This window comes from Crocodylus siamensis, chromosome 6, assembly GCF_052110815.1.
Source record: "Crocodylus siamensis isolate JL-2025a chromosome 6, ASM5211081v1, whole genome shotgun sequence".
Taxonomy (NCBI): Eukaryota; Metazoa; Chordata; order Crocodylia; family Crocodylidae; genus Crocodylus; species Crocodylus siamensis.
Window position 1 is genome coordinate 89,083,582 of NC_143400.1, and position 126,520 is coordinate 89,210,101.

General features: G+C 44.2%; 2 protein-coding genes and 1 long non-coding RNA gene across 7 annotated transcripts; 2 read left to right on the plus strand and 1 right to left on the minus strand.

Annotated features, from left to right (window-relative positions):
- Positions 1-4,300: 4,300 nt before the first annotated feature.
- ZMAT3 (zinc finger matrin-type 3) lies at positions 4,301-28,482 on the minus strand. 2 transcript variants are annotated; one of them, XM_090050668.1, is made up of 7 exons: positions 28,337-28,469; positions 22,497-22,574; positions 20,265-20,596; positions 16,535-16,654; positions 13,948-14,114; positions 13,723-13,823; positions 4,301-9,534 (listed from the first exon to the last, which is right to left on the minus strand). In XM_090050668.1, exons 3-7 carry the CDS (start codon positions 20,538-20,540, stop codon positions 9,323-9,325), a joined length of 876 nt encoding a protein of 291 aa, XP_089906794.1. In that variant the 5' UTR covers positions 20,541-20,596; positions 22,497-22,574; positions 28,337-28,469; the 3' UTR covers positions 4,301-9,322. The 2 variants fall into 2 exon arrangements, with proteins under 2 accessions (XP_089906794.1, XP_089906793.1); XM_090050667.1 differs by lacking the exon at positions 22,497-22,574 and having other exon boundaries at positions 28,337-28,482.
- A 1,064-nt stretch (positions 28,483-29,546) lies between these two features.
- On the plus strand, positions 29,547-44,023 carry LOC149863125 (uncharacterized). Its single transcript, XR_016442860.1, has 5 exons — positions 29,547-29,686; positions 30,018-30,148; positions 33,730-33,955; positions 34,495-36,356; positions 37,600-44,023. It is a non-coding gene; the product is annotated as an uncharacterized LOC149863125 (long non-coding RNA).
- Positions 44,024-44,117: 94 nt separating this feature from the next.
- Positions 44,118-116,530, plus strand: PIK3CA (phosphatidylinositol-4,5-bisphosphate 3-kinase catalytic subunit alpha). Of its 4 annotated transcripts, none has more exons than XM_090051222.1 (21): positions 44,118-44,293; positions 66,997-67,412; positions 72,827-73,036; positions 73,908-74,158; positions 76,350-76,595; positions 79,078-79,163; positions 85,142-85,247; positions 87,563-87,715; positions 87,837-87,971; positions 95,527-95,651; positions 96,029-96,110; positions 96,600-96,764; positions 97,348-97,451; positions 99,091-99,262; positions 100,134-100,240; positions 100,678-100,799; positions 102,092-102,170; positions 106,313-106,483; positions 107,060-107,177; positions 107,377-107,528; positions 108,327-116,530. In XM_090051222.1, the coding sequence occupies exons 2-21, from the start codon at positions 67,061-67,063 to the stop codon at positions 108,595-108,597; spliced, it is 3,207 nt and encodes a 1,068-aa protein (XP_089907348.1). In that variant the 5' UTR covers positions 44,118-44,293; positions 66,997-67,060; the 3' UTR covers positions 108,598-116,530. The 4 variants fall into 4 exon arrangements, with proteins under 4 accessions (XP_089907348.1, XP_089907347.1, XP_089907346.1 ...); XM_090051221.1 differs by having other exon boundaries at positions 44,118-44,273; XM_090051220.1 differs by having other exon boundaries at positions 44,118-44,263.
- The last annotated feature ends 9,990 nt before the right edge of the window (positions 116,531-126,520 follow it).

Consider the following 126,520-nt stretch of genomic DNA (forward strand, 5'->3'; position numbering starts at 1 on the left):
AAATCCTTCTCTTGTCAACCTAGATTTTGTTCTTCCATTCAAAATATCCCTGTGTGAAAAAGGAGCTCCTGATGAAAAGCAACACTTGATTTAACATGTTTAGCTCCTTGGTAGACACAGCAAACACCTGCCAATAGAGACCCATATGATATACTGGAAATAATGTCTGTTTCTCCCTTTTTACTGATGTAATTAGGCTGACTTTAGGTGGATCTGCTCCTATTTTATATCAGTGTGATAAGTGAATTAGGCACAAAACAGTTATGCAACTTAAAAAGTGGTATAATTCTAGCATGGATTAAGCCCCCTGAATAATATGTTATGCGGTTATAATTTTTAACTCTTACAAATCAGTCAAGTGATATTTAAATCTTGTAGCTTAGAACAAAGAATAACAGAAGTAGGGACAATATATATTTGTACATAAAGTAGATATAAACTCCAGAGTCTGCCTCTCTCTAACCTGCATGCTCCATAAAACTGGCAGCCCCTCTTCACTTCTCAGCAGAGATTTAAGAGCAGAGATGGCATCATGGTTAGGTCTTGGCCTATACATGCCACAGTCGATTTACCAACATCTTATAAAGTAATATAAATCATAGAAATCAGAGGACTGTTGCAATCAATTATACTGTTGAAGGAACAGGGGTGCAGGATGGTCCAGGAATTAGAGCACTAGACTGGCATTTCTGAGACCTGCTACAAATGTCTCGTGATCTTGGGCAACTAAATCCATGGAGCTCCTTGGAGTGCCATCGAGAAGGAACCCTTTCCCACCAGTTTCACTTCATATGTGTCAAACCCTGAAATAAGGTGATAAAGTTATACTGAGCACTCTTCCAACTCCACTCGCAAGCATGCGGGGGGGTACAGTGACGTATGCCCCTGGGGTGCCTTCACTGCTCCTCTCCTAGATTAGAAAATGCAGAGCTTCCCCAGTAGCCAGGTGAGGCGCCCTTCTCAAAAGCCCAGCACAAGTTGTGTAGGCACCCCGAGTCTCTGTGCTGCACTTCTGCATCTATAAAGTGTAGCGGGGAGAAGTGCCCAGGCATCACAAGAGGGGGAACATATTAAGTGTCAAAGGCATAGAAATTAGCCTACATCTTTGATCCGTTTCTCTTTCACCAACTTGATATTTTACAAAACTCTGTGACTTTGCACTGAGTCGCCTAGGTAGGCATGCAAGTGAGGAAGACTAAGCTGAATTGCCCTGGAATTTGTATAAAAATGCAATTACTGGCATGCAAGGGCTAGAGGAGAGCCTTATGATTCATCTGACTGCAGTGACTGTCAATAGCAGGTAATGAGGGCTTGCTGCTCTTTGAAGAGTTTTGTCCTAATTGGGGTTTTGAATTAAAGGAAAAACTTCCTGCCTGAACTGGAAGTCACTGAGGAATTTGTGCTTGGATGATAACGTTATCTTGTAGCCAGGATGCTTCAGAATTTTATTTTCTATCAAGAATATACACAAATCCAGTTGTAGTGTGTCATTAGCACTAATGAAAAGGAGTTGCTTAGCCTGGTCGGGGGGGGGCAGATCACAGCAGTACTGCCACCGTTTCACTGCCCGCTCTAGATGGACAGCTGGATGCAAAGAAGCCCAAGAGGTATTCAGCAGCTGACTGCATGTGACACACGGGGCCTTCACAGCAGCCTCTCCAGCAGAAGCAGTGTTGAGGGGTCTTTGTCAGGTCAAAGGCAAGTTCAGTGAGTCCATGATAATCCACTGGCTACAAAGGAGAGGTGCACAGCAGACTACGTGCCCGAAATGCATGCTCCGTATCTTACCCCAAGAATATGGATGAAAGGAAGCTATCCCACGCAACCTCCAGGTTGATTGCCGTGAAGCCCATTCACTCCTTGGAATGAACTCCAGAAAGCCCTCCTTAGATCAGCAAAGCCTTCCAGAAAAATGGGGGCTGCATTACAATTCAGTCACTAGACAAACTTTGGAACGAGAGTCAGTGTGTGGTTTCAGCAAGCAGCAACGGAGCAGAGTGGTTTTGCACAGCTCTCACCAGAAATGACCCTGAACCAAGAGCCAAGATTCAGGTGCCACGAATTTTCCCTGCACTCAGAAAATTGCTGCCCTGTCACAGAAGAAATCTTCGAGCACACAGATTAGCCCAATATATACCTATATACCACATGAGATTGCGCAGAGGAGTGGCATGTGTGCAGTTACAGCTGTGATCATTCATGCTGACAACGACCAGGCTTACTTGCATTTAGTTCAGTGACAAAATTCCTACCGACTTCAGTGGAAGCATGATCGGCCGATCACAGGCAGTAGTTTTTTGGTAAGACTACATGAATGCGTTTTCAGGTAATAGATAAACACAGGATCATAATGCTGAAATGAAACCACCCAAGCCCACATCTCTGTTGTCTTTGTTATTAACCCTTCTTTGTAATTCCCACCTTGTTTGGGAAAATGCACGAAAAGTGAATTCTGAGCATTTAGCCAGGGATGGAAAATGTCCAACAGGTGTAACCCAGTCACTGGCGAGATCTGCCCACAGCAATATCTCCCTGAGCCCAGGGGTTGTCTCATTAATTCTCCATACCGAGTCACTCACCTCTGAGAATAAGATCTAGGGAGGTAGGTGTGAGTATGGTGCCTTCCCGCTGAGAACAGAGGCCTGCAACTTGTTGTATTTCTCCTAACATCTTGTTACACCTTTCAAGGGCTTTATTGAGGCTGCCATGGAAGGACCTTGTACTTTAAGCAGGAAATCTTTCCTATTTAGGAAATGGTGTAAGCGTGAACTTAACTTTATACTCTTGGTTTAGGAAACTCAGAAAGACTAATTCTAGCCTCATAAGCACTACTTTATATGTATTTCTGAAGGTCTATACCCTGGTAAAAAAAAAAAAAAAAAGATGTATGTATAAATCAGGCCTAGCATATCCTAGCATTTTAATAACCATTTCAAAAGCTTAATCGCCACGCAATATTCCACTCCACCTTTGCATGCTTATTCTCATCTCCCAGTTGAACATGTCCAATCTCAAGGAAGGCATATTGGGATGTAAAGGTCTTCCCAATAATTTTGGCTCCCGCCTGTTGATACCGGATTTTAGGAATCTAGTCCTTATACCTTTGTTCTGGGCAGGCACAACCCTCAAACTGACCACAACACCTGCCAGTTGATAATAGACAAATTTATTGCTACAGAGTAAGAACAAAAAATCAACAAGACAAACACCCAAGCAATTCTATGTCTACCAATCCTAGGGCTGTCATCCGAGTCAAAGTACATCTGGTCAGGATGCAGGCTCCACTCTGAGGCTCTCTCTTAGGTGTCAGTATTCTGGATTTGAGATGCCAAGGCACACAACCCCCCTCTAGTGTGGTGCATGGGACAGGCTGCTGGCATGCCCTCGGTCCATGGTGGCCTTGGGCACCCTTCTCAGGGGACAGGGATGGGGACCCCTCTCAGGGAGGATGAGGAGGGACAGGGAGGGATGGGACAAAGGGAGGAACCAGGAGGAAGAGGAGGGACAGGTGGGGCCATTTGTTAATCTCAAGTCTGCTTTAGTATTCTCCATCCCCATTGATGACCCCAGATGACTCTTCATCCGTGGGTCTCTCTGGGTGGCTGTCTCTCTGTGGTCACACGTCCATGAAGCCTTCCAGGCCTTCTCCTAATTTGGTCTGTTCCCTCAAAACCGGGACTTGTAGCTGGTGTCACTTAGAGCCTGGGAACCAAAAAAGTATGTACTGTCCTGTCCCATAACACGAACTGTGTCCTTGTCGTATTGAGGAATCCATCTGCTTTGAAGGCTGTGGTCTCGTGTTATGGCACGCCCCCCTTCATTCTCGGGCTGTGTCCATCTGTTGGCCTTGTGCTAGACAGCCAGTCTGCTTTCAGAGCCAGGAGAAGCTACATGTGCGTCCCCCAAGCTCTTTAGAAATCCATATAACTCCTGCTGCCCATATTGACCCCGTATAATACATATATCTATGCCTATAAGCCAGTTCCCAAAAACCAGGCCTTTAAATGCCATTTTTAAGTCAGCACCATCCTGCAAGATGCTGAACACCATCAACTGCTTCTGAAGCCAAAGAGGCTGGATGGGAGGACCCACAACAGAACCAGACCTAGCAGACAAAACCATTCAGCATCCATCAGAAGGGAATCAGTGCCATAGATAGTCAGGCCTTTGATGTGCACTAATTCAACAGTCAGTCTCAAATCGCTTGTAATTCCTCTGCCAGGCTGAAACCCGTTTAGAGGCATGCACATTTTAGCCTCCTTACCCACAATAGCAAAAGCAAAATACCAAAGTGGCAGAATGGTGAGAGCAAGATGATTTATTGTGTAGTGAAGAAAAGGTTCATTTCCATTGACTATTCCCTTGCGGGATTTAGTACAATAAAAAAAAAAAGAAGGACAAATGTACAAAACCAATCTGACAAGAAGGCTCCAGATGAAGTACATTCAAAGCATTTGCAAATGATGCCGCTAGACAGATGCAGGAAGCAAACTTAATCAATTCCTCTTTCAGCATGGACTGAAAACAGATTATCTATCCACAAACAGTATTTTGTGTTTCATCTTTGAAATGTCTGTAATTCTGCCTTTTGCTGCATATGTCTTATTCCATATACAGATACATATATGTAGTCCATACATAAAACCTCCATGGTTTTTTTCTCATAGCCAGAAAAGGATTCCTGAGGCTAATGTCTAACCCCACATTATCTGAACGCAGATTTTATTTTTACTTCCAATTTTATGCAGACCACACTCAACCCTGACCCAGCAAAGTCAAAGGGAGTTTAGGCATCAACTTGAATGAGAGCTGGATTGAGTCCAGGATTGTTCAGTCCCCTGTGCTAATTTATTCCTGGGAACGCATGGATTTTCCCAGTTGTCATAATAGCTCTTCTGGAGCCATCTTGAACATTCATAGATATATCTTCCTCATCCAGAGCATCCTTGTATATACAAACATAAAAAACATATACATGACAAGACATCAGCATGGAAGAATTCCTGAAATGTCGCAGGTCTTGATTTTGCTCCACTGAAGTCCGTGAGATCTTCCCCACCAGTCTGAATTGGAGTAGGACCAAGTACTTACTGAGCAAAGGAAACATTCTCAACAAAGCAAAACCAGCATAGAGAGTTGTAATCAAAGGTAGGATTGACAGACATGATAGTTAGCAGCCTGCTTTGTCTGGAAACAGCTAATATGATATATTAAGAAGAGAGACATGTCATTCATTCTTACTTAGGTAACATTCCCTTTCAATCAACAGGAGCTTTGCCTGAGTAATATGACTGCAGGATTTCTTGCATGTTATCAAGCGTATGTGAGTAAGCCAAAATATACATCAGTGCTTAGGAATCACATCTGCATATAATGCCCTATAGTGTGCATGTAATAAAAAAATAAAACCTTGTGGAGAAAATGTTACTCATGTTAACCTGGGTATAATCCCAGAGTAACTCCCCCAAAGTTAGAAGGCTACTTCAGATTTTCAGTAAGGTTACCGTCAGCCACACAGAGCCCCATATCAAGTGATAAAGATAATACATTTGCTTGTTAATACATAATGCAATTTAATATCTAATGCTTTATACAAACAAAATAGGACCTCTTTCTTATTCCAGATAAATTGTATGGATCCCAAGTACTGGTTTCCTTAAAATAAACTGGTTGCCTTAAAATAAATGTTCATAACTGGTATGAAAGCCATGTATGTGTTTAAAGTATCAGTGAACTGAAGATTTAAGAGTGAGCTGAAGGCAAATCCCAAATTTTGACATGAAAACAAAGGATTGGTTTTATTTTGTGTGTCAAGGGAAAAAAAAATAAATATGTGGGGAGGGAATGGGGGGAAACATGTTCACAGATATAATAAATACTTATTCTGATTCAAGAGCAAAGTGCGACGTAGGTCTTTCTAGTTAAACAAAAACAACCCATAGGATAAAGCCGTATATAGCCACAAGACTGCTAGTGGTCAGCACAGTAAAATAAATACAAACACACTGATTATTTTTTCTTAGCAGCAAAGGTCATTAATCTACTGGCCAATGTGACAGCTTCACAAAAGCCCTTATTGTAGGGGGGTGGGGGGGGTGGGGGGTGGCGGTTAACCCAAGAAATAAACTAATCAAAGTTTTGCAGGGGTCTATAAGGTACCATGCCTGTAATTTTACTTTCAGGCTCTGCCCATTTCTGAGTGTAGCTATACCAGGATGAGTTTCCCCTCAAGCATTCTGAATCCCTATATACATAATTAGTTTAATAAACTATAGTCAGAATCCTACCTATTTTGGGCTGGTTTCAACCCTTAATCTATTAGAAAGGTGGGAGTGTTTTATAACTTTGTGACTAGCCATTTTCTGGGTTAAGGGGGAACCACTATGGGGTGCTGTAGTTGGGGAGGCAGTCTTTGGTTGCTTCTGGGAAAGGCCACATCAGGACCCTTGCAGAGAACAAGAGTGTCCCAGTATGCCTCGCTTCCTCCCAGTTAGGGCTGCCTTGCTTCCTGTCTGGGAGACTTGTCATGCCTGCTGCTGTTGCTGAGTCCCAGTCCCTACATCACACAAGGAAGCAGCAGGGGCAGAAGAAAGGTGGGGGTATTGGACTTCTCAGGATCACAACACTCATTCCTGTGTCCCGATACAGAAAACTGGATGGATGTAAGGGAACTGCTGGGATTTGGGCTAGAAGGGAAAACTCCCAAGGAGGTAGTGGACATTTGAAACTAGACAATATCCTATAAGGAAAAATTCCTCTTTGGCCCCAAGCTCTGGGCTAGACAACATACCAACACAGGGCTGCCCCCACTCTCACTTTATGAAGCATTGCAGCCTAATGAGCAATGGACATACTGGGCTTTCATCTATAGTAAATGGGCAGTTCGCCACAGTGCAGCAATTGTTGTGGGGAGGCAACAGGGTTAAGTTTCATCTACTGCCCGACACCCTCGTGTAGGGGTGAAGCCTTGGTGTCACTGTATGCATGGGGAACGGGTTGAAAAGAGGTCACCCAAGGGAGTTGCTTTCTCTGAAAAAGGTTGGAAATAGGGCATGACAGGGGCCTAGTCACAAGCACGGGGAGAGCAGATGCATGTGCTGCAAAAGCAGCTCTGTGCTCCGATTCCTGGGATCCTGTCCGCTCCCACTCAGCAAGGTCCCCTGTGCAAAATCTGCTTACTGCGACTTAGCACAGAGGACCAGGGGTAGGCCCTGTACACAAGGACATCTGTTACCACGTTATAACATTAACCAGAAAGGAACAGGAGATGGCCACTTTGATTCTCCTCCTCATGGAGTATAGTCGCATACAGGATGTCAACGTAGCTGGCATGTTCCTCAGCTTGTGAGGGGACAGCTTTTACTTCTGAACGTGCAAGTGCTATAAGCTTTTGTGTTGTGAACAAAATAGATGTACAGAAACACTCTGTTTTTAAAGCCAGAACGCAGGCAACAAGAAATGGATACGGTTGATGACAAAAAGGCTGTCCGCAACATGGTGCACAGTGAGCCAAATTCATCCCTGGTGATGTTTCACTGAAGTCAGTGGAATTACATCAGGTTTGAATTTGACCTGCTGCCTTCTAGGAGCAGAGAGCAAGGTATGAGGTACCCTTCACACCCTCCATGGCCCCTGCCACTCAAATCAAAGGAGTGATGCAGCTCTGAATCAGACCCAGAACAGCAAAATATGCACAGTACGTGCTGACCCTGAAACCAATGCAGTCTGTCTTTTATGAATGCTATAAAGCATGACTGGCATAAGCAAATTCACCACAAGTGTCAGGGAAGAGAATGGCAGCCTGGCACAGACATAACCTTCTTCATTATACCTTCCCCAGCATTACTAAACTTAAAATAAAAGCCTTTCTTGGCTTGCCTACACAGGAGAGTCATTCACAATTAACCACTCCTGATTCACAGCATGTGCAGATACTCTTTTTCCCAAATAAGAGCCGTCAAACATGGAGCTAGCTCAGGAACGGCTGCGAATTGACATCCTGCCTTATTCTGAATTAACCTTCACATGTAGGCAAACCTGAAGATGCTGATGTTCACAGGAAAGGAAGATAAAGGAAAGCCAAGTCTGACATTGGGGGTGGAAGAAAGAGAAAAAAATATGCCCAACACAAGTAGTTCTACTCCAGAGGTGAATTTCATGTCAACTGTATAATGTCACTCAGGCTTAATGTCAGTGAACAACTAGAAGCGGAGGCGGCTGAAATCTATTCTCCAAACTCCAGGAAATTTAGCTGTGGATACCCTGGCTGTCTGCAGCTAATGCCCTCTTCTCCACCTTTCAGCCTCTGCATCAATCTAATAAGATGTACGGGGCCCATGGCTGCTCCCCAAACCATTTCCATTGCACCCTCTACTGCTGCCCTATGTGGGGCCAGAGCAGCAACCTCTTTGCCAGGAAATGTCACTCTAATTAGATAAACTCTTTTCTGATTAGCTTCTTTGCTTTCTGGGCCCCAAGCCCCCCTCCTCCTGTGGGTGATTTTCACCCAGGTGCATAATGAACCCAGTGGCTCCCGCATGGCAAAGTCTGTCACCAACAGAAGACCCGAATCCTTCCTCACTGGTAGCTGGCCAATGGCGGAAAAAAATCTCTGTTGATGTGGCAGATCAACTACTCTCCTATTTCAAATCCGAGAGTAAAATCCTCAGTAGCTTTGAGGTCTGACTGGTGTACGTGAGGGCGAGGCAAACAAAACCCACCCCTGCAGACAATGTATGTACCACCTCTTGACAGCCCCTGCAAGAGCAGAGTGCAGTAAGAACATGCTATAAGCTATACCAGGGGCTGCAGCCTCTTACACTTCCCTTCACAGGGAATTTTAGATAAGGAATGCAGCTAGGCCACATATCTGCAGGCCCCATTACTGCCTCACCTCCAAGCTGTCCAGGAACCACTTACTGTTGAGAAATGCTGTGGTGCACAACTCCAGGCACGTGACAAAGGGTGCAGCCTTCTCACCTGCCCTGCCCACGCGGGAGAACCACAGCAGACCTAGTGCTTCTTGGGCTTTGCACACTCATGCAAAAGGGCGCTGAGGAAAACAGGGGTCCCTGTCCCCCTCTCAATGCAACAAAGAGCCTTAGAGAACTAGCAAACGAACATTAAAAACACTTGGTGTCCTGCAGAGCACACTCCTGCCAACTAGGATATAAAAGAAACCTAACCATACCATTACGTTTGCAGGTGTTACATGTACAGCTAGAGAGCAGACTCCTATCAAATGGAGCACAAAGCAGGGCATGTGGCAAACAGCAGGTGAGACAAGCTGCTCTATCTGCAAACTACTGCCGGGGCCGGCATGTCACTGTACGTAGCCAAGGTTCTCCATCTCGCTCCTATACCGCTGTTCCGACACCTTGCTTTTGTGCTGTTTGCTTTCTAAATGTTGCCGGAACTCCATCTCCTCGCTGGCCCCCGCGTTACACATGGAGCAGTAGAACTGGCCGCTCGGGGTGACGCACATGGCGAGGTCACGAGGGATGCGCTGGCGCGAACGGGGGTTGAAGTAGGGACCTGCAGAGACAAAGAGTCCGTTCATCTCTGAGCGAGGGAGGCTAGCATTTCACAGGGCCCGTTGGCACTGCTTCCATGCCACACCTGGGAGCGCCACCATGAAGCGGGCCTTGCATTCAAGCTGCCACGAGTGCCCACTCCTACCCTGTAACTTATTGCCATACGCTCAATGCAGCTACACGGCCTCATTTCTAGGGTTTCGCACACAAGGGCACGTGGGCTTCTCGGCAACACTCCTAGGTGCAGCACAGAGGCAGTGTAGACAAGAGCTAAGGATTATGAGTAAAATGCTCAAAAGCAACTCTGGGTAAAAGCTGTCCTGTAGCTTTAAGTGACTTAAGAGCTAAAAGCCCATTTTCAGAAGTGATTAACTGCTCAAAATGGGCTTTACAAAGGTACCCGAGGATATTTTTGATGGCTGGGTGCCTAACTCCCATTTAAGTCAATGGGGCCCAGGCTCCTAAGTGCCTAGGTCACTTTTGGAAATGGGATTTAAGAGCCTAAGTCACCGAGGACTTCTGCAAAACATCCTGCATCACTGAAGCCTATTTCAGCAGGAGAGGCAGCTTTCTGATCAGAATAACCTCCTGATTTCTTAATTAAAAGCCATTATGATAAGAAGATATTACAAGGAATTATTTAAAAAAAAAAAAAAAGTGTTCTCTCATTAACCAACATCATTCCAAAAAGATCAGATTAAGCTATGCCATACCAGGGGAATATGTTTTAGCTAATGAGTGCTTATTACATGATAAATAGCAATGAAAACACAAAAAACTTGGGCCACACACTACTCTAAATGGTCTGATACAAAACTAAGGGGCTGACTCTCCCCTTGTTTGGGCAGGGTCCAGGGACAAACTCAAGCAGCTATAGGAATCCTTCTTCCTGCGCATGCCGTGCTGGGAATCATCAGAACTCAGATCTGCCTTGGCTACTTCTCCTTGTGTCCCTGAACTACCTTTTTCTACTTCCAGTCTGCTATCAACATACCCCATCTACCCACAGAAGGCTTCCCCTGTCCCTGCTTTGCCATGCCCTAGAGCAATGGTTCTCACCTGTTTTTGTACCAGGACCCATTTATAAACATTGATGGGCAGTCCTGACCCAGCGCTCCTCACTCCTGCCCTGCTGCCCCCCAGGCCCCCCTCCCACCCTAGTGTGTGGGACAGGGGTGGGTGTATGGGGCATAGGGGAGAGGGGCATAGCCTCTCGCAGGCTGGAGCTCTGCTAGCCTACAAGGGAAAAGCCACAGTTTCCCACATTTTCTCCCTTAGGTTTGCTGATCCATTTTTAAAGTTTGCTCGTGACCCTTTCATATACCTTGTGACCTGCTTTTGGGTGACGACCCATGGGTTGAGAAACGCTGCCCTAGATGTTTCTGCGTCACTGTTAGGGCTTTCTCTGCACTGGGTGCAGGCTCCTTTGAACTGGGAGAACTTCTGGGGACACTGATGGTCGGGCAAAGCAGCCCCAGCTCAGCATTTCTGCCTGTTCCTAGACCAAAAGTTCTTTATATAGGATTTTACATGACATCTAGGTGCTCTTCTGCATCACCAAAGCAAGAAAACAACCCTTCTTTGTCCTGGGTTTGTGCAAAATCCATGTCTGAAACACCTGAGAAAGTGACATTAAGCACAGATGGCCTTGGAGGCTGGCTAGCCTTTATCATACTAGGCAGTGTGAGCATCATTGCAGGTTGATGTGGTACCATAGGAGTAAAAAAGCTGGGCCCCTTGCCAAGAAAAGAGGGCACAAGATTGCCATCCCTTAAAGCAGCAATAGAGCAGGGCAGATGGCAAATTAAGTTACTATCTGAGAAACTGAACTCAGGAACAGGCTGACAAACCTGACAACTTCCCCTGCTAAGAGGAGCAAAACCAAGCAGACAGGTGGGGTCCATGAGAGCTAGACAAAGCCTCCACGCTGTGATTCACTTTTTCTTTGTGAATTCCCTCCCATCCCCCCTGAGAGCAGCCCTATCTGCCCAGAGCTCAGGTAAAAGGACTGAGCGATGGCAGAAGACTCTGCTGCGGGAGCAGCGACTGCAACCCTCTGTCCCACCCTAGGCCGAGAACGGCTGCCTGCTCAGCCACTGCTGTTACAATAATACAGATGGGGTTGTTCAGTTTGGTCTGCACCCCTTCTACCCTTCCTGGGCACTTAAAGGGCAGCAGTGTTTTCCACCAGTCCAGAGACCTCAGCCCTGCTTGGCACTTAATGCTGAACACCACTCCAAAGTAGATCCAGCTGGAAATGCATAACCCGTGTCACTGGGGCTGTGGAATAAAAAGCATCCAGATGTGATGCTATCCACACCCCTCCCTTGTGCGCCACTGGCTATAGAAAATAAGGTGCCTTAGCTATGCTGGACTGGAGGGCGCACTGTCTCTCTTGCACAGGCCTTTGACTTTTTTGACACCATCCTTAGACCTAGGCTCATGGACCCACTGAGCCCGGCTTTCTAATGCAGTGGTACTCAACCTTTTTCACACTGGGTCCCATTAGCATAATTATCAGCTTGCCACTATCCATGACCCACAACTCCCTGACCCCGGCCCACACAGTCTCTCTCTCTCTCCCCACTCCTCTGGCTGCTGCATCCGGCCTCCTCCCTCCCTTCCTCCAACTCCTGGGGCTGCTCTCAATGCTGCCTGCTCACCAAGCTTCCAGCTACATGCCAGCTCCATCCAGGCTGCCAGTGTTGCATGGTTTCCCTGTGCAGGCTCCAATTCCCTGGGACCTCCCCATGACCCTTTACAATGTTCTTGCGACCCACTTTTGGGTCGCAACCCATGGGTTGAGAAACGCTGTTTTAATACATTCCTATGCATAACCCATGGGCCTGGCAGTTTTTCCAGAGGCTGCCTGCCCTGCAGTGAGAAACAAGGATCAAAGGGAAATCTCAGGGAGGTCCTCCACATAATTTTCCCTTACAAAGGCCTCTCAGCCAAAGAGTCCTAGGAGTCTTTTCCTTCCCCACCAGAGAAGCTTGGGAGTCCATAGGAAGGGTCCTTTAATATCTGCCTGCATGAACAACCAAGGCCTCTACTGCCTTCTCTTCCCTAAGCAGCACTGGTAGAAGCAGAAACCACACAGTGGACCCAGAAGAAATTCATACCTGCAGGGATATGTAGATGAAAGGGAATGGTCTCCACTGCTCCCTGCCTTCACACCCCCAGGCCTACCCCAAGAGTCATTTTTTCAGAGAGACAATTATGCATGATAATCCCATGGGAAATAGATAATGTGCTGCATCAGAGGTACGTGAGCAGGGCCATGTCTATAGGCAGAGAGCCTGCAATTCAAACCCAAGAGGATGAGGTCAAAGCTAGCTCTCAGTCTATTAGTCCTCATTTACTAAGGCCAGTTGGTAGCCTTGAGTGAGATCATCTGGTCTGTGTTTTGATAATAGGATTATACACTGACTTTCCCCTTAAACCTTCCAAGTGCTTAATAGACAGTGGGCCAGATCTCCTATTCCAGCCTGGCACTGTTGCATCTCTCAAGTTATATGAAAAAGCTGGATGCTGGCTGTAGCTGGCCAACCGAGAGCTTCTCAGACAGCTCCCATGCTTGCTGCCTGCACCTTGGTATCAGCACCTGCACCTTGGTATCAGCATGGAGGGCATTCCAGCAGAGAAAGAGATGTGCTGGGGGTATACTGGGATGCCATGGCTGTGTGTAGCTCTACTACTCCACTGCTGCATAGTCCCTTATGCTGAGGTCAAGACCAGTACAGAATGGAAGCACTACGACTGGCTCTCTAACCTCCTCTACAAGGACAAGTGGAAGCTGGATATAGGAGAAACTAAAAATCTATGGCGACCTATACACGTGCTTGGAGGTTGGGAGTAGGAAGGGAGGTAGAAGGGGCTAATTAGTGGTTCCTGGGTAGCTACTCCAATTAAAACACCCCACCGTCACATGTATTAAACCTCCATGCGTTTAAAAATGGCTGGAGGATGCTTTATCTAAACCTCATTCAACAAGGTTTAGTTAAAGTGCCCCTGCAGCCATTTTAAAAAACACACAGGGGCTTAATGCACTTGATGCTGTGGCGATGCTGCAGATTAATCAAGGCTGCTCCAATGTGTACTAATTACAACGCCAACCAGCACATGTACAGGCAGCATTCATTCTGTGGTAGTGGCCATGTGAGTTGTGATGCAAGTGCACATGGGGTACCTGTGTTGTTCTGAACTGTGTACACATTTCTTCTATTCTGCATCATCTTATACTCGTTCCCTTCTTTCCGTGCCCGCCGCTTGCCCACATCTGACGTCTCCCTGAAGGTGAAACAAACACACACAGCTCTGTTTTAAATCCCTTTGCGATGTATTAACAGAGACTGCCAACGTCACAGCCACACACGTTCTGACCGGCCTCAGGTAAAGGTTGAGCAATACCTACGAGAATGAGTTATTCTGCGCTTCTGCCAGACGGAGCCTCTTGGCATGATTCTTTCCTTGGTAGTGAGCCTGGGCCACAGCTGGGGAACTGAACGAGGCATCGCAAAGCTTGCAGTAATCGTTCTCCGTGGCCAGGATCACTCGGCCGCCCGGTTTAGAAGAGCCCATCTAGCAGCAAAGGAAGGGAAAGCATCATATGAACAGGGCTTATGCTTTGACAGAACAGGGCCATGCTGAACCTAATGGTGACCTCACCGAGCAAGCCAGTGGAAAAGCTAGGGTTAGCACCCAACAAGGGTCTCTACACACTGCTCCCCAAATCATTCCAGGGCACCAGCAAGGAACTGTGGAGGGTCTGCAGATTTCCTAAAAGCTAAAGTAACCTGCACCAGTACACTGGCTCCAGAGCTTCCTGCTCTCCCTTCCAGCTTCCTCACAGTCATGGCTTAACTGCTCCTGATTTCCCACTCTGCACAGAAAGGTTATTTCACAGTACAGACGGATGTCTGCTGAAAATATAAAAGCAGCTTCCTCCTTGTGTCTGCAGCACTCTGCACTTCCAGCACACCTCGCCCACCTAAGAGCCCTTCTCAGGCTGCAGAGAAAACAGTCAACAGTGGTGCCAAAACATCTGACTTCCCCTCTCCCACCTTCCCATGATAGCGGGAGACCTGTAGGCAGATTTCATAGAGTCATAGAAAATTAGGGTTAGACGGGGACCTCAGGGGGTCATCTAGTCCAACCCCCTGCTTAAAGCAGAACCATCCCCAAATACATCATCCCAGCCAAAGCTTTGTCCAGCTGGGTCTTAAAAACCTCCAAAGATGCAGAGTCCACTACCCCTCTGGGTAACCTGTTCCAGTGCTTTACTACCCTCCTAGTGGGAAAGTTTTTCCTACTATCCAACCTAAACTTCCCTTGCTGCAACTTGTGCCTATTGCTCCTTGTTCTGTCATCTGCCCTCACTGAGACCAGTCCAGCTCCATCCCCTGTGGAACCGCCCTTCAGGCAGTTGAAGGCTGCTATTAAAACCCCTCTCAGTCTCCTCTTCTCTAGACTAAATAAGCCCAGTTCCCTGGGCCCCTCCTCAGAAGTCCTGTTCCCCAGCTCCCTAACCGTTTTCATTGCCCCCCACTGGACTCTCTCCAATTTGTCCACATCCTTTCTGTAGTGGGGGGGCCTAAGACTGGAGGGATGGCCCTGCCCCACAGCAGCACATGAACTCCTGATGCACTACTGGATGCCATATGGTCTTTCTGCTTAGACTGCAGACTGATGGGGCAGTGACCTTCTGTATGTCACTAACGACATGGTGCTTCCCAAAAAGATGCTTCAATCAGCCACATTGTCAGTGTCACATTTTCTAAAATGTGGTTCTTTCAGCCTCTGTTTTGATATGTGCTGCTAGACACACAAACCCATCACCCCACAGCATTCGTGATACAATAGGAATGCTTTGGCTCATGCTTGGCTTTCTTGTTGCTGTGGAAGAGTTCCTCAAATTAGGCAAACCAGGCACTCCAGCAATCGAGAAGTGGCATAACGCATAATGTACAAGGGATGGAGCAGATCTAAGGCCCTTTGAAGTTAACTAGACTTGCATCCGCTTCAGCAGGCTTCAGATGAGGTTTTATTTGCATGTGATCAGGTCTCCCTCTAGTGGATGGCCCCAGGTGTTATAACCTGCTACTTGTGTTCAGGCAAAAATGTTCTCTCTCCTCCTTTAGTGTGAGTGGCAGAAGCCTCTACTTTTGAGGCTAAAGGCTGAAGCTTTGATGACTGCCAACCATCATGGAGATGGCTAGATGTAGAAAACTAAACTCTTTCACATTCACATAGGCATCTTGGCTCAATTTCACTTGGATGCATGGGAGAGAGCTATGTAGTAGGGCTGTGCAAAGCGGGCAGTATTCGATTCAGATTCAGCCCGATTCGGGGAACAGTGATTTGATTCGCTGATTCAGGTCACAGTCCCGATTCGATTCCGCCAAATCTGAATCTGAAGATTCAATTCTGATTCGGAGAATCAACAATTCGGCCACAGAGACAGCTTTATATGTTTTTTCTATGTACCTCGAGGACCATAGAAAAGCTGCCTGTGGCCGAATCGCTGAATCTCTCCAAATCGAATTGGAGGCTTCCGATTCGGTTTGGAGAGATTAACAGGTCTCCTGATTTGATTCGGAGATTAAGCCACCAAATCGGGCCGAACCTCCTCCAAATCGAATCGGCGACCGAAGCTTCACACAGCCCTACCACGTAGCCAGAGGATGGCACCCAGACACACAGGAATCCAATGTTACAACATTACTGTGTTTATCCAGGGCTTTAAACTGCCATAATGAACAGCACGTGTGAATTACCCAGGAACTGGGGGGGGGGGGGGGGGGGGGGGGGGGGAGGGATTTAGCATTCAAAATTAGATCACCGCTTCCCTGAGGTCAGTACCCTGTGTTCAGGAGGGGTTGGTATCAGTTGCTTAAAGGGAAGTCACAGGCATGCACCATCCCAACAGCACCCTTACCTGCCCTGCCCTGCGATGTGATATCAAAGTACCCTTCTCATAGAGGTTAATGCACATGCCTTACCTGAGCTGGAAGGGAGACAATCTGAGGTGTGACAGGCTCAACTGAATTGCTCATTCTGGCAGAAGCTGGACAACTATTCGCAGCATAGTAATTCCGAAGTTTCTTACTATGGTTTTTCCCCTGGAAATAGAACTCAAATTAACCACTCTGCGGGTGATTAACCACTCTGGTCCCACCTGCAACAAGCAGCATGAGACTGAATTACAGAGCTGAAATGTAAATGCTGTCGTGACAGTAACAGCTTCAATAAAGGGTCCGATCCTGAGAAGGGCTGAGAGGATGGTGCTCAATGTCTCTGACAAAGGTGGCAGGATTGGGCACCTTCTTAAAATCCCTTTCATAAAGCTAATGCAGTAAAAGGGCTGTATTGAGTCTAATCCGATTAACACATCCCTTTGTCTTTTGTTTTTTGCATAATGTGTGCGTGTTCTATTAAAAAAAAAAAAAAAATCTACAAACACACTCCAAAAACGCATGACCAGGCTACCGATAGCACATTTACAACCTCTTGAAACTAAACACAGGGCAGCACACACTTACAACAAAGAAATAAAATAGGGAGCCAATTAGACGAGATAATAGTTCATCCTGGTATTTTGACATATCTGAAGTAAGTGGAATGGGAACCTCGTGTGTGTGTGTGTGTGTGTGTGTGTGTGTGTGTGTAGACAGATATAGATATGTCTATATCTATATCTAGACAGAGAGAGAGAGAGAGAGGTTTCTATATATATCTAGAAAGTGTGTGTGTATAATATATAGATACATAGATATGGGAGGGGCAAAGAATTCAAGACTATGGGTATGCCCACGTTTTAGTCGCTGCTTTAAATTAGCTTGGGTCTGTTAGCAATGTAGCCACAGCCATATGGCAACTCAGTGAAAGCTGCAGCATCCACCCAAGAAGCCGAGTCAATGCACAAGCAGTTAGTCTACGCTGAGCTCTGTGCAACCATGGCAACACTACCAACAGTACCAAAACTACCCAGTTTAACTCTAGGTCAGGTTGTCTATATGAGCTGTAATGCCCAAGCAGACAAACCCTATGATCAGCTTCAAATGATCATGTCTAGAAACTGCCAGCAGTGGAGTGTTCCACACGAGGATGTTCTCACCAGCCTGAAACACGAGAAAAAGGATGAAATTTGGTGACCCATACCATGAACCACAGTAAAGGTAACATCCATCAGAGTTGAAAAGCCAGCCAATCCAAGCCAGCCAAAAAACTCGCTGCCATTTAACACACTCCATTTCATGTAACGGGAGTCCTGATCCCAGACGAGATTCATTCAACTGAATCGGGTCATACGCTTGGTTGCGTTTGGTCCAGGAGAAAGGTGTTATTTCACTTGATGTAAGAGTTACCAAGAGCTTAGTGGTCAGTAGCAACACATCTAAGGGCGCGTCCAGACGAGCACGGTCATGCAGTATGTGGCATGTTTGTGGCACCACATACAGCACAGCCCAGTGCTTTCTGCGCTGCAAGGGCACGCTGTCCGAGTGTGAGCTGCTCTTTTTTTTGCCTGCAGATTTTTTTTTTTGACCTCTAGATATCCAGGAGGGAAAAAAACTAAACAAACAAAGCAGTGCACACTTGGGCAGCATGCGCTGAAGCGTGGAGCCGGGCCGCCCGGAGCTGCCCTGCAGCTGCCAGCCAGGCTCTGCCCAGCAGGATCAGGAGGCCCCCAGATAAGGCTGCTGGGGCCAGCCCTGCGCTGGCCCCAGCCTCCTCTACCCGGCCTGGGGTAACCTGCCATGTGCCAAAGCATGGCACAGGCATTCCCCAGGGACAAATAGCTGCGGTGCAAGGTGCACCACTACTACTTGTCCCCAGGCAACCAAACATCCATGCACATCTGGATACACCCTATGTGATTCAACTTAATGTTAAGTGGAGCAGGGGGGAAAGTATATTTAAGGCAAGAATAACTTTTCTACAGTCCTTATTACCCCAAAGAAGAGAACAAGCCTATCATTTTCCTGCATAGCCCAAAACTGTTGTGGAAACAGGTCCACAATTACTAACTCAACATTTTATTGCAAGTATCAGGCAGGATATTTGATGCTCTATTTAAAAGTCCTCATTCCATGATTTAGCTGGTAATCAAGAATTGCAGCTTTTATTTCCAATGTCTTACCTTTCTAGTCATTATGGTTGCACAGAAAAGCTTGAAAGTATGAATGCTAGTGCTCAAAAAATTAAAGTCAAATACAAATAACAAAAATATTATTTTGTTTCATCTCAGGATTTTTTAAGCAATCCCATGATTTTGAGGGTCTACTATGTGATTTACAAACATCTGGAATTGGCAATCCTGCAAATGATTCAAAACATCTCCTTTAGCCCAGAAGTTCCCTAAAACAATTACATTCACAGCTCATCTTTTCAAGGCCTTAACCATGGAGTGCCTCGAGATCCCTTCAAGGGTGCCATGGGGTGTCACACAAGGTAGTGTCGTTAAGCGTCCAAACAAGATAAATACAGAGATTTCAGAGAGGAATCCATAGTGGCAAAAAGAAGTCTGACCTGTTATGATCTTTCTGAGTTCTTGCAACAGAAGAATGGGTCTACTGTAATATCCTTCTGTACTCAAAAAAATAAATGAGAAGGATGAGCTGGCATTTTCTGAGGAATGCCTTGAATCTATTAAGTGGTGCCTCAAGTCTATTAAGCAATGCCCCAAGTATAAAAATATTGAGAATCAGTGCCTTAAGCAAAGTAAGTTCATAGATTTCATAGACATTAGGGCTGGAAGGAAACTCGGAAGATCATCAAGTCCAGCCCCCGCGCCCAAAGGGCAGGAAGTCCGCTGGAGTCAAAGGATCCCAGCAAGATAAATGTGCAAATGTCTTTTAAAGGAGTCCAAAGTAGGTGCTTGCACCACCTCTGATGGCAGTCTGTTCCAGACCTTGTGGGCTCGGACAGTAAAGAAATTCAGCCTGACATGGTCTTGGAGAAGTTTGTGACTGTTTGACCTTGTCATCTCTTGGGGCGCTCTGGTGAACAGGCATTCCCCCAGATCCTGATGCACACCCCGATGTACTTATAGGTGGCCACCAGGTTCCCTGGCGCTTTTCCAGGCTGAAGAGTCCCATAGCTCTCAGCCTCTCATCATACAGCCTGTTCTCCTGCCCTGTAATCATGCGTGTGGCTCTCTTCTGGACCAAGTATTTTTCCCAGAGAAGCTTCTAGGAAGTTTCTTCTTCTTTTTTTTTCCCTCTTTCCAATTCCCCCTTAAAATAGCGTGGGTTTTGTGACGAAAAAATGACATCCGAAATATTTTTCTGTTTGGAAAATCATTTTTTTGGTCAAAATAATGTGCAGGTTTTCCTACCTAGTATTTCTGCAAAACACTCAAAACATTTCGACCCAAACAAGAAATGTTGTTTTGGTCGAAACTTAATATTTCACAGCAATGTTTTTACAAAAGATGAACCATCTCTACCCTCAATTCCAAACAAGGTAAAAAAAATGCTTCAGAGCTCCACATTGGACCCTGTAGAGCTGCAACGACCATAATCCAATGACCCTTCTGGAAAGGAAACCAAAAGGGGGGTCTTGATCTGTGCCCCTTCTCCCACCCTCTCCACATCTGGCAACTCTGTCCTGGCACAGGACTTCCCATTTCTGGCAGCCTGGATCTCTGCGATCACAAAGCACCCATGAAAAGGCTGCTAGGCTTCCCGTGGAACAAGCTGTGTGGCTAGCTGTTGCCTTTTGCTCTCTTACCTGGTAATGAGCCTGGGCTTGCTGGGCTGAATTCAAAGTGACATTGCAAAGTTTGCAGCACAGGGGCTTACATAGTTCCTCCAGCACAGGATCCTGCTCCACTGCCTTTGTAAGCTCGTCCTCTTGCGTGCGCTGCAAGGAGGGCCCCAGGCCAAGAGATTTCTGCGGGGACAGTGGCGAGCTGGCTCTTGGCCGGGTGGCCACTGACATAGGAAGAGCTGAAGGCTTCTCAGGACGAGAATGGGGAGGCAGTCCTGCCTGCTGCAAAACAACCATTGGCCAGGAGGACCGCTAGCATAGTACAGCTGAAGGACGAAGAGTCTTCTTCGGATCTAGACCAGAAAGACGGAGATGCTCAAATAAGCAGTACAAACCTGTATGAGTAGGCACCAGCCTCACCACCACCACAGCAGCTGCTTTCCGTTCCTCCACAAAGCATAGCAGCCATCAACCCACTTCACCTAGGTTTACAACCTTTATGCTTCACTGGAGCAGGGCAAAGCTGCTGCAGCTCATCAGTAAGTCTGGTCCCAAATCTGTTTTATGCCAAGAGAAACTAATTGAAATCTGAGGCTTAGCTGTTAACAAAGCTAGAGCCTCCCGCTGAAAATTTTAGGAGACTCCGAAGAATTTGCAATATCTGCTCAATAAGCTAAATGAAGCTTCAGCTTCCAGAAGGAAATATCCTTCTCCCATATGCCTGTTACTATATTGGGCCTGGAGCCCACCATTTTTTGTGCAGCGGCTCACTGTGAAGCTGTGCAGAGCTCACTGAAACAGTGCTCCCACACACAAACAATTGTAATTTTGGGGCCCAGGAAAGTAACCATTTCCAGATGTTTTAGAAGGGGCAGGCCTGCCCTGAGGAGCACACAGTCTAAAAATGAGCCACCACATAAGAAATAAAGGTATGTCACTATACGTGCCGTTACCGGATGTCCCATGAACGAAACCAAACCTCATTTGGAAGCAATTGTATAAGTTGGGAACAACAAACACAAAACAGACCTCTCATAAATACCAACTTTAAGACAGTGTTTCAAAATGGACTTTTCCCAAAAGGAAAATGAAAGTGCATCACATCAATGCTACCTAGTGGTTAGAACAAGGGCTAAGAGTTAGCTCCTTGGCATCTCTGCCCAGCGTGGCTGCTGTCACATGGGATAATCTTTGCTATCTGAAACTACACAATAATCAACTATTTTAATTTTTTTTTTTTAGTATTGGGAGCTTACCCCATATTCATTCTTATTCAATTTATTTCAAAGTTAATCCAAGTTCTTAGGAAGCCCCTTAAATTTCCAACAAGGAGTTCGGAGAGGCTCAATTAATTAGCGTTTGTAAATTACGTCTAACATGATTTACAAACCTCGAGATGAACATTGCTAAGAAAATGCAAAGCAATAACATGATTATGAATCAAGGCAGAGACACTTTTGTTAAGATCATATTAGCACTCACTTGCCAATAAACAGGAATTGATATCTGGCCCATTTCACATTATAAGATAAAATTAAATCCCTGGTTGCCAGATGTATACTTTACGCAGAAGGAGTTTAAATGCAATGAATCATGTTTACATTTGAAAATAGCCAATACCTCAGGTAAACCTGTCATAAGTAACTTAGCAACCAGAACAGACTTTCAGATTCCAGATTTTCTAAAGGCATTTTGGTACCATAGTTTGCTTATACACATGCTCAGAGGTCGGCGGGAGGGGGGAGAGGGAAATTCCCAGGCAGCTCGTCTACTTAAAACAGCTTACCGTCATGTGTATTAAGTCTCCGCATTTAAAAATGGTTATGGGACACTTAATCTAAGCCTAAATTTGATGAGGTTTAAATAAAGTACCCCCATGGCTATTTTAAAATGCGTGGGGGCTTAATACACATAACGGCGAGGCCACGCTGTTCTACTCAGAATACAGAGCGGACCTGATTAACTGCATCTGCTCTGATGCGTTCTAATTAGAACACTACCAAGCATGTGTATAGGCAGCCAAAGATGCAGAAAGGCATCCACTGGGTCTTACAAAAGTATTTTCTTGATCGGGTACCTAACTTCAATTGAAATCAATAGGATTAGGCACCTACCCTGCTTATAGGTATTTTTGAGGCATCCAAATACCTTAAAAAATTTAGTCCTTAGGAGTCCATGTCTTACTGGGGGGTGGGAAAAAATCAATGGAACTGTTAAGCTCCTAAATCACTTAAGGACAGTTCAAAATTTTACCTCTACAAGTCTTTTGGTATTGATTGGAGAGTCAGGTCCCAGTCCTGCAAGTGGCTTGTTATAAGCAGATCCCTGAATCTATGAGGAAGCAGTTGTGGAGTTGGAGCCAAAAATATTTTCAAAATATAAAAAATTGCAGGCATTAAATTTCTAGAGTTTCCTGAGCATTTCTGATGAGAGAAATAAGAAATAAAGAAAGCTACAACAAGGCATGCACACACAAGTGCACACTCTGAAAACATGCCAAAAATAAAGACGCAAGCCTTGGGAAGTTTCTTTTATTGTCAAAGCCATTTTCTCCTGTCAAGGTGCCGTGTGAGCAATAAAACAGTTGCTCAAGTTAAATTCAAATAAAATCATAAAAAACAGAAAAGAGCCTCATTAAATTAACAGCTGAAACAAAATTCAGAGAGAACAAGACCGAAAATAAAGAGGGAAAAAAGGGAACAGGGTAGAAAAGGACTAACTAAAGGACAGAGTATGCTCTAAATCTCAAAGATACCTTTGAAGGAGGAAATGATTTCAAAAGCAGCTAAAAGATGGGCTAATGGATTACATGGTGAATTCTCTGCCCCAGGACTCGCTAAATTCCTTTTAGCTTCAGACAGGATGGAGGAAATCTCAACAGGGCTGGTGGTGTCTGAGCACAGACCTTTATTAAGATCAAGCCCAAGGAAGAAGCCTCAAATATAGGTACAGTAAAGATCTGTACAACTGGCAAATGGTAAACCATCTCTGCTGTTAGGCCTCGTAAGAGAGAAGTGCCCAACTGAGCTTCCAGGATGCAAGGGCAGGGTTTGCTAATGTGAGGTCACACTGGGATGAATAAAGGCGTCACCTATGCAAACTGCAGTGCAAATGAGAAAGAAGCTTTGATCACATGCAGTGCGTCAGGTTGGTGACCCATAAGTGGGTATGAAGAGGGTATGGCCCTGCTTCTAATCAAATCCTCTCATCAAGAAGGAGACTTTTTGTCATGATGAACTCTACCCAGAAACAAGATCTCCATGTTCCCAGGATTGATGACAAAGACTTTTTAATGCATCCAGCTGGCAAGATGCATCAAACATACCCCCAGGCCAGAAATGTCTGGTGTCTACAGGGTGACAGATGTGCATCTGCATCTCTACTTGCAATTTAGAAATCATCTGGCCAAAGGCCTCAGTACTACATGGGTGACAAGAGAGAACTTTGAGGGACACCACCTTTCAGATCCTATATCATCACCATAAACTGACTCGTTTAGCAATAACTGGATGTAGACAAATTGGAGAGAGTCCAGCAAAGGGCAATGGTTAGGGGCTGGGGCACATGGCTTATGAGGAGAAGCTGAGGGAATTGGGCTTATTTAGTCTGGACAAGAGAAAACAGAGGGGATTTTGTAGCAAAAAGGATGGAGTTAGGCTGTTCTCAGTGGTGACAGATGACAGAACAAGGAGCAATGGGCTCAAGTTGCAGCCAGGGAAGTTTAGGTTAGATATTAGGAAAAAAAACCATCTTGCTAGGAGGGTAGTAAAACACTGGAACAGATTACCCAGAGAAGTTGTGGACCCTTCATCCTTGGAGGTTTTTAAGAGCCAGCTAGACAGAGCCTTGGTTGGGATGATATAGTTGGGAAAGGTCCAGCTTTGAGCAGGGGGTTGAACTAGATGTCACCTCCTGAGGTCCCTTCCAGCTCTCATTTTCTATGATGTCAGATCTAGACATCCCAGCCATGTTCTTTTGTTGTCTAAAGCCCGTCAGACAGAAAGCTATTAAAGAAAACCAGCCTGACCAAATGACTAGATGACCCTTGTCTACAATTGGTAGGAGGTCACTCATGACCTTAAACAAGTACAATCTCAACTCCAGGAGGGTCAAAAGGAGAACCATGCAGGATGCCACGTAAGTCCAAGTGATCCTTGAATTGAATACTCGCAGCTTTCTCAATCGTTCTCCATATGCGGGGTTTGAAAACTGGACAGCAGTTGACAAGCACTTCAGTGTCAAGAAATGGCTTCTCAAGGAAGGCTTAAAAAACATGGACCTTTCGATTCTGAGGACCATTGATGGCAGCACAGTCACCAAGATGAAGAAAGGCGATAATCACAGGCTCTGTGCCACAGGGTATCCCAAAGGGATGTCAGAAGTTAGGTTGAAAATAACTTACAGCCCGAGTCTCTCTCAGTCAGAAGACAGAGAGGGAGTATTTTAGGTCCACACTATGGCACTCACAAATATGTCCATGCACACATAAATGAAGAGGTAAGCTCAAGTCATAAACCTGGACCATCTCATACAGTGGAAGCTGTGCACAAATGAGCAGACTGTGCACTGAAAAGCTGCATTTGGCTGCAAACTGCCCTAACTTTTCCAAGGGTCCAAGGGTAAATGCACCACTATTCTGGCAGGTGACACTGCACCTAGGGGTCGCCTCTTGTATCCACAGATTGATTTTTCACAGGTTAACATGTTCAGGTGTCTATGGCCTAAACTGTTCCTGAATTGACTGAAGGAACTGCCAACTGGATGCAGCCATCTAAACCAAACTGACTGCACGCTATCCAGAAGAGTTTACCTGGCAGAAACCTCATGGAGAACTAAGACCAAGGACAAGTAATATCTTCTACCACCAGCTTGAGCGATTAAATGCCTGCATAAATTATTTGCATATTAAATTCTTGGCTGGCTTTCACACTGAATGAAGAGAGACCAGTTTCAACACCTGCAGATCACCATTACATTAGAGTGGGCTCCATACACAGAGAATAGTGCTGGCACAATACCAGGAGTTGAGCTACAACCTAGCATCTTTATGAAGATCACAAGAAACCACTGAGCCCCATCCCTGTAGCCTGCAATGCAATGAGAAAAGGGATGAGCTGACAAAGCACTGAAGAGGTGGCTGACGTACCCCACAAAAATGACCCAAATAATTTTTTAAAAGGTCTAAAGATTAAGCCTATCATATGATTGTCTCTATCCTGACCCATTGAGGTAAACTTAGGAGGGAAATCCATAATCCATCAAAGTCCATGGCAAGACTTCTACTGACTAGGCCAGGATTTCCCCCAGAATCCATTATTTTCAATCAACATAACACTTGAAAATGAACTAGATTACCAAACTAGCCTTTTTTTAATATTATCATATTGAGGGTAGAAGCCATCCATAACTCAATTTTAGCATTAAAATGAAGTTGGTGAAACAATGCCAGTCCAAGTCTCTGAATGCCTTAATACAACATCAGATTGTACTAAATGTCTGCAGCAGACCTGATACTAGGAAATGAAAAGCAGCCATATCAGTGCAGATCAGCAAAACCCAAAAAATCAATCGTGCTTTGAAGCCTCTGCTCAGGAAAGCTTTGCTCAAGGAATAAAGTTTTTTTCTCAGAACATACAGATCAGAGTATTTATTGATAAATTTTCCCCTTCTCAGCCCAGTGGCTAGGCTTTAATATACTCGCATCTTCAAGTCTGTTAAGAGAACGTAAGCACTCAAAGTCAGGAGCACAAACAGCCTTACTTCCTCCCTTCTGCTTGCACCCTTTACTACACAACACTTCAATTACATGTTCATATTTGGTTTTTCAGTGATCAACTATACTAGCCTACGCTTTTCCTGGACAATTTCAAAGTCAGATTCTGATCCCCTTAACAACACTACTGAGTAGTTATTCACATGAGTAATCCCTCTGGGCCTTAGGTATAAGTGCAGCATCTATTTTTTATTATTATTATTATTCTGCACTTACTCCCTGGATTGTTCTAGTCACCTAGTGAATCTATACCCAGGTACCAGCCAGAGCTGAGCACTTCCGTTCTGTCCCAGCAAAGTACTAAGATATACAAGTCAGTGGGATAATAATGCTCTTTGATTTTTTTATATCAGTTGCCTTCTCTCTGCAAGTATCTTAAGTGTACTGCATGATTTCTTTCTACTCAGTAGCACAGCTTACCCTAAATTCACTGTTCAAAAAAATCACAGATTCTGCTATCCTTATTCATGCTAAATAAGATCATACTCTATAGGTAGTCCCATTAATTTTAGTTGGATTGCTTTTGGAACAGGGCACTAGTCACTACGAGCAACAGTTCCATAATCTGGCACTGTAAAGCTAAATTAAATACCCATTTAGGTGACCTGAATGTGCCAGCAAAGTTTTAGTATTACTCTATTGCAATCACAGTGGGTTAGAGTCTCCTTCATGCTGAATCCACTTTACACCAATCTGGCAATATAAAAAGATGCCTTAAATATAAATGAATACAAAAAAATATAAATGTAAACACAATGTACTCCCACTTATGGCCTACTTATGGGAAAGTTGGTTTTAAAGACGCATGTAAGAAAAAGAACCTCCCAAATGTTGTCTTCAGTCCAGAGAGTCCTGGATATTCACTCCACCAGGGCCACAACAGAGCCCATCTCCAGACCTTAAAAAAGCATCAAGTTTTCTGTGCACCTCCTCTGCCGGTTAAGAGTTGTAAAATGTTTGCGTTACACGATGAGTGATGAATGCGGCAGGTGGGCCCTGCTGGGCCCCGTCTCATTCAGTCCACAAACAGGCAGGTGTGCTTTTAGGTCCAACCTAGGGAAGGAGACAGAGCTACTCGTCTCCAGCGTGACTGGGGCATTGTGCCCAAATGCCCACTGGGTCTCATCGTCATGCCTACTGTTACACATCTTGCAGGCTGCAAGTATGCTTCCTACCATGTGCTGGTCTTGCTGCTCAGAAGAGCACAGAAGGATTTAAGCAAGTGAGCCCACATCTTTCCCACTTTTCGGAGGACTGAGTGGCCCTGGGATAATATCTAAGCAGTAGACACTGCACAGTCTGCAGGGACCACAGTTGTACCTAGCCTTTGCATGAGCTGCATGGGAAGAGGTCTTCATGTGTCCACTGTCAATACCTTATTCAGCTCTAAACTGTGCCAGGCACGATCTGGGCCCTAAACTGGAAAAAACTAAGCTAGTCAAGCATGTACATGCAGCATGGTCTTCCTTGGTCACGGATTTTGCAAGCACGGCAAGAAAAGCCTTTTGTGAAATGCCTGGTGTGCGTGCAGGCTGCAATTTTAAAATCGGTCCAAACAAAGTTCAAATCAATTATCTATAATTCTAATTTCACCTGCTTCCAGCGGTTTCAGGGATGGAGCTGTTCAAAAAAACACCATCTTTTGTTTCAAAAAGAAGTTGATTTCCTTTCAATCCCCTCATACTCCAGAATGACTCTCAAATCACCTCGAAACCCACCAATTAACCGTAGTCGAGATTATCCTGAAATCAAGGGATTGCTGACAACTCCAGAATGAGCGCAGCATTTTTCACTGGGACTTGCCCAATAAATTAGCCTTTGGTCAGCGGCCATGCCTGAAAGGTGAAGCCTTTGTAAAGTTATGCGACTGAACACAAGGCAGCAAAGCGGAAACACAGCGCGCGTGCAACTTGGGTGACAGTGCTCACGAACAGCACAGGCACAGGCGGGGTCACCCAAAGGCAAGAGGCCAGGGAGCGTTTTGCTACATCCCACATCGCAGCAATACCGGTGCAAAACCCTGACTCTCTACCAAAGGTCTTCACGGGAGGTTGGCGAGCCTGCGGGTCCGCTTGGAAACCCTGCGCATCCCTTACCTTGGACCGGCTGCAATTCAAGAGAAGCCAGGGCGGCGATGGGGCAAATAGACATGTGAAAAAAACCCAGAAAAACCTGCCTGCTTTTTTTAACATGCGAAGAAGCGCACCTGCAACCCGCAGGGGCCAGGGCACAACAGGCACCGGCGCAGCCTCCCACTCCCACCCCTGAGCTGCCTCCGCGCGCCCTTCCCGGGCCGCTCCCGCCGGCGCCGGGCACTTACGGCCGCCCTGGCAGGGCCGGGGAAGGGTCCTGGCGCCCCGCGGCCCCGGCGCCGTCCCCTCCGCGAGCCGGGCGCTCGCCGCCGGAGGCGAGGGGCTGGCGGAAAAGTCGGTCCGACCGGACACAGATGGAAACAGCTGCAGGAAGTGACTGCGGGAGCGGGGGGAGGAGACTCGGGAAGCCGCCTGTAGCATCCCGGCCGCGGCGCATGAGCCCCAGCGCCGGCGAGCCGGGGGCGGCCCGGGGTGCGGGGAGCCGCGAGCCGCGCCGGCGCTAGGGCAGTGCTTCTCCCGCCCGGAAACCCGGGCGGGGTGGGGTCCGCGGCAGGCCGTCCCGTTCCCCCGCTGGAGCGGCCCCTGGACTCGATGATCTTCCCAGCCCCTTGCAGCCCTCGTGTCTATGACCTCAACTCGCGGGGGGGGGGGGCATTCACCTCGGCGGGCCATTCGAGGCGGGATCCTCTATGCCGCGAGGGCTCGGTGACTTTTTTTCTGCAGGCAGAAATAAAGAGCGACTTTTCCCAGAGCCCCGAAAAGGTTGAGCGCAGGAAGGGATGGGAAGGAGGCCGGGAGCAGATGGAGAGGTGGGGTGTACTGGGGGAGAAGAGCAGGGGCTGACAGTTGCTGTTCAGATGGCCAACAGGGAGAGAGAGCAAAGCAACGTTGCCCGGGAAGTTGCTCCTTTTAGGTTGCAGAGGTCACAAGGCCACCCCTGAGAGCGCTGGCGCCCCCCTGACAGCTAGAGCTCTGCCTGGTACGGGGGTGGAGAGCGCTAGCGCTTCCCCCAAATTGTGCTGGCACTTCTGCCACCGCCGTGCTGCCGGGGGATCACCGCCGCCCTGGTCATACCCCATCGGTGCCCACCCCCCAGACTCAGGAGGCACCGATCGCCCACGCAAGCCCTTGTGTGAAATGGGGCAGTTCACTCCTCTGCTTTGTTGCAGAAGGGAAACATGAGACAAGTTTTTACTCTTTTTTTTCTGCAGTCACAATCGGGGGGGAAAACAATAAGGTTTTGCCGTCCTACGTGGGGACTGCCTTGTACCCCAAAGCCTGAGTAGCTTTCAGCATTTTATGGAATTGCCTAGGTTGTGTACTCTGCCCCCCACTACAATCCATTTTTTAAATCTGGGAGAATAGCGGTCCAAGTGATACTTGATTTTTCCTTTGCAGATGGAGACTTTTTCTACTGCGCTGAAGCATCATCATTTTCTTCAAGGCTTCAGTAACTTTCAATATTTATATTACAGTCATGCTGAAAGTCTGACAAGGTCAAGCCTCCAGGATGCAAGGTGCTGTACAGAGTGAATGCCAGCCCAAGCTCCAAAGAGCTTACGAACTGAATACAAGAGGTAACGTGTGGCTGAGATAAACAAGTTGGGCAGAATGTGGGCTAGACAGCATAGCAACAGTTGCAGCATACGTGCAATTCTTAGCCAGTCAGGAGGAGATCAAATCTAGGGTTTACAAGAAGATAGTAGGCAACCGTCAATCCTCTAGCTAACGGTATACACACAAGAGGTCTAGTCAGACGCCTGATGAATCAGCTGGCGGCTGACAAGCCCAATTCAAGAGTAACAGAGCTTGTTACACACTTCACAGACCCATATATTGTCTAAGTGGGAGTCCAAATTTACAGCATGCTGCTTTCGTCTTTCTCACTTTGCTTCCATCCTCTTCTAGATTCAAGCTGCTTCATGTTGAGCTGCACCCAGCGCCAGATGTTCCCTCCAGATCAAGCAGGATTCTGCATGCGCCGTCCAGCTTTCTATGTTGATGATGAACAACTTCATATCATTTTTGCACGCGTCATGGTACCACCATAAAGGGCAACCCGGTTTCTAGAGCCATTTTGAACCTTATCCAAAATATTCTTGGGGATATGGTCTTCTCCTGACGTGACCTATTCTCCTGATACGGCCTATACATAGTTTCATAGTTTCATAGTAGCTAGGGTCGGAAGGGACCTAGGTAGATCATCTAGTCCGACCCCCTGCCTTAGCAGCAAAGAGCACCGGGGTCAGATGACCCCGGCAAGGTGCTCATCTAACGTCCTTTTAAAAATCCCCAGGCTAGGAGCCTGCACCACTTCCCCTGGAAGCCGGTTCCAGGCCCTAGCCGCCCTGACTGTGAAGTAGCACCTCCTAATATCTAATCTAAACCTACCCTCCGCCAGCTTGTGACCGTTATTCCTGGTCACTCCTGGCAGCGCACGGGGGAACAGGGACTCCCCCAATACCTGCTGATCCCCCCTGACCAGTTTGTAGCAGGCCACAAGGTCCCCCCTTAACCTTCTCTTGTGGAGGCTAAACAGGTTCAGGTCCCGTAGCCTCTCCTCATAAGGCCTGCCCTGCTGACCCCTGATCATACGAGTGGCCCTCCTCTGAACTCTTTCCATATCATCCACGTCCCTCTTGAAGTGTGGCGCCCAGAACTGGACGCAGTACTCCAGCTGCGGCCTGATCAGTGCCGCATAGAGGGGGAGGATCACCTCCCTGGACCTGCTCGAGATGCATCTGTGGATGCATGACAGGGTACGGTTGGCCTTCTTGACTGCCTCCCCACACTGCCGGCCCATGTTCATCGTGGAGTCAATGACGACTCCAAGATCCTTTTCCGTCTCCGTGCTGGCAAGAGGGGAGTTCCCCAACCTGTAAGTGTGGTGCCGGTTCTTCCTCCCCATGTGCAACACCTTGCACTTATCAGTGTTAAACCCCATCCTATTCTCATCCGCCCACCGTTGCAACCTGTCAAGGTCAGCTTGTAGCCTATTGCACCCTTCTAGTGCACCCACATCCCCCCACATCTTAGTGTCATCAGCAAACTTGAACAGGGTGCTTTCTACCCCCTCATCCAAGTCGCTGATGAAGATGTTGAACAGTGCGGGCCCGAGGACCAAGCCCTGCGGAACCCCACTGCCCACGTCCTTCCAGGTCGAGAAGAACCCATCCACTACCACCCTCTGGGTGCGGCCCTCCAGCCAGTTAGCGACCCATTTGACCGTGTGGGCATCGACACCACAGTCTCCCAGCTTTTTGATGAGGACAGGGTGAGAGACAGTGTCGAAAGCCTTCCGGAAGTCCAGAAAGACTACATCCACAGCAACCCCTGCGTCTAATGATTTGGTGACCTGATTGTAAAAGGCCACCAGGTTGGTCTGACAAGACCTGCCACTGATGAACCCATGTTGGTTGCCCCTGAGCATGCATTCCCCCACAAGGCCCTCCTGGATGTGTGCCAGGATAATTTTTTCAAAGAGCTTACCCGGGATTGAGGTAAGGCTAACTGGCCTGTAATTTCCCGGGTCCTCTTTTTTTCCCTTTTTGAAGATAGGGACCACATTGGCCCTCTTCCAGTCCTCCGGCACCTCACCAGAGCACCACGAGTGCTCATAGAGCCGCGCCAGGGGTCCCGCAATGACCTCGGCCAGTTCCTGTAGAACCCTAGGGTGAAGATCGTCCGGACCAGCGGACTTGAACACGTCCAGCCTCTCCAGAAGTACCCTAACTAACTCCTCGCTAACCCCTGGCCCAGGCGTGTCTCTCCCAGGGCCCGAGGGGGGCCCAGCAGGGAGGTGGCTGAACTGGTCCCTACTTAGGAAGACAGAGGCAAAGAAATCGTTAAATATGTTAGCTTTGTCATCTGGCATGACGACTAAGTTGCCCATCGTGTCCTGCAGGGGCCCCACATTACCCGGGACCCTCTTTTTACCCCCTATGTATTTGAAGAAGGACTTCTTATTGTCCTTAATCCGGGAAGCTAGTCCTATCTCCATCTCTGCCTTGGCCTTCCTGACTGCCCCCCTACATCCTCGGGCGACTGTAACATAGTCCTTCTTGGTGATGACCCCATCCCTCCATTGGGTGTATGCCTCCCTTTTAGCAAGGAGACATTCCCGGATGCTCCTAGTGAGCCATGGGGGTTTATGTGCCCTCCTGCTCCCTTTGACCCTTGTTGGGATTACCTCCCTTTGGGCATGGAGGATCGTCTCCTTAAGGAGCAACCACTCACCTTGGACATCTGGCTCCCTTCCCCTCTGGGTCCTCAGCGCTTCCCCAACGATCCTCCTTAGCTTGTTGAAGTCAGCCCTCCTAAAGTCTAGGGCTGTTGCCTTGCTGCAGCCCTTTGCCACCTTACGCTGGATGGTGAATTCCAGCAAGCGATGATCACTGTCTCCCAGGTGGCCCATCACCCGCAGCCCCCTCACCAGGTCATCACCCGTGGCCAGCACCAGGTCCAACAAGGCGTCTCCCCTGGTGGGGCTGTGCACCTCCTGGGTTAGATGGAGGTCCTGCACTCTGGCTAAGAACCGACGTGAGCAGTCAGACTTGGCTGACTGCTCTTCCCAGCAGATGTCTGGGAAGTTCAGGTCCCCCATGATGACCACATCCTTAGTCCTCACTGCCTCTGTGAGCTGACCTAAGAATTCCTGGTCGAGCTCTTCTCCCTGGTTGGGAGGTCTGTAGTAGACTCCCACCGTTAAGTCTCTCTCCCCTGGACTGCCTTTTACTCTAACCCAGAGCACCTCAGAGTGCCCCCCCTCTACCCCCTTGCTAATTGACGAGGAAGTATATTCCTCCTTGATGTAGAGTGCTACTCCTCCACCTTTCCTTCCTATCCTGTCCCTCCTGTATAGCCTATAGCCCTTGACACTCACCGCCCAGTCATGCGATGAGTCCCACCACGTTTCTGTGATCCCCACTATGTCAGGGCTGGTGACAGCTAGGAGGAGGGCGAGTTCCTCCTGCTTCTTCCCCATACTTCGAGCATTCGTGTAGAGGCATTTGAGGCCTCCAACGGTTGTGCCCACTGACCCCCTAGTCTCAGCAATGCCCCGTCCCCCATCACTTACCATCACCCCGTCCCCCATCACATTGCAACCTCTTCTTCTTGATAGTGGTTTCTAAGCGTATCAGTCCATCATCTAGTACAGGGATTCTGTCAACAGCACTCCAGTGTCATGTCAGCTATTGGGTCTTTCCCCCCTTGGTACATGATCACAACCTTCTTGAGATTAATTGACATCCTGAAGGTCTTGTATGATTCAAAAAATCTGCCAAAGAGATTTTGCAGGGAAGATTCACTGTGGGCAAGAAGATAATTGTTCAATAAGTGAAAAGTGTGTAGACTGCAAGCAAAATAGTGATCAGCATTAGTTTTCAGGTCACCTCTGTCATTTTTTTGCATATGTGGGCAATGTTATGCTAGTTTTCTTTAATTTTTCTTCTGTTTAATTTGTGTAAATTCATCCTCTAATTCTCTTGGTTCTTGCCTGTATTTGCTGTAACATGAATCACAGTGCCAGCTTCCCTGAATCTTCCTCTAGCTTGCCATTCAGGCAACTTTTCTTCTCTCTGGGACTAGGGAATGAAATTATTTTTCTTTTCTATATTAGATGCCATAAGGGCCAAATCTCAGTTGATGTAACCTTGTAAAGCTCTAAGGAAATCAATGGATCTTTAAAAAGCAGCGGTTTGAAATTCCCTTGGCAGTTGGGAAGCAGGAGCGGAGGGAGCAGGGTGCACATGTGCCACACGTGTACCCACCTTACCTCGGCAAAGAAGGCAGCAGCTGCGGAGGAGACAGTGGGTGGGGGCAGCAACAGCTGATTTCCCCCTAAGGTAAGTGGGGCAGAGGGTACAGTGCAGCTGAGGCGGATCCGGAGGGGAAGCCCTTTTAGCTCGCCCAACAGAGAGCCGCGCTCCTGAGCAGCGTGTGGGCAGCACGCACAAACAGTGCACACAAACAGGCGTGCTCTAAGGGCGCGCTGGCGTTCGCACCGGCATTCGCGTAAGGTAGGCGCAAGGTAGCTGCCCAGAGCGGCACTTCTAGTGAGCAAAAGCAGCCGGTGCAGCTCTGTAGACATGGTGTAGACGTGGAGTGCAGCTGCCAGGGGCCCCACCTGGGCGAGGCTGCCTGCCGTGGGCTATTCTGAGGCCTCCACCCAAACAGAGCTCATGGCGGGGTCGGTGGCCCCTTGCCTCCCCCGTCTGTGCGGGGGAGGGCTTGATGCGGTCTTGGGGGGTGGGGCCTGGTGGTCCCCTTGCCTATTCCTCCTGTGCATGACTTGGGGCCCTGGAGGAGCAGGTGAGGGAGCTCCAGGCTGAGGGGGATCAGGGATGCAGAGGAGGAAATTGATGCCTGTTTCTGTTCTCTGTAGGCCCGGTCGCCCACTGGACAGTCCCCACAGGAGACGCATCCAACGCAGGAGTGGCAGACAGAGTCCAAATCCAGAGCTGCTAGGCCTAGAGTGGTGGAAGCTCCCCAGGTTCCCCTGGGGAACAGGTTCGATGCCCTAGCAGCTGTGATGGAGAAAAACAGTGAAATGGCCTCTGGTGGGGATGATGCCACTCCCCACATGACAAGGAATAGGCAGAGAGCAAGCACCAGCAGGAAGAAACGCTGGGTCCTCGTCATCGGAGACTCCATCCTACGAGGACTAGAAGGTCCCATCTGTCGACCTGACCCCATGATGCGAGTGGTCTGCTTCATGCCTGGGGCTCGGGTTAGAGACATCACGGAGAGGATCGCAGCCTACATCCGACCTGCAGACCACTACCCCATGGTTGTCATCCACGTGGGGACAAATGATGCAGCCAGGGGCAACTCTGACCGCATTATGAAGGAATTCGAGGCTCTAGGGGACAAGCTTAAGGAGACAGGGGCGCAGGTGGTATTCTTCTCTCTTCTTCTGGTGAGTAGGCGGGGACAGCGACAGGGGGCCTGCACTGGTGAGGTCAACCAGCGCTTACGCAGTTGGTGCCGCCAGGCAGGCCTTGGGTTCTGTCATGGAAATTTTTGAGTATGTGCTGCCAGTACAGAAGAGGTTAAACTGACATGCGCGGTTTGAAGCTGTGAGTGGAAATTTCCAAGGCTCACCCAGTCCTTGCCCCCTGGGTGACCTGTGGAGCTGTCAATCATTGCTGACCTACTTTCCCCACAGACCGCATGCTCAGATTGTGTCAGCTCCTGACTGAGAGCATGCTCAGTCAGAACCTGACATGAGGTAATCAGACTAGAAATTTCTCTGTGGAGAGCACGTTGATTGGCTACCAAATTGATATAAAAGTTCTGTGAGCCCCTCCCTCGGGGTGGTGTGTGGTGTGTGTGGGGGGAGATCCCGTGGACCAGAGACAGAGGCTGCTGCTGCAGGGACTGTTCTCTGAGTCAGGCTTCAAGGCCTATTGATCTCCTCCTTTGGCTCCGTGGCTTAGTTCTTCGTATTACTCGTTGTATTGTGGTTTTGACTACGTTCATCTGGCTTCCTGACTTACCTTTTGAACTGATTAACGGCTTACGATTTTGGATCACCCTCTGGACTTTGTTTAACCCGGTTCTGGATCATCGACCTCGGCTTTCCTCACCAACTACGACTCTGCTCATCCCTCCAACTGACGTCTCTGCTGCTTCATCTTCTGGCTCCTGACCTCGGCTTTCTCATACGACCACCCGATTTGTCCATTGCTGTGGACTGGCGTCAACGCGGTTCATCATCACCGTGTTACAGTTCGTTTTTGTTGTTTGTGATCCCCATTTATGAGCTGTTGACCAGCCCTGGGACTAGGTCTTCGGACTGAACCTCGTGGGCCAACAGACCCCTTTGTTGTTAATTGTTTGTTTGTGTTTCAAAACTGTAACTGAAGACCTTTCTGCCTACGCCTGAAGCATAAGTCAAATAAATTCACCTGTTTTTCTCAACCCGCTCCGAGTCCCTAACTCCAGACTCTACGCCGCTAATCCCACCTGTCCGTATTTAATTGCCACCCCGGCTCACCGTGACCTTGGGGCCCGATCCTTCGGTTTTCCCCAACAGGTTCCTTGATAATGAGCCATGCTTTCAGGCGGGGGACTTGCTGGGGTGGGATGGGCTTCGCCTCTCTCCTAAAGGCAAGCATCTCTTCTCTTCCAGGTTGGCTGATCTCGTACAGCGAGCTTTAAACTAGCATCGCCAGGGAGGGGGCCGTAGGAAGACAAGGAGACACTACCCAAGCAAGACAGGTGACAAATGCAAGGAGTGCCCGGGTAAGAAACAGGGGTCCAAACAGTCTTCCAAATCAGGGGGTGGCACAGGCAGCTAGGCAGGGCCTTAAATGCCTATATACTAATGCTTGTAGTATGGGGAATAAACAGGAGGAACTCGCCATCAGAACAGCCAGTTCAGACCCAGACATAATGGGGCTTACAGAAACTTGGTGGGATTCATCCCACAACTTGGCAGTTAGCATTAGGGGCTATAGGCTTTACAGGCGGGATAGAGAAGGAAGGAAAGGTGGGGGTGGGCACTCTTTGTCAAGGAGCAATACACATCCTCTGCCAGCAGAATGGGGTCAGAGGAGGGGCAAGCGGAAGTGCTCTGGGTCAAGATACAAGGGGGCTATGGGGAGAGGGATCTAACGGTGGGGGTCTACTACAGACCCCCCCAACCAAGGGGAAGAGCTGAACCAGGAATTTTTGGGCCAGCTTGCAGAGGCACTTAAGGCAAGCGATGCAGTTGTCATGGGTGATTTATATTACCCGGACATCTGCTGGGAGGAACAGTCAGCCAGGTTGGACTGTTCCAGGAGGTTCCTGGCCAAGATACAGGACCTCCACTTAATTCAGGAGGTGCATAGTCCCACCAGAGGAAATGCCCTGTTGGACCTGGTCCTGGACACAGGCAACGACCTGGTCAGGGGCCTCCAGGTCCTTGACCACCTGGGCGACAGCAATCATTGCTTGCTGGAATTCACCATCCAGCGCAGGTTGTCAAGGGCCTGCAGCAAGGCGGTAGCCCTAGACTTCAAGAGGGCCAACTTCAACGAGTTGAGATTAGTGGGAGAGGCGTTGAGGTCCTTGAGAGCAGGGGAGCTCAGTGCCCAAGATGAGTGGTCGTTCCTTAAGAAGACGATACTCAGGGCCCAAGGGGTGACCATCCCAACAAAAAACAAGGGGGGCAGGAGTGCCCGAAAGCCTCCCTGGCTCACCAAGGGTGTCCGGGAATGCCTGATCGCCAAAAAGGTGAAGGGAGATGCTATCTCCAAAGAGGAGTATACCTCCTCTGCTCGGGCCTGTAGGGGGCTGTCAGGAAAGCTAAGGCGGACATAGAGCTAGGACTTGTGTCCAAAATCAAAGATAATAGAAAGTCCTTTTTCAAATATATAGGGAGGATGAAGAAAGCACCGGGAAATGTGGGGCCCCCGCAAGATCCTCTGGGTGATCTGGTGGTTGCGCCAGAGGAGAAAGCAGACCTCTTTAACCAATTCTTCACCTCCATTGTCTTGTGCAGGGATTGGGACTTCCCCACTGTGATGCAAGACGGACTCGAGGGGAAGGCCTCCAGACCTCAGGTTGGGGAGGACAGGGTTAGAGAGCTTCTCGAGGGGCTGGATGTGTTTAAATCAGCAGGTCCAAATGCTCTCCACCCCAGGATGTTGAGGGAGCTAGCAGGGGTTATTGCAGGGGCTTTGGCACGGCTTTACGAGTGTTCATGGTGCTAAGGCCAGGTGCCAGATGATTGGAAGATAGTCAACGTGGTCCCCATTTTTAAAAAAGGGAGGAGGGAGGACCCGGGCAACTATAGGCCCATCAGCCTTACCTCAATCCTAGGGAAACTCTTTGAGAAGATCATCATGGAGCACATCTGTGATGGGCCGGCCTCAGGGATGATACTCAAGGGCAACCAGCACGGTTTCATTAGGGGCAAGTCATGTCAGACCAACCTGATTGCCTTTTATGATCAGGTCACAAAAGCATTGGATGTGTCACTGTGGATGTAGTCTTTCTGGACTTCAGCAAGGTCTTTGATACCGTCTCCCACCCCATCCTCATTAAAAAATTGGGCAACTGTGGCATTGATGCCTACACAGTCAGATGGGTTGCAGATTGGCTGAAGGGTCGTACTCAGAGGGTGGTGGTGGACGGGTCATATTTGACCTGGGGAGCAGTGGGCAGCAGAGTCCCCCAGGACTCGGTCCTTGGGCCTACGCTGTTCAATTTCTTTATCAGCAATTTGGACGACGGGGTGAAAAGCAACCTGTTTAAATTCGCTGATGATACCAAAATTTGGGGTGAGGTGAGTACGCTAGTAGGGAGGAAAAGACTGCAGCAAGACCTGGATAGGTTTCAGGGGTGGGCTAACAAAAACAGGATGTGCTTCAACACTGACAAGTGCAGGGTGCTGCACTTGGGCAGTAGTAACCAGCAGCACATTTATAAGATGGGAAACTCCCTTCTCGAGAGCACAGAGGCAGAAGGGGATCTTGGAGTCATTACTGACTCCAAGATGAACATGGGCCGACAATGCGAGGTCACGGTTGGCAGGGTTAACTGGACCTTGTCGTGCATCCACAGGTGCATCTCAAGCAGGGCCAAAGAGGTGATCCTCCCCCTCTATGCGGCACTGGTCAGGCCACTGCTGAAGTACTGTGTCCAGTTCTATGCGCCCCGCTTCAGGAGGGATGTGGACAACATTGGGAGGGTCCAGAGGAGGGCCACTCGCATGATCTGGGAACAACAGGGCAGACCGTACAATGAGAGACTGTGGGACCTGAACCTGTTCAGCCTTCACAAGAGAAGGCTGAGGGGGGACCTGGTGACCGTTTATAAACTCACTGGGGGAACTAGAAGGATTTGGAAGAGACCTTGTTTCCCCTAGCACCCCCTGGCATAACAAGGAATAACGGCCACTAGTTGTTGGAGAGTAGGTTTAGATTAGACATCTGTAAGAGCTACTTCACAGTAAGGGCAGCTAGGGTCTGGAACCAACTTCCAAGGGAAGTGGTGCTGGCTCGTACCCTGGAGGTCTTTAAGAGGAGGCTTGATGCCTACCTAGCTGAGATCATTTGAGCCCAGTTTTTTCTCCTGCCCAGGCAGGGGGTCGGACTTGAAGATCTACAAGGTCCCTTCTGACCCGACTTCTATGATTCTGTGATCTCTGATGATTTACACTGGTTGACAACCTTTGCTCATATTGTTTCCTTTTGTAGTTAAAACTTGTCTGATTTTTAGTTCATAATGTACCACATACATCTATTCTATTACTGGCCCTTTCATGGTCAGTTGTTAACTTCTTGTTTCTTTGGAATGGAAAAACTTCTATTTTCAATAGCCATCTGCAACTCCCCAACCCACACCTCAGTTTCTCTTTAGCATTCTTCTGTTCTCCTGAGTCTTATTAATCTTGTTTGATGCTATATTACCCAGCAGATATCTTTCTTGTTACCTTATTTTCTCTATTAAAGATTCATATAGCTAAAAGCAAAATGCAGTTGTCAGCCACTGGGCTTTTCATGTTAATCATTTGATCTGCTGCAACATGTTCCTTAGTCCATCTCATACATTATCCTGTCTCCAACAGCAGGTGATTCAATGGAATGTGTAAAATATCCAAATATCCCTGGCAAACTTGCCTGTACAATATAGCCCCATGAGGGGGAATTCCCTTCCAAAAACTCCAGTAGGTGATCAATTTCCATTTCTGTTTTGTGATAACCTTGCAAAATGTGTGATTTTCAAAATATTTCATTCATCTTTTCTTCATTACTAGCTTTTATTCCAAACTTAGCAGTGATTCTTCTTATTTACCTAGTCATTCAAAATCTCAGCAGTGATACTGAACTCTATAAATGGTTGTTTTTTGTTGTTGTTTCTTTTTTTTTCCCAACAGTACAAGTTATGCCCATTTTGTTCTTTAGTAATATATATCACCTGTCACAGGCCGGCTAGGCTCTATGAGTGTATCAGCTGTTAGACTGCTGGGTGTGGGATTGAGGAGGTGAGTCAGGAGTGAAGTAAAGGCACATTTGCTAATAGCTTAGCATACAACAGTTAACAGAAACGTTAATGTGACAAACAGTTAGTATAGTAATAAAGAGCTAATAGTGAATGATAACAACAGATAGACAGAATGACAGAGTTCCCACATGGCGTTGGCAACTTATCAGCAGTCCCCCTATGCCAGATGCGTGCAAAGTGGTTCCAGCAAAGTCAGGCATTCCGGGTCAACACTGTCCAGGGGGTCACCGGGAAGTCCCCTTGGTCAGGATCCAGTCGTCACTCACACTGGGAGTCCAGGGTCCAGGTTGGTACAGCGCTGGTCCTTCTGTCCCGTCCTTCTAACTGGTCACTTGACATGTGCGTTCCTTTATGCCTTATCTTATGCTAATCTGTTGGCTTTAGAGCCACTCACAATCTTGCCATATAGCTGTTATCGTATGGGATCAAAAGGTGTTAGAAATTATCATGAAAGGTTACCACCCGAACTTGGGTTCACCCAATAAGCAAATTACACCACGTTACTTTGAGGTTTGAAATTAGCATTACTCTGCCCAAGCTCAACCCTGAGTTTTTTTATTCCTTGGATTCCTAGGAATGTGCTAATTATATTAGGTGGTCAGATCTTGTTATGGCTGACCTTTAAAAAACCTGTTAGATCAGCTAATTTTGTAGTTTGCTTATTTTGGGGGCCCATGATCAGTGCAAACAGTTAGATTCAACACTTTGGTTAAATTGTGACAGACAGATTCCACTTGCAGGTTGCAAACTTGCAAGCTTTGCATTAGCTAATCTTAACTGCTAAACAATTGCCTAGATGTCTCCAAGAGCATATATTTATTGCTCATGTTAGTAACCCCTCTGGTTCTGGCTACCACAATCATCCTGTTATTCATACTACTTCCAATCCAAAATTGGCTAATATCCACTGGAGTCCTTGGGGAAAGGAAAGCCTCGTACCTAAAGAGAGGACACACAGCTCTAATGGGTCTTGAGACAGCAGAAGAGACGGTATTGATTTGGAAGTGGGAAGGCTATCTTGATGGGACAGTGAATGGTGTTCATCTTGTAGGCACACTAACTGCTGTAACTTGTGCTGAGGTCCAGAAAATATTCAAAGCTACACTGTTTAGAAAACACATAACACATAACTATAGTCCTAGAAAAGGAGTTTTTCCACAGAGGGAAAGGGAAATCTTGTACAGAAACTATTGCTTTCACCACATTCAAACCTGGCCTAAACATTTACTTATGCTTTCATGACAGCAAAGAGGAGGATAAGTATCAACACCAAAAAAGGACATGAATCATTAAGATGTGTGCATGCCTTGTTGATTAATCATGTGATGTATTACTGTCACATTCTACTCATCTGTTTATGATTTTCACTTGTTGTATCTTGTTGACAATATTATGAATCCCAGGCATTCAAAACTTATGACCGAGACCCTGAAAAATCATGAGATTGGCTTAAAACGTGTAACGACTCTTACAAATGTTACATTGTGGATTTTTTCTCTTTTGACGGGGTTTTTTTTGCTTCCTGCTTTTTTTAGGCTTTAAGGCTGTGCTTTCTTCAAGTTTTCTAACCCTTTTTGTCAGAAAGAAGACTAGAGACAAACCTGTTTTCAAAGAAAAGCAGAGATTCTTCTGCAGCTGCTTCATTGCAGCAACTTGGGCTTAAGAAAAACTCCACATATTGCAAGGCTTTTGTTTAAATTGTGAAAACTAGCAATGCTATGTTGATGTGTATGCTCCCTAAGGCAGGGATCTTCTCCGAGGCTCTTTTTTGAATTTTATCTAGTATGATTCTAGATACACAAAGGAATTAATAAATAAAAACAGTAAAAATATTGTTGAGAGAGACCTTGAAATTCTGTGACTCATTCCAGCAAGATCAGTTAGGCACAGCGAGTGCAAAACAAGTCATTATGTGGCCAAATACTCAGTGTAGGGCTGTTTTTTTGTCAGCAAATATTTCATTTGTTTTCAAAAAATGCAATTTCAGTTTAATTTGCATCAAATTCAAAAAACAGCTTTGGCCTCAAAAATGGGAAAGAAAATGGGGACTATTGAAACATGGTCATGGGCATTGCAGCTTATTTTTAAATTTTTGCCCTGATCTCAGCTATTTCTGCCATGGGCCACTCTTCCTTAACTTGAACCCCACAGTATAAAATCAGTGTCTTTGAAGGATCTTTTGTTCTTACTTGGTCAACCTCCACATATTGTGGAGGCTGACCAAATATATGCACAGTAAGAGCACCTTATGTAGACTGAGCCATCAGACAACAGTTTTCTGTGTCAGACTTTTAGCTAAGATCAAATGTGAGCTAAAATCTTCCCCACACCCACAATTGCACCCCATGTACTGTTACTTGGACCCACGTGTATCCTTTAGAACCCACCACACTGTAATAATGCAGTTACTTTGCACCTGGCATTTTGTATCTTCCCTTTTCTTTATATGCTCCTGCTCTGACCCTGGGGGTGCATTGGAGTGAGGGATAGGAGACCCAAGTAGGCTACATTCTTACTGCTAACTTAATTGTGGCCTCCCCCCTTCCACTCTGTACTATGTAGCCTACCCCTTCAACTTTATAACTTCCCTTTAACTTCCTCTAATAAAGTAAATCTGTTTTTAGGAGTTATTTGTGTCAGTATAATCCATGTTGTTTCCTATGGTTATCGCTCTCCGTGTAACAATTCTTCTAAAATGTGGGCTTGAAAGTTTAAATGCCTATAGTACCATGAAAAAAATAAATGCCAAACACTACAAGAGTGTCTGCACTAGATGGCAGCAAGCAATTAAAAGCAACTTTAGAAAGTCATATTGAAAAGATATGTTCACTGACAACATGTGTAACTAGATGCAAGAAGTGTGAAGATAAAACCCTTTGTGTTACCACTGTAGAAAATGAAAAGTAAAACACAACTGTGATGCTGTTTCCCCCGGGGAGGGAAGTAAAAACCCCTTCTGGTTCTGAGGGCCATATTTTCCCACAAACCGCTTAAAGAAAAACTTTTTTTTGCAAAAATCTTGCTAGTCTAATAAAAGATATCATCTCTACTACAAGTCCTGATTGCCTTTTATGTTACTGAAGCCTTGAAGAAAATGACAATGTTTTAGCGCAGTAGAAAAATTCTCCGTCTGCAAAGGAAAATCAAGTATCACTTGGGTGTAGGTTGTAGCCATCTCAGTTTAAGGACATAGGCAGACACGTTTTTTTGAGTGAACCTGATATCTGAATCACACATTTTGCAAGTTTAGACCAACTTAAATAATTAGAAAAAAAAATTCTTCCAAAAAAGTATCACTCGGAGCATTCTCCCAGATTTAAACCATGTATTTTAGTGGGGAGGGGGGAAGAGTAGTACACAACCTAGGGAATACTATAAAATGCTGAAAGGTGGCACAAGGCAATCTCCACGTAGGATGGCAAATCCATGTTTAACACATGGGGTATCGAGTGGTCACCGCTGGCCTTTTTAAAAAACCATACAGCTGGGCCCCTTCCAATACAACAAAAATAACCCAATGCTTGCAGACGGAGTCATAGACTGGAAGGGACCTTGGAAGATCATCAAGGTCCAGCCCCCGCACTAGGCAGGAAAACACAACAACTGAGTTGTATCCACCGTAATTAAGCGAGGAGAGAAATAAAAGCCATGCGCAGGCCGCCCCCTTCCTTGTGTGGGAAGGGCAGCGTGTGTCATGCCCTGAGCTGGGCCCTGTCAACAACAGCAGTAAACAGCAGCTGAGCTCTAATTCCCAGCTCCTGACTCTTTCCTGGCCATGACGTCACAGGCCTAGGATATTCCTGGTGATATCATACCACTGCATGAGTGCTTGTGAGCTGCTGTTTCCTCTCGCTCCCCACAGCAGCGGGAGGGGACACACCCGGGGAGGTGCTGCTGCAGGGACCCCACAGAGTCAACCGCTCCACGCCTCCACCGGCAGCGCCTGCGCACGCGCACAACCCGCTGCTCCCCTCGAGGACTTCCGGTGGGCAGCGCCGTCCGCTTCCGGGTCATCCGCTCCCTTCCTGTTATTCCGTGTGCGGGGCTGATTGTGGCGGCGCCCCCGGGCCTGGGGACGCGGCGGGGAAGGGCCGGGCCGGGCGGGGCTCGGCGCCTCCCCCCTCCCCGGGCCGGGCAGCGAGGCGAGGCGAGGCGAGGCGAGGCGAGGCGAGGCGAGGCGAGGCGAGGCGAGTGACTGCGGCCCCGTGTCCCCGGGCTGGGGGAGGTCGCTGCTGTTCCACACGCCTGGGATGGGTGGGGGAGAAGCCGTTTAACTCCCTTTTTAAAAAGTAAACCTGGGTCTCGCCTGGTCTAGGGAGGAAGCCGCTGCCTGTGGAGGGGGCGGGATACGGGGTGCCGCAATGAGTGGGGCAGCGGCGAGGGGCACCCAGCAAGGGAGACCGCCCTGCAAAACTGCCCGGAGACACGACCAGCTAACAGGCAGGAAAACGGCTTTGCTGCAGCTCCCCACCCCCTTCCGCCCCCCAGTTATAGGTTTTATAAGCTCCTGTCCTGATCGGGTAATGGACAAGTTTAGGTGTGGCTCAGGGGGAGGTTGACCCAAAGGTCCTGGCAGGCTGATGGTAACAAGGAATCTCTTTGGGCTCGTTACACATAGGCAACAATGACTTGGTTTCGTCAGTTCTACTGCTGTTGAGTAGGGAGCGGTGCCTCAGTGTTTCCATCTGTAAAATAGGGTAATGGCATGTTCTTTCCTCTGGGAAGTGTTTTGCAATGTAGCTTTCTTACAAGTATTATGTACATTGGCTCTTACTGTTACTGCTCTTTCATAGATTGTAAGGGGTGGGAAGGGCCCTCAGAGGATCATTGGGTCCAGCCCCCTGCACTGAGCAGGAAAGACAACTGGGGTCAGGTGACCCCGGCACGGTGACTGTCTAGTCTTCTCTTGAAGATGTCCAGGAAAGGTGATTGCACCACCTCTGGAGGAAACTTGTTCCACAGTCTGGACACCCTGACCGTGAAGAAGTTTTTCCTAATATTGAGCCTGAATCTGTCTTCCAGGAGTTTGTGCCCGTTACTCCTGGTTTTCCCCTTGGCTGCCCTGGTGAAGCCCTTGATGTACTCCCCTAGTGTAGTGGTAAGCTGCTACCACGTCCCCCTCGGCTTTCTTTTCCTCAGGCTGAAGAGTATGGCTCACCCTGTATCTGCCCTGAGAGACTGGTGTACTTTTTCAACATCCAGTCTACTGTGAAACTTGGAGCAAGCCAATTCAAGTACATATTTTAAAAAATCACCTTAATTCCACTGAAGAAAATAACTTTCATTGGAGGATTAGACTTCTTTCCTGATGTCATAACTCCTCCACCAAGTCAGATGCATAGTTTGCCCTTCAGAGTATGTGCTTCTGATACCATTGCTGTAAGGTGTCCGTGTTTGTCTTAAATTTTATTTTTATAACTTGTCAAGATAACCTGCTTCAGGCTAACACTTTTGTTTGCAAGACTTGGATTTTTCCCTAAAACAATTTGCACGCAATCAGTTCAGCTTTCAGATACCTATAAAGCTTTGTGTGGGTCCTGTATATAACCAAATGGAAGTAATGTTTCAAACATTGTGAAAGTGTCTTTGCCTCACAGCTGGACGGAAGGGGAAAGCATCAGGTGTTTTGGATGGGGGAGCTGAGGCACAAAGAAAGTGAAAGAGCCAGTAAAAACTAAGATTTCCATAGTTAATACGTAGTCCTGAACTTCTGGGGAGTTGAAAGTGCTTGCAAAAGCATAACACATCAGTAGGTAGGTATAACATCAGTTTCTAGCATGACTCTTCTGGCTCTTGCCTTGTTTCAGTACCCAACTTGAAAATACTGCTCAGCTCTAAAATTAATGTTTGATAAGTATTAAAACTCAGACTTGTAACTGTTGTGTGGCTGTGAGAGGATGAATATTAAGGGGAAGATGGTGGTAGTTGACGGGAAATACAGCAGTAGACAAATGTATGCTGTCTACAAGTAATATAAGTAAAATGCTGCAGGAAAAAGAAAAGAATTCTTACAAGGTCTGTTTATCTAATTTAGAATGCAAAGAACAAAAATCATCCAGGTGATGATACAAGTTTGAAGCTCTAGCAATGACAGTTGTGAATAACCAGGGCAGAAAGAGTCGCTCTGTATCTCAGGGATCCTTAGAAGATGGTTCCCCCTTTAGCTGGGGGAAAACAAATTAGTTCCTGTGGTTCCTTTTTCATATGTCTTCTGGGACAACACGTGTGTGCTTCTGGATAAAACATTTTACCTGAATAGTTAGTGAAATGTTAAATGAGCTCACAAATAATATAGCTGAAACTTTTGAACTATACAGAAAGATGTATTTCTCTACATTCAAATTGGATATCTGTTTCTAATATTTTTTTTGTAAACTCTTACAAAGCTTCCAGAACAATGGCAGTGAATCATAAAAAAACTTTTACACTTCCTATAAACATTGAAGGTGCCAGCAAAATGGCTTGCTGAACAGTAGGAATAATCCAGACCTATTTTACATGCTTTATTTTATGTGCACCTTATTTCACATGCTTTACCGTATTCTTAATATGAAACAGTCATGTTTAACTGTATAATTTGATTGCAAGAAGCCTTGTGTTCACATAGTACTATGCAGCTTTTTCTGGAGAGGGTATACATCATTGCCCCATGTAAGATTATAGGTGTTTTCATAAAAATTGTTTCCCACTTAACAAGATTGTCCTTTCAGACAGGAAAAGCAAGGGAATGGGGAATTCATCCCTTTGTTTAGAGGAAACAAATTACTTTCTCATAAACCTAATCAAGAAAGGCACAAAGCCACTTGGGAAGAGTTTGCTTACATTAAGTGTTTGCTAGGAATGTTTACATCCTGTTTTTGAAAGTTATACAGTATAACCTCATAAATCCAGAATTATCGAAAATCCAGCACTTTATAAGACTGCCGCTACTCCCTGATGGATTGTAGCCAGTCCCCAAGCAGTGGAAGGGGAAGCTTGCATACAGCAGCTGCCTGCCGCGATCCACCACCCCACGCCACCGCTCTGCATGGGGCCACTGCTTCCGGACCAGCCACCGTTCCAGTTTGAAAATTCCGGATTTCTGACATTTCCATCAGGTGCTCGGTCCGGAGCATGCCGGATTTATGAGGTTATACTGTACTCAAAATATTAAGGCCTAGGAGTATTCAAATTGTAGAATTCTGACTGGGGAGGAGTGGATGTGTTTGTGGCAACCTTCTCTAGAACATTTTCTCTAAACGCTTCAATTCAGGTTAAGTTTTGAAGAGATGCTTATGTCTGTCTCTTTTGCCACAGGCGGCATCTCTTGAGAGGGGGAATGCTGCTGGTTGAACTTCCTAACTCACTGTTTTGGTGACAGAAGATTAATGGGGCTTCCAAGTTGCACCCCCATCCTCACTGCACTTCCTGCATGTTTCTCCTTCGGAGTAGTGAATAACTACCTACCTCCTTACCTTAACTAAGTAATAAAGTAGGCTGTGAATAGTTGGGTCCACTTTGGACGTCACATTCATCCGCCTTCTCTTCATGTTCCCCTTTCTTGCAATAAATTTGGAGCCAGTTGGTGAAATCACACAGACAGACGTATTTTTTTAACTGCTTCGTCTCTTCAAGATCCCACAGGAATATGCTGCATCAAAACTGACTTGTACAAAAGAGATTTCTAAAGGTAGCTTTTTTTTTTTTTTTTTTTTTTTGTAGTAAATACTTTGACAGTTGCTTTTCTACTTAGGGGAGTTTTTTGTTTTGCTTTTCTTTTAATCGCCTGCTATAGTTCTAACTGGTGGCTCTATAAAAAGCACAGGAGGCTTAATGAATTGACTAAATCTTATTGTAAAATACGCTGGAATAGTGAACTAGTTGAGTCACTCTTTTGGCTGAACATTGATCCTTCTCTAGGGAGAAGAGACTTCTTCAGCAAAGGAATGTCCACTGGATATTTCCATTGTCATGGTCTAGGATGGAGTCTCTTATTTTACTGATTACAGTCTCCACTACTTAAAATTGATTTTTTAAAATGCTTTAACAGTGTCTGTTACTGTAGCGGTCTGTTTGGATAAGAAAAGCCACTTGGCTTCAGGTTTCATTACCCAAATGTGATTGGAAGTCAAATTCTAATCCAGTTCAGACAAAAATTCAGCTGAAAATCTGTCTTCGTTCATAGGTTTTTCTAAGTGTGTAGGATCTTAAGATTCTAGGCTGAGATCAAGGAAAAAAAAATGTATGTTTTTTGTATTTTCTCCCCATTGTGGATGGAAAGTCTGTACTACACAGGCTGAAATAGGTTAGTTTGTTCTGACTTCCTGTTCTTGTTTTTCCTGCGACTGCCAGTCTTGTAATGTATTGCAGATTTGAGGGGGCACGCCTCCCCTAACTTCACATACAGTGCAGACATAATTATCAGAACTAGGTTTTGTTCTAAATGGAAAGCTGTGTGCCAGGATTTAATCCAGTGTATGATTACAGTGAGTGTCTTTTAATCAGCCACATGGCCCAAGGCCCACTAAGAACTCTTCTTGCTTACTAAAGTAAAAAACTGAACTCTGTCCAAACCTAATTCCCTCTTTCAGTGATAGACAAAGCAGCAAGCAGTTTTGCACAGCATCAAAAAACTGCAAGAAAAACTTGGTCCTTATCAGCTGTCATTTCCATGTTCACAATTCCAAATTAAGATGGTGTGTTGTTACCTAAATAGTTTGACTAGGAAAAATAAATGTTCAGAATACAGTTGGGACAAAATTATTTAAACAGTGTTGAAACTAGAGGAGACAGTGAAGACTTGGTATGAAGGAGCTCTCCCTTCATGGTCATAAAGAGACTCATTCTGTCTTGTTTGATGTTTACGTATCATGCTTTTTTCTTGCAGCAAGTTGAGTCAAGAGCTCTCAAAAAGCATAAGAATGGGGCCACTTACTGCAAAGGTGCAACTGAATGAAAAATGCTGTGAGTGTTGTTTGTTCAAGCTAAGTGGAGCAACAGTCAGTGGAGATGAGATTGCCACTCATTTCTTCTGAGAATCAATGAGGAACTGCCTCTGCAAGGTGTCAAACAGCACTGTTTTCTAAAACTATTTGATAGGCTTGAGGGAAGGTGCAGATCTGTATCTGACTTAGATCCTGTCAAGAGGTCACAAAATACTAAACTTATGTCTTAAGTTAAAAATCTTAAATTTGTCTTGTATGACTACAATGAAACTGTCATCAAAAAAAGCTTGATTTTTTTTTTTCCTAGTAAGTTAGAAAAAAATAAGGAGCTTATACCCCAAATTGTATTATAAACATTTGCTTTTCCTGGTTATTAAAGTGTTTAGGTTACAACACACTGTCTCAGCTTGGAATTATGAAAGAGAAAACGAGCTGATAAGGTCCATGTTTCTCTTATTCTGTCATGTTCAAATGGGACGTACTTTCTACTGATCAGTGTATTAAGGCTACTCAAACCAATGGAGCTTGTAAAGAGTTGTTCTCTCTGGATTTCATCTTACAACACTTGCTGTCACCTCAGTAAAACCTGGCTTTGCCCCTGTATAGTTGGGGGGGAAGCACTCACCTACCTGTCCTCAGACCTTGGAGGAAGAGATAAGAGGTTATCTGGTGAATATTTAATTAACTTGTGGGCAAACTGTTTCAGTTGTTTTGAAACTAAATGAAAAGTTGTCGTCTACATGTTTTATTTGTAGTATTTAGCTGCTAAAAGAGGGTCACATGTAATATTTTTTTTTCTAAATTGTCCTCCTCTTCATCATGCATTGAAACAGTGACTAAAGTGCCAGTGAAGCTATCATCCTAGTTAGTCCTCTTTCAAGGTAAATCCAGAGATCAACTTTGGAGCACTATGAAGTAGAGTAAGACAGTATAACTTCTAGCAAGAGGTAAAAAAAGGATCTCTGTGAAATCTGAGATTTTACGTAGCTCACACATGAGGAAAATGAGAACAGAAGCTATTCCTAACTCTGGAGGGCTTGACTCTGGCATCAAAAGGAGCCACTAACAGCTAGAACTCCTCCCCAGCAACTGCCTTCTTAAATATATTGTCAGTGATTTTTTTTTTTTTGCAGTCCAGAAACCCAATTTTTCTTTCATCATCTGTATCCCATGCCCTTTCTGTACTCTCCTGTCTGTATCACTGATGTACAACTGTAAGGTGACATGGGATAAATATGCATTTTACCTTCTAATCTTTTCCTCTCTAGCTGTTCTGGTATATGTGTAATTAAGAAAAAACAAACCTCATAACTGAACGTACAAGATTTGTTGAACTGCCAGTGTTCACGTGACTCTGAAGCAAGTACAGTCCGTGCTTTCATATTTTTCTGTCATTCATCTCATGAGCAGGTATTAAATTTCACCGTTTTGGTAGTTGTTTATAGTTGGCTATTTCTTTAAGCTGTTTTTCAAGGCCCTTGTAACCAACTGCTGCCCAAAGATGTTCTCTTAAAGTATTCTTTGTATGTATGGGTATCTAAAATCTTCTTAATAGCAAGAATTACCTGGCAAAAGATGCTCTTAATTCCTAGTGATACCTAGTTTCCATAGGAAAGTTCCCTCCGTTCGACCTGTTTTCTTAGGAGAAGAATGAACAACATAAGAATTTTCAATCTGACAGAAAGAGCCCTCTAGACATGGAAGCTTACATATCCTGTACACTACAGAGCTCTTCTATAGCTTTAAAATGAACATTGGATAGCTGTAAGCTCTTCTCAGGAGCACTTTACTGTTAGTTGAAATAAAAGTTCTGTCCAGGCAACGGCCTTTCCTAACATGAAATTAGCTCTTATAGGATGGATGTATCTTTGACAGAGTGAGTAAAGCCCTATTTTTGATCCTTCCTTTATCTGTAGAATACCAAGTGATGACCTTCCAATAGGACTCATTTATTGCTAAAACAAGTAACACAATAGCATCGACTGACTTGCCCACACCAAACAAGTGTGCTAGTGAGTAATCTGTATTATTTTTAGCTGGCTTCCACAAAACGGTAGTACTGTCCATACTGATTACAGCAATTGTCTGCTTCTGTGCAAGGTGTGATTAATAGACCAAGCTCCTTGCAAAAAAAGGTAGCTTTTGTTTATTTAACCCATTTCATGAATGCATAAAATATAGTTGTGAGCAAATTCTAAACTTCAGGTGGTCATAAAGCAAGGCTATACACAAGAAAGACTTGACAGATCCTCTTGCATGTATAAGTAACTCTACTGACACACTCTTTTAATTTTAGCCTCTGGTGTCTGTCTCTGTAGCTGGTGCTTTTCCAGCCATTGTTGTACAGAAATGATAGGCTAATCATTTTCAACCAGTGTGCCAGGGCACTTTGGGGATGCCTTGATTCTTTAAAGGGTGCCATGTGGTGCTGTGTATTATTTGCACTGGTAGGTGGTGCAAGCGCTTGCCCATGATTCACAAGATAAACCCAGATGGCGCATCCCTATGAGCAGGAGCGTTTGTTTCTCTGAGGACAAACAGCAGTTGGAAAATATGTGCTGGTACTACTACTTGTTGCCGGGGACCACCTGTGCATGTACACTCTGGCGTGTGGTATGTTGCTCCAAATAGGGTAAGAGAGGCTGGGGCCGGCACCTAGGCTGAGGCCAGGAGCCTTACTATGAGTCCTAGGGGCTCCAGCTGGCCAGGCTCTGGTTTCGGGTGGCACACGCTGCTTCCATGTGTGCTGTCCCACTTTTTTTAGGCACAGGGTTTCTCCTGGTATCGATTTTTTCCCCCCCCCACCCCCGCACACACTGCAGATTAGAGGCATGTGTGGTGTGTAGCACCAAAGATGGATCTGCAGCACTGCATACCACATATGTGCGCTCATCTGGATGTGCCCATTGTTTTCAGCTAGGAATCCATAGTATCAAAACATTCTGACCTGTTAGAGTCGTTTTGAGTGCTTTGCAATAGAATTATTGCTCTATTCATAGATTTCATAGACATTAGAGCTGGAAGGGACCTCAGAAGATCATCGAGTCCAGCCCCCTGCCCAAAGGGCGGGAAGTCAGCTGGGTTCGTAAGATCTCAGCAAGAAAAGCATCCAATTTGCTCTTGAAGGTGTTCAGGGTAGGTGCGTGAACCACCTCCAATAGCAGGCTGTTCCAGACCTTGGGGACTTGGACAGTAAAGAAGTTCTACCTTATGTCTAGCCTGAAACGGTCTGGTAGTAGTTTATGACCATTTGACCTTGTCATCCCTTGGGGTGCTCTAGTGAACAAACGTTCCACCAGATCTGGGTGGTCACCCCTGATAAACTTATAGGTTGCCATCAGATCACCCCTGAGCCTGTGCTTTTCCAGGATAAAGAGCCCCATGGCTCTTAGCCTGTTGTCGTAAGGTCTGTTTTCCTGACCTCTGATCATGCGTGAGTCTTCTCTGGACTCTCTCAAGCTTCTCCACATCCTTTTTGAATTGTGGAGCCCAAAACTGGACGCAGTACTCTAGCTGTGGCTTCAGCAAGGCCGGGTACAAGGGAAGAATGATGTCCCGGGATCTCCTTGAGAAGCATCTATGGATGCAAGCCAGAGTTTTGGTCACTTTACTAGCCACAGCATCGCTTTGCAGGCTCATGTTCATCTTGTGGTCAGTGATGACCCCCAAGTCTCTTTCTTCTGTAGTGCTAGCCAGTGTAGCACTGCCGAGCCTATAAGTGTGCTGCAGGTTTTTCTTCCCTAAGTGGAAAACCTTGCATTTTTCAGTGTTAAACACCGTCAGGTTCTCATCCGCCCATTTGCTAAGTCTGTCCAGATCTGTTTGGATCACCCGCCTGTCTTCTGGCGTGGATGCTTTGCCCCAAAGTTTGGTGTCATCAGCGAACTTGGCCAGTCCACTCCTGACTCCAATGTCCACATCATTAATGAAGATGTTGAACAATATGGGTCCAAGGACAGAGCCTTGGGGGACCCCACGGGTCACAGGACACTGTGATGAGTGACTGCCATCAATCACAACCCTCTGGGTCCAACCACGGAGCCAATTTCCCAGCCAGCGGATTGTGGTGGACCCAAGGCCGCAACTGGCCAGTTTCACCAACAGGTGATCATGGGACACCAGATTGAAGGCTTTTTTGAAGTCAAGATATATGACATCAATCTCTTCTCCCTTGTCCAGGTGATAGGTCACCTGGTCGTAGAAGGACATGAGATTGGTCAAGCAAGACCTACCCGCAACAAACCCGTGCTCACTATCGCTTAGGCTGTTGGCGTCGGCCAGTCCATTCAGGATGGCCTCTTTAATATACTTCTTTAAGATCTTCCCTGGGATAGAAGTCAGGCTGATGGGCCTGTAGTTAGCCGGATCCATTTTCCTTGTTTCCTTGAAGATAAGTACCACGTTGGCCTTCCAGTCTTCAGGCACTACACCAGAGCGCCAGGAGTTTTCAAAGATCCATGCCAAAGGCTGCCTATGACGCTCGCCAGCTCCTTGAGTACCGTGGGGTGTAGATTGTCAGGGTCAGCTGACTTGAAGGTATCCAGCCTCTCAAGGTGTTCCTTCACGAGGTGAATTTTTATGGAGAGCAGGGGATCTCCCTCACCTGGACTGCCCTGTCCCGTGGTGGGCATGGGCATCCCATGGGACTGATGAAAGACCGACTCAAAGTACCCATTTAATAGGTTGGCTTTTTCCTGGGCGTCAGTTGTCAGTTGCCCCATCTGGTTCAGCAGGGGTCCAATGTTGCCCTTGCTTTTCCGCCAGCTCCCCACATATCTGAAAAAGGACTTTTTATTGTCCATGATGCTCGAAGCTAGTTGGAGTTCAGTTGCAGCCTTGGCTTTCCTGGTTTGCTCCCTGCAGGACCGGACCAGTGCAGAATAATCCTTCTTGGAGGTGAATCCCGTCCTCCATCCTTTGTAGGCTTTTCTTTTTAGCCTCAAGGGGTCTGCTAGATCCCTAGAGAGCCAGGGGGGCTGCTGTGCCCTCTCGCTGCCTTTCCTCTGAGATGGAATAGACTTAGCTTATGCATTGAGGATTGCTCCCTTGAGGAGCAACCACTCTTCTTGAATTCCCCTCTCCCTGGGGTCGTGGTCCCTTAGGGCCTCACTGACAAGCCTCCTGAGCTTGTCAAAGTTGGTTTTCCTGAAGTCAAGGACTTCTGTGTTGCTGACTGACTTGCCAGCTTTATGGCAGATGGTAAAAGTGATCAGTTCGTGGTTGCCGTCACCCAGCTTCCCATCGATCACTAGGTCGCTGATTAGGTCGTCCCCCGTAGCCAGTACCAGGTCAAGCAGCACTTTACCTCTTGTTGGCCCATAGACTTCTTGAGTCAGGTAGAGGTCATCCATGCACGAGAGGAAGCTTTGCGACCGCTCGGATTTTGCTGAGTAATCCTCCCACGAGATGTCCGGGTAATTGAAGTCACCCATGACAACCATGGTCCTGGAGCGTGTGGCCTCAGCCAGTTCCTGGGCAAACTCCTGGTCAAGCTCTTGACTTTGGGTGGGAGGTCTGTAGTAGACTCCCACCGTTGCGTCCCCTGTGCCGTGTTCCCCATGGATTTTAACCCAGAGGGTCTCCAGTCATCCACCTGGTCGCCAACATCATCTTGCAGGGACGCGTAGCTTTGCTTAACATAGAGAGCTGCACCACCGCCCCTTTTTAACTACACGATCCCTCCTGTACAGGATATAGCCATCTATACCTGTGGTACAGTCATGGGTGGAGTCCCACCAGGTCTCCGTTATCCCTATGATGTCATAATTATTTGCATTGCACAGGAGGACAAGCTCTTCCTACTTATTCCCCAAGCTCCTGGCATTTGTGTACAGGCAGGCGACTGTCCCCTTGGGGGCTCTTGCCTTGCCCACAGATTGTACCAGGGCTGGGGCGGGGTGGGCTCCCTTAAGTGCTCAGCCTGATGGCTTTGCAAGGGTTGTTCAGCGGGCCAGCCGTGGCGGTAGTCCCCGCGTCCCCCAGCGGGCTGAGTTTAAAGCCTGGTGGAGCAGGTCAGCCAGTCTGGCTGAGAAGAGCCTCCTCCCCAAGGGGGAGAGGTGGAGGCCATCTCTTCCCAGCAGTTCACTGCCTCTTTTGCCAAAGAGCGGGCTGTGGTCATGAAAGCCAAAGCCTTCCCGGTGACACCAGCGCCACAGTCTTTGGTTGACTACGTGGATCCTTCTCTCCCTCCTCAGCCAATAGCCCGAGACTGGGAGGATCGACGAGAACACGTGTGCCCCCAGACCCTTTAGCCCTGCTTCCAAATCCCTGTAGTGCCTAATGACGCAGCTATTATTTTTCCATAGTCGAAATGAAAGCTTATAGTTGGCATATTCCAGGTGGTGCCTTGAGCCTAATGAGGTTGAGAACCACAATCTTACAGAGTCCTTTCACCCAACCTCTAGTGTTGGTTGGCCTGTCTGGCTTTGTGGTCTGAAGCCCTAGTGATTATTCCTAATGAAAAATTAACTTACCCACTCTGCAGTGAAAATGCAGGGTTGGTGCTGATTGCTGATTTACCACAAGTGACTACCCACAGTGCCAGAACAGACGTGTCCTACAGCTCACAGAGAAAGAATGAGTGCTGCAGTAAACCGAATCATATCAAATATCGGAAGCTACCCCTGAAAAGACCTAGCAGCCTACTTGCAGTATGGCTGACTACACTTGGGCTTACATAACTAATTCTCGTGTTCAAACACAGACCCTAATAATTTAGGTCAGGGGTGGAGAAAAATGCAGCCCACAGGCCAGATGCGGCCTGCCAGGCCATCCTGTCCGGCCTGCGGGGCCCCTAAAAAATTTAGAAAATTAATATTTGTCTGCCCCTGACTGCCTGTCATGCAGCCCTCGATGGCTTTCCAAAACTCTGTAAGTGGCCCTCCGCCCAAAATAATTGTCCACCCCTGGTTTAGGTTAATAGCTGTGAAGGCAGATTGCCTGTATTTAGGACAGAAGTGCCTAGATAGTTTTTTTTTACTTCCACGTTAAACCTGGTATACTCCTGTTTATGATGTTTAGTATATGTTGTGGAAAGAGGGAGAATGGATCAAACTTGCAAAACACCTGGTGTGTCCTTATTCTTATTTTTTTTTTCTCCTTGTCCTTGTGTATGTGTTTTTTTTAGGATTCTGTTTTGTTTTCTGGGTTTCAAATATCCCAGGAAAGGAAAGGATTATACTTTGGAGGGTGGGGGTGTGCTACCCAACTCGTCACTTTTAGGAAAACATAATTCTAAAATAGGCCTTCCTTTCCCCACATTTAGGGGTTTTTTTTCCAAAAGAAAGGACAGAAAATTCCTCTTTCCTTCAGCATGCAAAACTTAAATTGAGGTCTGTTTACACAAAACGAAAGCATAAATTGATACGATGTTTTTATGGCCCTTCTCTTTTGAGCTCACTTAGTTCCTTTCTTACTGTATTTTATATTGTGATGTGACTGATCCATAATCAGGAGGGAAGCCTGGCAGTTTTATTTTTACAGTTGCAAAGGCGGTTGCTATTCTGTATACCCCTACCTATCTTCAGCAATGCAGACTTAGCTTGTGCAGCTCAAAAAAATGCCAGTGCTTGTTTGCTTGCTTCACTCCAGATTGTATGTGTAGATATAATAGAGAAGCTTCAGGGCACAAGCAATGGTAAGGGAGTGAGGTTTTCAACCTTTGGAAGGGAAGCTGTTGCCATACACTGACCAGAATTTATGACTGGAGTAATGCATTGAAATGACATGAAATCTTAAGGCAGTCGCACTGCACTGGCTTTTTGATTTCACACTGGCTTTTCAAAAGCCTCTGTGCTTTTAGGGCTTAACAAGGCAAGCAGTGCTTTTAAAGAAGTGTTTTTCATCCCAAGTAAAGAAGCTAATAATGGAAAGCCCGCATCTTTTAGGAATAAAGGTGGCTATGTCATGTATTCTCACCTTTGTATTATGCACTTTAACTGATAGAAAGGGCAGACGAGTCTTGAACTAGAAGAAAATGGAAGAAGAACAGGCTTCCCACTCTTCCTGCGGTCCCTAGAGGAATAGTCCAGCTGTGGTAGTGAAGGCAGTGATCTAGAACTCTCAAGCACTCTGGTTTCCCAGGATCCTCGTCCTGTGGTCCCCAAATAGTAAGTGAGGACAACAACAAAATTACCAGGTGCCTTGAGGGACAGAGGGTAGAAGCAGAGGACCTTCAGCAAGCCACACTGGAGAGCCCCGGGCTTCCACCTGTCTTTCCCAGTTTCAGATTCCATCTGCACTGACTGAGCTTTAGGCTGAGTTGGGTAATCCTGTTTAAACTCCTTTTAAGCATGTTTTCAGCTCTACTGCTTTGTGTTGTAGTTGTTTAGCAAGGTTTCATCTGCACTGGCAAAAAAGGGGCTTTTCTTTTCATGTGCCTGAATTTCCCCAGTCCAGAGGGATTGTGTGTATGGTTGAAAACCGGTTCAGCCTAGCCAGGTTAGACTAACCTGCAAAGGTTGAATCAATTCAGGCTGAGGCTTTTTGAATGTCTGTCTCTAACTTTCATGCTCCACAGCTACAACTCTACTGGTGGCACTAATAGTATAAGCCAGGGGATGTTTTTACAATCTAGCTTTGTTTCTAGCAGAAAAGTATCCTGGTAAAAGCAGTTGAGTACTTTTATAGGTCTTTTTGCAGCAAGGTTTGTTTATGAATGGGATGTGTTGGAACTATGCTTAAAATAATTTTATAAGGTTTTAAATCTGCACTTTTAACTCTTTTTTAAGTGGACCTAACTAGTTGAATTCTGCTTCCTGTGTAGGGCCATGTTCAGTCCTGTACTTGTTCTAATGATGATTTCAGTTGTAATGAACATTTACCAATGGTGAGGCTTGTCAGAGAGAGAAGCTTCCTGTAAGTTCTTGTACGTGTTACAAAACATACCAGTTGCCAGCAATAGATGCAGCTGAAACTATTCTAAACCTGGGTTTAGCCGCAAGAGCAACCAAGGACAGAGTTCAGCACCATCTCAGAAACCACTGTTAACATCAAGCAGTAAAAACTACTCAGCATCAGCTGTGGGTAAATTTTGTAGCAGGGTAGATTCAAGGGGGTTTTCTACTTGCCCAGGGAATTTAAAAATAGAAGCATGTTTAGCTAAGCTGTTTTGATAGGGCAGAATCTCTCTTTATCCCTCCTATTGGTATGAGCTCTGCATTGGATAAGAAATGTTGGTCAGTATCACATTTGCATAATTTTGTCTAAAAGAATAACATAGTAAAATACAAAGACTTGAGGAAGCTCTTCATACGCAATGCAAGGGAAAAAAAGCTCTTAGCATGGCAGTGTTACAGTGGAGGACTTTGTATTAGATGCTTGGGCTGTGTCTATTCTGGAAAAATGCCAGCTTGGCAGGCCGGAAGAACAAAAGAGCAACAACACTGAAAATATCTTGACTGAAGGCAGTTTTACTGTCACCACACAGCAGATTTGGACAGCAGCAAAAGCAGACAGACAGGCAACCTTGCCAATTCCCTTTTCATGGTGAGTTTTGGAGTGATTGACATGCCTGAAGAGGGGAAGAAAAAACCTTTCAGCTTTGAATGCATGGTATTTAGATTGCTAGCCTGAAAAGAAACAAAGGCTTCACATTCTGAAGTGTGAAAATAATATTTTTACCCAAAGAAAAATGACTTATTCTTCCCAGAATTTTGCTTTGGGGTAATCCATTGAAATCAAAAGGCTATTTTAATGTGGAAAATTTGTGGTTGATTTTGGGAGTATAATAAATGAAGAATAAAATACACATGTAGTAATGCAGACTTGCGTGCAATATTAAAAAAACCTTATTGAAATTGTTTCGTATGAATGAAATACAGTGACATATGAATATCAGTGAGTGGTTTTTGGTGTGGAGGGAATTGAATTAAGACGACTAATCAAATATGTATAAAAATCATAATGGGATATATAAGATACCACAGAGTTAGAAGAAGCTGCTGCATCCTGTAGTAAAGTAATTTTAATGAAATTTATTTTGCCATTAGAGTATCTAATAGACCTTAATTAAAATTGAGCATGTTTATTGCTTATTCACTTGCAAGTGTAGACTAATAGAACTGGAATGAGTATTTAGAGTCTGTTTTGAATTGCAAATAATAATGGCATGTTTTTACACCAGTGATGATGCAAAATTGCGTTGTTTTTGCAAAGAAATACTACTTACCGAATGCAGTGGTTCAGTTAATATATTGAGATGCTTTCTTTTTTCATACCCAGCTCCTGCTTCTTGTTTTCTTTTTCAAGAGAGAAAATAAAAGGAAGGATGTTGGTTGAACTTCTCTGCCTGCAAGCTGCTATGCTAGTCAGTGGATAATGGTAGCATTGCAGGACTTCATTGCTGCAAACTCTGTGGAGTGATAGAGCTCTTTATGCTAATGCTAAGCAATCCTTAGAATAAAGAAAAGCATAGAGGACGTTATTCCCCACCCCAGCACATGTACAGATGTGGACACTGTGTCATCTGTAATCCTTTGTAGAGGCAAATAAGTTGACTCGGGTTGCAGATTTAGCTCTTCTTGCCAAAGTACCTGCTAGCTGGGTGAGCTTCAGGGTGGAGAACAAATCAATCAGTGTTATAACTTACATATTTTCTTTGATTACCAAGCAGTGGCACCTGCTTGAATTTCATAGGATCGTAGGAAAGCAGGACTGGAATGGATCTTTAAGGTTACTTAGTTCAGTACCCTGCTCAAGACAAAATCATACCTGACAAAACCATCCCAGCGTCTGTCTAACCCGCTCTTGAAAACTTCCGAGGATGAAGATTCCACAACTTCTCTATGTAGCCTGTTCCAATGCTTAACTACCCTTATAGTGAGAATGTTCTTCCTAATCTCCAACCTAAATTTCCTTTTGCTGCAGCTTGAGGCTGCTGTTCCTAGTTCTGCCTAGCTACAGAGAAAAGCCTCACTTGATACCCGTTCCCACCAACACACCGAGCCATAGATGATGACTAGTTAAATACAACGATCCAATGAGTTATATATCCACCTTACAGTACTTTAATCCAGCCTGTATTCCCTTAGCTTGTTAGTGAGAGTGGGAGATGGTATCAACAGCTTTATTAAAATCAAGGCATCCACTGCTCCCCTTCCCCAGCCTTGGCCTATCCACTGATCCTATCTTTTTATCGTAGTAGGAAATCATTTGGTTAGGCATGACTTTCTTTTGTTAAATCCATGCTGGCTGTTCCTGAACACCTTTGTTCTCACAGTAGACTCCTCAAGGACCTACTCCATGATCTTTCCAGGTATCAACAGCAGGCTGACTATTCTGTAATTCCCCAAGATACTCCTCCTCCTCTGTATTAAAAGTAGACTCTTTATTTGCCCTTTTCCAGTCATCTGGGACCTCATCCAACCTCCACAAGTTCTCAAAGAGGATAGCCAGTGGCTAGGGATGTGAAAGGTTAAACGGTTAATTGTTTAACCAGTTTTAAGGTTAAGCTGATCATTTAGCCAATTTTTAAGGTTAAACGCTTAATGGTTTAATTGATAAGTGCAGCGGTAGCTGGTTAGCTTACCTATTATGCCTTAGCTCAGGGTTGGCACAGTCTGGAAGGGAAGCTGGGAGGGAAGCCATGTGGTGCCCTGAGAGGAACAAGGAGGAGAGGATGGGGAGAAAGGAGAGGGACTTGTACCTATAGCCTAAGAGGAAGACAGCAGCAGCCTAATCAATTAAGCAGTTAGCTGCTGGTACACAGGTGCTCCCTCCCAGTGCAGGGCTTCACATAGGCTGTGCTGTCTGGCTGGGCTCACTTCCTCCCCTCTCCCTTCCCCCAGTCAAGGGTTCTGTGGTTCCCAGCCGCAGCTGTCTGAGCTGCTGTGTTATCGATTAATCATTTAACCAGTATAATGAGAAGAGGTTAAACAAATACATTTTTAAAGTATTTACATCCCATCTGACCCTGCTGACTTGAAAGCATCTAACTTCTCTAAGTAATCCTTAATTTTTTTCTGCCATTTCTGTAGGTTGTTTGTCTCCTTCCCTATCTTTGCAGCTAAATGCACTTGTCATCTGATAACTGTCGCTATTTGTGAAGACTGATGTAAAAAAGACATTAAATACTTGCGCCTTCTCTGAATTCTCCATAACTAGATGGTCTTATGCATTCCATAAAGAAACTTTGGTTTCTCTGGTCTTCCTCTTACTGTTGATATACTTGTAGAACCCCTGTTATTGCCTTTTATAGACTTGCCAGTTGCATTTCAAATTGGCCCTTGGCCTTCCTAACTTTTTCCCTGCATGTCTGTATAATACTCTTATACTCTTCCCTCGTACTATGACTAGGGACCACTGGAATTTGCGCAGGAAGTGCGCTGCATGGCGGCTCCTTTAATTTTGCTGTCTCCACCCCCCACTGCTAATTGGTGGAGGGGGTCCCACTGCTCATGGCATGCCCCTGCTCAGTAGGGAGGTGGAAACTGCAGTTTTAAATATGCCACAGCTTTTGCCTCCTACTGCTGACTGGAGGAGGGGCTGTGGCATTTAAAACTGCAGTTTTCAACTCCTGGCCAACAGGAATGAACAGCAGGGCCAGTGGGGCCTCTCTACCCATCACCTACAGGGGGTACATGCGAAAAACTGCAAGAATGGTAGTGGTCCCTAACAATGACCAAGTTTCCGTCCTTGTAAACTTCCTTTCAGAGTCCTGTGAGCAGCATGGGACAGCACTTAGAAGGCCAGATGAATATCGGCAACCTTTCTATGGCATCTCAGATGCAGGCCTCTGGCAGGCAGCAGACCTCCCAAGCCAACAAGTCAGGCTGGCAGGTGGATGTTTCTGTTTCATGAGTAGCCTTCCGGTATAGTTAGGTTGAATCTGCCTAATCTGCAAAATAAAATAGATCTGTGGGCAAGTTTTAAAATAGAAATACCTTGTTGGAGTTCAGAATGATAGCTAGTCATTGCTTTCAAGACTAGATTTGGGTCCTGAATTATGGAGAAGGTCTTTAAAAGTGCTTCTGAGAAGTGTGGTACCTGTATACCGTAACAACCAGCTCTTGCATTTGCTAGTACCAATGGTGATGGTGGTTGAACTTTGCGGTGGCTTGGAGCTACAGGTACGTACAGTGTGTGTTTTTTTGATCTACACTATGGAAAAGACCACTGAAAAGAAAAGACCACTGAAGCTTTACAGCAGGAACCACTGTAGCAGGGGTGGGCAAAATATGGGCGGCAGGCTGAATCTGGCCCACCAGGTGACTGGATCCAGCCCATGCCTGCCCCATGGCACTCTGCATGGGGCCAAGACCCTCCCACTTTTGCTGGGGCAGCCCTCACAAGACTCTTGCCAGTCCCCACAGCCATGCCCTGGCAGAGCTTCTGGCAGGGCTATTCCTGGTGCAGCTGCAGCCAGGTGCTACTCTGTTACCCCCCCCCCCCCACCAGCAGCAGCTCCTGCTCCTGATTTGCCACTGCTGTGTGCTGGTCTGTTCCAGGTGAATGAGTAGTTTCAGCTGGGTGGCTCCCACTACAGCACATGGGGCTCCAGCTCCTGTTCCCGGGAGGGTGGGCAGGAGCTGGAGTTGGGGCCTCATGCACTGGGGCAGGAGCCACCCAACTGAAGCTGCCTGCCTACCTGTCCGCCCACCAGCAGCCACACAGCTCAGCAGGGGCAGAAGCAGGAACCACCACCGGAGGCAAGGGGAGCAGATCAGTATCCGGCTGCAGCCACATCCAGAACATTTCTGCTGGAACCTGCTCCTGCACATGTCATGCCACACTGCTGTGGGTGGCAGGCAGTTCAGCTGTGTGGCTCCATCCTCAGCTCCTGACCACCTTCCTGGAGCCACTTTGCTGAAGCTGCCTGCTTGCTCAGAGTGGTGTGGCACAGCAGGGGCAAGATCAGGAGTAGGAACCGCTGCAGAGGGAGCAGAGCTTCACCCAGCAGGCTCCAGTTGTACTGGGAACAGCCCTGCCAGAAGCTGCTTGGTACAGCAGGAGCTGCCACTGGAGGCAGGGGGAGCAGAACAGTACCTGGCCAGGCTGTAGGCGCTGGTGGGAATGTGGCATGAGCTGCTCTGGCGTAAGTGGGTAGGGTTTGGCTCCATGCAGAGTGCTGTGGAGGCAGCACAGATTGCACTGCCCAGGTGCCCCCCTCCCTCCCCTCACCCACAGCAGGCACTTGGGACCCAGCAGCACCCCCCCCCCTTCATCCTATCCCACCCCACCCCGCAGAAGGCAGGGGTATGTAAGGAGCAGGCCATTAGCCCCGGCCCTGGCCTGGAGCTATCACCACCCTGTGACCCAGACTTGTAATTCCAGCTTTGCACAGTGCTCCTTCCACCCACCCACAGCCCCATAGGGAGTTGTCATGAGTTATTGTAGCAGGTGGGAGGCAGTGCTAACCCAGCCTGCAACAGCTCATTAAAACTCCCCATGGGGCCCTCATTCCCAAATAATTGTCCACCCCTGCAGTATAACATAGTTGCTCTACTAAGTCTCTTCCCACTACCACTTAATTCAAAACAGGTCAGGGAATGCATCTACTAACTTAATTTCCTCCTCCCTCTCACCTGCCCTGCAGCTTCTGTTCAGAAACCAGGCAGCCACCTCAGCCCGACCAGGTTCAGATTTAAGAATTGGACCCTGAATAATAATTCATGAAAGAAGAAAGATTGATGTGATAAAAATGCAAAAAAATGGGATACCCTAGTCCTCCCTTGCTGTTTGGCAGCTAAGAAGCTTAGTGCAGGCTATCACAAGTTCTTGACTGATCATCAGTGACGTTGTGGCCATGGCCCCAGGTGTCCTGTGATTCTACCGAATACCGCTCTAGAAGCTTAGCTTTATTTTTAAAATTAATTTTCTAGTCCTTGCAGTTGCAAAGGTGGTTCCCTCTTTGTGCAGTCGGTTGCATCTGAGTTTAATAAAAGGTCCTCAAACAATGGCTTATATGGTAGAACTGCCCTGCTCATCTCACTTGGGGACCTCAAGGCTCTGTGCAGCCATTGAATTCAATGTTTTCCTGTGACTAGGCACTTGGCATTTTTGTGTTTTTCTCCCTTCCATGCTGGGACCTGCTTGCAGCTGTCTCTTGCTCTGCTGCTTTCCTCCCAAAGAAGAATTGTTTGGATTACAGTGTATGCTCCCATTGCTGCTTGGCAGATCTGTGTGGGTGGATGTGTGGTCAGGAAGCTGTAGCTAACGGGGGGAGGAAGCTGGAAGTGCAGGCTGGGCAACAAGGCTGCCTAGAAAATAAAGCAGTAGTCAAAGCTGGAGCTGAGGATGAATAGTTGGTGCACGTGAGCAGAGGAAAGCCATTCAGGGCTTAACCCCCCCCCCAAATTATTATAATTACCAGGAACCGATAGAATTGCAGTGTTGGAACACAGAAAAATCCATTTAAAATAGTTGTTGAAAAAATGTTGACTTGTAGATCAGTGAGTATTTTGAATCAACTCTCCCACTTCTTTGCATATGTGCATACCTATGCTGCAGTTCAAGATAGGATGATAGCCTGGGCATGCCTACCCAGACTAGCTTTAATCTAGCTCAGTGATTCTCAGCCAGGATGTTCTGGTGCCCTGGGGTGCCACAAGATCCTTCGGGTGCCTCAAGGTGCCAGGAAATAAGTGCAAGCTCAGCTTTGTTCCTGCCTAGCCAATGCCCCACCTCCATTGCCTGGTTCCTCTGTATGGAAGTAAGCACTGTAAAATATAGATTAGTTTTTTTATGTTGGGTGCCACTCAAGTCACAAAAGTTATAGATTTGTGCCTCAAGTCCCCAAAGGTTGAAAACCGCTGATCCAGCTAGGAGGGGTGACATGAAGATGCAGGATCACAGGCTGTGGCATGGACCGTACAAGCCTGCAAGGGACCCTGGGCACTTACTCAGAAACTTAGTTTTTTGGAGGGGAGTGCTTGAGGAGGAATAGCAGTAAGCTACTGGAAGGCCTCCAGTCAACGTTGATCAGAATTAGATTATCGGTGCCTGACAAAAAATAAGCCCAAGAGACTTGGCTAATGGCATATAACAATTTATGACAAATGGTTGTTGGAATGAAAATTTTGCGGTTAGGATAGCCAGGCTATCTTATTGATAGCTTCACTGCAGTGTTTGGAGGAAACAAGACTGCCATATCTGTCCAGAACAAATGGTTGAGTCTTATGACAAAAGCTAAACTGCTTTGCTCTTAGTTTGTGCAGTTGCTGTATTGGAACTGCACAAACTAAGGAAAAACGGATGATAAATGACTGATTAGATGAAAATTATACTGAAAGCATTATCGCTGTTAGTAGTGGAAACATGTATATATGTAAATGGAAACAAGGTGGAAGCATGTTTGCGTGTCATGTATAATTGCCTATATTGAGGAAGGAAGCTAAGTATGCTATATTTTCGCACTTGATTCTTGCATTCAGTTTAAAAACATAATCACAAATGAGCAATGACAGCAGCAAGCATTTAGTAGGGTTGTGAATGGAGAATGCCTTTACATGGTAAATTGGGAAATCTAATCCGCCCAAGAGAGGACAGTGAGGGGGCTGGGTGTTTGTACTTGTTGGCTTCCTTTAGTACTCTAAATTCTGGAGGATTGTAAGTCTTACTTGGAAGTGCTCACGTGTACCCTTAATTGGGCCTATGTAGCATCCATTCCAAAATAATTTGTTCTAACTGTGTTCCTTGAGCTATTTAGGAGCAGAACTGATTATCTTTATTCCCAGCAACCTTCCAGTTTTGAAAATATTTGAAACAAAAACACAAGCTGCCAATTATCCAGTCAGACAGTTTCTGTTTATATGTTTGCTCTCCAAATCCAGACCCTGGAGGTGTGCTTACATGTGCAAGCAGAATTAACGTGCACATGGAATGAGTGTGCATACAACTCCAGTATGTGCATCTACCTTCATGCTGTTTAAAGAGAGAAAATGTTTTGGTGTAAATGGCTTATGAGTTGTATACCTATTTGATAGCTAGGGCAGACTAACAGAAATACTCTTTCTGCAAGCAGCTAGACTGCTGAGCACATCAGGGACTTCTCCACACCATCAGAACTGCCAGAAAGAAGGAAGCCTGAGCAATCTCTGTTTCATTGAAGGAAATTAGAATAGAATAAATGCCTGATAGGAAAGTAGTGACTCAGAGCAAAGCTAGGAAGGTGATTGGCATCCTTGCCCACTACTGTCAGAACATTTGCCAGAAGAGAAGTGTGGTCTCAGTTATGCACTACACATGCCATTGAGGCTCCCTGTCCTTCAGGTTGTTCTTTTTCTAGCAGAAAACAACAGTATCTTTTAGGTGTTTGGTAAAACAGTTAAGCTTTTTGTTAGGCCCCCTCTATACATAACAGGTATTTGGGCAATTAATTGGTTAATTGCACAGTTACCTTTAAGACGAGTTATACATGCACAGTACCTATCGCACAATAAAAAGCTCCAACCAACTATGAAGTTAGACCTCGAAAATATGTACTAACTTCGTAGCTGACTGCTATCAAGTTTTAATTTGCACGTGTAGCAGGATCTCCCCTGCAGCTGGGCAGCCCTATCAGATGACAGCTCCCAGCCACAGGGGTGCACTATGCCCAGCTTGAAACTCCCAGGCCTGGCGGATCATGGCAGCCATGATCCCCAAGGCTCGGGGGTGCGTGAAAACCCTGGGCTCACACAGGCCACCAGGATCAAGATGGGGCTCTCAGTCCTGGTGCTTTATTTTTGCTGGAAACTAATAACAGTACTTTTTTTCAATTGCTGCTAATTGCTCCATTTGAGGGACTTGTTTAATTCTAGTTAAACTACTAAAGTAAATCCATGGGGTTGTCTTAACATCAGGTTTGGCGGCCTGTTTTTTGTTTGTTTTTGTAAACTGCAAAAAGTTGGGCTTATTCGGTATTTTCTTATTTGTCTTCAGATGTGTATTATTCAGATTTACACACGAGTTGTAGATAAAATTGCTCTAGTGATTCTAATATGTTGTGTTTGCATTCTTCTTTCTAATACGTTTTTACTTTTATTTAGGTCTCATCTATAGGAATCCGTTTTAAATCAGTTCCCATTGTAAGGTAATCAGAAGATTAAGAAAATGCCTCCAAGACCATCGTCTGGTGAACTATGGGGCATCCACTTGATGCCGCCAAGAATCCTCGTAGAGTGTCTTCTACCGAATGGAATGATAGTGACTCTAGAATGCCTCCGTGAGGCCACACTACTCACTATTAAGCACGAGCTCTTTAAAGAAGCAAGAAAATACCCTCTTTACCAGCTCCTCCAAGATGAGTCTTCTTACATTTTTGTAAGTGTTACGCAAGAAGCAGAAAGAGAAGAATTTTTTGATGAGACACGGCGACTTTGTGACCTGCGGCTTTTTCAGCCTTTTCTAAAAGTCATTGAACCAGTAGGCAACAGAGAAGAAAAGATTCTAAATCGAGAAATTGGTAAGATGACCTGTGTTCAAACGTTAAATCAGTTTTCTTCAAAATACTGGGAAAGGAGTTGAAATGGGTATGCAGTTAACCGTCTGTTGTCATTTTCTACAGTATTGCAAACTTTGGAACTGTCTTGAAGGACCTCAGAGGTTGTAATATGTGAACAGCTATTGTAGTAAAGCCAGCACCTTCTTTTGTGTTATCTACCTAAAATGTGGAGATTTTAACACTAGTGTAGCTTCTACTGTCGTTGAATCCCGATATCTTTATTATAATTCACTATTGCTTAAGGTCTGGATTGCTTTGGGAATGGGACATATCAGGGTAAGGAGCACCAGTGTATTTGTTGTTTTATAAAATGTCTGTGTCTTTCTGAAACTTCCAATGTAAGTGAAAAACCATGTAACCTGCTGTTGGTGGAAAGGGGCTTGAAAAATTCACTTGCTCATGGTGAGTATGAAAATGTCATGATGAGTCAGCTTTCTGCAGATCCAAAGCCAACTGTAAAAGGAAAAGCATCTACCCATTACGACTTGACTCATGATTTGTAAGGTTATTTTCAAGTGAAAATGGGTATATTCTTAAGTCTGTAAGGAGATACCTATAACGTCTCTCTTGAGCAGTTTCTGTACAGATAGTTATAACCCCCCCCCCCCAACCTATCTGTATCAATATAGATATAGGTATAGACTTATTTTATTTTTTCATCTGACCCAAATAATTCTCCTAGTTGGTAGCACAACTCCTAGTGTGGAAGCAGCTATATCAGTATGAGCAGTTTTACACAGGAGTCGCATTCTAGGTAGGCTTACTACTGTAGTTTAAAAGGATAATAGTATTTTACATGTAAATAAGGATTTGGGTAGTTTTGAATATCCTACTGATTCCTACTGGCTGCTTTCAAGGGCAGGGTCTGTAATGTTTTCTGAGGGTCGGGGGAGAGACTTAGCTCGAGTCCAGGACCCAGCCACTTCCACTGCTTTTCCCTTCCACCCAGCAGCAGAGCAGGGGAGGAAGAGAAGCCCTAGGTGTCCAACTGTGGTTCTTTGCGGTCACCATCCCCTTGTTGCAGAATGCCACCAAAGGCACAGCTCCACCGGCCGTAGCTTGCTGACCTGTGTCCCATGGTGTTCTACCAGTGGTGTCAAGTATGAGCAAGTGACAGCCTTATACTCAACTCCAAGGATGAGCACGTGAAAAATAGGCTAAAACAAGTGATCAAAGAACTAACCAGTTCACAGTGACTGAATTTGTACTAGGACCATGCCAGTTCAACTATTCTAGAATAGTTACAGAACTACTTATAGTTTTCGCAGACTGTAGCAGCATAATGGGGGAACCTCATAAATAGCAGTGAAATAGCTCAGAATTTGGTAGCTGTTTTGTGTCCAGCCTGAAAAATGCATGAACAACAGCAGAAGTGAGCATTGGAGCTATTCACTAAGGGGACGGACCTAAAATGGAAGCAGGGGTGAAGAAGGGAGATTAGGCCATTTCTTTGCAGTAGCAGAGAGACTCCAACTATGACAGAAGGGGGAGTTATAGAGGTGCGTCAATACATTGGTCTGATATCGGATCAGCACCAATATAAAGAATCTTGACTGGATCAGAAATCAGCCTGATGTGGCCAATAATTTGACCAAATAAAAACCGCTTCCCAGATGAGCCATGGCTCTGTCCCACGCCTGCCCTGGCTAGGCAGCACCCACTCCAGCCCCTGTCCCACTCCCTCACTGTGGAGGGTGTTGATCTGCCCCCCCACCCCATGCCCCTTCCCTCCCCTCCCCTTTCATTACAACACACTTACCAGCTGCATGCAGCTGTATCAGAAATTGGATCGGTATCAGCTGGTGTGCCTCCAGCTAAAAATGGCTATTGGTATTGGCCCCCAAAATCTCTATCGGTGCACCCCTAGGAGGAGCGTGTCATATAGTGTGTTTGGGGAGTCACCATTGTAATGCCTGTTGTATTAGTAAATGTTCAGGATTGGGAATCCAGAAAGAAGATGACAAAGCTGATAGGGAAATATAGATTGCCCAAACGAGGGACTAACTATAGAGGGATGGGAGTGAGGAGGGGAACGGAACTAGGTTACAGGAGATACAAGGTTAACCAACTAAGCCCGGGGGTGGGGGATGGAGGGGAGGGAGAAGGAGAAGGAGGGGGTTTGCGACACTGAGAGAGAAAGGAGATAGATGCATACAAACCTGTTACAATGTTCCGCAATGGTGGAGGGAGTGGTTCGGAGGAAGTGCCTTAGTCCATATAGAGTCTCATCGTGGGGGTCCTCTTCGGGTGGAGCAGGGTCGTCCATGGTCGAAGAATCCTCTCGGAGTGAAGTGAAGGTCCGTCTGGCGCACGGGGGGGTAGGGGGGAGGTTCAGGCGGTCCCCTCCGGGTCCAGTCCAGCGGTGGCTTGTCTGGTGGGGTCGGAGTATTGGCAGTGGCCCGTGATCTGTTCCACGTGGATGTCGCGGGACCAACAGATGGCATCGGACACCATGAGGCAGCGCATCAGCTTCGTGTAGTGGTGAGAGACGCGGCAGGCACGCAGGGCACTCTCGTTGCTGGGGTCCCAGGCTCCGAGCATTCCCACGATGAGCGCATCAACCGTCATGTTGTAGCGACGGCCCCTCATGGTGTCGGCCAGCGGGACATACTTCTCCCTCTTGCAAGCCCGGGTGTCGGTGAAGGCTTGACGCCAGTTCTCAAACGGGATGGTGACGTCCTCGATCACAACCTTTTTGGCCTCTTTGTTGGTGATGACTGTGTCGAGTCGCATCTGGCTCTCGCAGCCCGGGATGGTGCGGTTCACGGAGATCTCCCCTGCCGCGGCCAGGATGGCCCTCACCAGGCGGTCCCGGACAGCGTTGTGGTTGAGCTGCCAGGCTCTGGCGTGCGGCTTGCAGCTGCACAGCACGTGGCCATGTAGCCGCACCGTCGGCACCTCTCGTCCCGGTGGCCGAAGCGCACGGCCCCGTTCAGAGGCAGGCAGTTGAGGCGGGTGCAGTGGAGGAAGTGCCAGTCCACGAAGCACGTGAAGCTCCCGCTGGGCATGAAATGGTTGCTAGCATCCCACTTTGAGGTGACGTCGAAGGCCTTGCCCTGGTCAGGTTTGGCCCTCAGGTTGCCGGTGTACTTGTTTCGGACGGCCTCTCCCGGAAGGTCCTCATGCGGGGCGTCACGGTGAAGCGGTTGGCGTGCGGGGCTCGTTGCAGCTCCTGGTGCTCCTTGGTCCAGGTCCAGGTGCAGCCGATGTGATCCATTACAGAAGATCAAGAATCTGAGCCGATCTGTGGACAGCAGCACCCTGGTTGGAATCTTAAAACACTTTTTTCTCCAAATGTGAGACTGGGGAGAAAAAGTAGTGATAATTTTTTCCAGGCTCTGTCCACATGTGCCAGTAATGTGAGATGCAACTAACTGTGGTTATTTTAATGTCATCTTCATGTTAGAGAGGATTTTTTTAAATCAAATCTTGGATCAGGGATAGGCAACCCCTTGGTACATGTTCCAGAGTATGGCACACAAGTCATTTTGCTTGGCATGCGCACCTTGGGACGGATGGCAGGGGAGCTGCAAGGGTCCTGATCCTTGTGGTAGTGCAGCCACAGCCTCTTCCCCACCGTCCACCTCGGCATGGACCCCAGTGCAGCTGCTTGCAGCCTCGCCAAAGCCAGGGCTTTTGTGGCAGGCAGCAGAGGCCTGCTCAGAGCCTGGGTCGGCTATGGCAGACAGCCAGGAGGCTGCAAGCAGTTGATCTAGAAAACTTTGATTGTTTTGGTTTTAAATTATTTCCCTTTGCTGAAAAAGGAAGAGTTAATAGAGATTAGATGATAGCGATTATAAGAAAACAAAGTGAGCATCAAAAACAATTCCTACTAAAGGAAAGAGACAGGGGCACTGAATGGTGGAGAAGGGACCAAAAGAAAAAGGAGAAACAGGCTGCAAATACCACAGGAAAAGACTAACCATGACAAAAGGAAGGAAAGGGGGAGGGGAAAGGAGAGGAAAAGCAATAGCTAGAAAGGTTGAGAAGGTACCACAAAAACATGGGATTCTAGAAACTTGGCTCTCCCTCCTCCCCTTCCCCCCCAGCGTATAACAGCAAGTTGAGGTTTTCATAGTCTTAAATACAGTATAATCTTTATTGCAGGTGTGGGGCATCAATCACAAGCATTTCTTCTGTTTCTGCTTCTTGTCCGGTAAAAGTTTTTAAAAGCCTAGGTAGAAGCGTGCTCTTTGATAAGGCAGTTTATGTACACAGGCGTTTGCAGGTATATCTCCTGCTACGATGACCAGTGTGTCTACACTATACAATACTAACTAGCTGGCTCAACCCTCCTTTTCTTTTATGTGACTTTTCCCTCTGTGTTTTATTGGAAAAAAGAAAACTGCTTGATACAAACACTACAGCAAATCAGTTTATGTGCTTTAGTCTTGTCCTGTTGCAAACTCTCGTGGAAAAAAAATATAATTATATCTTGGGAAACGGAGGTTTTAAACATGCAACAAGTGTTTTTACACACAGTGGTCAAAATACTTTGCTGTTTCTTGAGCGTGGAACTTGACTGATGATCTGGCATTGACATTGGGCTAAAGATCCATCCTGAAGCAAACTGACTTTTAAATTGTTAGCAGCCGCATCATATTACAGTAATTTAAGGACTTGTTAGTTTGCTTCAGAATGCTCCTAAATGCAAATTGCAATTAACTATGATCAGTGGAAACTTTTCACAAGTTAAGTAAAAATATAGCTGTTGTCCTGGATAGGTTGTTAATCACTTGTCAACACAATATAATCTTGCACACATTTTAGAGGTTGAAGTAAATGGGATGGCAGTTGTTCAGAAACTGGAGGAATAGGCCTTTGTTGCATGAATCTTCACCAAAAAGCAAAGGGTTTTTTTGGGGGTTTTTTTTATTTCTAAGGCAAAGTCCATTTAAATGTTACATCCCACAGCCATCAAAGAAAAATATTGGAAGTTTTCATGCCATTAGTAGATGCTGATGAGACCTTGAAGAAGTTTTGTATAGCTGCTCCTCTTGCAGGTTTAAAAAACTTCATTTACAGGCTTCAAAGGTAGCCTCATCAATTCTTTTCCTTTGGGATGTTGGCTGCAATGAGCATTGATCCAGGGACTCCCGATGTTCTTTCAGAACATGTGCTCCTTTTTAACCCTTTCACTGATGCTGAAGATGCCATGTTAACTAAGATTAATTTCGGAAAGGGAGTGAAATGGCATAGATGTGGGAGTGAAGGGCCAGTGGCTAATATAAATTCAATCTGAAATATCTTTTCACACTTTAAAGTTGATTAAATCAGTACTCTGGCACACTGTCAACAATAGAGAGAATTTGATGTTTCTGAAAAAATGATACTTATTAAATCTGACAGTTTTAACTGTGTTTTCAATGTTTCAGGATTTGCCATTGGCATGCCTGTCTGTGAATTTGATATGGTTAAGGATCCAGAGGTGCAGGACTTCAGAAGAAACATTCTTAATGTCTGTAAAGAAGCTGTGGATCTTCGAGATGCCAATGCACCTCACAGCAGGGCTTTGTATGTCTATCCTCCAAATGTAGAATCTTCACCTGAACTGCCCAAACACATATACAATAAGCTAGACAAAGGTAAAAGCACTATTTGTTACGGCAATTTATAGGCTTCATACTGTGAAACAGATCGGTGAGAACAAATACTAATTAGAAAAATTAAATCAGTATTTTAATCTAGAAGGTTTATGTGTTGTAGCAGTATTTCAGTCTGAGTTCACACTTTCTTTTTAATCAGGATAACCTGCAAAGTAGCAAATGAATTCAAAAGAAATATTACATTTAATTAAATATATCATTCAATTTGTCTGTATTCTAGCAATTTAAAAGCTTAAGTTTATCCGGTTATATTGTACTGTTTTGTGCAGTTGAATCAGCAGTTATGTGACAAGTACTAATTTGCAAACTTCTCTTTTATTTTTGTCTTTGTTCAAAAACTGTCTAATATTCAGAAAATCTAGAATGAAGTATTCCTGGGTACATTATCTATCTTTTAGTTTTGTAGAGAGAGAGGTAGTTAGCCTTAAGTAAGGCAGAGGGCAGGGCAGTGTTGCTAGCATCTGTAAAGTGTTGCTTATGGAAGCTCATGCTTTCTGAATTAGTCTATCAGGTGTTACTCTGCCCTGGCTTTTTGTAGTTATTAGTTACAGAAGTCATAATTTCAGTGAAAGTGATTAGCTCTTCAGATGGTACTAGTTAACTGGAAAAGGGTTTTACACCTCCAGAGGTATAAAAGTTGATTTGAAGAGTATATTCAAAAGTAATTGTAAAAGAAAGTGCAACCAGTACTTGCAGAAGTTCTCAGTACTTTGCAAGGTCAGGCCATGTGTTTTGCCTGCATGTTCTTTCTGTGCAGAAAATTGCTAGTCAATCTCTTAGACTGACCAGTTTCTTTAAAGAACAATGTATTGGCAGTGATAGAACCTGACATTATTTTGCATTATTCCAGGGCAAATTATAGTGGTGATATGGGTTATAGTCTCTCCCAACAATGATAAGCAGAAATACACCTTAAAAATCAACCATGACTGTGTTCCTGAGCAAGTTATTGCTGAAGCAATCAGGAAAAAAACACGAAGTATGTTGCTGTCATCTGAACAACTAAAACTCTGCGTCTTAGAGTACCAGGGCAAGTATATTTTAAAAGTGTGCGGCTGTGATGAATACTTGCTAGAAAAATATCCTCTGAGCCAGTATAAGGTGAGTAATGTTAATAGAATTATTTCAGAGTATGCTAGGAGAATTAAAATTGTGAGGAAAGAAGAGACTCGTGCATTCACAATTTATGACTGACACCTTAAACTAGTCCAGGGGACAGAACGTGAAAATTCATAATTAAGCTAGTTGGCTAATTCTTGTGCTGCTGACTGGATAACTGCTATATAAATAAAAATTAGGGCTGTCAATTAATCACAGTTAATGCATGCAGTTAACATGTTAATTGGTTCTTGTGTTAATTTTTTAATGCATTAATCATGCATATGGTTTTGGAGCATGTGCCAGGGCTCCACTTTGCCGCCTCCAGACTGTCCAGCAGGGCAGGGCAGCTTGGGCATGGGCTCCTGGCGGCTGCAGCAGGGGAGGGGGCGTGCGCACACAGACACATGCATGCCCACACACGAGCAGCTACAGCCTGCACGTGGCCAGGAACTCATCCTGGCAGCACGTAGAGCAGCGCCCTGCTGGTAAGTCTGTGGAGGGGGAGGGCCAGGGGCAGATCGAGGCCCCCACGGTAAGGGAGGGTGTGGGGCAGGGACTGGGTGTCTGGGACCTGGGGCCAGGGCAGGTGGTGGGATGGAGCTGCAGGCAGCTCGTCCAGGAGCACTGGGAGTGTGGTTCCCCACTGCTGCGCGCACCCCTGGATTTGTATGTGGGGTGGAGGCGGGCAGCCTGCTGTGGGCTGCGGTTTTATGCTGTGCTGCCTTTGCCCCAGGAGCCACGCAATGCCATGTTGCATTTTTCCTCTGCCAGGCAGGCAGGGGATGTGTGGCATGGCCAGTGCACGACTCCTGGGGCATCAGCTGCAGGCTGCAGATCCCCAGCTTGCAGCGAGCAGCCTGCTCCACCCTGCGCACAGATATGGGGGGCATGTGCCCCCCCAACCAACCCCACCCAAACACACAGATGAGCTGTCCATGCCTCTGTTCCACACCCTACCCCAGCCTCCGAGCTCTATTCACTCAGCCTCTGCCCCTGTCCCACTCCCTCCCTCACTGTAGAGGGCTCAGTCTGCCCCACAGTGCGCCTTCCTTCCTCCCCCTCCCCCTCCACAGACTTACCTGCTGGGCGCTGTGTGTCTGTCTTCCCTGACTCCCAAACCGCAGCCCTGCTGCTGCCCTTCACTCCTGACCCACATCCTGTCAACATGTGGGGACCCCACACACACACAGCCTAATTCCAACCGCCAGCCATGCAAAGTCCTTGCATAATTTTGAGGGTTTTTTGTGCATAATTTGAGTTTTTAGCTGTGCAATTGAAATAGCGATTCATTGCAACTGTGTTTCTTTAATCGTGATCAGATTTTTTTTTAATTGTTTGACAGCCCTAATAAAAATACAACAGATGTGATTAGTTTTCAGTATTGGCCTAATTTTCACGTCAGTGAAGCTGGTGGGAACTTATTTCCAGAAGCCCTTTAGCATTCATCCATTTTCCTGTTGTTGAAGTCCCACCTTAATTTCTGACAGCAGCAATGAGTTACCTTACTTGTCTGGGGCTGATATAACCTAGAAGAGCTGTAATCCAAATGGCATAAAATAGCCACTGCGTGATTTCTTATAAAGAGGCTCTATAACACCTGTTTTCATAGTTCTGACTGAAATAAAATGATATTACCCTGCAATCATAATTCTCAACTCTGAAATTATGTCAAATCATCCTAACTTTTATTTTAAAAGTCCCTCAGTTTATATTCTTTTTTTCCCTTGCTGCTGGTAGTTTTCTTAAGTAACAGTGACCACTTTGATGGGGACCCACTTGGTAAGAAAGCAGGTGAGCAGCTCTGTCTCTCAAGCAGCAACCAATGTTACTCAATAGATGTGCTGATTGAGGCTGCTCTTTTAAGATTGTCACCAAAACCAGGCACGTTCAGATACAGGACTGAAGTATACACTTTACTTCCAGCTAGTAGTATAACTTTCTGCTGCTGTAAACATTGTTCATCTTTTTAAAATTTGAGTGTTGTCCTGTACAGCAATCTGATTTAAAACACGAGTGTCGCATTTTGTTTGCATTGTGCAGGTTGCTAGTAATATAGCAGCTCTTACAAGAGCTCTCTAAGCGTATTTCTCTTAACCTTTGTTTTTGCATGCACTTTCCTTTAATGCTTTTTGGTATTTATTACAAAGAATAAACAGTAAGACACTTTCAATTTCGTTTCCAACTCTTGCAGTACATAAGAAGCTGTATAATGCTTGGCCGCATGCCCAATCTGATGCTGATGGCCAAAGAAAGCCTTTATACCCAGCTGCCATTGGATACCTTTACAATGCCATCTTATTCCAGGCGCATTTCTACAGCGACCCCATATATGAATGGAGAAGCTTCAGCCAAATCCCTTTGGTCTTTAAACAGTGCGCTGAGAATAAGAATTCTCTGTGCAACATATGTAAATGTAAATATCCGAGACATTGACAAGGTAAGGCAACTGCTAAATGCAAAGTAGTAGTCCACTCATAAGTACTTGGTGATGCTGTTCACTCTACAAAGTAAAACGCATTCCAAGTGAGTTATTCCAGTAAATGTTTGTTCCGTTTCTGTTCTTCATGTGATTTCCCTGTACAACAGGCCTGAAATCTAAATGAGACATTTTGAATTTTAGAGATTCTCCTTATGGTAGAACCAAACTACAATTTGCAGTGAAGCTTGTTACTTTACCAGTCACACTTTTTTGTTGCACTCTTGCCAGTTGAGTGTTTTCTTCATCACTATAATCGTTTTAAAAACTAAGTTACTTTTAAAAATGTAAAAAATAAGAATAGCAGCCACTCTGGATTCAGGAGTGAGACAAACTAAGATGGTCTAAGTATTATTTTTTACAGAGTATTTAGAGGAAGTCTATATTAAAAATTTCAACTATTTCTAGGAATTCAAAATGTGCTCTGAGTCCCATTTTTAAAGTAGTTTTTCGTGCATCTCTTTATATACGAGATGGCCTGGTTTTTTGATCTGTTCTAAAGTACTAATACAGAAGAACCTGCTTTGTTATAGTCATGCTCATATGTGACTATAAGCAAATAACATTAAATTATTATAATAAAATGTTATAAAAATGTAACATAATCAAGATGTACTTTGTTCCTTTGAGGTGTAGCTAAGCATTTATGGGTGTGTGAAGATGAAACGGGGGCTCTAAATCGGAGCGGTGGGTTTTTAAAGTACACCCTCATATCGTGCACACGCCCCGCGCTTAACCTACTTTTCCGACGGTGGGGAAGGGAGGGCGAGCTGCCAATGGATGGAGCAGTCCCTGGGCTGCAGTGGGAGCTGGTGCTTCCCTCCGTGGCAGCAGTGGCTTCTTTCCCCACCCTCCAGGCTGCACCCCCTTGCAGGCACCTGGCTCAAGCAGTCCCAAGGGGCACCACAGCTGCAGAGGGAAACACCAGGCCCCCCACACAGCTCAGGTAGGCAGGTGCGAAAGATCAGTGGTGCGAAAGATCAGGCTCACCGCTTTTCTTGGGCAGAGCCTGCCTTCCCGGGCTGCTGCCAGGCTGCCTGCAGGGCTTCCTACGGAGCTGCACGGAGCCTGGTGCTTTGCGCTGCTGTTGTAGGGACAGCAAACTAAAATTCCTCAGAGGAGTTTTAGTCTGCTGTGCCCCAAGTCATTTAAGGTGCATTACACCACTGAATTTCCTACAGCAACTGGAATTTATGTGCAATACACCGCTGAGGCATGCAAGCACCGATGCCATTAAAGCAGTGCAAAGACATTTAGCCCACTTTAAAGTGTTGTACACACGCCCCTCATTTTGTCTACACACAGCCTATCTCTGTTGTTAAAGACTGAAAGCTAAAATACAGGAGGTTTTATTATTTACTTCAGTGGGTTCAGGACTTACCCAGAGAGAGAGAAGGAACTACCAAAAGATGTGCTGAACTATATGCTGCTATTTCTATTCTATTCTGTTTTTTTGCTCTGGTTCATAACAGATTCAACGTATCTACACAATGCTCTCTAGATCCCATAAACAGTTTAAAAGTAGTATCTTCCATAAATTGAAAGGTTGCATTCACGCATTGCTCCCAATGTCCCATTTTTTTCTTGAGAAGCACGGGGTAATTCAGTTTATCAGATCAGGTCCATGTTTTCAAACCTGGCTGCCTAGCTCATTGCCCTCAGCTGCCATCTACTTAGCTGAGCTAGGGATTACACAGCACTTAGGGTGCATGCATCTACATGTGCATTTTAATGCACAGTAGCCTATTTTAATGCACCTTGAAGTCACAAAAACCATGCGCTTTTGCTGATGAGGTACTAAAATTAATGCACATTAGCAAAAGCACATTAGTGAAAGTGTAGACGTGCCCTTAGGCAGCTAAGTGACATAACATTTTAGATGCAAAGTGGAAAATGCCATGCTTATTCATTAAATCATTATACAACTTCAAATTGTTCCTTTTGAGATATTTACTGCCTATGGGTTTGATGCTGTGAGGTCAAGATTAGCAACCTGTAGGACCTCAGTTTTTGATGCTTCATTGGAAATAAACCAGGGCGCAGGCAAGAAAGATGTATTAAGACCACAGATCTGCGTAAAGAGCAATTATTATAAGACTCATTAGCTACCCTAGGAGAATAATGGCATTCAGCTCAAGCTAGCTCAGCCTAGCTAGTGGACAAGAATTAAGGATCGTTTCAATAGTTTCTTGATGTTATTACTCAAGTAACTCACTCTGGAATGCTAACGCAGAGGAAACAAGGAAACGAGAAAAGTACTTCGCGATATTTGAACCCCTTCGTGAATTTTTTTTCTTAAAATTGATCTGTTAAATTGTGTGGTTCTAATAAACACTACCACTGTGGTTCTTTACACAAAACCCCCCACCTTTTTTGTTCAGACAAGGTATTTTATTCAAAAGGGTTATAATATGGTGCTAATGTTCAAACGCTTGTTTTTCAGATATATGTCCGAACAGGTATCTATCATGGAGGTGAACCATTATGTGACAATGTGAATACTCAAAGGGTACCTTGTTCCAATCCTAGGTAACTAACAACACTTTACTGAATTTTACATAGAAAAATAGTTCCTAACTACTTTGCACCATCATAGCCACAGTCTCTGGCTGAATGTTATTAATGTAAGAGTAGATTCTGCTTCCTGAGAGAGTAGCTTCCTTGTCTCTGAAAAGATACTGAAACTTATTTTTCATGAGCAACTAAGTAACTAATCATTGAATTTTATATAAGCTGTTCATTTCCAGTAATAAATTGTTTGAATTAGATTAAGTTAGAAAATACAAACTTGCATTGCAGCTCGTAAGATTTTACGTGAAGCTAGTAACTTTTAACTCAACAGATCTGCTCCCCTTTGTGTGTTCAGTTCCGTATGCGTCCACAGAGACACTTGCTGTTTGGTTTACAATACAGAACAAGCATAGAGATATGGATGACTGGACTTGTGAGTTGCTAGCAGTGTCCCCACTGCAGGTTCAAATTCTGCTCTCCGTATGAAGCAGTGCAGTGTGCCGTATGTAAAATTTGTGTCAGTGGGGTTGTATAACTATATAGCAAAAGCACTGCTTACTTTTTCCCTATTACTGGCCCACATACAATAAACCTTGCTGACTTTCAGATTCACAGTATGTTTGCAGGGCCACCAGCTTGACAAATATTTAGGTATCCTACTTGTATTGAACCTAGCACAGTTAGTTCATGCCTTTGCCTGGGTCTCCAAGATACCACCACAATACAAATAATTTCTACTGTGGGAAACTTTGATTTCCTTCTACCCCCCCCAGTTAGAGATAATATATGTGGAACCAACATAGCACCCTCTTACAGAATCGCTTTTCAGAGTAAAACCACAGTACCTTTCTATAGAATCATCCTTCTGCGTAAAACCACATTATGCTTTTTTGCAGAATCAGCTTTCAGAGTAAAGCCACAATTGGAGTGTCAGTCTTTTTTCACAAACAACAGTGGTTTGTGATTTAATCAGAATGATTAATGTCCACCAGTGAGAGACAAAAAGGGGAAAGTGCTGTTAAGTTCTTGGGATGGATGCAAGACTAAAATCAAGGTGCATCTAGAATATGCAGAGTATACAGAAAGCTTTAAAAATGTTGTAACAAGTCCTATTAAAAGAAGAGTTGTGTGAAAGAGAAGTGAAAATATAAAAATAAAACCAGAGGACATGCACTGTGGCCCATGTAAAGCAGGGCTGTTGAAGCATGGCAGAGATGTGAAAGCAGTTAATAACATGGAAAGGAATGTTATAGAGGACAGAAACCTAAATAAACCTGAACTGTCCTGGTTTGGATCTACAAATACCAGGTAAATGTAAATGGAGGTCCTATAAATGCAGAGTCTGAAAACAAAGAACCTGATATCTAAAAGAAGTTAGGTGTCTACACTACTCTCCATATCTTTAAATTACAAGCCTCAGCATGGCCGAAATCAGACCCAAAAGATATTTTGTCAGATAACTCCTAATCATTTCCTCTGTGACAGCCTGTCTTTAAAAGCTTTTTGGATGGTAATAACATTTTACCTTAGACGACTAAGGTGTTCTCCAAGGTTATTATTACTATTACTATATAATATTACTAAACATTTTATAGTTAATAGGCCTAAAGGAATGTGTTACTGAAAAATAATTTCTCCTTTCACATAATAGTGATTCAGTTTAATTGTAGGGTTTAGGGTTGTTGTTTTTTTCCCCTTATGTGGATGTTATAGAGGAAAAGACCCTTTGGGGACTAATGAAAATCTTGGTGTAGAACATTATTGTACTCATTACAGCTCTATAAAGAAGGTTACTTTGTCATGGTTCTAAGGCCGTTGTCATCCACCACTTGTTTTGGAACTGAGCAAGCTGAATGCAGTTACCTGGCTGTAGATTAGGCATAAACGGTACAGATTAATGTGAATCCAAAATGTCTGGGGACCTAATTTTGGTTGGTAACCAAGTATTGTTCTTAGACCATCTCGGGCTCCTCTTCCTTGTCGCAGCCTGTTCGTACTGGCCCACTTTTTATTTGAGACTTCCTCGAATGTGTTCAGCTATGTAGCTCTCCAGACCTCCTAATGACACTGCAAGATTGTCATACTTTTCCTTCCCCTGATAGTTCAGTACTAGGGCTTGTAGTAAAGACACCTGCTTCTGATCCAGCTATTCTGGGAGAAGATGTTGGCTGCCAGCTACAGTGTTTATAGCTGTGTCAAGAGTTTTATAGTTCTGTATTGACCGCATGATGAAATCACCTACAGGGCCTTGGGAATCTTTTCGTAGGTAAGGGCTGTCCAAGTAGCAGTTCACGAGAAGTTAAATCATGGCCTGTGGGGCTTATCAGTGCAGTTGCTGGAGCCACTGGATTGATGCAGTTCTGGAACCCAGGGGGTGAATATTGCCTTTACTTGCTTGCTAGCACATTCAGGGTCTTCAGTTGCCACTGGTGACATAAACTGGAAGCAGGGTGAAAAGGGATGAACAGTGGTGGTGGTCACTGCCTAGCTTCCAGAGTTGTATAGGTACTGCCACAGCAGTCAGCTGCTGTCCCACTGTTGGACCTTCTGGCCCACAGCGAAATAAATGGGACAGCCTTGCTATATAGATCATCTCCACCTTGCACTAGGTGCAACTTGCAGCATGTTTTCCAAACTAGAAAACACTATGTGAATAGAAATAAAGGGTGACCTATATCTGCCAGTCTCCTACCCGTATGGTTGGCAACACTTACTGTGAGCTTGATGGTGGGTCACGCTTTTTTGTCTTCTGATTGAGCTCTCATTTTACAAGAGAGTGTCCATGTCCCTTTCTTGAGCTTAGCTGTGTGCCCAGGACTATACTGCCATGTTGGCATTGGCTATTTTTGTGCCCTCCATGAAGGTGATGCCCAGGTCTTCTGCTCCAGTCCTGTTTCCCTTTATCAGCCATGTGTGTTGCTGCCTCAGTTAGTTTCTTCTATTGGTTGGATGAGGCTGCCCTAGAAGAGACTAAGTGTAGCACAATGCAAGAACTACAATATGGATTGCCTGTTATCACACTGGTCCAGTTTCAGTGACCCTGCTGAGTGAATTATATAAAAGGTGAAAAGTTCTGTTGCCTTGGGAAAACTAACAGCTTCTCTTTTAAGGGCAAATCCAAAAAATAGGTTCTCTGTAGATGTTAAAGGAGCCTTACTGATGCATCTTCAGCTTTTGAGATCACTGTTAGCTTTTGAAATACTTCTGTTGGGCATTGGCTGTGCTCAAGGAAATACTGACAAGCTAAAACGGTCTTTGCTGGTGGCTTCTTCAAACAGAGGAAATTTAGCTTGGCAACCCCAGTAAGGAAAATAAATGCATCCGGCTATTACCCTTCTAGAGCACCATTTTATCAGATGATAGATTCAAGCTGTTTAAAGAAGTATTTAAAAATAGTACACTGCAGTTCTGTAGAGTCAAATTTTTACTGTGTCAAGATTGTGTAAATTAGAAATAACTGATTTAATTTCAGTATAGTAACTCCAGAATTAATATTCACAGCTGAGAGCAAAATATAGGTCCACTCAGTTATACCAACCAATATAAAATCTTGTTTGAACTACCCAAGATTGTGATAATTGCAATCAGCTGGTGACAGAATGCCAGAAAGTGGCTTAATCTGTGGGATTAGGTAATGTTTGAGTTGTTGTTGAAGTGAAAACATGTACTTTGACTTGTAGAAAATGATAGTCTATTAAAGCCGCCACTGCTTTTTAAAATAAATTATTTGAAGACACTTTTTTCACTTATCAAAGCTGTAAAAATTATTATATCACTAGTTATAATACAGTCATTGAAACAGGTAGCAGTCATACTGCAGACTTTTATCTGACTTGCATTGACTGAGACCTTGCATGCTGCAGTCATCTCTAGTTCTGTTGTTAATTGCTTCCTGTTCCGTTTACTGATGGACTTTTTAATAGAATCACAATTAATGTAGCTGGGCAATTATTTGGAAAATATCCAAAAGCTGCTAGCAAACTGCTCTTGTTTTCACACTGTACAAATAGTCACTTTGCTGACATTTAGAAAATAGACCATATGCCAAATGTATAGGGAAATTACATTTTTTTTTAAGGTTTTATCACACTGAGGAAAAAGGAAATATATATTTAGGGTAACTACGTGTGCAGTTAATAATCTTTCATATGAGAATTTCATTTAATTGACTTTCATTTTAGAATTTATAACTTCAAAAGCTTTGTGTTTTTATTTCATTCTGTCTGGAGTAATACTTTCTCTACACTTCTATATAGCTACAAAAGGCTTTATGTTGAATACCAGCTGTTTACACTTCAGTTATTTTACCAGCAGACATAGATTTTTTGTGGATTGGAGTCTATAAAAACTGGTTACCAGTGTGATTTCACTATAAAAAGATGCAAAAATGACAATGAAGGTTCCATGTTTGTTGGTAGAAAAATATACTTATGTGCATCCTTTTTTCCTTGGTAACCCTTCAAATTCAACCTAATCTCTGAATGTCAGGCCAAGTTCTTTTCTTCATATGCTGCTGCTTGAATAAAGACGATTTTGCTCGTCAGACTAAGCCCTCAATAATTAACAGCTATTGTCCATCCGTTGTCTTCAAAGTAGACGTGTCTCAATTATTGCCATTAGTGAGTCTGCAAAATGTAACTGAATTTTATGAACAAACCTGTTGATGCTTGAAAAGAAAGAAAATCTTGGTCACATTCTCTGAGTAGTGCTGGCTGTACAGAGTTAACTAGACTTTAAAAGAAAACAGCTTTTGGGTCCCTAAGTCAGCAGATGTGACTGAATGCATACAACAAACTTTCTTGGGGAAGAAGAGGCCATTTTTATGTACCGTATTTACTACATTCTAAAATGGGGGTATTTTTCCCTAATGCAACATGGGAGAAATGAGTACAAAGCGACAGAGGCACCTGCTGTAGCTGCTGCCTACACCCTCCTACCCCATGCCCCCTCCATGGGGGAGAAGAAGGGGGTCGTCTTAAATTCAGGGTTGTCTTGGATTCCAGTAAATACGGCAGTTATATTCCAAGGTGCATCTTGAAACGCAAGATATCTAAAGGTAGCATTGTCAAACACATAGCCCATGGGCCAGATTTGACACTATGAGCCATGTAATCCTGCCTGTGGGTTGCAGACTGATCCTGCTGACTGCAAGCAGTTAGTAGAGCTAGTCTGGTACACAAGCTGGACCCATGCACTGCACATGGCATAGGGGGCTGGCAACAAGGCACACACTGTATGTTGTGCCCACCGGCCTGTGCTCTGGTTGCAGGGCTGGTCCAAGCCATGCCAGGGCCAGCACAGAGGGCTGGGCTGGTGCAGCATGCACCCCATGCCAGTCCTTGTGCTGCATTCAGTGCATATGGCTGGTCCAGCCTGTGCTGCAGGCAGTATGTGCTGCCCCTGCTCTGGGACTTGCACTATAGGCAGTGTACAGGCTGGACCCAATGCTGCATACAGAACATGGGGCTGAGAGAGGGTGCAAGCTGCATGCGGCATCCTGTTGAACCAACCCTGTGTGGTTGCTCTGGTACACATGGATGGCCTGGGGCCCAATCCAGATCAGCGCCGAGAGCCAGTGTACAGGGCCAGTCCAGCAGGGTACCACTTGCAGCATATACACCTTGCTGGCACCCTAGACTGTGCAGCTCCTGCAGGATTGGTTCCAGCCTGCGCACTCTGCAGTGCAAGCTTCATTGCAGGCCTGGCACACTGCATGCGGCTCAGGGGGCCAGCACGGGTCACGTGCTGCATGCGGCGCTGCAGGCCCTGATGTGGGCTGATCCAACCTGTAGACCGATTCAGCAGTCCTCATATGGCCCATACAGCCGGGTGAGTTTGACACCACTGTTTGAAGGACTTTGAAGGGAATAACAAAGCTAGGTTTTCTTGGGGGGGGGGGGGGGGTTCCCACTATCATTTTTGACCGTTTATTAAGTGTTCTTTATTACCTAAGTTTGCTTTAACTTGTTTTTTATTTTTATTTTTAAATGCCACAGATGGAATGAATGGCTGTCATACGACATGTTCATTCTTGAACTCCCACGTGCTGCTCGGCTTTGCCTCTCCATCTGCTCTGTTAAAGGCAGAAAGGGTGCGAAAGAGGTAAAATGTTTCAGAGTTTCAGTATACTGTCAGATAAAACTCCAGGCAACAAAGCTTGGAAAGAAGCCTTGGTTAACACATAAATGGAATGTAATCTAATTAAAATTGATTTGTGTTTGATTAAAATATCACTTAACATACAGTAACTTTTGGTCAGTCATGAAAGTTGAGAGAAATTGTTTTTATGACTAGAAATATTTTTTCTGTTCAGTTTTGTTTTGTTTTATTTATTAATGAAAATCTGTTTCCCTATAAGTTGTGGTCTTTGTTGTTGTCCAGAAAGACTTGGGTTCTTAAATCCATAGCTTTTAAAATCTGTGCTGCTAGGTTTTTGGGGGAATTTTGTTTATTTAAGAACTTGTGTGGATTTATGAGCCTAATCTTAGACACAAGTATAATAAAGACCAACATTTTTAATCGTTGCACTGGCACGATGAGGTATGTTTTTACACAAAAACTTCATGTAAAACTTGAAGTCTTTTGTCACTTGAAGAGCAAAATCTTATTAAAGGTAACTAGTTAGACTTCATTCTCTGAAATGATTGTTGGAACGACTAATGACGAAAGTTGGGTATTATGGTAACGATGGGTAAAAGGAAAGTGGAGACAGGGTTGAAGAGACACAGGAGAAATGTGGTATAACTTTTCATAATTTCCTCTGCTAATTTGCATATTTGTATAGATGCACCGGAAAAGTGATCTCTCTCCACTCGACAATAGACATTTAACATTGGTGCTATAGTTATGTCTTATGACACTAGCTTAAAATGCATTCTGTTTATATATTTTTATAAATTATCACAACTTAGTTTAACTAAACTCAGTTGGTTGAATTTACATGATTCTAATCCCTGTTTAAGAGTATGTTTTCTGTCTTTGATAACTTAGACAATTGACTAATGCATATGATGTCAATGGATAATAGTAAGATTCTTTACTCCCTTGTTTTCCTGAATCCAAATTTTTCTGAAAAAATGATGCAAAACAGTTGTTTGAATATGCATGTTCCTTTCATTGACTTGTACTATTTTCTGGTTTTGTGAATGGAATTTAAGGCAGAAAAATAAGCAAATCAAAAATGCAGGAAGAATAGTTGTTACTAACTTCAGGCTTCCCCTACGGCCCAGATCCAGCCCTCCAGGCACTTTTTATCTGGCCCACAGCACCCACCAACAAATTGTACTCTGCCTAGCCCTTCTGCCCATGAGGGTGGGAGCAAGGCGTCCATATATACACATGCCCCAACATACTGAATTGCGCCTCGCTCCCACCCTTGTGGGTGGAAGGGCCCGACCCAGTGTGGCCAGCAGGTAGCTTTCAGCTGCTGCAGCCACCGAGGACCTGCTCTGCCCTGCCCGGGCTGGGCAGCATCTACCCCAGCCCTACTTCCTCCCTGTGAGGGGCCTTGATTTGCTCCCCCACCCCACATACGTTCCCCCACAACAGACGTACCAGCTGCACCCAACTGCTCTCCACACTGCTGGGCTACACTCCTGACCCACCTGCATGCTGCACTGCGGCTGTGCGCATGCACAAGGCTGATGCCACCTTGCCGACGCTCTCAGTTTTCCTTATATCGGTACCGATCCGATACGGGACCAATGTATCTCTGCACCTCTAATACACACACACGCTCCCAAACCTCCCCATACCCTACCATACACACATACACGCACACACATGCATACATACGTACACGTGTGCACCCACACCCACACCCACACCCACACACACAAAAAATATACAAGACTTAAGACTTTATTTTTGAGTTGTTATGCCGTCACCCCTATATATATTAAACAAACACAAATCATGACAAAAATAGTTTTTTGTAATAAAATTAAAATACGTTATAGCAAGTGTTTTGAGTTTTTAGTGTATTATTTTGGGGGTTTTCTGGTTCTAAGATGGCAGCCCTCCTTCCTAAAAGCATTATTTCTGGGGGGCAGGGGGAGAGACTTCTGGTGACAAAGGTCAGGAGTTTGGGGTGGGCCTTCCAGTCCCAAGGTGGCAACCAGGGGGCAGGGCAGCTGTCAAGGGGCAGTGCTCCTCATGCAGCCCTCGAAAGCTCACTAAACCTTGTTAAGCGACCCTCCACCTGAAATAATAGCCCCCTCCTGCCCTAGTGTCAATATATACAACAGAAATAGGGCTGTTTTGTTTTGTTAATTTACTGTATAATTGTGCCATTCCACATTTCATTTTTTTCTGAAGATCTGTTTTTTTCCTCCTCTGATTCTTTTGAAATTTGTGACTGTACCATAATGCATTAGTTACTAGATGAGACTGAAGAGTGATCATTTGATCTCTTTAAGGAACATTGCCCACTGGCTTGGGGAAATATAAACATGTTTGATTATACGCACACGCTTGTATCTGGGAAAATGGCTTTGAATCTGTGGCCAGTACCTCATGGGCTAGAAGACCTGCTGAATCCTATTGGCGTTACTGGGTCAAATCCAAACAAGGTATTTTGCATGTTACTTTACGTGTTTAATTTCAGCCTTGTTTTCAGTCCATAAGATTGTTCTCTAATTTGGTGTCTTTCTGCTGAGCACCTGACGGTAGTGAAAATTCTTTATTTTTCAGGAAACTCCATGTCTAGAGCTGGAATTTGATTGGTTTAGCAGTCCTGTAAAGTTTCCAGACATGACAGTGATTGAAGAACATGCCAACTGGGCTATCGCTCGAGAACTAGGGTGTAATTACAGCCACGCAGGGCTGGTAAGAAGAACTTATTTTCCAGACTTAGCTGCTACACATCTTAAGATTTTAATATTTTGAAGTACTTGAATAGTGAAGAGCAAAGCTTTTACGTTTGAGTTAGAAATTTCAACGCACACACACATCACACTTATCAAATTCATGTTGTTAAACATCAGACAAGAAGCTGACAAGAGGTTCTGTCTCTTGCAGCGAACTATGTACGCTTCGCTGATCAACCAAAACCTTTTACGGGTAGAACTGTCTTACGCTGCAAACAGTTTGGGACTTTTTGAGGCTTACTTAAGCAGCTTGTCTGGATGTCTGGACTTGAGGTTAATTTTGCAAAAAGTAATACAATTAAGTTCTTCATCAATGGCATTTTTTTAGTTCTGTCCTCCTGTCACAGTTTGCTCTCTGTTGTAGATAGACACTGTAAAATCTGCCTTTTCAATCTAAATGTGCGTGTAATCCTTTACTTTCTTCTGCAAAACCAGTCTTTTACCCTTTTGCTTTTTAGTAGCAAGTTGGCTTGTTTGTTTCACCATTTCTTGACTATTAATAGTAAGAACAGAAGCATTCCTATAGGCAGAGCCCCATTTATTCTGTGATTCTGTGGCCTTAAATTTGCCACCAGATCTGTCCTTTGCTGCATGCTTGCACTGTAGGCTCTGAGTTTCCTTTTAATTACATTTCTAATCCAGAAAACGTGAAGAAACTCTTAAATATGCATGAAAAATGATTGTGCGCTTCTGAAACACTTTTCCATTCAGTTCAGTGGACTGTTGGTTCTGATTAATAAAATGACCACTTAGGTTCAGCTTATCGCAGAGTGCATGGGGCTGAGTAGAATTGCATTCTACATAACAGATTTTTTTAACCCTAAACTGGTTAACAGCCAGGCTGTTTCTTGCTTATGTAAAGTATTCCTAACTCTTCACTATATGGAACAGCAGAATTAACTAATTACTATAATCCCATACTTTTGAGAAGCAAGAATTCTTACTAGGCCCCCTATGTTTCCTTCCAAAAACCTTTTGTGTTGTTTTTACAAACAAATACTCTATACTCACTTCGGCGTGCATGACATACCCAAGTTTGTGTCAGTTCATTTCCGTAATGCTTTTAAAATGTCCTAGTCCTGCAGACATCACTTTGAGGTTGAGAGTTCACTGCTGGATATGTTTGTAGGTCAGGCGTTAATGGCCTCTTACAATTCTGTTAAAAATACAAGTTTATTTCCCAGGATTTTTATGAGATTTGTTTCTCATTTTAGTCCAAACTCTCTTCTCCTCCTCCCTCCCCCCCCCCCCACCCTACCTTACATATTCAAATATTTTACTCCACAACACTTTCATAAGCCTTGGCATTATTGATGTTAGTACTATATGCATTCCCACCATTACCTGCCCATTTTATATGAGCATTGTTTTTGGACAAGTCACAGTAGCATATTGGCAAACCTGACGACTTGCAAGACTATAGAATTGTTTTTAGTAGTTCTAGGGCAGTGGTTCTCAACCTTTTTAGGCTCAGGGCACCACTCAGAGTCTCAGCTTTTAGCTTTCACTCATTTCTTGACTACGGAAAAAAATAATAGAGCAATTCTTCGGTTGCGAAAAACTTGGGCCACAACAGGTCAGAATGTTTTTGATGCCATGGGTTCCTATTTGAAATCTGTAGGTTTATCTTATGATTTGCATAAAGATGTTTGCATGCCTAGTTTCATGCAGCACCCTGAAGCAACCTTAAAAAGAACTCAAAGCACCCCAGGGTGCCATGAGACCCTGGTTGGGAGACACTGATGTAAGGAGTTGTACTGAATGAATGCACTACTACTATTAGTACCACTGCTAGCGGTAGTAACGTATGTTTTTATATTGCCCTTGTTTCCATTGTATGAATGTTTTCTATTATATTAAGTGAAACGATATCACATTTTTTGCTCTTTTGTTGTTCCCCCCCCCCCGAAGAAAGAATCATGAATGTAGAGGGATACCTTGATTGGGTAGTCAACCTCACCTCAGTCTTGACTTTACCTTGACTTTAGCAAGGCTTTTTATACAGTCCCCCACAGCATTCATGCAAGCAAGCTAAGGCAGTACGGTTTGGATGAATGGACTGCAAGGTGGATAGAAAGCCGGCTGGACTTGTCAAGCTCAGCAGTAGTGATCAGTGGCTTGATGTCTAGTTGGCAGCCAGTATCGAGTGGAGTGCCCCAGGGGTTGGTTCTGGGGCCAGCTTAGTTCAATATTTTCATTAACAATCTGAAAGATAGGATCAAGTGCACCTTCAGTAAGTTCACAGATGACATCAAGCTGGGGGGAGTAGTAGATATGCTGGAGGGTAGAGCTAGGATTCAAAGTGACCTAGACAACTTGAAGGATTGGGCCAAAAGACAATACTCAGCTTATGAGGTTCAACAAGGACAAATGTAGAGTCCTGCACTTGGGATGGAAGAATTGCATATAGGCTTGGGACCAATTGGCTAAGCAGCAGTTCTACAGGAAAAGCCCTGGGGGTTACAGTGGACAATAAGCTGAGTATGAGTCAACAGTGTGCCCTTGTTGCCAAGAAGAGTAACAGCATACTGGGATGCATTAGTAGGAGTGTTGCCAGCAAGTCAAGGGAAGTAATTATTCCCCTCTATTCTGCACTGGTGAGTCCACACCTGGAGTCCTGCATCCAGTTTTGTGCTGCCCCCCCCCCCACCCGAAAGGATGTGAACCATTTGGAGAGAGTCCAACAGACAGCAGTAAAAATGGTTGGGGGGCTGGGGCACGTGGCTTATAAGGAGAGGCTGGGTGGACTGGGCTTATTTAGTTTGCAGAAGAGACTGAGGGGCGGGATTTGATAACATCCTTTAACTACTTGAAGGGTGGTTACAAAGAGGATGGAGCTAGACTGTTCTCAGTGGTGGCAGATGACAGAACAAGAAGCAATGGGCTCAAGTTGCAGCAAGGGAAGTTTAGGCTGGATAGTAAGAAAAATTTTCCCACTAGGAGGGTAGTAAAGCACTGGAACAGGTTGCCCAAAAAGGTGGTGGAATCTCCATCCTTGGGGGGTTGTAGTTCTTGTGGAGGCTGATTCTCCAGTCTCAGCCATCCTTTAAGAGTGTCCCATCTCCTGTACGCTTGAGCTACGTGTTTAAAAGTTCCATAAAATAACATGGTAGAAAGCATTATTTGTAGAAGCTGACAGCTTTATCAAACAGGGATTTGGATGCATTCCTACATTGCAGACTGGACTGACAATGGGTGTGTACCTTAAACAAAGGAAGCTGTATTATGACTGCAAATTAAAAGGGGGTTTTTTTCTGACAATCAGTGCATCACATTTGGTTTGGATTTAGCTTTATTATCCAGAGGTTTTTAGAACCTTAAAGCTAATTGGAGCTGCGGGTACTCGGCCTTCTTTGAAAAGCAAGCCACATAAACAAAGCATTTCCTGTGGATTTAGTGGCATAACTGTAAAATGTCAATTATCACCTCTATCATTGCTGTTTTATGTTTGGTGTAAATGTGAAAGAACTAATTTTACACAGAAATAGTTGCACAGACTGTATCTTGAAGAGCTTCTATCAAAACATTAACAAAAAGAGGGAAAGGGCAAGGGACAGACGCATGCTTTCGTAGAACTAGAGGTTTAGTAGTAGGACAAAGGACAACGGACAGACTTGGCAAGTATTCCAGGAAGGCATATGACAAGGTTCAATGAAAGGCTGGGTGTTACAGGTGAAAGAAAGGGTAAACTTGATAATACAGGTTTGTGAGTTTGAGTGCTCAGAACAGAGCTGCTTTCTGGGGGAAGAGCAAGAGGGTGAATTTGCATGATAACTCCCATGTTTCATAGTTTCAACTTGTAGATACAGAAGGAGATGGGTCAGTTGTTGGCACTGAGATGAAAGATCATGTATGCCAGCCTCCTGCCTTGCTAAAATATGTATTACTCCATCTCCTATTTAAAATCTGCTTTAAATTAGAAAGGGAGCAGGTATGCAGAATGATCAGGTGAACCTCTAAGAGTGTGGGTACATACCTGAAGCTTAGCACTGCCGACACGCTTCCAAGAGCTGCAAAATCTGGAAAAACATACTTTTAAATAAAGGCCCTTTTAATATAAAGGCTTGAATATAGCCATCTTAATACTATTTCTCCTGTCATTAGCTGCAAATGAGAAGTGCAGAAGCACATAAAGTCAAATTGTCTTCAAAACCTAATAGTGTCTAGTTGCTGTGTTTTTTGAATTTTCAAAAATGTTAAATGTTCTAAGAATTAGGGTGATGTTACAAACTTAGACCTATTTCTCCTGAACCTGTCTGGATCCTTCCTACAGGAGCCTAAAGTTAGGTCTTAGTAATTAAAGATGAGGAAGGCCATTTAACATCTATTTCCATTTGCTTGTCAGTCCAGCCATGCGTAGTGTTGCTCCTTCTTTCTTTTGTTCTACTTTTGTGCTTTCTTTCACGCTGTTCCTTGCTATAGCTCTGATAGCTTCCTTATAGTTGCCTGCGGAATGTCTTTTTATTCCTTCCTCAAATTAATCTTTAAAATATTTCTTATGTAAAGTCTGTCTTAAATTTATCACCGGTGGTATCCCCACACCATCCTTGTCATCCCTGTATTGGCTAACCCGGGGTGCCCATCCTTTTGGTTCCATGGGCCAGATAAGTGGCATGGGGTCCGTCTGCCAGCTCGACCCTCCATACCAAGATCCAGCCATGGAGCACCCTCTTGCACTAACTCAGCTGCACACAGGCACTATCTAACATGCAAGACCACGTTATCTGGCCTTCAGGGCTCTCCATGGATTGGAAATTTGGCTGTAGGGGAGCAGTGATTTATGCAAATTTCTGAAGCCATGTGAAGCTCCACGGGCTCAATGATAAGGCTTCGTGGACCAGAGGTTGAGGACCACTGGTCTAACCTGGTTAATTTTGTAATCTTTAAGGCAGAAGCTGTATGTTCTGTATTTTGTAAAGCACTGCGTATGTTTATGGCTGAATAATAACTTTAATGCTAGATAAATGGAAGACAAATTTTTTGCAGATATGAGGGAATGTGTGCTGTGTTTTCAAGATCTGGCACTTCATTAGGCTAATACTACCCATCTCTTTATCACATTTTAAATAATTTAGCCCCAGAAACTATACAAGACATCAGGCCAAGCCATTGTTATGTGACTTGTCACTGAAATTCTGTAAAACATTTTCTGTTGTTAACATGCAAACTGATATACATATTTGTTGGTTTGTTTTTTAATGCACAGCATTGGCTTTTTAACCAGTACATTAATACAAAAAAATTAAAGTTAGGCATAAATACTGTTTTAATGGAGCATTTATAGATCCCTTGTTATCGCTAATATTGAAGAAGCTTTCTCGAATACGTACATTATATATAATCTACTTTACTGTCCCACACTTCATAGAATTTCAAGGTTTTGATGTTGACCTCAACAGGATAAATGCTATTCCCACTGGGCTTGACCTAAACCATGACCTTTCTGACCCATTATACAGGTACATTTTGTCTTATGATCCAACATGTACAAATAGTGTTAAATAACCTTCTTTTAGGCTGGTTTTGAGTAAAGATCAAAAAAATTGTGCTGAACTAGAAGCTAATATTGATTTTTGGCACTTTTAAAACTAGACTAGATTTCAAATTGAGAAATGAACTAGGAGTAGTTTACTACTACCTCTCTTCCCATAAATCCAATTGCCAATTTTTTTATAGTTATACAAACACAATTTCCTATTTTTAATGGTTTTTCTGTCTTTGGATGCTGTTTAAAATGGCCACACAAACGAGAAGGATATCTGAAAGGTTATCTAAGAAAAAGAGTTAACTTACTGCATGCAGTGGTATTAGTCATAAAGAAACTGAAAAATAATATTGTACTGTAGTCACTCTCATTTACAGTAATCAGTGTAAAAGTAGGAGGCATGAATGTCTGAACCTTGTAGCTGAAGATGCTATCTGTAGACAGCAGCAGATGCCAAGTCTGATCCCTTTTTGGCTTTGTTCTGCTCAAGATGACTTTTCCAGAACAAAGAGAAATGTTTGCTTTTATGAATTTTTATAATTCATATTTATTTTTATAGAATGGAGTATATACTGAAATTTGTTTATCCTTTCATTCCTGGCATGAATAATTTATCCACTAACTTCTTTCCCATAATTGTCTCTTAGCTTATTTTTTCACTGTACATCTCTTCATAACATGTACATTTTGTATCCTGGTTTTTGATCTCTGCAGAACATTATTTTGCTGTATCTGTTCCTGCAATATAGCCCTTATGACCATGTTCACTTGTAGCAGGTCAGAAGTATTTGTCTCTGCCTTTATTGGGCAGTTACTTTAGCAGCTGCCTCCAAAAAAGTGAGCAGATTGGAGTTATCAGTGCATCAGTCGCAGGGAGATGGGCAGTGCACGAAAGATGAAGGCATTTCTAGGGATAAAGGTAGACAGGATTCAAGGGTGTGGTGCCTTTTTCACCACTCTTAGTTGGAAATGTTAATTACTTGATTTAAGACATGTAAAATGTTCTCAGTGTAACGCAGCAGGTGACTAATGTTATAGTAAAAGAAAACAACATACTATAAACAGAAAGCAAAGCAAAATACTTACAATGTTGTTAACAGACCCAAGGTAACTATATATTAGAATCTCTTGGCTGAGTGTACAGATAAAATATTTTATGTACATACTAAGGCGTAACACAATTAATTCTGGAAATGAAATCAAGCTACATTATCCTATTATCGTTCTGTAGAGCTCAGAAATGTAACAGGAATCATAGATAAAAGATGCAAATTAGGGGAGAAAGATTAAAGAGAAGCAAATGAGTCATGAGTGATCAAGTACATTTCTTTGGTTTTGGTATCTTTTAAAATGCACCTGTGTAACAAGTTTTGGGGGCATACATGTTTGAAAAATGAAAACTATATGTGATACTAATCAACAGAATCAACCTAAGTAAGCTCAGTCCCATGTATACCCAGGTCTAATGGCCCTGCTCATATGGGGAGTCGTTTCAACATTAACCAGTGCCGGCTTTACAGTTGCATAGAAAGAATGTAAAATCCATTCCCCTCCCTCCCAGTTATAAAGATTCCTGGACTTAGTCTGTGTTTCCCTTCTCACCTCAATTTTTTTACGTCTTTTGCTCTTTGGGTCTTTTTTGCCCACTTCTAGTCGGTCTCCTCCACAGCTGAGAACTAAGACTAGGGATAGTCACTTGAACTTGGAGCTCTGTGGGGCTGTTGCTAGACAGCCTTGGTGATACTTGGTTATACTCCATCAACTGCTGTTGTCTCTTCATCCAGCCAACTGGAAATATGCCCTTTGAAGTGGTGGTGGTTGTGATGAAAGCTGTTAAAAAAAATCAAAACACTGTGTAGCAGGCACTCACTTTCCTTTTTTTAAAAAAAACACACCGTAAATCCTCACTGTCATAGAAGCAAATAGACTATACATACTGCCATGCTGTATTAACATGTTATGTAAATTAGGTAGCTTTGAGTGCAGAAGGAAGTGTATGGAGGGATAATGTACCACTTTCTTTTTACAGAGTAACAGGCTAGCTAGAGATATTGAAGTAAGAGAAAGTGACAAAGAACAACTCCGTGCAATTTGTACAAGAGATCCACTATCTGAAATCACTGAGCAAGAGAAGGACTTTCTTTGGAGCCACAGGTATAAAGAACCTAGATGATGAGATTCTGGAACTCACCTCCAATTTCATTAAGTGCCGTAATTGGTTGGCATTTACCTCCCTTTTATCTTGGTCTTGTTGCAGCTAGTATTTTAGAAAAGACACTTAGAAGCATATTTTATAGTGTGACTTATTTTCATTTTATGGAGAGAAGCAGGTGATAGGAGCAAATGATACGTGCCCTAGTCCTGCAGTCTTATCTGTACTTACAGATTCCTGAACCCATGCAGAGCCCCGTTGACCCACTGCTGCAGGCTTAAAGATAGATAAGGTCCAGCTATGCTTGAGTATTTTATATTTTCTGTTTCTCTTGTGCACGTACAAGGTAACTTTTTCTCTCTTCCTTTTCTTTTTACAGGCATAATTGTGTAAATACCCCAGAAATTCTCCCCAAACTGCTTTTGTCTGTTAAATGGAACTCTAGAGATGAAGTAACCCAGGTAATGTGCAGAAAGTAGATCATGTTAAGTGCACAGTATATCTTGGATTTTCTAAACAGTTATTTTCACAGTAAATTTCATGGAAGTGAATGGTGGTTCAAGTTAAATCTGTATTGACAGTGGGGTGTATCATACATGCCCATCTGCCTGATCCACAGAGGATAAGGCTGTCTTACAGCTGCTGTTCCAGAGCCTGGTTCTTTAACACATCTTTCGTAGTTCATGGTTGAATCCCTGGTGGCTGGCTAATGGGATAGACTATAAGCCCACAAGGTTGTAATTCTTAGTATTCACTCTTTTAATAGTAGATAAATTATTTAGTAGGTTACAATTTATGCCAACATATTTGCCTCTACGGTCTGAAGAGTAAACTCTAGTTTTTAATCGGGGAAATCAAATGCATAGTAGTACTTATAAGTGTCTGTGTCATAATGATTATCTTACCCATGTAACTGATTTAAACTGTGTGTTGGGGATGTTTGCACACAGATGTATTGTTTGATAAAAGACTGGCCTCCAATCAAGCCAGAACAAGCAATGGAACTTTTGGACTGTAATTATCCTGATCCAATGGTGCGATCATTTGCAGTTCAGTGTTTGGAGAAGTATTTGACAGATGACAAACTGTCTCAGTACTTAATCCAGCTAGTACAGGTATTCTTAACAAGTTTTGTTTCATTAGTTGCTCCATTTCCTTGTCTTATGCGTTGTTGAGTATTGTCGTTGCCATGTTACTCTTCAAGTAACAAGGAGAGGCATCTTGACAAGAGCAATTCCTTTGTGATTTTTCAGCCTTGAAAGATCCAACTTGGTCTGTTTTACTGTAATGAGAGATTGTATGCTATAACCCAGCACAGAGATAGTCTCCTGACTCGTTTTGGCAGCTGCACCAGGTCTCTTTGTAACAAAAGGGGAGCCCTGCAGGGGAAACTCTAGAAACCTGGAGGCTAAAATTTTGGCACATGTCAAGTATTTCAAGTGAATTGCAAGGAAAATATCAGAGAGGTAACAGGGTGTTTTTAGGACATGTCTAGTATATGTTCTGTGCTAGCAAGTATTATTCCAGTGTTGTCTTGCACTAACAAACACTAAACTATGCGAGTCCGACATTGCTGGGTTCTAAAATATAAGGTGTGTTCTGGGTAGTATTTAATGTAAATGCATGTTTCGCTGTATGTGTTATTCACTTGCATAACAGCATTTCCTAATGCTTTTGTGTTTTCTTATCGGTAACTAGGTGCTGAAATATGAACAATACTTGGATAATCTGCTGGTGAGGTTTTTACTCAAGAAGGCACTGACCAATCAAAGAATAGGACACTTTTTCTTTTGGCATTTAAAGTAAGTTTGTGCTGGTGTTTGGGTGATGGCTAGGTTCCTATAAACAACATCTCACTAGCAGTAAAAGTTTGAATGGTAAATTAAAACTCCATTATTCCTTCAGCTTTTACCCACTTCATGTGACCTGTAACATAAGGCAACATGATAGCATCTGCGTTTTAATTAGCACGTTTTAAAAACCTATAAAAAAAAAAAGAATCAAAAGTATTAAGAGGATATTAAATATTGAAAAGCTATTAAATTAAGCATTAGCTTTGGCTTCTTGAAGGACCAAAGTAGATAAGGCTGGTTTAATTCTTAGTTATCCTTTAACCAGCAACACTAATATTTACAACTTCCCTCTCCTGCAATAAATTTAATCCACTGTCTTCATCTCTGGATTAAGATAGAGGAAGAGTATAGTATGTGATTGTTCATTTAAAGACCTTGACTCCAGCATTATGGAGCTGAATTAAAGTTGAACAGAAAGCTGTAGTAATAGCATTTTTGAACCCTTGAAGAGACCAGCAGTCAACTGTAATGCTTTTCTAATACTGTGTTCAGGACGGTGCCAGTATCGGTGACAAGAATATTGCTCTCTTTTCAGAGAGGTAAATTCCAAATATAATCATGAACTGTTAGCTGAGGTATAAATTTAAGGCACTGTTTTTCCTAAGGCTATGATATGTCTCCTCTTAATGTTTTTGCAAGACTTGCACAAAGAATAGGGCTTTATGGAAAAAAGTGAACATTGATTCAGTTATTCAGCAGGGATCAGCAACATACGAGCCACAGATCAGTTCCAGCCCTCTGGATCTGGCCCACAGAGCTGGAGCCTACACCACTGCCTCTCCTCTCAGCCCCTATCCCACTCCCTGGGTGTGTGGGGGCCCACATGTGCTGTGTCATGGCTGGGAAACTAGGCAAACTGCTTCCATTCTGCCAGTATTTCCCTCCATCCCTGCCTCCCAGCTGCAGGTTGGGCCCGCCTGGAAACTGCACAGCCCCTACACACTTCCTCTGCCTGTACCCATGCTGACTATGCAGTAAAGACCTCTGTCAGGGTCATGTAGGTACCAGCTGCGCCTGTGGGCATTTTTACACATGGGGGGTGGGGCTTTAATTAGAATGGCTCCTAGAACCATTCTAATTAAACTGCCCACAGCGTCTCATATATCAGTGTCCCCATGCTTCAAAATGGCACCAGGGGTGCTTTAACGCTCATCCTATAAGCTTTATTTAAAGCGCCCTCACCACCATTATGAAGCATAGGGACGCTGATGCACGAGATGCAGAGGCTGGCTGACTTGCACTAATTAGTAATTACAGCTCATCAGAGCAGCCTCCTGGCACATCTACCAGCACCCCGTGTTGCTGCTTCTGCTTCTCACCACCCCCACCTCCCCACAACCCCTCAGGCTTGAAGAAATGGCAGTGGCATGGGCACAGCTCCTGGCTGTCTGTCTTGGCACAGGTGGAGGGAGAAAACCCCCCGCCCCTTGTTACTGACGTGGCACCACAAGGCCCACATCTGACAGAAGCTGAGTTGTTCTAACCCACAATTTATTAAAGGTTGCTGAACCCTTCCCAGAAAGACCACTAAACTCTTAACACCTGTAAACAGTCTTTTCTTTTACCTGTAAATGTTTTGTTCTCATAGGTCTGAAATGCACAATAAAACTGTAAGTCAAAGATTTGGTTTGCTTTTGGAGTCCTACTGTCGAGCATGTGGGATGTACCTAAAACACCTGAGCAGGCAGGTGGAAGCAATGGAGAAGCTAATTAACCTTACTGATATTCTCAAGCAGGAAAAGAAGGATGAAACGCAAAAGGTATCGTAGCTATAAATACTGTGGTTAAGTATGTGGCCTGTTAGTAGTTTCAAGAGTTAGATCTTCACTTGTTTATTAGACACAAGCAGTACTAGCATCGATAACTTACTAGATAATAGAATTCCTTACCAAAAAGTTGGGGTATCTTTTCTCCACCTATTGTTACATGGCTTTTGGTTTTAATAAATGTACTTAACCTAAATACATTTTTAGGATATACCTTAAACTAATAATTCATTTTATATATACATAGCTAAACTGAGGTTTGTCTGCAGCTGCTACCAGCCACGAAGCCCGGGCTGCTTCCAGCAGGCAGCTGGGCAGCTGCAAACATCTCCGGGCCCTGGCATTAGCTCCATACCACAGGGTGCACGCATGTCTGGGAGCAGACTTTGTCCAGTGGCCCAGGAGCCCAGCTCCGTGTGCCCACACATCTGGTTCTGTCCGACCTTCTCTGTGTATGCACATATGTCTGGTTCTGGACATGTTGTGCATGTGTCTATTCCTGGGTGTGTTCTGGTTCTCTGTGTTTGTGCATATGGGTCTCTGTGTGCGTTTGTCTGGTGCTCACGCTCTGCTGTTGGCCCCCCCCCCCCCCATTGCAACATGCTCAACAAAAAAGGAATACACAGCAACAAAAGCAACATTTATAATTATTAAATATACTAATATGCCATGCATCCTGCCATACACACCCCATCCCCCCGCCCTCATTTTGTTTTTCTGGCATGCCAGCTGTCTGGCACCTTCCAAGGTAGACTGTGGTTTATTTGGCACTGTGGCCAAAAAGCATTGCCTACCCCTATTCTATGTGTAATAATAATAAAAAAAAAAAAAAAATTCCCAAAACTTAAATCTTATTATTTGTCAGGTGCAAATGAAATTTCTCGTTGAACAAATGAGGCGGCCAGATTTCATGGATGCTTTGCAAGGTTTTATCTCTCCTCTTAACCCCGCCCATCAGCTAGGAAACCTCAGGTATGTTCTTCCCTTTTGGAACTGACGTTTAAATAAACCATGTTTGTGACATGCATTTTCTTGGTAAAGTTTAAATTGTGGATTTTACTAAGCAAATTTGTAGTGGATTCCTAAAGAACATTAAGCCAATGCCATCAGTAAAACGATTTAAAATCACCACAGAGCAGTGTATAACTCCATGCATTTGCAATTTCTGTGTGGGTAGAGCTTCAGAAATATGGTATATAGGATGCTCCCATAGTGGCTAGTGCCCTTTATTGCATTATGTTTAGCACTCCTAGAATGGCAACGGTGGCTAGTTAACTGTCCCTTTCTGTCCGTTCTGTTTTCACATCAACAAAAAGTGCTGAGGGGAGGAAACTGGGAGAGAAGAAGAATGCAGAAACACCATTCATTTGTAACAGTCTGGTGGTATGTTTCTTTCTATCTTTTTGTAGGCTTGACGAGTGCAGGATTATGTCCTCTGCAAAAAGGCCTCTATGGCTGAACTGGGAAAACCCAGATATTATGTCTGAACTCTTGTTTCAGAACAACGAGATCATCTTTAAAAATGGGGATGGTAAGGAAAACACACGTTTGTCTTGTTTTGATGTATTGTAATTGAATGGGGTTTTTTATTCACTGCCAATTTAATTGAAGCTTTTCCTAATGTGTAGGTAGGGCACTACCAAATTCATAGTGGAAGTGGGCTGTGCTGTGGCTCCTTTAATCTTGCAGGTTTGCCTGCACATCCCTCTGCTGCTGATTGGAGGGGCCCTGCTTGTGGCTCGCTTCTGATTGGCAGGGAAGCAAAAACCACAGTTTTAAACATGGCACTAGTTTTACCTCCCCTTTGGTCAGCAGCAGGGCTGCTGGGGCCTCTTGGCCAATTAGTGGTGGGGAGGAAGAACGATTAAAGGAGCTGTAACGCAGCTCACTTCCTCCGTGAATTCAGTAGGGCCCTATATATAGGATACGTCTTTTAGAGAAGTTCACAAACATTTGTGATGAGCATGTTGATTCTTCTAAAGAAGTAGATGTGTTTAAAAATAGTTGTTCCATATGCCGGCATTTATAAATGTAGTTGTGCTTGTAAGCCATGGGTGGCCAGCCTGAGGCATGGGTGGCAAAAGTGGCACGGGCAGACTCCTCACGTGACATACAGTTGATTGTGCAGGAGACAGGCAGCACAGTGACAGATAGAAGCCGGGAGCAGAAAGCACAGTGTCTGATCAGACAGGGAGGAAAAAAGCAGCTTGGTCAGGGACCATAAGGCAGGGAGTAGCAGATCAGGTAAGGGAAAGGGTCCGAGCGGCACTCAGGAGGGGCATGGGAATAACTTACGGAATGCTTGCCAAAAAGGCTGGCCCCACAGCTTTTAGAAAAGGCTTTATGAAAAGTGTTGTTTTTGCAACAAACATAACAGGTGACTTTAGACTATGACTCATAAACAGTCCTTTCAGTAGTATTAACACTGATTTGCCTGACTTCTTTTTAATAGGGATTCACTAGCAACATAATATTATTTTAAGCACAGTACCTCTCTTTCAGATATTAAAATATAGAACATTTAAAAGATGTTTTAATTTTATAATAATTGTCGCCTTCAGTCTCTTGGCTCTTAAAGGTTTTTAAGTTGTACCTTGGTAGCATTGAAACGAATGCTACAACTTTTATTCTCTCTCAAACACCAGCATTTGTTATTTAACTCTTGTGAGGCAAAATAATGAGGAGATGAATGTTTTTTCTAGAAACTTTATTTTATTACACGGGCTACTGTCCTTGTGAAAAATGTGAACAGTGTCACATTACCAAAAGCTTTCAATCTGATCTTTTAAAATCTGCAACATCTGTATTATTTGAATGTTTCAGATTTACGTCAGGATATGCTGACGCTTCAGATTATTCGAATTATGGAAAACATCTGGCAAAATCAGGGTCTTGATCTCCGGTAAGTAAGAGGGCGTTCTCGAGCTATACAACCCTGAACTGTAAAACTCTTCTCTGCTTCATCTGTTTGCTGTTCCCCTTTTCCTGTGAAAGGCAAACTCTCTCTGTTTTGGCAACTTGTACAGCATTGAGGTAACCAAAGTACTAGTTATCAGTAAGTAATCAGTGCTCCCTTTTGAAAATGAATTTGGTGATATCATACCAGTGACTAGCAGGCAGGTATCTACCTAATAGAAATTGTAGTGGTTGGCACTGGCTACTTTGTTCACTGCTTTGCAGTCTCGTACAGGTCACAGATAAACCATGATTTAGCTCCTTTTTTGTACTTCCTCTGTATTTTATACATCCCTGCTTTTCTTCACTATACAGGTTTTTTTTTTCTTTGAATATCTTTACCAAACTCTGTAGCCACTATGGTTTTCTTCATTCATTAATATTCAAACTCACCTCTCTCCAAAATACAGAAGAGGTAGTAAGGAAAACTCCCAAGTTCTTACTTCTGGTAATAGTGATTTTAGGACAGATTAAGATGTATGGGTCGGTTTCCTGGTTTTTTTTATGGAGAGTTGCAAGGATGCAGCTTCCTGTCTTTGTGCCTGCTTGGTAGGATCTGCATGTGCTGCCATGGGTTCTTCCCTCCTACTAGTACCGTACAAACTTTCCAGCCTAAAGCATGCTACATACCAATTTTCAAAGTAAGTTCTGGGCACAGTGGACTCTGGAAAATACCAGATAGTGCCAAGAATCACCTTTTTGGTAAAGATAATTGAGAAACTAGCAGGGACCCGCCTCCAAATACATCTGTCCATTTGTAGTACCCAGGGCACTTCTCCGTGAGTATTCAGACCAGGTTGTAGAGTAGAGAGCAGTGCTGGTAGACAACGTCCCCTTGCACATAGATAAGAGCAGGACATCCATTCTTTCCCACCTGGACCTGTGTACAGCACTGTATAACATTCAACTACAACTACTGTGGTGATAAGCAGTTGTTCCTCTGCATCCAGGAGCAATCAGTTATGGAATTCTGCATGGCCCCATCCTCCTAAGAGGGGACATGATGGAAGCCTTCAATTACTTGAAGGGCTGCCATAAAGTAGAAAACATTTTTTCTTTTCTGCGGAGAGGGGGACACAGACCAATGGCATGAATTTGCAGCAAAATAAATTTAGATGGGATATCGAGAAAAACTTCTTCACTGTTAGAACAGTAAGGCAGTGGAATAGACTACTTAGGGAAATTGTGGGTGTTCAGAAAGAAATGGGACAGCCACTGGCCAGGGATGATCTTGGTATAGCTACACCTATGTTCTACTGTGAGTATTTCCCATGCTTCTGTGCATTACTAGTTGCCCCTGCTGTTCCTCACCCTTCACCTCTTTCTGCTACATGTCAGGGTGTTTTTAAGCCTTCCTCAGAGGCATTGGGTATTGGCTACAGCCAAGGCTGAGGACTTTGACTGGGGTATGCCAATGCTCCTGCTGGGACCAAAGCGAGAAGTTCCTGGCTAGAGGGTCTTGCCTCTCTGCTCAGGGTCAGACAAATGCCATATGTAGGGTCAAGAAGAAATTTTACTCTGTAGTCAGATTTGTACAGACTTAGGAGGGGGGGTTGCCTTCTACTGTAATGTGTGGTATGGCCCCTCTACCTGGGATCCCTTGACAATATATTGACAACATTTGATAGAAGCAGGATGTTGGCTGCCATAGTTCCCCTGCTTTACCTGTGGCAGGTTAGCATGTTAGTAGGTCTGTATTGTGTCCGGGTTGACAGTCTTATGTAGAGTTTGTATTATGGTTTATATAGGATGGTTTGGCAAGGGTTGATCCTGCCTCAGGCAGGGGTTGGACTAGATGACCTCTGGAGGTCCCTTCCAGCTCTATTTATGATTTTCTCTCCCCCCCCCCCCCACCTGTTCAAGATTTTGACTTAATTTTTAAAAGAGGACTTAAGATTCCTTGGACTTGTATATCAGCACTACACAGATCAGATGATAGTCATTCTTCCATTTTCAGATAGCACCGTCTCCCAGCTGGCCCTCTGCTTGATTGACATTCTTATGCAGACAAGGCAGCTGGATGAATATGAACACTGAATGAGCCAGGGATGAATCATGATAAACAGAGCAAAATATTTTGAAGACCTAAAAATTCATAATTTTTCTCTGTCAAAAGAGTTTCCTGTGTAGACTATTAGATTGTGTCCTTCTGATCTCTTCATTGCTGCTGTTGTAGACACATGCTGAAGAAAAAAATTTTTCATTTCTGAATAGCCAGGGGATCATGCCTTTTGAACGTAGGCCTGCCACATTGTTTGCTCTTTTTGGGGGCATCTACAGTGTTGCTACAGCGCTGTGTTTTAGTTCTTCCTTTTGGTGCAGTACAGGCGGTTACTGCGCTGCAGTGCACCATTAGACTTCACTGCTACATCACCATAGCAGTGCACTATACTTGGGGAGCATGCCACTTTGACGACGTAGCTGGAAGTCCCATGTAGACATATGTGATCGCTACATCACCGTAGCACGCCATATGGCAGTGTAGTGTGTCACTACATCGCTGTAGGACAATGTGTAGACACAGCCTTTGACTTTCAGATTAAACTGTTGCAGCTCACTATGCCTAAATATTAGTACTCTTAACTGTGAAAATTATTTCAATTAGCCCAGAATGGAGGAAATAGTCTTCTCAGCAGCAAGGGTAGTTCAGGGCACGCGATGTCTGTGCTACTCATTCCACTGTGAGTAAAATCAAGTCCAGTTGAAAGCCCTGGAGTTCGTCTTCCTAACTCAGAATGTCCTGTCTCTTTGTGACAACCAAGTGATGTGAAAGCTATGTTCCTTATGACCCTTCCCTAGAAGTTCAGACCTGAAGGTAAAATGCAAGACAAGTCCTTTCCAGTTACAAAATCCAGCCTGCCCACAGAGGACTTGGAATGACCAGTTCTCTCAGCCTTCAGAATCAAATATAAAGCAATTTTTTTTTTAATTTAGTTTTTCTTTGTTCCCAGTAAAAGGTTGAGGAAAAAAAGATAAAGGGGGGGGGAGGAATAAAAGAAGCAATAAAAGATGAAGAAGGAGGGAGAGGTGAAGGGAAAAGAAAAATGAATAGTTCTTCGACTGCTTTGGAGAATAATTAAGCCACTGTCCTACTGTAAATTTTATTACATGTAGGGAACAGTCATTGATAGGGTGGGGAGGATATTATAAAAATGGTACTGGGGGTGGCACGGGTTTGTGGTGTGTACATCACATGCATATTTCCAGGGATGGATATGCAGTTAAAAGCAGCTTCAGACATTGCTACTGTACATCATAGAGTTTTTATTACAATGTTATAATATTTTCAGGTAATTACAGTGGAAAATAATGTATTTTTAAATGTCCATACAAACTTTTCTTAAAATTTATCATGTACAGTAGAAAGTTAATTATCAAAATAATTAGTGTCATCATCATTGCAGATAATCTTTTTATCTGGATAACGAAACACCACAGTGTGAAGTATTGACAACAGACCTTTTAATTAATGTGTTGTGCAGCAAATAGAAGGAAATAAATGTATGATTCCATGTAATGTTTTAAAATCTCAAATGCCTAGTAAATAGACAATGAGTAGTTGTCTCGTCAACAAGGAAAACCCAACTGCAGGCTTATGGCTTTTTAAATGTAAAACCTGCTGGTTGTTTGACTTTCTAGATGATCAACACTCTACTGTACTTATCCGATGGTAATTGTGATGTGACAGGTGTTCCCTTCCTGAATGTCCTGGGTCTATCCTAATCTCAAGAACTAATGAAATCCACCTAAAATGGATAGATTTGTTTTTAATTTTAGTAGATTAGTAGGAAACCATTAATTTAATGTTCAGCTTAATTGTTGCTTTTGGAATAAAGCTCAGGAAATGCATTACCAGATGCCATGGCTTTGGAGCCAAGCACATCATTATACTTCATATTATTGCATGGTTTATTTAGTGCTTCTAATACATCTGTAGGGCTTTAATATGGATTTTTATTCATATCCCCATGTAGTAAAGCTAATAACAGATGGTATTCATCTGACAAACATTACTAAACAGTGCATATTTAATACTGCTAACACATTTGCTGGCTCAAACTATGATCTGAAAAAAAATTTCTCTTCCAGGATGTTGCCTTATGGTTGTTTGTCTATTGGTGACTGTGTTGGCCTTATTGAAGTGGTCAGAAGCTCTCATACAATCATGCAGATACAGTGCAAAGGAGGCCTAAAGGGCGCGCTGCAATTCAACAGCCACACATTACATCAGTGGCTCAAAGACAAGAACAAAGGAGAAATGTGAGATTTTACTCTTGTTTTGTTTTTATTTGTTAGACGTCTCTCTGAAGGAAGCTGTAAAGCAAAAGTATACAAATCCTGTCTTCTGGAAGTGGGACGTTGCATAATGGACCTTGTTCCTCCTCCTAACCAGTACTCTTTCCCACACATTCGTCCCCTCTCTACCACCCCCATATCTCTTCTTTTGAGTTTGATTGAGGTATTGTTTAACACACTGGTGACAATACAACAGTGATCTTAAGTTGCCCTTTTTTTTTTTTTGCTATGCACTCATCAAAATATGGACTACATCTCAAATTAAATAGGTAGGTAAACAAGTGAGACCTTGTTTCTCCTAAGAGTGTTGGTCCAGGGGCCATTTACCTATAAGACCACGCAGTAATAGTTCTTTTTATTATTATTTGGCATCTTCTGTCTTCCTTTCACGTTCTTTGCGATTCAGTTCAGTCCAAGAAGTTTTGTTTCTTTTTCATTGAACTAGCATGCACACATCCAGCTCCTCCTGATATGGATGCTACTTCTGCGTTTTATGTTAGAACTTGAATAGTAAAATGCCTTGTGTTTTGTTTTCAATAGGTATGATGCAGCTATTGACTTGTTTACACGCTCCTGTGCTGGCTATTGTGTCGCTACATTCATACTGGGAATCGGTGACCGTCACAATAGTAACATCATGGTGAAGGATGATGGACAGGTATTATACTTTATGCAAGAATACTCCTTGGCAGATATTAAATTATGTAACGTGTCATGTTGTCTGATGTTAAGATACAGCTTTTGTTGTAAGCTGGTGTTTCCGTCACCAATCCAAGCTAAAGCTAAATGAACTGATGTTACTGTGATAGCTGTTTAGATGAACATGCAAATAACTTTGTTATTTTCCCTCTTTGAAGCTGTTTCACATTGATTTTGGGCACTTTCTGGATCACAAAAAGAAAAAATTTGGTTACAAGCGAGAGCGTGTACCATTCGTTCTAACGCAAGATTTCTTAATAGTGATTAGTAAAGGAGCTCAAGAATGTACCAAAACAAGAGAATTTGAAAGGTAAGCCTTCTTAGATGGAGTATTTTTATACAAATAAAATACTTTTCTCTTTTGCCCAGCTATGTGCATGTGGGAATATCTTGTAAGAAAAATTACCTTGGATGTAATAGATCTTCTAATATTCTGACCCATAACTAAATGAAGCTGCCTACTAGACTTGGTGCGACTGCATACAGAGTTTATTGTACAAAGAAATGCGACATAGATGGATTCTGTTCATTTTTATGTTTTTTTTCAATGTGCACCTTCTGTTTGTTCAGATCTAGGTCACGAATCCTGTGTCTCAGACTTTCCACCCACGAGTCAGAAGTGTAGACTGTAAACCTCGGTTTTTGGGTCTGCACCCGGGGTGTGCTAAGTTTTTGTGACTTTCACAGACTTTGCAGGATATGTGAACATTTAAGCTTACTTGATTTAAAATCTTATTAAACAATGAATTAGATTTGGGACATTTTATCACCCATGAACACTTTGCTTTTAATACTTAAAATAAATCTTGCTTTACCATAAGTCAAATGGCTCAGTAGAGTTCCTTAAACTTTCCTGGGTAACTTACCTTGTAAGCAAGTATCAGCAAATGAAAATGGCTTTTAGAACTGTTTCAGGCCTGTCTGAAAGTTATGGCTATGGCTAATGTTAACATGATTTCAGTTTTGGAATTAACATACATGTGGGAGATTTGGGAAGATGATAGTAAAATGAAAAGAATATATATCCAATGTGATTTCCAAGAAAAGAAAGTTGTTGTGGGTCTAATAAGTTGTCTTGAATCAACTCTTATCTGTCTGTCTTTTCAAGGTTTCAAGAGATGTGTTATAAGGCTTATTTAGCAATTCGGCAGCATGCCAATCTCTTCATAAATCTGTTCTCCATGATGCTTGGTTCAGGCATGCCAGAATTACAGTCTTTTGATGATATTGCATACATTCGAAAGACACTTGCATTGGACAAAACTGAGCAGGAAGCTCTGGAGTATTTCATGAAACAGATGAATGATGCTCACCATGGTGGCTGGACAACAAAAATGGACTGGATCTTCCACACAATAAAGCAACATGCCTTGAACTGAAATGAAAGCAAAGATGACACAAACTGATAGCCCATTTTGTGGGCACTACACTGCACTGCTAATGCCTGTCAGCAGCAAAGACTGGTTGCATAGGAATTGCACAAACCACGAATGACATTTGAATTGACAGGAAGAACAGAGATGAAATGTTCAGACAGTTTTCAAAACTATTGTAAAACAGGGTTTCAGATAGCACTAAAATTATACACTTCAAAATTAAGCTTTAGTATGATGTGTAACTTCATGTTATGCCTTAAGCCCAAAAAAGGTTTGGAAGTCTCTCCTGTTTTTGTTTTTTGATTAACGATCATTTGGAAGGAGGAAGAAAAGAGTTGCTATCATCAAATGCAGTCCATGACATACTACAGGAGGAAGTCTGGTACAGGAGATGGAGACTATGCTGGGTTTCAAATGAGCTGAAAGAGAACTTCCCATTTACCACAGCTATTTAGATGCTGCATATCTTGAAGGGAAGGGTTTTTAAGGGCAGAGAGATTTAAAATAATAGTGAGGGAGCAGTGCCTTTAACTGTATTCAGAGACATGTTATGTTTGAAGTTTAACTGAACCTTTTCACTTCTAGGTCTGTCATCTGCACAGTTTTTGAAAGCAGTTGGAAATAGGCCCAATATGTATGATGTTTTCTCCTGGACAGTATTTGTAGAGATGAAATTCTTAGCTTCATAAAGAACTCTGTTCCCCAGCAGCCCAGAAGACTGGCTAGCTTGAGAAATTGAATGGTCAAAATTGGGTTTAGTGCAACAAAACATTGTAGTGTTCACTTTGGGTTTGATTTAATCTGACTTGAACTGAATAGACTTTTTTCATGCATGTTTTCCAGGGCCTAAAAAAAGGTGAGTTATTAAAAATTATTGAAAGATTATTTTTTTATGAAGGCTATTTATATAATAGGAACTATTATTAATATATATTCTTTATTTACATGGTTTGTCCCATAGTCACTCATTTTAATTTTGCAGCCCAGTTCTATCTGTCCAAGATTCCCATTATTTGTAATGTCACTGGTGGTGACCAGCTGTACTCCAAGGACCAAATTCAACCCTGGTGAAAGAGAATATAATACTATTAAAATCAGTGGGAGATGCAGCCACCAGTGCCAGAAATGAACTTGTCCTAAGTCTCTTCAGCAAATCTCAGGCAATACTCTTAACGTTACTTAAGTGATATGCTGGCAGTTCAAGGAATGTATGGTTATACCCTCAACTTTTGGGTCCACCTTGTTCTCTTGCTCTTTGTTCTCTTTCCTGCTGCTTTTGAAAGCAGCTGTTTAATCCCAGTAACCAGTACTTCAGAAACAAATGAGTTTTCAATACAATCACTAAGCAGTTCAACATACAGCAAATACATTGGGTAGCTCATAGCATGTGGAGTTACCAAACAAATGTTTTATAGCTGTGTGTCTGTACATAATCTCTCTCTACGTATTTGTAAATCTAACTGTCCTTCTCTCTCTCAAACAATCTACACATTAAATTGGCACCAGTTTTTGAGACTGTCTAGACTACCAGAGGTTTTTAGATGTCCTGTGTGCGACCACAGGTCAAACTTGCTATTCTGAAACTATTTTTTATAAATTCTTAAGCATTTTTTAGGGAAAAAAATTGCAAAACCCAGGGTGTGAAGGTTGACATTTACTCTAGCATTTTAGACTTGCTAGATCTGCAGCATTTGGAATGAAATCCAAAAGTCTGGGACTTTGGGGGTTGGGCTGGGTTATACAAATTTAAGTGCCACTCAAAAGTGCAATACCAGATGTAATATGAAATGTGCTGACAGTTGGTATCTCTAACTGAACTGTGCTTTGTGGGGTTGTATTAATGAGGTATCAAGTGGTTGGACTTTTTTTTTTTTAAAGCAAATTGTAATATATTTAAAAAGTGCAATCAATTATACCCTTAGAAGACTTGGACAAAAGTAAATTTGGGATTGTAAAGCCAGGACTTTGTTTTGTCTTTTAAGACACCTTTCATAATCAGGAGTTCTTTGGTTAATCATTGAACACACTGTTACTTAACTGAATCGCATGGGAAAATTACTGTCTTCATGGAAGCTATGAAGAAATGCTAAGATTAGAATGGAGAATACAGTGTCTTGGCTCTAATGATCACTTTAGAGCTGTCCAGCAGAGTTCAAATCCTTTTTCATTCGCTGACTGTTACATATGCCTCTTTTCAGATGTGAATGTTTTCACTCCTAATAGCATTTATGATCGCATGTTTACCAGAACACAATTACCTTTACGTGTAGTCAACCCAATCTGTTTCAACACTTTTAACCTTGGGAATTAGTTACACTAAGAAATTCAATGAAATGATTCAAATCTGAAACCCTGTTACCTGTAAACCGTAATTTAACAGAGAAATGTGTTAGTAAATGCCACATCCTACATTAATCTTATTGACTATCTTGTATTGCGAGAGAGAGATTTTACCATGTTTACACAAGATCTGGCCAGCCTTTTAGGATCTGAATTAAAAGGTCCACTCCTCAAGCTTATTGGATTTTATGGGACTGGTTCTCCATAACTTGACCCAGTGGTAGCTATATGAATTTATAAAATGTGAGTGAAAAAATATACCAAATCAAATAGCAATTTTTGCACCCATTTTGCACAGACTGCAGGGTTGGGAAGATTCAGGCCTCTATTTCCAAGAGTTACTGCAACAAAGCACTGCACAAGCTGTAAAATCTCTTATGGGCATGTGATAGTATAGGAAAGCAAATCCATCAGCTAAATAGTCCCAATAGAATTTGGAGGACTTTTAGAATGAAAGAAAATAGAAGTGTGGGAAGGTCATGGGCTGGGTTTATAGTGTATGAAACAAATTGTTATCATAATTTGGAAGTATATTGAATGGGGATGGGAAGGGCAAATTCATCAAATGCAGAAAAGTCAATTTTTTTAAAATGTGCGGTAACTCCTAAATATATTTCTTGTTACACCAGTTCTTAAACTGATGTAAATCCGTTGACTTTATGGGGATCATTCCTGATTTACACTGAGAGAATCAGGCCCACTTTCTCAGAGAAAAAGTTTCTGCTTGAAGACTGAATACATTTGTAATGGAGCTCTGTATGGGGTAGAGTTTGGAATTGATTTTTCTCTCTTTCCTGTTGACATTTTAGATTTGAGAATTTCCCTTTGTCCTGAATATCAGCTGTGCAAAACACACTTTAGTAGCTGATTTCAACCTTGGACTGAATCTGAGCACCTTGTTCCTGCAAAACTCCTGTAGGAGTCTTACCTGAGCAAAGAGCCTAGGAGTGGGCCTTACATTTTATTACCAAACTGTTAGAAAATGGTGACTTTAGTGAATATGTGTTGTGATATGGTATAACTAATTTTTTTCAACTGTGAAACTCTACATTGTTTTAACAGCAAAATGGGCTGCTGCTGTTTAGTTTTTCTTGAGTTGTATTCTTTGCTTTCCTAAAGGTAGCAAAAGAAACTCCTGTACTGACTTACATATGCACACTTTCTGTTCTCAAAGGAGTGCATCGGTAGTTTCTTCATAGGTAAGATGCAATCCTTCAGGATAATTTTAATTTTTTAATTTTAAAAAAAATATTTAAATAAAACCAAAATGGTTAGTGGTTTGGCATCTTGTGGAGAAGATATAAGAAGCCTGCATATTAAGGGCACTGTAGAAATTACGCAGCATGTAGAGAACTTTGTATGTGATGACCCTGCTTGTTGGCTTTTTCTTCTCATTTTTATGTAAAACCATTTAAGCCCTGTAGTGGTCAGTAGCCCATGTTGGCTAGCAATTTGAAGACATTTTCTTTGCTTTGTCATTTTATAACGGGCATGGTCAAAGTTTGTGCTGAATAACAATTGTGAATTCCTCCTGTTTTTCGTGTCTGTACAGGTTGCAGATCTGGGCTGGACCCATTCAAAAAAAAAAAAAGCCACTTGGAACGATTATGTATTTTGATGTCTTTGACATCTTTAAAATGCTTCAATTTAAAGAAAACGGTGTGGTATTAGAGAGAATTATGATGTGCTGCTTCTGAGATTTTTTTTTAAACTTCTGTATTTCAGTTTTGTAAGGTTTTACTTGAATAGATGAAGAACCACAATTTTTATACAAATAGTATACAGTTGTGGACACTGTGTTGCAGATCATTGAAGCCAATTAGTGTTGCAATACACGTTTCATTCTTACGGTAAATTGTATTTTTTTCTTTAGTCAAAGTTGTCTGAGTTTTTTAGGTAAGGCTCTATCTGTCTAAAATAGTTTGTGGCCTACCACAGTGCAGATGGTCACATTTTTATGTCCATATTGACTGGGCAAGATAATAACAAAAATCGGGCCTGGCTGTAGAAGGGTTTTGTCTGAGTACAGGAACCAGGCCCTATAGGGGCTTGCAGCTTTCAGAAATTCTTATCTGACTTTACTGTGATTTAATTGTAGCTTCCCTGGAGTTATTTTGGGCTAATGCCAACATAGAAGATCAAAATTGGGCCCTTGGTATGAGAGTTTTTGTCTATCTGACTTGTAAAAAACCCAAAAATAAGTTTTCTTACCAAAACCAGTCCTGGTAGCAAACTAAATTAAACTGGGTGGTCCTTAGTCTTATTTGTTCTCCTTTAATTGTCTGCTTTAGTTTTCAAAATCAGGAGTGCTAAGGCCTTGCCTATAATCTGTTCAGCCGTGGTTTTTGAGACTTCGGGGATCTCTCTGGCTTAAAATACTTCCTCTTAAGGAAGTTCTACTTTCCCTTACTCCTTAATGACAGTAAGCGCTTTATGACATCAGATATCAGAAAAAGATGAGCTGACCTGGAATTTGGAGTGGAGCAATTGTCTCTATTATGAAGCACAAAATTACAACGGTGTTAAAATTGCATTGTTCTGCATTTGTGGCCCAGATTTTTTAGGGGAAAGAGCCCATAGCTGGAGGGTAGGGCTAGCTTTCAGAGAGACCTAGACAAATTGGAGGATTGGGCCAAAAGAAATCTCATGAGTTTCAATAAGGGCAAGTGCAAAGTGCTGCCCTTAGGACAGAACATCCCATGCACCAGTACAGGCTGGGGGGTGACTGGCTGGGCAGCAGCTCTGCAGAAAAGGACTTGGGGGTGACTGGACAATCAGATTGATATGTCAGCAGTGTGCCCTTGCTGCGAAGAAAGCTAACACCATCCTGGGCTTCATGAGTAGCAGTGTTGCCAGCAGATTGAGGGAAGTGATTCTTCCTCTCTCTTCAGCACTCATGAAGACACGTCCGGGGTAGTTTTGGGCCCCCCACTACAGAAAGGGTGTGGACAAATTGGAGAGAGTCCAGCGGAGGGCAACAAAAATGGTTCGGGGGTTAGGGGACATGACTTACGAAGAGAAGCTGAGGGACCTGGGCTTACTTAGTTTGAAGAAGAGAAGGCTGACAGGGGATTTCATAACGGCCCTCAACTACCTGAAGGGTGGCTGCAAGGAGGATGGAGCTAGACCAGGGGCAGGCCTGGCCTGTGGGCCAGATCAGGCCTGTGGTGGATTCCATTTCCCAGCAGCCTCTGCTGGTGTTGCTGCGGCTGGTTTCCGAGGAGACCCCGCAGCACCAGCACCGTGACAGCGCGGGGGCAGTGTTTCCGTGGAGCCCAGCCCCAGCAGTGCTGGCGGAGTGCGTGGCTGAGCGGGGAGCTGCTCCCTGGCTGGGGTCTTGTGGCGGTGGCAGTGTGGTGCCATGATCCGCTACCTCCACATCCCGGGCTGGGTGGTGCAAGCAACGGATCATGTCTCTGCTCCGGCTCCGGGCCATGCTGCCATCACCACAAGATCCCAGCCCCGGAGCAGCTTTCTGCCCAGCCACACACTTTGGCAGTGCTGCTGGGGCTAGTCTCTTTGGAAACCCTCGCCCCCACACTGTCATGGCACAACCGCTGCTGGGGTCTCTATGGAAACCGCCCGCAGCGATGTGGGCAGGGGCTGCTGGGAAATGGAGTCCATCAGCACCCCAGATCCACCATTTTGCCCACCCTTGAGCTAGACTGTTCTCAGTGGGGGCAGATGACAGAACAAGGAGCAATGGTCTGAAGTTGCAGCAAGGGAAGTTTAGGTTGGATATTAGGAAAATCTTTCTCACTAGGAGGGTAGGGAAGCACTGGAACAAGTTATCCAGAGAGGTGGTGGACTCTCCATCCTTGGAAGTTTATACGGCTAGGCTAGACCAAGCTTTGTCTGGGACGACCTAGTGGGGAATGGTCCTGTTTGAGCAGGGGGTTGGGCTAGATGTGACCTCCTGAGGTCCCTTCCAACCCTCACACTCTATGATTCCATGAATCTAAATCATTGTTCTAAGATGTGAGCAAAAATCAGAGGAATTTCTGGGAAAGCATTGCTAGGGACAGTTCATACATTTCTAGAATATGTAACAGCTATTTGTGCCAATGGTTATAAAACCTGATGCTGAAACAAACTTTAAAACACTTTCTGTATGTTAAGTGTCCTTATTTTCACTATAATGTGGCATTCATCAGGCAGAAGAAAGGAAAACACCCTATGTTGATGGCTTATGGATGCATCCCATTAAACAATATGGTCCAAATCCTTTGCTGATACAAACATAGTTCAGTAGAGCTGTATTGACTTAGACTAGCTAAGACTCTCATCCGCTCTCTGAAGTTCGCCGGTTCATGGTCTTCCCAGCTGGCCAGTTTTCTTGCATAACTCAGGCTGTGGAGAACTAACAGCTTTTCTTTCAGCATTTCTATGTGGCTGCCTAGGTCAAGAGGACCAAAACCTGGCTCTTCACAATTGCATATTCTCACTTTGTTTTCTTTATTAAACTTTTAAATGCATTTAATCCATCTCCAGTGTTTTCTTAGGAGTCCTGGGTTCCCCGACTGGCCAAAATTGTCTTAACGTTTCATTTGTAGCAGGAGAGGTTTGATTCTCTCTTTCTGCCTTAAGGCGATTATGTCACGTATTTGTCTTATTTCTTGCCACATTTCAATTTATATTAATCTGTGAATAGCATCTTCTCCACTAGTGATAACTGAATATTGGCGCATGACTTTTAACTGCATTTGAGATGTATAATCTGTATGTGACCATCAGCAGAGGAAGGGAGTCTGAGTTTCTGTCTTTGGAAGAGAGAGAGAACCTGGTCACAATCTAATTTCCCAGGTTCTTAACACTTGGATTTCTGAAGACCTGTTCTCATGCTGTCCTCACAACTGGTACCCACAATTGCAGAAATTTTGGATGAATAGAGCCCAGGAGGGCATATTCTCCTCTTGGTGCCTGCATGTTATTCCCTTTAAAGTTAATAGAAGGTGTATGCCTGCATGAGGAGAATTTTAATGCCCATAAATATTGACTTGAAAAACCTTTAAAATGAAGACAAGATTTTTTTTTTTCTTTTGAAATAACTCTTAACTAGAGAGAAAAATATTGCCCTGTAATTTAGTTTTTAGGTCATTCTATGGATAAAAGTCCTGTGGTATAATACATTCATCTAAACATAGACAAGACATTTTTTTGTAAGAATGGGCCAAAAAAGTATTAAGACACAGCAAGATGCATGTGTTGTCATACTGAGTATAGTCTTGCAGTATCATTTGAATCAATTGTACACCTTTTTCCCTTTTGCTGTGCTACTCAATAGCAAGAAAAGTTTGGCCTGTGACTGCACTTACTGTAGTTCCTGTTCATCCGCAATTGTAAAAAATCTACTTTTTATTTAACTTTGCGGTCTGTATCACATCATGCTGTTTATTAAAACACTTTTATTTGTCTTTCATCATACTTTTGAGTGTTAATGTATATACTAAAAAGTAAATTAAAATAATATGGTTGGTACACTTCCGCTTTCGGATATGTGTGAATTATGGAAGAGTTGTTAATTTTAAGGGATTGCTACAGCTGTAGCAGGACATATTTTAAGTGTTTCAGCTATTTTTCAAAGTGTGGGGTGAAAGGAGGTGCAAAGTATGTGCATACCCATTGCAATTGTAAAAAGATTTTTTTTTTAAATTGCATCTTCTTGCAGGTTATTGCCTCTCCGTAGCTACCTAACACATTATTTTCATTTATGTATGATTTTAAATCATCACAGAAGTAAGCCTTGAATTACATCATTTCTGCCTTGAGCATTTTGTCTTCACTTCAGTAAGGACGTAGAAAAATTTGAGAGGGTCCAGAAAAGAACCACCCATATGTTCAGAGGCTTGCAAGGCAAGCCATACAAGGAAAGGCTGAGGGACCTGGGCCTCTAGCCTAAAGAAGAGAGGGTGGAGAGGGGATTTGATAGTGGCTTACCTTGATAGAGGAGTACATCAGGAGCTCGGTGAACAGCTGTTCACTAGGGCACCCCTGGGGAAGACCAGGACCAATGGATACAAACTCCTGGAAGACCGCTTCAGGCTTAATACCAGGAAAAACTCCTTGACAGTCAGGGTGTCCAGATGGGAATAAACTCCTTCCAGAGGTGGTGCAATCGCCTACCCTGGAGGCTTTCAAGAGCAGACTGGACAGTTGCCTCTCTGGGGTCACCTAACCCCAGTTGTCTTCCTGCCTAGAGCGAGGTAGGGCTGGACCCAATGATCTGCAAGGTGCCTTCCAGCCCCTGACAATCTATGAATCTTCAGTCATGGATAAAAACAGACCCTTACCCAGAGTATTTTAGCCAAACGGTTAGAGCATGTGAGGTTTTCGAATCAAATGTCTGATGGTTGTATTTTGATTGCAAAATTTGATATCTAATCCAAGAGATGGTTCTGAGGAGAAGAAAAGTGCAAATCAGGAATGTAGGCTTTTTACTTTATATTTCAAAGGGAGGGTTATCCAGGATTTTTTCCAAAAATGGTAAAGATATGGGGCAGACAAGATCACAGCCCGATCTGTGTGCAAGCTTTTAATAGGGTGTCGAGTTGAGGGACATAGATCCCTGTGCAGAAAATGCAGAAATCTTAGGCAGAATAAGGAATAAGTAGCTTTTCAGATGGTTCTAAGTTTTCAGGGGGTGGTATTTTATTTTTCTGAGTTGTTACTACACTCATGGAAGTATTGCTTATATCACGATGTTGGGGAAGGCTTTTTAAGGAAATTTTTACACCTGCTGAATATGGAGATCTGATAATCCAAGTGCAACAACAAGGTAAGATTTTTATTCTGGCCAGATAATAAGTGAAATTGAACAAGAAACCAGTGACTCATCTGGCCCTATAACTTGATGCTAGTTTTCTGTATAAATATTTATACTTGCTGAAATTTGAGAGGGGAAGTTGTTCAGGCAGCTCATGTCGTTCCTCTAGAACAAGAGGAAGCAAGGCATGAGGGGAGATACTAGGGAAAGTCCCATTATAACCGATTTGAATGGGTTCCTTTTTTTTTTTGTTGTTCCCTCCCACTCCCTTGGAGGTTCATGGCCAGGACAGAAGTTCCTTCTGCAATTTTTTTGTTTCGTTTTGTTTTTTCAATAATGTATATACTATCCCGTAACGACTTCAATGCAGCCATCGAGATGAGCTTCCCCTCATCTTGCAGCTCGGGGACCTTGTGTAGAACTTGGATATACCTAGAGAATCTGCAAACCTTGAGGGTCCCTCTCTGTATACACACTGCTGTTCCCAGTGGAGTAAAATCCCACTAGCTTCACAGTGAAAGCAGCATGGTGTAAGTTAGCCATAAGGCTGAAACTCTTAAAACTACGTAAGGGATTTGGCTACCCAATCCTTATTCAAATTAATGGCAACTGGGCTCATATACATGTTGCCATACAGTGCGCTACAGCAATGTAGCAATGACACGGGTCTACACATGATCGCCAGCTATGTCGTAGCAGGAGCACGCTCTCCACATACAGTGCATCGCTACAATGACATAGCTTGGAAATCTAAGTGTCCGTTGCCCATATGGCACAGTAATCACCCATACTGTGTTGTTCCTTCCTATTTCCTATAGGAAGCAAGGCGCCATAGCAATGTCACCATAAAGCAACACGTAGATGAGCCCACTATCAAAATTGCATAGGGGTATGTCTATAATAGCTCAGCATGTTCAGGCCTGCTCCCGAGCCACCTCGGCTTTCCGGATCTGCACAAGTGGGGAGTCTGCAGAATTGCCCAAGATGCAGCATAGCAGCCTTACGTAGATGGTCTGTGATCCTTCATATTTCTCGTTTTAAAAAATACACCATTCACCTTACTTGCCTATCATGCAACTAAAATATGTTTCATCTAACCCACAGGCAGCCACCACTGGGGTGAAAGAAGGCAGTTGGTTTATTCTTCTTAGAGAAACAATGCACAACAGCTGAGAAGAGGAATGCAAGAACTCACCCGGTCCTGAGTGAGGATTTTAGTTTTGACACTGTCACACTCCTTTCCTTACAGGGAAAAAACGTCGTTGCATCTTCAGTGGTCAAAAAATTAAAGAAAGATGCCTTCCAGAGAGACGTCCTCCTTTTTCAGACGGGTAATACAGCTTTAAAGCAGAAACGCACAAAATATTTTTATCTGGTGTCTGGCACAGAGGCCTATTTTGGTTGTGGTCTCTAGGCACTACTGGAATACAAAATGCAGTGATATATAAGCATTTTCCGTTTATTGCTGGCTAGTGAAGTGTTAACATTATATGGATCCCATGGTTCAATTACTGTTCATAAGCATCTCAGTGAGAAATGTTTAGTAGTTGTAGTTGGCGCATGTTTTTTCTGTAATGTGTGTGTGACATCTCTTAACTATTTATTTGCTCCTTATAAACACAATAAAATAATCTGTTGGCTGCCACTGCAGTCACACAAATTAAGCAAAATGTGTCCACCCATGGTGTTCCCAGAAGAGTACAAGCAAAGGAATACGCTTTTCACCCTGAGCTGTAAGCTCACCGTACTTCATGCACCCTCTAGTGTTCACAGCTTATCACTACCTCTGGGTAACTGAAACTTTTGTCTTCATGTAAACAGTGTATTTGTCTCCTTCTACCCCAGTTTCTCAGACTGAGGGGTTTGTGGATAGCTTAAATATTTGACATATATACTGAATGGGTTCAATTTGTTTGATATGGGGTAAAAGAAGCTCTATGTGCTCAGTTATTCACATGTATCATAAGGTGATGCTAATGCCATCAGCATTAGCTTACTCAACTAATCATTTAAAGAGTCCAAGACAAACTCAGTTTGGTTTTGGTTACTAACTTGTGTGGACAAGAAGCAAGTGACTACTCTAAGGAAAAGAAGCTTGTTCACTTCTAATAGTATAACCTCTGTGCTAATTATTTCTGCTTGCATCCTCAGTCCCTGATCCAGTTCCTGCTGAGGCTTTTCACTGATTTTCGATGGAGGTGGATCCAGCACTAATGAGGTGTGCACCAACCAAAGTTTCTGACTGTCAACTTAGTCCCCAAAAACCTGCACGTTCTCTGGTGTAGTTAACCGAACCGTGTCTCTCTTCCCTAATCATCTATGGAGATGTAGTAATTTGTCTGAATGGTTTTCCAATCAAAATGTTTGATAGCAGATTCCTATTTAAAGCTGGAAGGAAAATTAAGGCAGTCCATATTTTTACGAACTACATGGGTATTTTTATCATTCCAAAACTAAACACCAAGTGTTTGTTCTCTGTTTTTATAGTTTAGGGTTTGTCACAGAGCGCTTAGGTGCCCTGCTCCTTTTGAACAGTGGAAACTGCTAGGGAAAGAGCCCTAGCAGTGAGTGGGGAGCCCCAACTGCTGGTTACCAGGGCAACCTGAGTGAGCTAGTGGCCCACACCTGCCAGCGGTCAGCTGACCGGAAGGGGCAGGGCCTGCCTCACATATAAACCCCAGGGCTTAGGCCAGGATGGCAGTTCCCTGCCAGCAGCCAAGGGGGAAGGAGCTCTCCCAGAGCAACCAAAGGGGAGAGGCCTGATTGCAGGTACAGCCTCTGATACGGGTGAAGGACGGAGCACTTTGGTGTGGCTTGAATGATGTTATAGCCCAGGGGCTTGTGTTTTGTTTGCTGTTTAAGGTGGGTGGTTTGGGTGAGGCTATTAGGGGAAGGAGGAGGCCTCATAGGGGACCCACAGTAGTGTGGGGACCCCGGCGAGGACACGGCATTTGGGGGTGCACCAACCCTGGCACCAGTGGAGGCAACGAGCGAGACTGGGCCGCAGAGAGTCCAGGGAGGGCCAGGGAGCCAAATTTATAACAAGGCCCAGACCGAACAGCATCAGTTCCATCTGCGAGGCTTGGGGCGTGGTAAAGGGATGGTTGGAGCCATGCATAGCCCATAAGGCTAGGGTGCCCCGAAATACCCATTGCAGAACAGGACCCACAAGGGGTCCAGGAGCTCGTGGGGTCAGAGAGTACAGCAAAACCATGTCCAAGACAATGTAGAGGCAGCCTCCCTATTAATCATTCGATCAAAGACGTGGCAGGCGAGAATTGAGGGTGCCCATTGGGCCAACTTGGTATGGTAAGGGGTCTTGGGAAGATCACGGTCATGCTACAGGACCCCATCCCATGACAGGGTTTTTGTTTTTTCTTTTAAATGAAGTGGCTATTCTGAAAATAGAAAGGATCATTATAATTTCCTGCTGCAATCTACCACATATAGTGATGTTGCTATTGGATGAGAGAGAGCCTTCTAAAAATTCAGGAACTGTAACCCTGTGCTATTCCTATGGGTTATTCACTAGGAGAAAGCCATGACATTGAAAACCCTCCAAATCTGACTTTTTAGTATTTATAATAATAGCCATCATTCTAGTATAATGCTGTAGTTCAAAACATAGTTATATGTGGTCTGTTAGTAATTGATTGAGCCATCTAGCTTTCCAGCATTCTTATGCTCCCAGGGCATGTTTTTGCTAATAATGTTGTTCTGTCAATGTTCAACAGTGGATAGTAGTTATTGTGTGTGTTTTTGTTCTATTGCAACACTTTTAAAGTGTTAATGTATCAAAATAAGACAGACTTGCACAAAAATGGGGGGAAATGAAGTGATTTTTGAGATTTTTTTTTTTTTCCTATCGGACAGAAGCTGTAAAGAAAAGAGCATCTCAGAGATTTTTACAAGCAAGTAAAAAGAATGCTTACAACACAAATCTGCACAATTAACTGGCCTTATCTCTAATATACAAAAGTCATAGAAGTTGGTTTTGACATTCTTACGGGGAGAAAATACTATCTTCATTCAAGTCAAGTGATGTTCCCATTGACTTTAAGAACTAGTTAGGAGGAGTTCATTCATCACTGCTCCTATGTTCAGTTGCACGTTCCGACTTGAATCCAGATTGTGCCAGGTATAGAGTACTAACTTCAGTGATGGCTATTGGATGAAGTTGTCTCTCCTTTTAGGCTGTTGTGGTGACAGTTACTTCCCATATTTTGATCTTTTTGATTATAGATAATCCCTATCGGCCTAGAGTAAATTTTATTTTGGTTATAATCTGGCCTTCACCTAGGTCAGTGACTCTGTAACAGTGATTAACCAAATAGCATACTTCCCGATATCTTACCAGAAGTTAAATATCACATCTATACAGCCATACTGTTAAGAGCTTTATTGTTTTAAGAGCTGAACAGAAACCAAACAGAATATGTGCAAAACAGAGATAAGCCCTTGGCACAGGGAAACTACAACTGGGGTCATAAGCCTTGCAAGTGTGAAAAACAGGATGAACTCTCTGATTTTGTTGTGGTGTTTCTATGCATTTTTTAAGGTGAGAATATCTGCGAGCTAAGCTCAGCATACGACAAACTAAAATGGAGCATTTTAAATGTCCTATCTGCAAAGCATAACTTTGGGTCAAAGTAGTAAAGCCTTCACAGCAAGAGAGACTGAGTGGTAAAGCTATCCTGAAATAATCTGGTTGTAGTCTATAAAGCATCTGCTTGCCATATTGCACAGCAGTCTGCCCAAAATGACTCTGGGCAGAGATGCTGTGACATGCATTGGGATCAAATTAGCAAGATTTTTTTTTTGGTGTGCTCAGGTGGGGAGATATGCAGGACCTATTTCTATTAACTGAGTCTTTAAAAATTTCCACTTGGGAATATCCAAGCAATATGTGCCTTGCTTCAATGTCAGCCTGGGTCCGATTCTCAGATCCAGTGAATATGTCCCATCCTCCCCTGTTCAGTGGGCACTAAGAGAACATATTAAGTGGGTATGGAGAGGGGATGTCAGAAGACACGTTCCAAGGTCCTGTAGACCTTGTGTGGCTCTTATAGTGATGTAATCCAGGTACACCTAAGGGTGTGTCCTATTCCCAGTTCAATAGGATGGGTAGGCAGGAGGGGGTGCTGTGAGAAGGATACCAGAATTTCAAGCAGATCCCTCTTTCCTTTATAGAGTTAGCCCGAGCCCAGCATTCTTAACTATATACAATTCATTAAGTTATAATATACACAAAACTAAATATCATATACATATATTTACAGTGAACACTAACCAAGGTCAAACCCTAAATAACACTATTTACAACATCACAATACAACATTTCAGTTACAAAATATTTAAGGCACAAACATGAATAATTACAAAATATAACTGTATATTAATAATTACAAAATATAAGGCACAAATATGTTATATTACAAAGTAAGTTATATTACAAAATATAAGGCACATTGTATTAATAAGTACAAAAATTACAAAATGTAAGGCACAAATATGAATAATCTTAATATCATCTGTTCCTTAATATAGTCCCTGATCCATGGCAGAGATGGTCCTTCTTCCGGTGCTTTGGGGGGTGTCCAGGAAGCACCAGGGGCCCCTCCCCTTACGGCCTTGACTAAGCAGGGGGCTGCTCATCCAGCCCCTTCTCTGGGTTTGCCCACCCCAAACATCTTTCCCCTGTGGCACCCAAGGGCCCAATAATTCACGCTCCCTCAGGTGGCGGTGGTCCGGGCACAGCTCTATGGGATCTCCTCTGCTGGAGCGCCTCTCCAGGCCTCTCCTGTGCCGCTGGGCTCCTCCCCACCCTGTGCCCTGCTCTGAGCACCGAGGGCTCAGCTCGTCTCAGCTGCTGGCACCTGGGTGCTAGGCCTCACGCTGCAGTACTACCATTTCTCTGTGCCCTGGCTTGGCACCGAGGGCTCTCTTAACACAGGCTGGGCCCTTCAGCCTCTGGCCAGTCATCCTCACACCGGGTGGCTAACACAAGCAGCCTCCACTGCTCCCTGGCTCCCAAGGCTACTGCCCTGCGCACCATGGGACCTGGCCACTTGCCAGGAGCTGGGGCCCCATGCGCTGCCCCGTGCACTGTGTGGCGCACTGGCCCTGCTGGGGGTGCAGGCTCAAGCCGCAGCTTGCAGGTCCCAAAGCGTAAGCTCTCTGCACTGAGCTGCAGGCTGTGATGGGCCCGAACAGTCTCACACGACTCCCAGGGCCAGGTCTCTGTGCACCATCAACAGCCTGAGCAGTCTCGCACCGCTCCCAAGGCTCCTCTTCCAGTGGCGGCTTCAGGAGCCTTGGGCCTATTGCCCGCTGGGAGAGAGCTCCCCAGCTTTTCTTGGCTCTGCTCTTCTTGAGTCCCTTGCAGCATCTCCCCTCGTGCTGGGCACGCAGCTCCTTTTATACGCTCCAGGCCCGGCCCCAAAGTCTTCTGGACCTGACAGTTTGCAGTCTTCAATCAGGTCCGGGGGAGTTCTTCTCCCCCTCCCCTCAGGAAAGGGGCATCATGACTTTATTTCTCCTGCTGCCTCCTGATTGGTGGATGGGCTCCACCAATCAAAACAGCAGGATCTCAAACCTGAGACTCAACCCAAGCTCTGAAAAGTGAGCCTGCTACAGTGACAATATCCCTCCCCAGTTTCTGTGTACTCCACCTCTCTGTACTCTTCTTTTGGCCAGCTCCATGTCCTCTTCCCACATGTTTCTGGTCTGCTCCGTGATTTCGCTTTGGTTCCTTTAGCTTGCTCCATAACCTCCTCCTAGGCTCCTTCTTCTTGAACTCTGCCATTCAGCTCCAGGATGTCTTCCATGGCTCATTCCACCCATTTTGCTTCCTTCCCATCCCTCTCTTCTCCATCCATTTCTCCAGGTCTTCCCAAATCTGACTCTTGTAGCCTTATTGCTTAACTCTGTGTACTCTCTATTCGAGTGAAGAACTGGTTATGTTCCCAAAAGACTTTTTCGTATCAGTAGATGGGCAAAAGTACATAACGCAAACCTTTTAGTGTGTTCCAAAAATTACTTATCCCCCAGGGGAGGGAAAAACATCTGCACAGGACCCATTTGCAGCTCAGGACTGAGATTTGATTTTTATTCTTTCTCTTGGTCTGATTCTCTTCTCATGCTGTTTTTGCTGCCATGATTTGTTATCTTACCTTTTGTAAATCTTTAGGTGTTGCCTAGTCTTTGGTACTGATCTCATATCCAAGGAAGTCGGTGTCAAAATTCTCATTGGCCTCAATGGTGTAAAATGTTTGACAAACACTGTTTTGCTTTCAAGGACTCATTTATAATATATGCTTCTTGTTCACTCATTGCTGGGTGGGACCCTCATTCATTCTTGATAATTAAACCAGAACGTGTGCGTGTCAAAGGCCAGCTGGGCACTGTGAGTATATCAATTTGGTTGCACATGATGAATTGAGTACTACATCGATCTAGTTTCAGTGCTATACACTTCTGCTCAGTATACTAGGAAGGCTGCTACTGTATAGAGCCTTTCCTTGCTCCAAAGTATCTTTCTTTTCTTCCTTTCAGCTCTTGAACAGAATGGCTATGGAACAGAATAATTGGAGACATTTGCCAACTCTAAACAAGTTAATGGTGGGTGCCAGGGAGAGCACTGAATAGGGGATAGATCACTATAGAGATATCTGGCTTAGTGCTCTCCCTGCATAGTATCTACTTCTGCCACTGTTGGAGACAGGATACTTGGCTAGATGCCGCCTTCAGCACGGGCCAGCCGCCCTGTTCCTCCCGGGGCTACGCCTGTCTGAGCGTTGCTTGACGATCAATCGTCCGTGCGGTGCGTGTAGGGCCGGTGGCGCTTGGTCTGACTTAATATGGCACTTACGTTTTTATATTCTTATGCAGTTGCAATGACTGCACATCAAAACAGATCTCCCTGCTGCACCTCCCTTGAACTATCATGACTCTTGGTGACAAAACTGGAATTAATCTCTTACAGTGTTCTGCTGGAGGAGGGCAGATTTGAATCTCATCAGATGTTCTGGTGGGTGCTTTGCAAATAAACGCATCTTGGAACCAACCTAGCTAACCTCCTCAAGCCAGTACACTTCACTCTTGGGCCTAGTTTAGCAGTAAAAAGACTGCAATTTTTGTTTCTATTGCTGCCATTTCTTTCCCAGTAGATTGTTTCCATACTGCAGGCCTCTCTGCTAGGGTGTGCGCCCAGCAAACAGATGACACAGGATAAATGGTAGAATCAACTAACCCACACTTTCATAATTGATATTTGCTATAATGAGGCTTACCTAAGATCTGTATTTTTTTTCATACTCTGGAACCACGTTTTTTTTTTTTTTAATTACAGAAGAATAATCCTGTTTATTTTTTTTCTTTTGATCTTTATGCAGTGCAAGTGTAGATTTTCTTTCATGTGCACAACCAGTTCTGGATATGTTCACTTTTTATTTAGCATATTGCAAGATAAGCTTTTACTTGGCAGTTACTAATCAGGTGTCCCATAACATGGTCTTGCTGTAAAAGTCCTTGCTTAAAGGTACTGTATAGCTCAGCGAAGTAAGATTTACTATGGAGCTCTTAGGCTGGCATCAGTTTAAATCCGGTGCAAGATCTGAGAGCCCTTACCATGTGATGACGATGATGCAATCTAGGTATCATTGTTGCATTAGGGCCTATGCACCTCATCAAAATCAAATCAGATAAGCTGCCCAGACCTGAATGCTGCTAAATTTGTGCTTTCCAAGCCAACATAATGAGTGGAAACAAAAGTGGAACAAAATCAGAGTCGAAATGCAGAGTAGGGAGCTACTTGTATTTAGG

Excerpts from the sequence above, each read along its gene's own strand:
- ZMAT3 (XM_090050667.1), bottom strand. The coding sequence starts at position 20,540 with ATGGTTGTTTTGCAGCAGGCAGGACTGCCTCCCCATTCTCGTCCTGAG. Across the intron at positions 14,115-16,534 it reads TTGTCTCCCTTCCAGCTCAG|ATGGGCTCTTCTAAACCGGG; the intron begins GTAAGGCATGTG and ends CTTTGCTGCTAG. Across the intron at positions 9,535-13,722 it reads CACAGTTCAGAACAACACAG|GTCCCTACTTCAACCCCCGT; the intron begins GTACCCCATGTG and ends TTGTCTCTGCAG.
- PIK3CA (XM_090051222.1), top strand. The coding sequence starts at position 67,061 with ATGCCTCCAAGACCATCGTCTGGTGAACTATGGGGCATCCACTTGATG. Across the intron at positions 76,596-79,077 it reads ATATCCGAGACATTGACAAG|ATATATGTCCGAACAGGTAT; the intron begins GTAAGGCAACTG and ends CTTGTTTTTCAG. Across the intron at positions 96,765-97,347 it reads ACTTAATCCAGCTAGTACAG|GTGCTGAAATATGAACAATA; the intron begins GTATTCTTAACA and ends ATCGGTAACTAG.